This window comes from Ctenopharyngodon idella, chromosome 10 (genome assembly GCF_019924925.1).
Source record: "Ctenopharyngodon idella isolate HZGC_01 chromosome 10, HZGC01, whole genome shotgun sequence".
NCBI classification, from domain to species: domain Eukaryota; kingdom Metazoa; phylum Chordata; class Actinopteri; order Cypriniformes; family Xenocyprididae; genus Ctenopharyngodon; species Ctenopharyngodon idella.
This window is the reverse complement of record NC_067229.1, coordinates 16,130,174-16,274,352: the sequence shown is the minus strand read 5'-3', so window position 1 is coordinate 16,274,352 and position 144,179 is coordinate 16,130,174. Positions and strand designations below refer to the sequence as shown.

The 144,179-nt window shown below is 38.9% G+C and overlaps 5 long non-coding RNA genes across 23 annotated transcripts; 2 read left to right on the top strand and 3 right to left on the bottom strand.

The window, feature by feature from the left end:
- Positions 1-24,952: 24,952 nt before the first annotated feature.
- On the bottom strand, positions 24,953-131,755 carry LOC127520064 (uncharacterized). Of its 17 annotated transcripts, none has more exons than XR_007932016.1 (6): positions 71,679-71,826; positions 71,357-71,563; positions 69,939-69,979; positions 69,536-69,862; positions 67,121-69,330; positions 24,953-24,967 (listed from the first exon to the last, which is right to left on the bottom strand). It is a non-coding gene; the product is annotated as an uncharacterized LOC127520064 (long non-coding RNA). The 17 variants fall into 17 exon arrangements; XR_007932025.1 differs by lacking the exons at positions 24,953-24,967; positions 71,357-71,563; positions 71,679-71,826 and adding exons at positions 114,366-114,569; positions 114,685-114,951; positions 122,504-122,678 and having other exon boundaries at positions 67,782-69,330; positions 69,536-69,877; XR_007932015.1 differs by lacking the exons at positions 24,953-24,967; positions 71,357-71,563; positions 71,679-71,826 and adding exons at positions 114,366-114,569; positions 114,685-114,951; positions 122,504-122,674 and having other exon boundaries at positions 67,782-69,330.
- LOC127520068 (uncharacterized) lies at positions 27,026-30,342 on the bottom strand. 2 transcript variants are annotated; one of them, XR_007932035.1, is made up of 5 exons: positions 29,985-30,342; positions 29,599-29,699; positions 29,074-29,286; positions 27,431-27,470; positions 27,026-27,348 (listed from the first exon to the last, which is right to left on the bottom strand). It is a non-coding gene; the product is annotated as an uncharacterized LOC127520068 (long non-coding RNA). The 2 variants fall into 2 exon arrangements; XR_007932034.1 differs by lacking the exons at positions 29,074-29,286; positions 29,599-29,699; positions 29,985-30,342 and adding an exon at positions 28,044-28,115.
- On the top strand, positions 38,042-40,674 carry LOC127520072 (uncharacterized). Its single transcript, XR_007932040.1, has 4 exons — positions 38,042-38,345; positions 38,582-38,719; positions 38,867-38,976; positions 39,105-40,674. It is a non-coding gene; the product is annotated as an uncharacterized LOC127520072 (long non-coding RNA).
- On the bottom strand, positions 56,711-65,708 carry LOC127520073 (uncharacterized). The gene is made up of 2 exons (XR_007932041.1): positions 64,932-65,708; positions 56,711-57,949 (listed from the first exon to the last, which is right to left on the bottom strand). It is a non-coding gene; the product is annotated as an uncharacterized LOC127520073 (long non-coding RNA).
- LOC127520070 (uncharacterized) lies at positions 77,454-86,929 on the top strand. 2 transcript variants are annotated; one of them, XR_007932038.1, is made up of 6 exons: positions 77,454-77,849; positions 83,669-83,771; positions 83,912-84,232; positions 84,476-84,613; positions 84,727-84,836; positions 84,965-86,929. It is a non-coding gene; the product is annotated as an uncharacterized LOC127520070 (long non-coding RNA). The 2 variants fall into 2 exon arrangements; XR_007932037.1 differs by lacking the exon at positions 77,454-77,849 and having other exon boundaries at positions 81,979-83,771.
- Positions 131,756-144,179: the final 12,424 nt, after the last annotated feature.

The following is a 144,179-nucleotide window of genomic DNA, read 5'->3' as shown; positions in this document are numbered from 1 at the left end:
TATGGGATTGAGAACGTTACTTTTGAATGTTCTCTGAACATTCGGAAACGAGTAAGAAAAAAGGTTAGATGAACATCCAACTTAAATGTTTCAACAACAACAAAAAAATGCTCTATGAAGAATGTATAAATGATGTTGTGCTAACATTTTGAGAACATTATTAAAGTTAAAGTTACTTTAACTACAAATCTTTTATTAATGTTACTGGAAGAACATTTGTTCATAACTTTGAGAGAACCTTGCCAGAATGTTAGCCAAAGTTCTGAGAATGTTAGCTGGGTTGTTGCTTGTTCCCTCTTTCTTTCTCACAGCTAATTTAATGTGTCCAGTGTGTGTGACAAATTGTTTGTTGTGTTTTGACCTGCTTTAGCTCAGAAACCCTCTGTCATTTTCTGTCGGAGTTTCATTCGCCTGTGAATCTGTGTTTATCTAAACCAACACAACATAATCCTGCTCGTGTGTCAGTATACAAAAAAGAAAACATGAAAGTCACATGAGCAGAGAGGCACGTCTTCCCTCACACTGTCTGCTTAACTGTCTGTCTCTCTGTGATTGCTGTATCTGAACATCTCTTAACTTTCTGTTTAGGTTGTTTTTCAAGGTTTATGAGACTAAACAAACCCACTGTCTTGTTGCTGTCTGACTTAATACAAGCAAAACAAACAAGAAAACATGCACACACACACACACACACACACACACACACACACACACACACACGCTGCTAGTATATTCATAGATTCTCATCCAGTGCCACATTACTTCATTTTCACTGTACAGCTAAATAAAAAAAAATAAAAAAACTTTTTTTATTCAGAATATCAGTCAATTTGAATCAATCTGACATACTTTCTGTGTTGATTTACACTTATTTTATTGCTTTTTATTAACAGAAATAATGTTGCCCTTTGTATAATAAATATTATGTGAACACTGATCTGACAGAAGCTAAAAATGAAGAAACATGAAGAAACACTGCTGTTGTGTCTGGATGTTTTTATGATTAACATCTCCCTGTTCATGCCATTTTCAGCCTCAGAATGAGATCAGATTGAGATGAGGGTCATTTCAGGGCTGAAAAATGTCTTTGTTTTGCAACAGTGCATGTGTTTCTGAAACCGTCAGGACTCACATTTATTGTGACATCATATATAGGAATGCATACTATCCTAACTAACAAAAATATGCTCTAAGAACATTTTGCAGTTCCCATTAAGTTATGAAAGCATTGCATATACCTCTGTTAATTCACAACTTTTGTAGACATGAGAGAAATAAAGTCAAACTGGTTATTAATAAGTGAAGCTGTTATATTGTTTTTGGAGTTGTTTAATCATTCTCTGCTAAGATTTTAAGAGATTTAATGTGTTCTTTGATTTGCAGCTCATTTCATCTAAGGCTGTGGCTGAAAGTCAGATGTAGTTTTTGTGTTTTTTCTCATCTCGTTTATCTGTTCTTGTTTTTCCAAGCCTTCGGTGATTCTGCTTGTCAACAGGCTTGTTAAGGCTGAGATTACTATCTATATATATAGATTTTGTGGCCCAGATAAGGTACAGTTGTGGTTTATTTGCTTTGCGCTTGGCTGACATGGCATTCCAATGGCCTGAGATCTGGCAAGCGGGAGTGGAGCCCCAAGTGCCATCATTCCATGCAATATGTGTGCTAGATCTGGGTCGATACAATGTAGCTATCTGGGATGATATCTATTTTTTGTGATAACAAAGCAACACGTGACAACAAAGAACGTGACGAGCTGGTGATCACAACTTAAGAAGTGGGAAGTAGGAAATTTCTGATAGCATGTCAAGGCAGCATTAAACACTGTGTATGTGTATGTACCACAAGTACAAGACAATGTTCTCCCTGTGGACAGTAAAGTGTATTTCATTCATTCACCTGATGCAAACATGAGTTTCAAATGTCACTGGCTCATGTAACAGTAATACAGATCTCAGTAGGATTTTAAGTGTAGATCAGCTTTCTCTGGCTCTCTGCAACAGCGTCAGGCATAACCAGAATTTCTATACACACACTCGCTAGACCGGAAATCCAACATGGCCACCATATGCAACTAGCCCATTAGAAATGTGTCTGACATGAATAAATAAATAAATGACTAAAAAAGGACCTATCTATTATAGCACCGTTCTTGCAGCACTAAAAAATGCTGTACATTACTGTACTGTACTGTACTGGTCTCGTTAATACGTATGTATTAATACGTAACATTTACAGGTACAAAACATATTTTTTGTACGTTTGGATAGATGCTGGGCATAGGCCACGGAGGCCACACCGCCATGGCACCTTGAACTACCTGCACCGCCATGGCGCCCTGAATGGCCAGCTCCGCCCTGATCACCTCAATGGCCAGCTCCACCCTGGTCACCTGAACGGCCGGCTCTGCCCTGGTTACCTGCACGGCCCATGGCCCACGACCTCCCCAACCCTAAACATAACCATTTTATAGAAAATATAAAAAGTATATATACAACCTAATGGACAGAAATTCGTAGGAAAATTACAATTTACAATTTATGTTGCGTTTATATATATATATATATATATATATATATATATATATATATATATATATATATATATATATATATATATGTATTTTACGGTTCTATTGTCAGTCACTCACAGCATAAGACTATACTGAGAAAACGCCTTTTGTGTCCCACGGCAAAAAAAAAAAAAAAAAAAAAATATTACATGATAAATAATGGTTAAACGATTACAGGAATATTATTCATCTTAAGTTTTTAAAGTGGAGTAGTCTTGTTTAACATTAGGCTGTGTAATCGTTTCAAGTAAATGAGTAAATTTGCTGTGTTTCAGTTGATTCCACATCTACACTATTACGTTATGTGTGATTTCAGACGTATGTGACGTGGACAGAAATCACATGAATTGATCAGAAATGCACACCAGATATTCGTTAATCTTTCTCACATTTACATCAGTGTATTCAAGACTCCTGATGTTCTACTAAATTCACGTCTGGACTTTAATTCATCAATTAAAGACATGACAAAAGCTCGGTTTTATTTCTTGTCTTCATTGGTTATATTACAAAATATTGAGCTACATTCACTGAAAAATAATCAAGTTATAGATATAAAAATAAGCTGGGCTGGGTTTCCCGAAAACCTTCTTAATGCTACAATGTTTTTAAGTTATACCGTAAGCTGTACCTTAACGTTAATACATGCTTCCCAAAACGTTCTTAGTTAAGTATACCTTCTGTAAGTCATATGTTCATAAGGTTGGACAGGACCACTCTTATACCTTTTCACTGTTGACAGTTCACTCCGTTAGTGGCCACCATTGTGCAAAAAGATTCTTTACATCTCAGTCTATCTATACGAATATAATTCTGAAGTGGGTGTATTGTGTAATACACCCAGTGTTCAATTAGTCCAAATGATGTGTTTTCATGCAAAGAATAAAATTGTCATTACACTGATGGTTAGCTTTTTAATTATATTATCCAAAGGTACATCAGCTGGCAAACCATTAGGCAGTAAAGGCTTAGGAGTCTATTTAAAGCGAATGGTTGTTGTAGGGAGTATGGTCAAATTATGGCAGCGATACAGCGAATAGTTTTGCTAAATCAAACCATTTAGTTTATGTGCACTATTTCATCCATGAAAACTTTAGTCCCCTGGCTACTATGTCAGAAGCAGCAAGTTCAGCAGCTTTTAGATCTTGTTGATCCAAATTTGTCAAGACAAACTCAACGGAGCTGCCCCCTCAGCCCTGAAATTCAGCTGCTGGGGGCTTTCCTTTTTCTGTCTTTTATCTCCGCCATAGAGCTGTTGATTATATGTTTTGCGTGTTGGGGTTTTATTGAGTGGTTCATCCAATAACAGAAATTAGTGATTTACACCAATAATGTGATGTGGCTGCTGGGTAATCAACCCTGGCTGTGGAGTAAATGAAGACACTATGGCAAATATATTATAATAATATTAATGACCATTTCAAAGGCCAGTGAAGGCATACTGCCAGTTATTGTAGCAGGTTGAGGTATGATACGTTTGGGCATGAGGTTGCAGGTTGGCACACTCATTTCGAAATTATATAAAATATCCAGGGTTGCAATTTGGATTATTTTTATAAGATCCCATGAGTCCTGATTAATGCAATTTCAACTATTCCTGAAGTGCTTGTTTTATAAAGAACACAGCTTTCTCACAGTGAAGCAGCCCCTGCAAAAAGTGAATTATCGATTCTCGAGCCATCGATATTAACCAATTCAGCACCACCGCCATGGACAGCACGTGGTAACGTTGCATGTAAGAAGGTATACCTTAAGCAACCTCCTAAGGTATAGTTCGGGGAACACTAGAAAAGGTATACTTATACCCCCAGTTTCACAGACAAGGCTTAAGCTAGTCCTAGACTAAAATGCATGTTTAAGCTTTTTTAACTGACATATCTTAAAATATGTCAGTGCCATTGTTTTGTCTCAAGATGCACACCAGTAATGTTTTTTTTTTTTTTTTAAGGTATGTTTTATAAAAGCTACTTAAACACTCTAATTGAATAAGGCCTAATCCTGGCTTCGGCTAAGCCCTGTCTGTGAAACCAGACCTTAGAGTCTTCGTAGCATGCAAAGAGACAACATTATTAGGAAACAGCCTTTTCAGTAGGTAGCTATAGTCATCCTTATGTCTGATGTGACGTTTGATCCAATAAGTGAAAAGAACAGCAGTAAATTACTCAGAGTAAATGTACTCAGACTTACATAAGGATGAGATTGAAGCTTCTTTTCGTAATCTCCTCTGGGAAAACACTGTATGCTGGATCCTGATCCTCAAGTGAAACATTTTTGTGAATAATGTCTCACATTCCTGCTGCCATTGAGTCTTTAAAATGCTGTCATGTCGTTTTCAGCAACATCCTCATTCTGACCTACAGTGATGAATGAAAGAGAGAGAACTGAAAACAACAGAAAAATACAGTATGGCTTTTTCATAAATTTAGCTTTCAAATGGATTTCAAAAATAATTAAACAGATTACATTTTTCTACAAGAAGAAATTACCTTTTTTTTCATATCTGGGCTCAGCCCAGAAGGATCTTCCTCACAGCTGTTTTCATCCTTACAGACTGCACAAGTGCTGAGAGACTCACGCATTTGCGCATATGTCAGCACTCTGACCACTAGGCTATCGGTGCTGACAGTACATTATGTTTTGTGATGTTGTTTATACATCCTCATTCTGACCTACAGAGAAACTGAAAGAGAAATCAAAAGTCCCAAACTCATAACCTTGTCATGTTTTTGCTTGCTTATAGGCATACAGTATCATCATGCAGGTCTGGTTGTGTGTGTTGCTTGTTTTTATTTAATTGAAAAGGTAAAAAGGTAAAAAGTTTTATAATGCCAAAGCTTTGGTAACATTAAAATACAGACATACACAATTACACGCAATTACAAAAAAAAAAAAAAAAAAAAAGTTTGGTAAAATAAAAACAATTAAATGTAATTGTTTCATTTAAATGTTATTCATTGATGTTATTGTCCTGTTGCAATGGTTACTCTTTTGTCATGGCAGGACCTCACAAACCTGCAGACAGTTTTGCATTTATCTTCTTTTTTGACATTCTTTTGTATTGTATTTTTGCAGTTTATGGACAAAATTCTTTTGATTCACATTGTTATCATACTGTTTCTGAAAAACACAAGCATTCAGTTTGACTTTTCAGAGGTGTGACCTGTTGCCATTGTCTGATACATTTCTTTTACTAGTAAGGAGTGCTTGGTTGGAGTCACGGTTTAAGGAGTCCAAAGACGAAGATGACTCAAAAGTTCCAATCCAGTGCTGTTTAATAAAAGAATAAACTCAGATAATCCATATCGAGCGGTTCAGTCCAAATTTTCTGAAGAGATCGCTTGTTATAATGAACAGATTTAATTTAGGCTTTTACTCACATATAAACCTTGATCAGTGAACATAAGCAGAAGCTCAACCTAACTTGAATAACACACAAGAGCAAACCTCTTCCAGAAGCTCAAACGTGCTGCGTAACCAATGAGGTTCATTCTTATGTGTTACGCAGCACGTTTGAGCTTCCGGAAGAGGTTTGCTCCTGTGCGTCATGCAGTTTAGGTTAATTGAGCTTCTATGTGAGTAAAAGCCTAAATTAAATCTGTTCATCATACAAAAGCGATCAAGTATCTTCTGAAAATTTGAACTAAACTGCTCGATTCATATGGATTAATTTTCCGATCTCTTTATAAACTTTTTGAAGCGTCAAAGTTTCAGTTGTGAAGGCAGTCTGTGGAAGGAAATCTGACAGCAAAGTGAAAAGGTGCAGCAACTTCGTTTACTGCTAGGTTTCTTTTTTTCCTCTTTTCTGGTGGATGGTCCAGGCACTTCAGTGATTTTCAGGTCTACAGGAGGATTTTTATTACTGTTCAAACTATTTCAGCATACTATGCCAAGATCCATGCAAAGTGCAAAATTTACTGTTAGTAATGTTATTAAAGTGATTTTTGTGAAATTAAAATATTTCCTCAGCCTTGTGACATTCCAAACCTGTTTGACTTTCTGTCTGTGAAACCCAAAAGCAAACTTCAGGTATAATGCAGTCACTGTTCAATTTCATTGCATGAAACACAAGCAGACAAAAACTGTAAATCATTCATGAATCCATTCTTATGTACACGCACAAAAAAAGGCATCTAGCATCAATGACGCCAAACCTTTCATATTATTGTGTTTATCTGAGTAACGTGAATGAGATTTGAGAGTATGAGGGAAGATTTTCAGAGAATAATGGATTAAATTTTAACATTAACAAGACACTGACCACTTCAAATGTCTCAGTGAGCATTTAAGATATCGTTAAATATGTTATTAACAATTTTTTTTTATTTTTTTTTTTTATTTTTCCATTTTGGTTTCGGACTGCCTAATTTTGATGAACGGGCCAAGTTCATCTCTGTGGCCCAGGAAAGCCACGCTTTTTTTTCTTTTGTTGTGAACTTTTGTTTTTTGGCCAGCCACAGCGTGCTGGAGGATGAAGCCCTCAACACCCTGTTCTGGATCGGGACCAACTTCCATAACACCATCCACCTTCCAGACACCACCGGACTTAACTGGAGGGAAGCCGTCCTAAGGTGTCTGGAGAGCATGCGGTCCCGATCCAGAACCCGGCCAGACCCAGAGCCCAGCTCGTCACCACCGCGATTGACGACGCCTGAGCCCCCCGCAGACTGGAAGCTTCCGCTGCCGCGACGTTGAGGGGATGGATGCGAGCGCAGCCCACCCCTCCGCCACTGAGAGCGAGCACCAGATGGACTTGACAGTTTCAGTGAGTGTGGTGAGATAAATCCCTGGAATTTTTCTGAATCTGAATCTTCTTCATCAGTCCTGTTATCCCCACCCAGCCTCCCTCTCCCACCACCTCTACTAACTGCCATTAAGGACACTTTATTTTTTTGGGGTTTCTGTGCCACTTTTCACTTCCAGACCTCCGCCAAGCCTGTCACCCAGTCATCATCGTCTCCCATCAGTCCCGTCGAGTCACCACATCCTCCTCTCAGTGGCAAGGTTACATCGTGGTCCTTATGAGCCCTTGGCTCCGCCTCCAGCCTCGTCGAGCTCTCTCCCGCCTCGACTCATCGACCTGGCTCCTGTGCCTACACTCCTCCTCCCCTCGACTCTGGCATCGACCATTGAGCATTCGGACTCGCCGGGCTCCCTTGGACCGTCGGCTCCCCCAGGGTCGGACTTCGCCAAGCCTCCGCTGCGGACTTGCGGGCCATCCGCTGCTCTCCGGCCCTCCACCCCTTCGGCTTCGGCAAGCTCCGCCCTCCCTCAGGCACCACCTCCGCCCTCGTTCGCACCAGCTCATCCTCTGCTCTCCGGATCTCCACCTTCGCCTCGGAGAGACTTTACTATAGCTCCGTTGCGGCTGCCCAGGTCATCGGCGTTCCTTCGCCACCTCGGACTTCCATCTGCGTAGTGGGCTCCACCTCCCAAGGCTCTCTCGCTGTCGGTCATCCCCCCGAGTCCATCACCATCATGGCTCCTACCACCGTCGACTCCGCCTTGGACTTTTGGCATGGCTGAGCTCTAGGTCGCATCCATCTGGCCACCATCCAACTCGTCTCCTCCATGGATGCTACCTCCTTCGGTCCCGCCCATGGTCGTCGTCCTCCGTCTGTCTGCCTGCCACTGGTACCTGCCTCTTGCCACGTCCTCGTCCTCCTCCCAAGCCACCACCATCTTTCCTCCACAGCGTGAGGTCACGCCTTCTCAGGGGGGGTGTAATGTCAGTCTGTTAGATTCAGTTTTCAAGGACTTTCAGTTTGTTTTCTATTGTCACGTGTTCCTGTCTGTTTCCCGCTCTTCATCATTAGTTCATTTGTATCACCTGTGTCCCATTAATTACACTCGTTATGTTTGCTACTTAAGTTCCTCCAGTTCACTCAGTCTTTGTCCGATCACTGTCCGTATATGTTGTGTTGCACCTGACTGCCTGCCTTCCTGTTGGGTTGTTTATTAAACCAGTATTTTGGATTTATTCTCTTTGTCTGTGTCTGCCTTCCTGCAACCCAGCGTGACAGTTGTATTTTGCTAGTTTCAGTCCGACGCAGTTGTCATTTTCACATCCTGCACCACGTTGATTAAATAGCAAACGCATTTGCGCCCATCTGCTCGCCCATGGGCATGCTGGTCTGAAAACGAGGCGTGTTCAGGCACATCGTTGGCATGTTAATATTTTGAGGCAACTGAAATAGACTGCGCCATTGACCAACTGAAACCTGGTCTAAAGTCAATGGCGCAATACATATATATTTTTTGTTATTTAAAGAGCACGTTAGTAATATGCGCCTATATGCGGGTGCACGACGCGTGTACACTCTGCTTATTACACGCACAGGAGCACGCAACAGCACACAAACATGCCAAATATTACAAATAAAATCCTGCCATGTAAATAATCCGCCGTGGCGCGAGCGCAACTGGCTTTTAAAGAGAATGGAAGATGAGACTCTGATTGGTTTATTGCACGTTACGCCCAAAACACACCCATTACTCATTAAGAGAATAGGGACAACCCTTTTAGACCATGCGCCGGCCATTTTCCACGTCGTTAAACTAGCAAAAGTGGATTCGGACATTCCCTAAGTGCACCTGCACTGTACGCTTTAGACCATACCCTTAGATATAGGGAAGAGTTCAGGACAAATGCATACAAGAGCACATTTGTGAATTTACATGCTTGGCATTAGAGTTGTTCAGTTTGTTTTCATAAAACCTGGAAGAGCCGGTTCCATCGATCACAGAAAACATGTAAATGAACAAATTAAGTTGTGCAGATGATGCAAATAAAGATAAAGACATCCAGGCCTACTCATTTTGTGCAGTGTGTTTAGTGGTAAATCAGCTGAACTCACACAGCACTTTGATTTATTCATTCAGAAGTTTCCTCTCAGATTTTTACCAGGGAAATTTTCAGTTCTGTTCTCATAGTCTGCTGGGAATTATATCACACACAATTCCACTGTCATTGTGTCTCCAAAATGTCATAGTTTAAAAATCATGTTTAGTAGAAGAATACGCCAAAAAAACAGAACCGCCAATGACAGTCTCTACTGTAACCTGCAGAGACACTGAAATGACAGAAATGAGAGTTAAGTCTAAACACACATTTTTAACATTAACAAGGCATTGTTAATTAACAAGACATTGAACATTTCAAATGTCCCGTGAACATTTAAGATTGTTAAATATTTTATTAACAGTTTGTTTCATTATGTGTTCTTTCATACTCAGTTCATGTAAATATATAGTACTGTGCAAAGGTTTTAGGCATGTTAGTACCAAATAGTTTTAAGACAGTTTATATATATTTTGCTTCACTGCTGGTAGGGAATGTCAGTTTACATTTCCAAACATTCATGTTGTCATTAATTGTAATAATCCAGTAATATTTTTGTACAAGGAGTCTAACAACATTTGTTTTTTTGTCCAAGAAAACCTTGCGTGTGTGGCGGGGCAGTGCAATTTTGAGACACAAGCTCAAGTTTTGGTTCACTAGTAATAAAGTCCGACTATGCCACCCTAAGGATTAACCCCAGGGAAAATACTCAAACCACTCAAAAATTGAGTAATAAAGCACACAGGTTCGGTTCCCTCATAAAATTAGGCAAGAGACGTGAGTATAAAAAAAATACAAATGTTTATTAATACAAGAATAGTTTAAAATACTGGACACTGAAAAATCACAAAAAAAAAAAAACACTTGAAACCCCACTTCAAACAAAAGAAAACAAATTACAAAAAATAAAAGAAAAAGATATAAAACAAACCAACTTGAGGTAGTAATTATGTATGTCTATGTAAAACAAAAACTGAATAATACCAGCAGGGCTGAGGCTCCCAACGGCAGGAATGAATGTAGAGTTTGGTTTCACAAGAGCACACTTCCACGCGCACACACACCCGTACACTCTAATCACACTATCAAACACTCAAAGTGTACACCGCACATGATGAACGCGAACCACCACCACAAGGAGGGAGATCAATCCACCCGTGGGACCCCAGCTCCTGCAATGAATCAAAAAGAAATTAAATAACTATAAAAATGAACTTGGCAGAAATGGCAGTATGAACATCACGAATGAAGCAACTCCTCACGTAAATGGGTATCAAGGACAGACAGAAGTAATGAGAAGCAACAATGTAACCTTAAAAGAATCAAATAGTTGGTCACCTGAAATTGTTACAAAAACAACTTCAACTCAGTAGATGATCACACAAGTTGAGTTGTATTAATAGATTGATCACATGCAACAAATACAACCACAGAACTTAATTGGTTTTACAAAAAGAAAATCAAATCAGTTCAACCAAACCAAACAGACTACTTCCACAAAATTAACAATCAAAGAAAAACAAAAAGGTTAAATGATTTAACTCAGAAAAAAAGAAAAGAAAAGGAGACAGAGGCCAGTTGAATCTTTTCTACAAATGAAAGAGCTGATCAGGCCTCCCCAGCAAACCAAAAGATGTGAAGCAGGGCACTAGAACGGCACGTAAAAATCAGACAAGCAGTCCCCTTAAATGAATGGCGATGATTTCGTCTTTTAACAACACGAAGACAGCAGCAAACAATCACAGTGTAGAACGAGAGGGAGAATCCTACAGCGAACACAAAAGGAGATGTTAATAATCATGATATTATGCTCACCCAGTTATAATTGCATTTAAAACACTTACCATCAGGATATCACACCAAATAGAATGCTTTATAAGCACGGGTTTGTCGCAGTCATGCTCACTGATAGCATAATGGGATACAGGAAATCATGCCTATTTTAGTATGCGGGAAACAAATGTTAAGCCCACACAACCATACTAACTATGCAACGAGCTCTTAACATTACATACCTGAGAGGCGAACAGTCATCAAATCCACTAAGCAGCACAAAAAGGGCAGCAGCACCAGAACATAAAACTGGACTCTAATTAAATTAAACGATTTCAAGTTATGCACACCAACAATTTCTAAATCACCGTATTAAAACACAGCACACTTACCCACAGCCACCATCAACACAGGCAAGCAAAGGGGGAAAACGGATGTGACGCATCCCAGGTAAGCCTGAGTTATAAACATGGTCACAAGTAAGTAGAGTTCTGGTGCTGAGATCTACTGGAACCCCCAGGAGTCATTGGGCCCTCAAAGAGTCCTCAAATGCAACAGATCCATCAATAATTTTTGTGCAGCAGCATTTAGACTGGAACATCACTAGTGAACTTCAGCCATCAGATCAATTACTTATTGATTCAGATTTCATAAAACTCTGCACAAATTACTGTTTAACAGAATGGTGATTTATAATTTATAATTTACTAGTTTAGCTTGTTTGCATTGAGCCAGATATATTAAGCTTGTAGGACCTTATAAATAATGGTGCTTTATACATTTATTATCATTTTTTACTGTTTTGTTTATTTGCAGCCACACACACACACACACTCATGTGTATAATGTAAACCCACTATCTCTATCAATATAAGTTGAGATGCAACTACCATGTCCAAATCTACACCTGTACTGAGCATGTGTAACATCACTGCAGTCTAAAGTACGCTATGTGCAGATAGGAGTTTATGTTGTTTTGGAAATTGATATTGATATTGCTATTTACCTGTTTCAATGTTGTTATTTGCTTGCTTTAAAGTTAAGGCCATATATGCTTGAATGATTATAAAATTAAGTAACTGCAATACTTCCTTTGTTTGTTATAGATAAGATGATAAAGCAACAGTTGTGAGAAAGTTGTGAAAGTTAGAGTTTTTGAGTTTGATGTTTGTAACAACCACAAAGGTTAACAATAAGGATAAAGAGAGCATGTTGCAACGTCAAGCGGAGGTGAGCCAGACGAAGACTTCGGTGAAGAAGAGGAAGAGTGCTAGAAAAAGACAACAGTGTAAGTGAAGAGGAAGGACATCCGGCTTAGTAAGCAGGAGATACAGAGACTGATATGCCTACAACAGGAAGATTGGATCATACAAGGCATTGACCAATTGATGAGTAATATGAAGTTGGAATTTCCCAAAAAGTAGTATAAAAGTCTGAGGAGTAAGAGGCCTACTCAGATGCTGCCTGCATTAAGCGTAGAAGGATACCTGATACCCTAATGAGGGGCACTTAACAGCATCTCCAATATTGCTCGGTAAAGCTAGGTTATTGAGCTTTTTAGCTTAAGCTGATTTAAGTTTTATTTTGTTTTATTTTGCATTAACTGCTTTGTATTGTAACCAATACAAGAGGTATTTTATTGTTACCATTGCCTTCCGTGAGACTTATAACTACAAACTGGGCCTCAATAAAGAACAACCACATGGTAGTCGTCTACGTCATCCCTGAAGGACTTCAACCTGCGGGCGGGTGAGTACTTTATGGTTTAGGCTAGATTTGACAAACCTTACCCTACCTGAATAATCCTAGGGTTAAAAGGTGTACTATAAAAGGTCACACCAACTAACAATGTTCTGGTGCTAAGGTACGCCTGGGACCCTTAGAGGCCATTAAAACCCTCACTGGGCCCTAAAAGAGCCACTGCCTCAAAACACACATACAGGTTTGGCTTTAATGTCTTTAGTCTCAAATTTAAAATTCTTGCAGTTTGATGTTTTGATCACTGAAACTTTATTTACCATATATAATTAAAAAATATTCCAAAAGAAAGGTTGAGGTCGATGTCTACATGGCCAAACCAAAGCAAAACATCATTCTGTAGAGAATATACTGCAGTTCACTCTGATTAGGCTGAAAATGATAGTTCACCATCTAAACCAGGTGAACACCTCAGATACTGTTCAAAATAAACCTTAATATAAACTGTATACTGAGACATGAAGATTGAGGATCCAAACAGTATTTAATAAGAGGTAATCTACAAATGTAGTCAAAAAACAGGCAAATGGTCAAAAGCACAAAGTAGGCAGTCCAAATAATGATATTCAGAGTACAGGCAAAAAAGAGAATTCAAAACCAAGAGACAGGCTGTTACATCTCCATTAGATGAACGTGTACTGCATTAAACGACGACACTGACACAAGCCTTGTACAATGCAACTTTTACTATCTGTGCACTGGTATACAGATGAAGTTCAGTGCATACTAAGCATGTGTCATAAAACAAGAGCATCAGTACGGGGTGTCGTAAGGACAAAATGTACCATGCTTGAAATACAATACACAACATACTCCTCCCCTACTTTCAACATCAACCTCAACAACTAAACACTTTTGACATCATACATGTCATCTCTTTTTTTTTTTTTTTTACTTTAGAACATTAACGATATAAACACATTTAAATATATATATATATGCACATAACTTCTAATTCTAGGGAAAGAGGGTAGAGTAGACTGCCTCGTTTCCCTGGCTGAACCCTGGAGATTATTCTGCCCCAATGACGTGGGTTAACCACTAACTAGAGATCCAGTCTTTGTGGTGGTTTCCGCACTCTAGTCGGATAACAATGAAGAGGAGGCACAGGTGGTGTTTTTACTAGAGTGTCTGTAACAGTCACTGGTGTAGCTGGTATAGGAGATGTATTCTCAGAAGGAACGCTTGCCCGAGGTTTACTAGAAGAAGGTGTGGGCAAGATTTCTGGTACCACATCCTGACCACTGTTGATGTGAGATGCAAGTTGTTGTTGGGCTTCCAAATCACAGGGGTCATCACTGGAGAAGACAATAACTGGTCAACATATCTCCTCCATGTCTGATTGTCTTTAGTTTCAACAACGTACGAAACAGGGCCAGTTTGGTTGCGAGTACCCATTTTGCTCCCTTTCCATAATTATGAGCAAGTCGCGGTCACCTCTGTTGAAACTTCTAAACTTCGCCTTACATCGCCTCTCCACCTGCATTCGCTGTTGTGACAAGACAATCTGCTTGGTTCCTGTTGGTCTCAGCAGGTCCAGTCTGCTGCGTAGTTGTCGTTTCAGCAGTGCTGTAGCTGGAGAGACTTTAGTGACTGCATGTGGCGTGTTTCTATAAGACAACAGAAAAGTGTTCAATCACTGATTTAGGGAACCCTTACCCTGTGATGTCTTTAGAGCCTTCTTCAGTCTGGACGAATCGTTCAGCCAGGCCAGTTGGGGGCCATTATCGCTTACAAGCTGCTGTGGTATCCCAAAATGACTGAACACAGATCTAAGCTCTTCGATAGTTTTCTCAGAAGATGTGCTGTTCATAACTGCTACCTCCGGCCATTTGCTGTGAGCATCGACAATCACCAGAAACATGTGACTCTCCATTGGTCCTGCGAAGTCGATATGTATTCTTTGCCATGGCTTCTCTGGGAAGTCCCATGGGTGCAAGGGGGCTATCTGTGGCATGTTTCTTACATTCTGGCAATTTGGACAACCGCTTGCTTCCTCTTCGATCTCTGCATCTATGCCAGGCCACCAGAAGTTGCTGCGGGCCATCTCTTTCATCCTCATTACTCCTACGTGGCCTGCATGAAGTTCTTTCAGCAGAAGGTTCCTCAGGGGCGAGGGTATAATGACACGATAACCCCATAGTAGGCAGCCTGATTGTACTGTGAGCTCATTTTGTCAAACCAGATACGGTCTGAAGTTGTCTGCTATCTCTCCTCTTTTGCCATGAGAGATCCAGGCCAAAACTTCTGACAAAACTGGGTCAGTTCTTGTGAATCGTTTCACTTGAGCTGCAGTGACAGGCGCACTCTGCACTTCCTTAAAGTAAAAGATATCAGCTTGACTGCTTTCTGGTGGTGTGTCCGGCAGAGGCAACCTGGACAGTCCATCTGTGTTACAGTGCTGCTCGGATCTCCTGTACTTGATGTCATACTGATGTGCTGACAACAACAGAGCCCAGCGCTGCATGAAATTTGCCGCCAATGAGGGAATGCCGGTTTGGGGACCAAAGACAGAGGTAAGTGGTCTGTGGTCCGTAAGTAGAGTAAATCTGCGCCCAAACAAGTATTGGTGAAATTTCTTGACACCAAACATGATTGCTAAGGCTTCTCGTTTAATTTGAGCATAATTGCTCTCTGCTGAGTTCAGGGTCCTTGACGCAAAGGCGATTGGCCTTTCTTCACCGGATGGCATAACGTGTGAAAGTACTGCGCCGACACCATACGGTGAAGCATCACATGCCAGCTGTATCAGTAGTGAAGGGCTGTAATGAGTGAGGACCTTGGATTGTGTTAATACACATTTCACATCCTTGAATGCCTTCTCACATCTGTCGGACCATTTCCATTGTTTGGACTTGTTCAGCAGTTCATGTAGGGGACAAAGCCTGCTGGCCAGGTTTGGAATGAACTTTGCATAGAATGTTAGCAGCCCTAAGAATGATCTCAGCTGGCTTACGTTCTTAGGAGATGGTGCATCCACAATAGCTTTTACCTTTGATGATGCTGTGTGGAGACCAGCGCTGTCAATTACATGCCCAAGATATTCACTGGTGGATTGGAAGAATTCACATTTGTCTTTTTTTACCCGGAGATCATACTCCTTTAGCTGCTGTAGTGTTGTATTCAAGCTCCTGAGATGATCCTTATCATCTTTTCCTGTGATTAACAGGTCATCGAGATAACATTGTACTCCATTCAAGCCACTCAGGATCTGGTCCATGGCACGCTGGAACAATGCTGGAGACGAAGTTATCCCAAAAGGTAGTCGCTGATATCTATATAGGCCCTTGTGTGTCACGATGGTCAAGAGCTCTTGGGAAACAGGATCTACCTGCATTTGAAGGTAAGCATGACTTAAGTCTATTTTACTGAATTTCTGGCCGCCTGATAATCCAGCAAAAAGATCTTCGATTAACGGCAAGGGGTACTGTTCCACGGTTAAAACGGGGTTGACAGTAACCTTGAAATCACCACAAATTCGGACTGTTCCATCTTTTTTTAAAACAGGAACAATAAGCATGGCCCAGTCACTAACACTTACTTTCTTAAGTACTCCAGTTTTCTCCAGGCAGTCTAGTTCTGTTTCCACCTTCGGCTTTATCGCATAAGGAACAGGGCGCACTTTTAGGCACTTAGGTTTACTGTCAGGTTTAATAACCAGCTTTACCGTAATATCCTTCATGTTCCCCAGTTCGTCTCTGAACACCTCTGCATGCTTCCTCAGGATGTTTTGCAAACTGGTGAACTCTACTAAGTGGTGAAGTGGTGAACTCACTACTAAGTGCACTTCCTGCCAGTTTAACTTTATTTTCTCTAGCCATGCTCGGCCCATTAGAGCTGTGTGACTTCTGCCTTTCACAAAATACAGTGGTAATTTTACCTTCTCTTTGTTCAGCTTGACAGTCACATCCACAACCCCTGAAAGAGGTACAAGCTCTCCTGTGTATGATTTCAGGGTCAGGTTCCCTTCCCTGGGACAGAGGTGTGGCCACTTCTCTAGATCAGTTGCCTCTGCCACGAGCGATACAGCTGTGCCTGTGTCCACTTGCATTGGGACGGCCTCCACATCCAGCAGTGGCGTCACCCAGCAGCCATCAAAATTTGAAGATACAGACATAACATGTGAGAACATCAGATTCATCAGATTCATCCTCTTGTTTCCCTGTATATTCCACTTGATTTACATGTTTCTTTTTAGTTTTCCTGACATAACCTTTCCTTGGTTCCACATGTTTAGTTGGATTTACTTTCTCACTTATGGTCAGCTTTTTGTTTTGACATGCACATTCAATGTGCCCTTTTCTTCCGCAGTTTCTGCAGTCTTTGTCTTTGTACCAGCATTCCTGTGCCGGATGACCACTCTTTAGCGGTAACATGCTTTCTTGCCATCCTGTTTTATTTTCTCACTGTATACTTTGTGAACTTGACTGGATACGCTTAACTCTTGCGCCTCTTTCGCAGCCATTTCCATGGATACACTGATTTGCTCGCTCTAATGTAAGATTACTTTCGCATAGGAGCCGTTTTTGAATTGTCTCACTACGCAGTCCACAGACGAATCTGTCTCTGATTGTGTCGTTCAGTGCGGTGCCAAATTCGCAGTATTCCGACAATCGCTTCAATAGACCTTATGTAGCCCCGCCCCTTTTCAGCGCTGCGCTCGTTGTCTTTTGACTTCCGGCTTGTATTTCCACAGCGATCTTATGTATTTATGAAAGAACTGCTCATTTTAAAATCTTCCCGGTCTACTGACATTTGTTAAGACATCTGCTTTAAGCATAACAATGCTCATGATAACTTTCATTAACTCTACAACAGGTAAATCCACTTCACCAGCTAATTATTCTTCAACAGCGATGCCACAGAAATATACAGAGCTACTGCAAAAACGGAAGTTCAAAGACAATATTCTAAAGATGGCGGCACGCTTGTTTCTCTGGTAAATAAGGTCTATACGGCAACAAATTGTGCAATCGATTCTCCCTTTACCTGGTTACGTTTATGAAAGCGAAATCTTTCAGCAATGATGAGGGGTTTTGGTGCATAATGTTCTTGGAGCAATGCTACAATGTCCTTAAATTAGCAATCACCAGGCTTATTGGGCTGGACCAGGCTGCGCAGTAGATTATACGTCTTGCTGCCCATTACACTGAGGAACTTTGGTACTAAAACCTCATCTTTTATTCGTTAGCTTTGAAATAATCAAACCGCTCACGCTCAGTATAAGAGTTCCACTGCTCGACAGTTTCATCATATGGTCCGATTTGCCCCACTAGACCCGCCATTTTGGTCCGTTTGTCAGTGTATTTTTCCCACTCACTCTTTTGTAGCCGACTCTTTCCTCCCGCGCCGGATTGTGTCGTCTCTTTTCTCTATTTGCGCTATATTCTCCCAGCGCGATTGGCTTCACATGCGTTTTGCCTGTTAGCTTCCGATGAACTCGTGCAATCGCGTGCAGCCGTGGTCAGCTGAATAACACTACATCTAGGAGTGTCGCGGAAGATAAAAGCGCATTTATCCTTGTCGCCAGTTTTGTTACATCTCCATGTCATGAACATGCACTGCATTAAACAACGACACTGACACAAACCTTGTACAATGCAACTTTTACTATCTGTGCACTGGTATACAGATGACGTTCAGTGCATACATGTGTCATAAAACAAGAGAATCAGTACAGGGTGTCATACAATGCTTGAAATGCAATGCACAACAGGAAACAAAAGCTTAGAAAAGCAGTGCTAACACGAGCAAGACTGAGCAATGAAGGAACGAGAAGCCAGGCTTTAAATAGGGTGAGACTGATGAGGTAACACAGCTGTAGACAATCAGTAATAAGTCAGGAAATGGATTATGGGGAATGTAGTTTGTGAGAGAGTGACAATAGTCTGGGGTGGAGTGCCCCCTGATGGCTCAAGAGCACTCCAGCTGATGATCCTGATACAGAGGCCCCGTCCACATGAAGCCAGATCTTTCCCTATCCGATCTTTTTTTTTTCCTCGTCTCAAGAAATATCTGCGTACACACGAAACTGTTGAAACCGGCTCAAAACGATGTAGTATATATGCCAGACCAGTATGTGGCGCTGTAATTCTGCCACAGAGATACACTTAAAACAGAGAATAAGACTTGGAGCATGTGCATAAACCTTGCGTGCTGTATATGTAACGGAGGCCAGCTAGTAGTCGCTGTGCGAGTAAACCTCACTCTTCTGATCTCAAGAGATGTTCTTGCGACTGACGCTAGAGGTTGCAGCCTTTAGCCTCCTTGTTAGAGCGTCCAACTCCCACGCCGGAGACCCAGGTTCGAGGCCCGTGCAGAGCGGGACGAGTAGGACCTGGGTAGAGGGGTTACATATACAAACTTTAGTAAAGCTTAGAAATAATGCTTTATTTTGGCTCAGTAGCTCCTGCAGCATGAACACAAGCATCTGCTATTGTTGTTGCTGTTTTGTGGTGTTAGCGGTGTCTGACTAGGGTCGACACGTAGGGGTGATGACATCATCGTTTCACAAAATATACGGATTGGCTGTACACACGAAAACGCAAGGGTGTCATTTTCAGATTAATCTACTCTGGGACCCGGTTTCAAAAAATATCGGATTTACCTTCTGAAAACTCCGTATTCGTCTGGACGAAATGACTATCCGATACAAATTTTTTGCGCATACACCTATACACGTCTCAGTGTGGACGGGGCCAGAGAATCCTTGTGATGTTTTTTTTTTAACTTGGCAAAAAGAACAATGCACACAGCCATTCATGTTGTGTTTTCCCGGCCATCACAGAGAATGCTTTAAAGCAGACATAAGGCCGTGATATAAACTGCCCTACGAAAGCCACATTTCAGCAAATAGATCGTTATTAAGTCATACACATCCATACTCTCATTTTCTTTATAATTTTGAGCAAATAGATCTTTAATAATTCATGCGCATCCATACTATTTTCTTTATAATTTTGAGCAAATAGATCTTTATTAGTTCATGTGCATGCATACTCTTGCTTTCTTCATAGGCAGTGACAAATGAAATAGGTTTTAGTATACACAAACCGGAAATTGTAACGCGTGCACGCCATAAGTTTCTCGTGCGCACGCAAAAGTTTTACATGCGCACGCGATAGGCTACTTTCTCGTGCGCACGCAAAACTCTGTATATTTATTTTTGCAAAGGTCCCTTTAGGGGCTCCGTACAAGAAAACATTTAGCTTTAGTAAAATATATAACATCCAATAAATATCCAAAAAAAACTTCAACAGATGAAAAAGAGATTGTCCACATACAATAAAACACAAGGCTCCTTGCCTCCTTTGAATACTGAAGTAGGCTAGATTTAACGATAATATGTATGTCTGTTTGAATTAAAAACTTAATACACTAATTACCCAATTTCACACACTGCTGATGATCAGCTGTATTTCTTCTGAAGTTTGTGATGTAGCAGATTTATTTTCCTTCATCAGAGTATTGGTGAGTTTGAGAGAGAAGTTTCCTATAATTAATAAAATAAAGCCTGGTTATAAAAGCCTTTTAAACCCACAAATGTAATAATAAAACATGCTTATAAATGGATTACAGTGAACAAACGACAGGCTAGAGATATAAGCAATAAAAACACTTTATCCAAACATTGAACACTTCAAATATCCCACATTTAAGATATTATTAAAAATGATATTAGCAACTTAATCAATCTGGGCATCTTATATACTCAGTTCATGTAAACATACAGTACTGTGCATAAGTTTAATGCATGTTATTACCAAATAAAATAGTTTTAAGACAGTTGTTTATATCTTTTGCATCAGTCCACTAGTATCAGTTTACATTTACAAACATTCATTTTGCCATTAATTGTAATAATCCAGCAACATTTTTGTAGTAACGTTTGTCTTCAGTTTTACATATTTTTTGTCTAAGAAAACTTTGCGTGCAAAAGCAGAGCATTTATTACAGCATTGTTGTATTGTATTTTTATATTATGTAGAAACAATGCTATTGAAGCCAGTTCTCATAGTGCTCAGTCTGGTTCCTAAATACATATGTGTCTCATTTAGTTTGCAAAGGCATATCACCTTGTGCCATTGTTTGATGTTTTAAACCAGAATAGTGTTGCTGTGGCATCAGGATACTGCTGTATTTGCTGTATTGACACTGCCACAAGTAAGAAGAGCTCAGTCCCATTTCTCCACAGATTTATGGTGCTGAGATACAGCCAGGGCCTTCAAGAGCCATCAAGAGTCTTACTATTTGTTTAAGCTCTGTTCACTCTGTTCCTCTCTTCTGATTAAGCAGTTCTCATTGTGCGTGACATGTTATGTGCCAAAATTCTGCAATATTCAGCACACAAGGAAGAAGTAGCATGGTATGAGTGATGTGAGATATGAAAAAAGTCATAATGGGAGTTGGAACAAAAAAAAAATAATAATTTGATGTGCAATCCAGAATTAATGCATCAATTTTTTTCTAAACAATGTGCAGTTTGAATCTTAAGAAATATAAAATTATAAATATAAAATGCTTTTCCAGCATTAGTGTTCAGAGCTTTGTAGCAGATCTGAACACTGACCACAATGTTTTAAGCACATTTTTGTCTTTTGCACACTGTGCATACAGATATTGTGGTAACACTCTACAATAAGGTTCATTAGTTAAACATTAGTTAATGTACTAACATGAACTAACCATGAGCAATACATCTGTTACTGTATTTACGTTAGTTAATGAAAATACAGTTGTTCATTTTTTGTTCATGTTAGTACACAGTGCATTAACTAATGTTAACAAGATTTTAATAATGTATTAGTAAATGTTGAAATTAACATTATCAAAGATTAATAAATGCTGAACAAGTGCAGGTCTTTATTAGTTCATGTTAACTAATGTAGTTAACTAACTAATAAACCTTATTGTAAAGTGTTACCAACATTGTTTTACTTGTATTATCAGGAATTAACTAATCACATTTGGTAAATGATGTGCAGTACATGAAAATCCATTTAATTTTGGCAAACACAACATGAGAAAGAACACTTGTGGTAAAGACAGCAACATATTGACAAAGTAATTTCCTTTAGATACAGCAAAAACATGTTCCTTATTCAGTGTTTCAAGATCTTATTGAGTTACACAATAAAAACGATGCAGTGCACTTGGCAAGACTATAACAGCACAAGTACAGTGTCTTTTGCACCAGCGAGAAGCAATGAAAGATGTAACAATTAAGATAAAAGTAAAAATAATAATAATAATAATAATAATCAGAAAAAAAAACAGTAAAAAAAGTGACCTGTTTGTCACTTATGGCACTGTTGTTTGTTCTTCATTTGAGACAGAACAGAAATTAAAGTAATCATATATTAATGAGCCAGTTTTACACACTATTGATGATCAGCAGTAGTCTTCTGAATAAGATGGGGTTGTGATGTAGCAGATATATTTTCCTGCATCAGTGTGATCAAGATTGTTGAGTTTGAGGGAAAATATTTTTTTCCTCTCAGATACTCATCAGGGAAAGTTTCAGCTCTGTTCTTGTACTTTGGGCTCTGTTCTGCTACAGAATCTTTACCCTCAATTATACTATACACAATTTTGTCATTATTGTCTCTCCAATGCACATCAATGTCTCGAGGTTTAAAGGGTTAGTTCACCCAAAAATGAAAATTCTGTCATTAATTACTCACCCTTGTGCTGTTTTACACCCGTAAAACCTTCGTTGATCTTCAGAACACAAATTAAGATATTTTTGTTTAAATCCGATGGCTCCGTGAGGCCTACATAGGAAGCAATGACATTTCCTCTCTCAAGATCCATAAAGGTACTAAAAACATATTTAAATCAGTTCATGTGAGTACAGTGGTTCAATATTAATATTATAAAGCGACGAGAATATTTTTGGTGCGCCAAAAAAAAAAAAAAAAAAACCGACTTATTTAGTGATGGCCGATTTCAAAACACTGCTTCAGGAAGATTCGGAGCATAATGAATCAGCGTGTCGAATCATGATTCGGATCGCGTGTCAAACCGCCAAACTGCTGAAATCACGTGACTTTGGCGCTCCGAACTGCGGATTCGACACGCTGATTCATTATGCTCCGAAGCTTCCTGAAGCAGTGTTTTGAAATCGGCCATCACTAAATAATTCGTTATTTTGTTGTTGTTTTTTTTGCCGCACCAAAAATATTCTCGTCACTTTATAATATTAATATTAAACCACTGTACTCACATGAACTGATTTAAATATGTTTTTAGTACCTTTATGGATCTTGAGAGAGGAAATGTCATTGCTCCCTATGTAGGCCTCATGGAGCCATCGGATTTAAACAAAAATATCTTAATTTGTGTTCTGAAGATCAACGAAGGTCTTACAGGTCTGGAACGGCATGAGCGTGAGTAATAAATGACAGAATTTTCATTTTTGGGTGAACTAACCCTTTAAGATCATGTTAAGTGGAAGAACATAGCAGGACAACTGAACCACCAATAACAGCCTCTACTGTGACCTGCAGAGACACTGAAACTGTAAGTCCAAACAAGCAGTCTGGCATTTATTCGTGTGGCATGATTTTAACTTTTAAATGTGTTGTTCAGATGCTCACCTTTGTTTATCAGCACTTTAAACACACAAATGAAACAGCATCTGCAAAAACATAAAAAAAAGAAACTGCAACTCAAGCAGAAGATCATGACACTAATAATAACGGCAAAGTTAAAGTCTGATTTCCACATAAATGGGATAAGATGTTCTTGTTGTTAAATGATCTCATGTTTGGTCAGTGGATAATAGTGATCTGACGGTTTATTTTATGTTGGAAATTAAGAGTTTTTATGTTTATTTGTTAATGGATGATAAAACCAGGGGCATAGCATCCATTCTAACACACACACACACACACGTTTGTTTAAAGTGAGGCAATCTCTTAGACTTCTATTGTTTTTATATTAGTTTAATGATATTTTTTATTACCTAACCCAATCCCTATATCCTTACAGGTGTTCAGTCCTGCTCCTGGAGGTCACTTCCCTGCAGAGTTTAGCTCAACTCACCTGGGTGGAAGTTTCTAGTGATCCTGAAGTCCTTGATAAGCTGGACACACCTGCCTGAATAAAACCCTCATAGAAACCTGTGCAAAACACTAGATTTATAGAAACATAATCTCGCATATTTATAATCCTTTTTTTAACTAGTGAGATCCAGCTAACTATATTATTGAGGATATTTTGGACATCTTATAGCAGACTTTGCTTTACCGTTTACACTTAAAACATTTCTCTGAATAATGTCTTATATATTCCCGCTGTGTTACAATTGGTGTAGCTGCAGCAGGGATGAAGCAGAATCGGACTTCTATGAAGCAGGATATTTATTTAACCAAGGATCAGGACAGCAACACACATTACAAAGGATGGACAAGGAGTGCAGGGAGTGAGTCCAATATAAAGGGAGTGCTAACGATGACGAACAGGTGCAGGGAATCCGGGGAGAGCAGGAGAGATGATGCATTCAGGTGCGGAACAGGGAGGATCATGGAAAAAGGAGTCCGGGACAGGCGTGACTGTAACACGCTGTCACTGTGCATTTAATACAATGTTATGTCTTGACTCGTTTATCATCACTGTAAGAGCAGAACAAGATTGCAGAGCTTTCAATGACATCTTGATGTAACCTAGACAAAAATGAAAGAGAGAGAACTGAAAACAACAAGGAAATACAGCCTGGACTTTTCATGAATTTGCCTTTCAAATGGGCTCAAAATCTTCCTCATTCCTCTCTCTTGTTTTCATCCTGACAGACAAGAGCAGTAAGAGACTGTATTGTTATATCCTCATTCTGACCTACAGAGAAACTGAAAGAGACATATTTACACATTTTTTTTTTTTTTTTTTTTTTTTTAAATTATAAAATATAACAATGAGATGGAAAAGGCAAAAAAGTACACAATGATTTGTTTTGTCATTTAATTGTATTCAGGATTGATGTTATTGTCCTGTTGCACTTCATACTCTTATCATGACAGGACCTCACAAACCTGACAGTCAGATTTGCATTTCTCTTCTTTTTGACATATTCTTCTGTATTGTATGTATTACAGCATTTTGAATTTTGTTTTTGTAGTACATAGATAAAATGCTTTTGATGCCTATTGTCATCATACTGTTTCTGAAATACACAGAGGCGTTCAGTTTGATTTTTCTTGAATAGTTTGTTTTGTGACCTGATGCCATTATCTGATGCGTTTCATTTACTAGTAAGGAGTGGTGCTTGCTGTGGAAACTCTGAGAACCAGGATGTTTGTCATACAAACATGAAAAAGCCCAATCCCATGTGTTTATTGTGATATTCTGGTGCTGAGATACGGCTGGGGCCCTTAGAGGCCATTAAAACCCTCACTGGTCCCTCAAAGAGCCCCAGTGCACTGCCTCAAAACACACCAATCATGGGGAGGAAGGGGAAGGGGTTGGATATGATGATGAGGAGACAGTGGCATTCAGAGTTTTATCCAAATGTGAACACCAATTAAATCTCATATTACCACAGATGTGCTATTTGTTTGTTTGTTTTTAAACTAAAAGCCACATTTGCTTTCACACTTTGGATAAAAGCATCAGCCAAATGAAATGTAAAACATTTGGTTTTAGTAAAAAGTATAAGATTAGTAATATGTTTGTAATATACAACGTTGACAGATGCATTATTTTATAGTACAATTTATTGGGTCTTGAACATAATGAGACCATGCAAATACAAAGAAACAATGTGCCTTGTTTCCTGTTCCTACAGATAAAACATTATTTTCAATATGAATGTTTACTAGTACAGAATTTTTAAGGCAGCAACATATTGTCTTAACTTTAGCCTGTTTCAAGATCTCATTATGTTATACAATAAGAATACAGTGAATAAGGCAAGAATATAACAGTACAAAACAGTGTATTTTGCATCAAAAACTATAAAAACTAAATGTAACTTTTAAACTTACAAAGTGAAAAGACAAGGGAAGGTTATTTACAGCACAACTGGTGCAAACTGGCGGTGTCGGATGGACCGAAACATAATGTCCCAGAGGTGTTCTATTGGATTTAGGTCAGGCGAGTGTGGGGGCCATCCAATGGTATCAATTCCTTCATCCTCCAAGAACTGTCTGCATACTCTCACCACATGAGGCCGGGCATTGTCGTGCACCATGATGTTACAGGCAGCATAACGTTCTCCACGGCTTCTTCAGACTGTTTCACATCTGTCACGTGCTCAGGGTGAACCTGCTCTCATCTGTGAAAAGCACAGGGCACCAGTGGCAGACCTGCCAATTCTGGTGTTCAATGGCAAATGCCAATCGAGCTCCACGGTGCTGGGCAGTGAGCACAGGGCCTACTAGAGGACGTCAGCCCCTCAGGCCACCCTCATGAAATCTGTTTTTGATTGTTTGGTCAGAGACATTCACACCAGTGGCCTGCTGGAGGTCATTTTGTATGGCTCTGGCAGTGCTCATCCTGTTCCTCCTTGCACAAAGGAGCAGATACCGGTCCTGCTGATGGGTTAAGGACCTTCTACAGCCCTGTCTAGCTCTCCTAGAGTAACTGCCTGTCTCCTGGAATCTCCTCCATGCTCTTGAGACTGTGCTGGATGGCACGTATTGATGTGTCATCCTGGAGGAGTTGGACTGCCTGCATGTGCAACCTCTGTAGGGTCCAGGTATTGCCTCATGCTACCAGTAGTGACACTGACCCTAGCCAAATGCAAAACTAGTGAAAAACTGTCAGAAAAGATGAGGAGTAGGGAAAAAAATGTCAGTGGCCTCCACCTGTAAAACCATTCCTGTTTTGGGGGTCGTCTCATTGTTGCCCATCTAGTGCACTTGTTGTTAATTTCATTAACACCAAAGCAGCTGAAACTGATTAACAACCCCCTCTGCTACTTAACTGACTAGATCAATATCCCAGGAGTTTAACTGACTTGATGCTATTCTCTGATTAAAAAGTGTTCCTTCAATTTTTTTGAGCAGTGTATTTCTTGCAGCATTTAGATTTTAAAGCAAACAACTGTGTTTAAATTAAAAACTTCATGCACTAATCTACTACTTTCACTTAATGATCAGCTGTACAGCAGGATGTTCAGATGAGTGTGAGATGAGGCAGCTGTATTCTCCTGTATCAGCATAAATGAGATTTTGGAGTTTGATGGAGAAGTTTCCTCTTTCATACTCCTCTGGAAATGATTCAGTTCTGTTTTTATACTCTGAATCCTGTTTCCCTTGTGAATGACTGCTGGGAATTATATCACACACAATCTTGCTGCCATTGTGTCTCCAAAACACATGAATATCTTGAAGGTTATGATAATGTTCAGTGGAAGAACATGGCAGGACAACAGAACCGCCAATAACAGCCTCTACTGTGTCCTGCAGAGACACTGAAACAAGAGAAACTTTAACTGTAACTTTAACAGTCAGGCATTAATTTCTCTTTCAAATGTAGTTTGTTCAGGTGCTCACCTTTATTTACTGCACTGCAAACACACAGATGAAGCCACAACTGCAGAGACAGAGAAAACAAGTTAATTTAACTTTGTTTGGTTCAACTTTAATAGCACGGTACAAACAACACTAAAGTCATGAGTTTGATTCCCACATAACACACATAATACAGGTAAGAGGGTAAGATAGGACAGGGTGTCCTCCCATACTTGGTTTTCTTACTGATCACAGATGTCACTAAATTCATCTCTAAATATGTTACAAACTGGCAGTAAATGTTCTTAAGGTAGCATCTTTACCCATCTTACCCTTTTGGTAAAACCTTGAATTCACTACAAATCAAACTACTACTTACCAGGACAAAATGGTGCTAATGCTAACCACTTAATCAAAATAATTACAGTTACAGCAGATAAACCATGCACATAAACTTTATAATCATTAATTAACCAATTCATGTTTAATGTTTTAACAACACTTGAAAGACTTTCCTTTTAATTCTAGTTTAAATAAAGCATTTGACAACCAAAACACAGCAGGCTAACCACAAACATCAAACTACATCAGGCCTTCTTTGCTGAGGTGTACAACATGTTTGTCCAAATAGCGTTTCATTCTGCATTCAACAAACCTGATTATCATGGCGGCCAAATATAATCAACATATATTTTATTTGACTATATTGCATAAAATGTTTTTTTAAATTAGGATGAAATAATACTTTTTCAACAGAACGTATGACTCTTCCGTTTCTGTGTGCCATGCGTTCTACGGGATGACATCAGACGTAAGTGACGTCGACAGTAATCACGTGAACTGATCACACATGCGCAGATATTCGTTAATCTTTCTCAAATTTACTTCAGCATATTTAAAACTCCTGATCTCTTGCTGAATTTTCACAATTATTACTATAAAACATATTTCTGATCTACAATCATCTGTCTATCATGTCTGCACTTTAATTAATCAATAAATTACATGACTAAAGCTTATTTGACGCCAACCTGATATTTCATTAAGTGATGTAATGTTAATATACATAGGCTACTTTAACTTTCAAAATTTGCCTTTACCTTAAAATGTACCAATAACCACCATAATAATACAGGTGGCACAAGAGAAGTGGCCTTTTCATAAAACATGGTTCATAGCATATGGTGCAGGGTCAAACACAAAGACAAAACACCAGGGTAACACACAAGACTCGATAATGCAATAAACATTAACTAAATTACATAAAATGTCACACAAAACACCTTATTGTAGCTACATTACATAACAAAAATAAGAATTATTTATAAAAAATGTAATCATGTGATCTGATGTGTAATGATTTCTGGAATGTCCTTTTACTGTTTTGCCTAAATTATCAGATAGCCTAATTCATATTTTTTATTTGTCCAAACCATACATTTTTACAGTATTTTACAGTAAAATTACATGTAATATGATGTTGAAAAAACATTTGCAGTTTTTCACCATATACAGTAAAGTAACTTACAGTACCTTTAACCAATTGACATGTTTTAACTGTTTTGACATATTCAGTGTACAAAATATTGTGCTAGTTTCACTGAAAAATAATTACGTTTGATATATAATAATAATAATAATAATAATAATAATAATAGATGATCTTTTCATGTGTACTCAGACACATGAATATGAGATTGAAGTTTCCTTCTTAAACTCCTCTGGGAAAACATTGTGTTCTGGATCCTGATCCTCAAGTGAATCATTTCTCTGAATGACGTCTGATATATTCCTGCTGTCATTGAGTCTTAATACTCCGTCACGTCTTGATTTTAGTTTATTGTCGCTGCAAGAGCAGGACGAGAACACAGAATTTCAAATAACACCCTCATTCTGACCTAAAGAGAAAAAAGAAAGAATTACAAACAACAGGAAAATACAGTCTGGCTTTTAAAAATGTTTTTTTTTTCATATCTGGGCTCAATCCAGAAACGTCTGCCTCATTGTTGCTCTCTCTTGTTTTCATCCTGACAGAACGTACTGTGCTGTGAAGAGACTATGTGATATTCCCCGAAGAATTACAAACAATTTGTATGAATGAAACTACGGGTGGTGAGTCAGTATTAGATCTAACCCTAGTGTCTAACTCCTTAGCTGGTATATTTAGCTGGGAAGTATGGATTAAAGATACAGTAGGCAGTGATCATTACCCAGTTTCTTGTTCAATTGGAGAAAGGGAAGAGGTGAGACCAGGGGGTAGAATATCAAAATGAATTTTGGAAAGCAGATTGGGAAAAATTCCGGGAACTGTCTGAGGAAGCAATGGAAAAAAAAAAAAAGATTTATCTAGAGAGGTAGACGAAATTAATGAACAGATTATATCAACAGTTATAATGGTGGCACAAAGCTCTATACCTAAAATTAGAAATAGAATGGAAAGGAGACTGGTACCATGGTGGACAGAGCAGTGTCACCAGGCAGTTGTCACAGATCAGCCAGGCTCTCACACCAACCAATCCCAGCGCACTCCCTCACCAGAGTACTAATCACCTTATCTGCACGCTCATCACACCGGCTTTATAAGCACACATCTCACCTCACTTCAGTGTCCGGTCTCGTTAACACGAGGTGGACTCACTCCTTGTTCGTTCCACGATTCTCCAAGCAATATTCTCCAGCGTCTTCCCTCTACTTACCTTATGTGTACCTCCAGCATGTTCTCCTCTCCATCGTCTCCCATCGTCCAACAGGGCACAGTAATAAAGGCAGGCAGCAGGGAATCATAACAAGGCAAACAGTCCAGGGTCATACACAGAAATACCATAAACAGGGATAAACACTTAGAGTTGTTAGCCACAGCAAAACAAAATTTCGCAAAGGCTAAATAGAACATGAGATTGGATTCAGGTGTGAGTGTAATCAGTGGCAGGTACAGGATGATGGGAAATGAAATCCGTGAGAGGAATCAGTACTCGGGTGATGGCACCCTCTGGTGGCTTGATTTGTGACAGAGTCCCCACCCTGACGCGAGGAGGCAATCGACGCCAGGGTCTTCCACGAGGGCGAGGGGCCGGTTTGTTCGGATGGGTCGATTAAAGTCAGCAGTAAGTGAAGCGTCCAGAATATCGTCTGAGTTGACTCATGACCAAACCCCTCCCAGTCCACAAGGTACTGCAAAGCTAAAATGCCCTTTTTTCTTTTTTTCATGCTTTTTGTTGGTGACATGGAGTGAACTGTGGTACTAATAGAGTCACATGAATGTGCTTGTCGCATAGCCATGCACTGAAGGCCAATGGCCAAGGTCAGGATTTTCATTAAATAATACATTAAATTTCATATTGTACACCCCCAGAACACTTGGAATATACAACACGTGTCTTCATGGGACCATTCAATACTTCTGTGTCTTTTTAAAAAAAGCTTGATTCTGGTCAGTATTCACTGCCATTATATGGATGAGAGCAAGGGGGGCATTTTTAAAAAATTCTCCTTTTGTGGTCCATAAAAGAAAGAAGAGCATACAGCATTAGAAAAACACCATGGTAAGTAATTTACAGAGTCAGGAGGGTTACTTTAAAAATCTATTCCATTACAGTTACAAATTACTTCATAAAAAAGTATTCAGTAAAGTAATCCAAGCACCACAATATGAAAGTAATGTAATCTGATTACTTTTGGATTCCTTCAAGGTCACATATGTAAATAAAATCAAGTAACTGGCATCAGAACCAGCTGTAAATTAGAGATACGCAAATCAGTTCTAATGTCAACTGAACTCACTGTTAATATAAATCATCCATTGTTTCCTTCACTGCAACTTCCTGAACTCACACACAAGAAATTAAATATGTTCAGTCCAAGCACAGGCTGGATATAAGCTTTATGAGTTTATTGTCATACATACAGCACTTCACAGCTGTTACATATCACATACCCAGCACTTGAAAAGTAAAATGCTTCTACAAGGTACCTTCCTTTTTTGTTTTTAATTCTCCTTTTCGAATTTTTTCTTGGATCTGTTTTGCCTCCATTGCTGCTTAAACAATGGACCATGCAACTGCGTAGCTTAATGAGAGTCTGTAAATTAGTGCCTGATGAAAAATTAAGCTTTAATCATCATTTCAGAAAACATTCTTATCAGGATAATTTATGTTAAGCTTGTGTATATTTTTTCAAAACTATTAAGTTTTTAAGCAATAATGTAGATCTTTTCCTTTGTGTTTTATATAATGACCACTAGGAGCTGCTCTAGGCATATGTTTTCATTGGTTGTTTTTCCCTGAAGAGATATACATTGTTGTTGAAAACAAGGTAAAAGAATAATGCACGTCGTTGTGTTCTACCGTGAAATGAGAGTTCCGTGTCTTTATTAAAATCAACACATTAATAATATATCTCTCATCGACCTGTGACCCACCCGCAATTAATTGGAGTGTTATTTTTGTATTACTTGGCCCCCCAACACGTGGAATATCTGCAGTCTCCACAGATATAACCATGATCCGCGCACCACTACTGTCAATATAGCGTTATTATGCCAAAATTATTTAGTTTTAAGTGAAACCATTGTAATCCTGATAGTATTGCCATTTTTTTTTTACAAAATGTAACTATAATCTGATCACCTTGTTTTTGACGTAACTGTAACAAATTACAGTTACCAGATTTTAGTATCCTGATTACATAAAGCTGTTACATGTATTCCGTTACTTCCCAACCTTGGTAATTTATGACTTAATTTTAGGTTGAACTATGCCTTTAAGACCAAACTGCAACCTCTGCCAGCTGGTTGCTTGAGCAAACAGGGAGAAGCCAGGCCTAATTGTAGCGTGTAGCCTGATCTGTTTCTGTTTGCTTTACCAAGGACTTTTAGTTTGTTAGTTCTGTTTCCATGTATTTTAGTTCCTGTTTCCTGAGTTTTCATTTCTAGGGTACCTTTACACGACAACTATGAGCTAAAAATGGAAAAGTCTGTGCTTTGCGGTCTCCGCGTACAGATGACAATGTTATCAAAATGATCTCCATTCATACGGACCTGTGGAAATTTCTAAAAATGCTGTATTACGCATGTCAGGCCAGTAGTTGGTGATATCACTTTGTAAAGAAACACTACACTCCTGTAGTCTGAATGCTTAATACGCATGCACAGAACGTCACAGTTTTCACAAATTTGTGTCTTCGTAATTTACACAGAGACAATAACTGTATAGTTTTCAAAAACTTGCACTATGAAACACATTTTGCATTTTCAGGCCCCGAAAACACTGTTGTGTAAATGAATGGCCAAAACGCAAAAAACGTTTTCAGTTTTTAGTTGAAAACGGTGTCTTGTAAACAGCCCCCCTAGTTTTTTATTTTTTTTATTTATTTACTCATTGATCCTGTTCATCTGTGTCTTGTTTAATCCCTCGCTTTCTTGTATATTAAGCCCTCTGTTGGATTTTGTTCTTTGTCCCGTATTTTGAGTACTTACCAAAGCTGTTGCATTTTTTTGTTCTGTGTTAGTTTGCTTTCTTTGTTTTAGTTTTGATTGTTTAATAAACTATGTTTGGCTGCTTCAAGATCCACCGAAAAAGCCGACTGTGTTGTCACCTCGCGTCGGGCAAAAAAACTGCACGTGAACACACCGAGAGAACTACAGCCAGCATGTGCGTTCTGCATCTGCGTGTAAGGAAACCGCTGTCTATTGTTTCATATATACTCGTCTATATTCGTAATTCAGAAAGGGAGACCTGCACTGCAGGCTGCAGATACACAAACCGTAAACAAAGCAGTGCGTGCTTACCGTTTTGAATATCATTCATGCTGATCACTTTCTATATTCCACTCTGCTCACGTTAATATTAAACATTCACCCAGGAACACTCAGGTACATGACCTAAAATTAGAACAGCCTTCTGTCTGTACCGCCTTGACTTGTTTGCTCACTGTTTTTCTATTATTCTCGTGCGTCGACTCATTCACTAAACTGAACAGCCAATCAGAGTTCTCTCTTTTGCCCGACGGCCCGATGACGATTCTACTTGCTGAATAGGCCCAAAACAAACCGACGGCGTCCGAAAACTTAAAGCCCGGGATACACTGCATGATTTTAGCAATCCTATAAGATCATTACAAATCACACTGTGCGACATGGATCTATTAAACTTGGGTAATACATGCATGTAGACAGTACGATGATGACACCTATTGACTCGTAGCTACGATGCAAGTTTCTATAGAAGAATAAAACGTCATCAGCATGTGTTAGCGTTAAACAAAAAAGACCATTATCGTAGGCTATCTTTGATTGCAAGACCAGGAAAACAGCTGTCTTTGAACCTCTCTCACTGTACAACATAGGACCACCGATTAACAGCCACACTCACAGAAATCACCACGATTTGGTGTGTCCCAGGCTTAAGTTGATTTACTGGATAGGTGTAAATTGGGATCGTTTTGTGGAGTTACCAGCAATGGGGAAGCTTAATGAAAAGAGTATATCCTTTTCTGTTTATAGAGTGTTTGCCCAGCAGTGGCGATCTTTGAGCAGCCCCCTAAATCTGCTCCAGTCGCAGAACTAGTCTGTTCCACCACGAACCTAGTACTGACCACAGTTAATATTTTGGACTTGATCCTCCCCTCCAGTTCCCAAGCCTTTCCTCCTCCATTGGTTCTGTCCAATCTCCTGGCTCCTTCATCTCCGCTGGTCCCGCCAAGGTCCTTGGCTCTTTTGTCTCTTGCTGGCTCGACCCCCTCCTCTGGCTCCACCTGGCTTGTTTTCCCCGCCCCCACCACTTACTCAATCTGGTTCTCTGGTTCACCCCCTCTGCTGGCTTCATCCGGTTCTCTGGCTCTGCCTCCTCCAATTGGTCCACCCAATTTCCCAGCTCCCCAGGTGGAAAAAAGTACTCTTCTATAATGTAATTAAGGTGCTCTATTTTCGACCAATTTTGTACTTAATATACTAAAAATTCTTCTTTAGTACTTAAGATAATCTTAAGAACATCTAAGTGTTCTCAACTGTGCTATTTTGAGACACCATGAAATATGAAATATAATACTACAAGTGGTAACTAAATACATTTTTTAATACAGATAGTATGTTAAAAGCACATTTTAGTTCATATTTCATGGTATCTCAAAATAGCACAGTTGAGTACACTTAGATGTTCTTAAGATTGTCTTAAGAAGTACTAAAGAAGAATTTTTAGTATATTAAGTACAAAATTAGTGCACAAAAATAGAGCACTTTAAGTACATTATAGAAATGTACTTTTTTTTACCTTGGTCTGCCTCATCCTACTGAGCCTCTGGCTCTCCTCGGCTCTCAGGCTCCACTGGCGCAACTACGGTTGTTGGGACAGCGCATCCAACCGCAGTGGAGGGACTTAGGGCCTCGTGACCATCTGATTCCGTTGCGGTCTTCAACGTTCATTGGGCCACCTCGGCTTGTTGAATTGTTGGCTCCACCATGACTTGTAGCTTCACCTTGGTCAGGAGCAGTGTTGGGTAAGTTACTTCAAAAAAGTAATTAATTACTAATTACTAATTACATCATCAATGTTGTATTTAAAATACTTTTCTAATTACTCTGTCTGAAAAGTAATTTAATTACTCAATAAGTAATTACACTAATTACTTCTTAAAATCCCTATAAACCTTGACCGTATAGACAATAGAAAGGAAACTCTTTTAATAATTTAAATATGAGTCAAACATGGAATAGTTTAGCCTTTTATAGCTTTTTAAATCATTTTAACTTTATTAAAACATACTATAATACTTAACATTTTTTAGTAACAAATAGGGATGTCACAATACCAAAAATCTAGTATCCGGTACCGGTAGCCTATACCACCAAAAGTGCACAATACCAAGGTAAAAATATTTAAAGATACAAATAAAACAATGCTATATATTTTTTCAGGTAGGTCTAACAGTAGTAAGTAAAAAATACCACAGAAATTGAATAATCAAGTATGAAATAACTCTGCATAGTCATAACTGTATAAATTAAACATAGATTAATCCTTATAAAACCGTTTCTTTTGTTGTTTGATATATAGCCTAATACAGACCAATAGTAGACCGTGGGATGTTTCAAAGGCTGCTGTCACTGGACCTGATGGACGGAGTCAATATGCTGTTTCACATTCACATAACCAACGCGAATATACACCAAAACGGGCATTTTGACATAACTGTGTGTGTATTTGAACTTGTATGTGTAATAAACCGTGAAAATCTGACACTCGCGTGAGGCCGCTATGTGTGTGCGCTTTGGTCGAGAGCGCACTGACTGAAAACCGTCTCTCAGAGCGCGTGAAGTTTTTTCTCCCTAGGACATAGCTTACATATTACCGTAATGGTCTTGCCTACCTGTGTCAAAAAAGTGAAGTAATTGGAATATTTCCATTCTGCAAAACATCCACCCGCTTCTGCCGACATCTTCAGACAGCGACTACACAGCCAACTGGTGCGAAGTTGTGAACTCACGCGCAACTGCACTACAACGATTTTAAAGAGGCAGCGTTCACTTTTACCTTTAGACGACAACTTTAGATTTTAAATTCAATATTGATTTATACAGAACTGTAAGTAACTGTAATTAAATTACCTAAAAATGAACAGTAATCCCTTACTTTACTTTTTCAGTGGATAAGTAATTTAATTACAGTAACAAATTAAGGTGGTCCAACACTGGTCAGGAGTCACCCTGTTGTTGCCACCATCTTTCAGGCTAAGGCTACACCTCAGCCCTCTACCCCTTTGTCTCCATCAAGCTCCTCATTCCCTCCTTTGTCCTCTATCCCACTGTCTCAGTCTTCCGAGCCCCCAGCTCCACCTCGGTCCCCCGACCCTAAGGTCCTGCCTTGGTTCTCCAAGCCTGCAATGTCGCCCTGGTCCTTCATTCACCCTGGTCTACAATATACCTGACTCCTCCTTAGTCTGCAGTTTCCCTGGCTCCACCATGGTCAACAACTAAGGGCTCTGCAGTGGATCTTTAAGCCTCCAGCATTGTCAGGGGAGGTGGCATTTAGCCAGTTCTGCAGTTCTGCCATTGCCTCCTTCACCAGGCCCTGAGTGTTTCCTTCCCCCACAGGCTCCTCCTTGGTTTCTTCTTTCACCAGTTCCTCCCTTGATTCTTTTTCTGATAGGAGTCCTGATCCTCTGCCCCCTTATGAATAATAGTACCTCCTCCTGCCACTTCAGTGTTAATTTATTTATTTATTTTTTATAGCACCAGGAGGTGCTTGCCAGGAGGGGGGAGGGATGTAATGCAACTCTTAGCCTGATCTGTTTCTGTTTGCGTTGCAAAGGACTTTTAGTTTGTGTTAAAAGTTTGTGTTTTGTGTTTAGTTTTAGTTAGTTCTGTTTCCCTGTATCTTCGCTCCTTTTTCCGGAGTTCTCATTTCTAATTTATTTGTATGTCATGGCTGCGTCATGATCCACCGCTCCTCTCCTTGCCTCCTTTGCCGGACCTGACTTGACGCTAATCTTTGACTGTTGACTGAATTTTTTTTTTTTCAGATGAAAAATTTGACATTTTGAAAATATTTAGTGAGCTTTTAATCTCTGACCTCTTTTTCACAAAACACTGAATGACCTGAATGATGAACCAATGATTTAATGATTTAATGATCAACCATTAAATTATACCCTTTAAGTCCTCAGATTATTATGAAGACTTCATTCATCCGTTGCAATGTTTTAGTTCCAATTTCTAATGTACTATTGTAAAAAAAAAAAAAAAAAAGCTTCAGTGGTGTTTCTTAAATATTCAGCTGTAATTCTTTCAAATAATGATAATCACATATTATTAAAACTCATCTCATTCTTCATTTAAATAACTGATGTATTGTGCTTGTTTATATTTATTTCCTTGTTCATTACGTTACGTTTGCGAATTTCACTTCACCTCTTGCAGTTGCAAAATGGTGGCTCTACTGTGTGACAGAGTGAACCATGCTTACCCAACCAACCTTTGTCACTTGGCAGAAACTATTAACTCTTTTCTTGTTTCACAGTGTGTCTAGACACAGGAACCCAGTCTCATGAGAATTCATAATAATTTGTACGAGATCATACAAATTCAAAATTAAACCTGACCATGGTTGTAATACTGAAAAACTATAGAACTATAGAATATTTAGTAAAATCTTAGTCATACTTTATAATATCACACAGTTTTAGCATCTTGTACAAATTATTAGTCGTGAAAGTTGTCATGAGTGTGTGTTGGATATATGTGACAAATAGGTTTGCTGATGTTACTGCAATTATCTGGAAATTTACTGTCATGTTTAACTTGGTTAATAAAGTAATGGTGGTGGTGGGGCGATAAGTGTTGAAAAAAAGTGTACAATGTGGTCAGAGCAAACTTGACTTCCTCTGCTGTCTGGATCAGAGCTGCAGTAGACTTCATCATAAATGTGTGGAGGGAACCAGGTGTCATTAGATTCAATGGTTTTATTCATCCAAGAACATGAAGATCATTCAGCTTCAGCTCTGTGAGTTTATAACATATGAATATATTTTCATGTGCTTAACCAGAAATTGTTTCATGTTAAAGGTTCACAATGGTTTTAAGCAGCTAATTAAAACATTTTAAATTAATTGTGATGCATGTTTATTTATTTTTATCTTATAGATGTATTAATCTGTTGTCGAGCTGCAGCAGCAAATCAATTAACTGATTTGGGATCAAATGTGACCATAAACTGTGATCTTGATGATAATGAGGTTTATTGGATTTTACTGAAAACACCAGATCCTCCAACAGTGATTCTACGATCAACCTCAATTCCAAAAGCACCTTTTTACTTCAGTGAAACATTCAGAAACAAATATTCACTGCAATTTAAACATCATCTGGTTATAAATAATGTCACTGCTGATGAATTAGGAGTTTATTACTGTATGAACACACGCACACCTCCAAAACTCAGCAACAGCACCAGACTGTACATCGCCGGTGAGTTCATTTGCTAATCCATATTGATAATAAATATTTTCTCTTATTTATTTATACATTTGTAATTCACTACCTTAGTTTTGGAGCACCTATAAGAACATTACTACAGCACTCAATGGTAGCTCCACAAAAAGCTGAATATGTTATATTTACCTCAGTTCTACAAAATTGCAGTCATTGTGCTCCAGATTATCAGCAGTTGTTACTGTAAAAGATTATGAACACTTTCTTTTCAGAACCAGTTCAACTAACTGAGTCAACAAAGTGTCACAATCATACAGCGGTGGAGTGTATTGATCAGAATCAGACACAATGGCAGATTATCATCATAATATCTGGTCTGATGAACGGGCTTCTGGTCATCATGCTGATTGGTGAGTTATCAATATGCTGTTTCCATAGGCAGCTGAAGTTAAATAGTAAAATAGTGCAAGTTCTTTATTTAGGCTTTTAACTTATTTTTGGCATTTATATATATATATATATATATATAGAATCTGAATTCTCTGTTCCATTTTTAGGACTAGTAAAGGATTTTGTTGGAAACAGAAGGTCCACAGAACACTCACAACATCTCAACACTGATCTACAGCAGTCACAAGTTATAGAAGAGTATCAGGACCAGTTACAGGTAAGAATTTATTAATGAAGCTCTTGATAATAATGTTAGATTCTTGCTTATCTTTCATTTGTTTGATAAAACAATAACTTTGATCCATGTTGATACAGTTTATATTGTTTTCTTCACTGTTCTTTCAGTATGCTGGGGTGGATTTTTCCAAGCTACATAGAAACTTTCTGTTCAGCCAAGTCACCTATGCTGCACTAAAGCCAGTAAAAACATGAACGTATGCATATGATGGACTACTTTTGTTCACTGTTTCTTGAATTTCTAACCACAAACTGTCAGCTCTCAGCAAAGCGTGCTGGGGATCCGCTGGAAAGTTTAGAGAAAAAACTAATACAATAAGTTAAAATAGACTTAATGTGCTTTGATTTATCACTGCATCAGTTATTTTGTATAAAAAAAGCAAACAGCATCAGTTAACTGACCAAAGGTTTAACTGCTAGGGGGTTTAAACAGCTGGTGGGTTTATTGAAAAAAAAAAATGTGCTGACAAATGAAGAGCATAAATATTTTCTGTATAGAAAAACATTGTCCTTGTATTTTCAACATACTCTATTATTTTAAACTGATACAAAAAAAAACAAAAAAACAATATGAATAACGTGTTTTCACACTTGGTCCTTTTCAGGGGTCTGAGCATGGTTCATGTGATTTTTGGCCCATATGTGAACACTCCAAACGATCTTAGACCTTTTAAAAATGAACCGAACCTAGACCATCTCGGGAGGTGGTCTGGGTACGGTTCGCTAAAAAATGTCCATTGTGAACACAAATCAGTCCGGGCTCACTTAAATATTACATTCACAATTTCCATGTTGTTTGGCCATCAGATGCCTCCATACAAATCGACTGTTCATCATGGCTGTTTCTTTTCTCAGATCTCTACAATTTGTTCACAATATAGGCTACACTCGTTTACTGTAATTTCAACCGCTTCCAAACTGTGTAGGAGAGACGCGGATGCAGGCCTTGCCAGTTTTAACATTTTTTGATATACGGTTTCACGAGCGCACACACCTAAAGTGCATGCGCAAAAAAACAGCTGTCACAGCACGTGTACTAAACCAAAACTTATATTGACTAAACTGAATTATTTGTAGCGTCTTATTGTGTTTAAAGTGCCAAAAACACACAAGTTCAGATAAACAGTTGGTTTGGTCTTAAGTGAATGTAATCATCTGGAAGAAATCGTGTATGTTCAGTATATTCATTACTGGATCCATGCATTACTGTAGTTCTTAAAGTGACAGCAGCTTAAAATAAGAATCAGTAGAGTCAGTATACATTTTATTTATACAATGAAGAATATGCTTTTTTTCATTTGATTATTCCATTCCATTCCATTTCTTTTTTTTTTTTTTTTTTTTGAACAACAGTTTTATTTATCAAAAATTATCACACGTTTAAACAACATTTACATTTTTCCATTATTTCCATTTCTTACTTGAATGCTGTTTTTAGATATACCTACTGTACCTGGAAAATTTAAAGCAATTTCATTTGCATCTTTCTTTTATTATATTTGTCCTATTGTTTTTTTTTGTTTTTTTTTCTATGCTGATGTTAGCATTGTCTTCTGTAATAAAACATTATTCAAGGAAAACAATTCAAAATAAATGTTATTTACAAAGGTATGTGTGATATAGTGCAAGAATATGGATGTACTGTAGTATTGAATTTTTTAAAATATATTTTTGTGCAAAAAATAAACAACCTAGAGTTAAGCTCATTCAACAGCATTTGTAGCAATGCCATTTAAAATAATAATAATAATAATAATAATATTTAATAATAATAATTCTTTAAAAACAAATATCTTGGTTAGTGAGGCACATACAATGTAAGTGAATGCCATTAAATTTTGAAGGCCATAGGGTCAGCCATCAAACACTGAACTGGACTAGATCCAAAAAGCAACAGTATGAACACAAACAGGTCTGAGACCACATTCCTACTTAAGTGGACCAAAAAAGGATCCGAGTCCTCTTTCAGGGACAGGGACAGTGTGAACGTAAAGAGGAACTGGGTCCTTTTTCACTTGGTTCACCTTCTGGTCCACTTAAAGGACTCTGAGTTTGGTTCTTTTAAAGAGGACTCAAGTGGTGAAATGTATTTAAGACTGTATTTAAAACATTCCATTTTTAGATATAATTAAATTCTTAGTTGTGTACCACACCCTCTGCACCAGACCTCTACACTCTACCCACTCGTTCCCAATCACCAGAGACACTTACCTTTGCAGAATAATAAATAAACTAAAAACAAAGAAAATAAAAGAGCAAAGTCTAAAGTTATTCAGAAATGGCTTGGCATGAGTCACACCTCAAATTTGTATCACTTATATTTATTGATGTCATATTTATATATATATAGTATATGTATATACGCACAGACAATGCAATTTGTCAATTTGTTTTCATCTGAATTCAACTGAAGTGCTATACCAAAACCAAAAATATGTTCCATTGGTATGATCACTTGACAACCAACGTGGACAGGGTCTCTCACCTTTGTCTAGAGTTGAGGTTTAACCTTGAACCGAGTGCAGTGTTTTTCCAATACCATTATACATTAATGTATCTCTGTTCTCACAGTTGTCTAAACCTCAAATGGAAACATCACCATTATAGTATGAATGACTTGTTTACTAGATCTACACAGTGAACATTTAGTACATTTAGTTAAAGTATGTTAATGCATGTAAAAGCACCTTCACACTTGATACTGACATTTATATTGCTATGAACATCCAACAGTTAATAGACTGCATCTGTGAAAGCAGCTTCACATTAATCTAGGGTCATTCTCAGAAGCTTTAACCAATGAAAAAAAAAATAACCAAGTTGTACTAGGAGTGCTGAAACTAGCCCAAATGGGAAACGGCAAAGTAAACATATAAGAATAATGCTGTTGGAGTAATGCTGCCTTCACGTGCTATCGGAATTGTTGTAAATATGAGTTTCCTAAAAATTGGACATGAATGCCCTCTCAAGTTGTATTTACCACTTGGAAGCTCGGGGATAATTATGATACCCAAGTTTCCAAGTTGGGTGTGCCATACACATTGCAGAGGGGAGAACGATTGCTGCTGTGACTGCTATTCTTTATTAGTTTTTTCCATAACAGCTACATCACCTTATCATTAAAGCAGTGCATATTTACATATATGAATAATCATTGGAAGCATACTGTATGTTTTATACACAGCGAAAATAGTATTTGACCGAAATCCCAGAATTGCCAGCAAGCTATCTAGATAGCACGATAATGTTTATGATTGTCAATGAATGGGACGTTAATATCATTTTGGCTTTAATAAGATTTTTCCAATAAATAGGCAAGGATAAACCCTGGTGTCCTTCATAATTCCTGTTCTTTCCTCTTCTACTATTCTCATTTGTAAGTCGCTTTGAACAAAAGTGTCTGCTAAATGACTAAATGTAAAGCACTTGAACGTGACAATCACGACTCATAATCATGACTTCAGAAGGGGGAAATTTCCAATTGCGTGTGAAGGCAGCATAAATGGAACGCAGCTGGAATCTGATCTGAGAATCTGAATAGGCCTATTTTTTAAGTACTAACATTTTCTTTAATTTAGCACATTTCAATTTCTAGTAACCTACATTTTAAAGTTTCTAACTAGAAAAATTTCTAGTCCAAAGTTGGATGGTCAATTCAAAACAATTCAGCCACAGATTAATTCTTTTAGCTGTTTTCTGTTCCTGTTGTTAAAAACCTACACCTGATTTTTATTTATTGTAGTGTTTGTATTAGCAGTGTTGCGATATACCGGTATAAATTAATATTTAAAATGAATAGTATACAAATGATAATATGATGCATAAATAATCCAGCGCCAATATCTGGTTTACATCCCAATGTACAGTAGGTGTAAGTATTGCACCTTAACGCTGATTGCCACCCGTTATAAAACACAAGACAGCGCAGCTGCTACTGCCGCGTAAAAGTATGTCGTCGGATATGACAAGACACTCTACCTCCACTCCAAGAATTAGCTCACCAGTGTGGAAGTTTTCTGGATTCCCAGTTTGCAGGACTTGCCGATCAACATTGAGTGCAAATGGAAGCAAAACCACCGACCTCTAGTCTCTTCTACCTCCAGCTCCGTTATCTTGCAGATTTGCCCACTATACAGAGAGTAAGCTGCCATTATTTTGCTAGTCCTGAAACGGTAAATGTTACATTAACTTGTTACCTGCTGATGTCAAAAAGTGTGCTGTGCTCATTTAGATAAAAACTTATGAATTATTGTATGTTTACTTAAAATACAGCTCTCTAAAGGTATTTTTTTTCTATTTTTACCCAAAATAGGATGATGTGAGCATTATGGAATGCTAAACTCTCTCACGTAATTTATGTTTAATTCATACTCAACGCTGGAGGGCACCCTTGTGCAGAAAATCCACAAGTGAGACATAAAGTAAGAAAGTAATAAATGAGTAATAGAACTTATGACGTTCCATGAAATCCCTAATATGGGCAAAGACATCCAACTATCGCTGTAGCTAAATAAAATGCAGATAGAGACATTTTGACCGATTAAACATGAAGAGAATTCACACCATTGCGGCAATATATGGTTTATCTGTGTTCTTCATGCCATCTTGAGTATTTTCATAAGGATAACATATATTTTAGGGCTGGGTATTGACACAATTTTCACAATCCGATTTTTATTCACATGCTTGTGATTCGAATCGATTCGATATTGATTATTTTGGATGTAGTATATCAGATACAGTACATTTTTCTAGAGGAAATTTTCAAGAGGAAAAAAATCTCACAACTAATGCTGTAAACTACACATGGGAGTCAGTTGGTAAATTACTATAATATTGAAGGTTAAAATGAACTTATTTATATACAAACACTTAAATTACACTCAGTGATGTTTTTTTTATAATAAATAAAGTTTAGAATTACATAATCATATTTCTACTCCAATTAGTTTTTTTTTTTTTTTTTTAAATATAAACATTTAAATCATGGCTGTCATAACTGATTTATTCAAACATGCATTAAATATTGAAGATCATTAAAAATTATAATGAATATGTAACGGTGCATATATTTATCAGAATGCTGCTCTCTAGAGTTCATTTTTCTAGCTGACTAACGAGTTTATGGTCACTGAATATAGTTTTTTTGAGGTAAATGTGACGTTATGTGACATTGTTTACAAGCTGTTTTATTGACGTCTTTCCGAGGTTGAAACATTCATTGAGCTATTACATGAGACATGATATGAATTTCGGTAAGTTGTACTGTATCTTTTAACATACCTTCAGATGTTTAGTCATGTTTATTTCACGCTGTATTTGGTATTAAAGCGGAGGAGAGGATGTTCACATGCGCTTCGTGCTGCCACTTCTCTACAGTGATCTGTCGCGCCACATTAAAGAGCGCCAAAACGGTATTTATTTTTTGAATATCATAATAAGATGGACGTCATTTGAAATCTAAGACTTTGCTTCATATCAAAAGTAACAAAGCACAAAGATTATTGCGATTTATTGGTAAGAGGTGCGCTACATGTTCTTTTCATTGAACCATCGATATCGGTTCGTAAAAATGAGAATTTATATTTTTTACCCAGCCCTAGTATATTTATAATGCAATTATAAAATAATATAATTTTTGCATCATTCTTTAATAAGAAGTCACATCAGTTCACAGAAGGAAGTTATTTCAAACTGGTTGCCATTAAAGGGTTCACCCCAAAATGAAAATTCTGTCATTAATTACTCACCTTCATGTCGTTCCACACCAGTAAGACTTTCGTTCATCTTCGGAATACAAATGAATATCTTTTTGATGACAGAATGCTGTCAGATTTTCTTCCATAGACTGTGTCATAAAAGTCATAAAAGTTCATAAAGAGATCGGAAAACTAATCCATATGAATCAAGCAGTTTAGTCCAAATTTTCTGAAGAGATTCGATCACTTTTTATGATAAACAGATTTAATTTTGGCTTTTATTTGCATATAAACATTGATTAGCAAACATAAGCAGAAGCTCAACATAATTTGAATGACGCAAAAAAACAAACCTCTTCCGGAAGCTCAAACATGCACGTAGACAACACAGCAAGTGAAAGACGGCAAGTCACAAACAACAGCACCATCTTGAAATGAAATAAGGGTAAGGGTGGGATCTAATGCTTTCAAAGCTAGCTTGCTATGGCTAGCAGCTTTGAAATTGCCTACCCTACCTTTTACATTTCATAGTGAAAAAAAAAAACATCCGACTCCAAGTCTGCCATCAGAAGTCCTGGTTCACTTTACAATGTCAGTTTATTAACTGTATCAGTATCAAGTACAAATAAAATGACATATAATCTGAAGTGTTTCTCTGAAGATTCTCTTACTGGTCTCTGACCTCCTTCTCATTATGCTATTGGCTGTAGAAGAGAGAAGCTGCACAGTCTGATGAGACCTGCTTCCATTAAGGTGATGAACAAAATGAAAGAACAATGATGGGACAGACATTAGACTATTATATAATGAAATTATATATGACTCCCATTTCAGTGATTATTGTTTGAAGTTGCTGTTTTCATATTGAGCTCCTTTGTATGCTGCTATAAGAGCGTAGCTTCAACAGGGTCTGTGATTTTAGTTTGTATAGGCCTACCAGTAAATCTTCTTCTTCTTCTAGCTCTGAAAGATAAGAGTATGTTTGTTAGACTCTCAGTGGCTTGATATCACTTGAAAGTTTACACTAAGTGTAAATAGCAATTAGATGCTATTTACACTAATTGAAAATAGCATATTTTCTTAGTGTAACTGGTACTTATGCCCATCTGATAGGGGTTGTATATCCTGTGGCTCTGAATGAATGGTGACAAAGGATCTTTGTCCATGCCTCCAATTTCAGTATGCTCTGTACTATTCTGTTTAATTTATTTGGTCTAAACTGAGGAGTGCTCCAGGCTTTACGTTCTGTCACGGGCCCAACCTGGAGTTTACAGCACATGTGAGAAAGCCCTAAACCACCTAATACAATGTCCTGCTGCATAGAAGCACAGCATCTGTTTTTTCCATCATAATTTGGCTAGCGTTACATTACATGATCACGCTCTTATTCACGCAAATGCTTTTAAACAATGCAAGCGCCACAAGACAAACGAGAGCACGCTGTCTGTGAATGTCGTGTCTGTTACACACACACGACTCGTGTGCACAGAAAAATGCATGCCAGTATCAAGTTCTTTTTCATGCTTGCACAAACAATACCACAGAATTATGCCAAAATGCCAGTTTTGTTGATTATCCTCATTAGTTAAATGAACTTAAAGAGTTGTGAGAAAATAAGATGCGTGTCAGATCACTGTCATAATCGGCAGCAGCAGGTCTTAAAGCTACAGCAGCCTAATAAACCAGTTGCTGTAATGTCTGTCATTAATGTTAAATTAAAGAACAAAGGTAACAGAGAAAATAAGGATTAATCTATATTTAATTTATAATTTATGCAGTAAAGACTGTAAAGTGTTTGATAACTTTATTCAATTTCTGTATATTTCCTAACTGTTGGACACAGGTAAATTTGACATTTATTATAATGGCCTGGTTTCAGAGACAGAGCTTAGCCTAAACCAGGATTAGGCCTTAGTTCAATTAGGATATTTAAGTAGATTTTATAAACATACACTAGAAAATAACATCACTGGTGTTCATCTTGAGACAAAACAATGGCACTGACATATTTTAAGATATGCCAGTACAAGTTGTTTTCCGTTATACATTTTTTTTTTTTTTTTTTTAAATATTCTGTAAGTTGTTTCTACATTAATATGGAGAATAACTGTGAAATTATTACAATATAAAAATAGTAAAAACTCCAATGTTTTTATTCTCGATTAATTACAGAAAAAATGGGCGATTAATTTTAATCAGTTGACAGCACTAATAAAAACACATTTATTAAGATATATAATCAAAAGAAAACCCAACTGATGACTGAACCAATCAAATCTTTTCAAATATGCTGTGAGAAACTCACAGATCTGAAGCTGTACAATCATTCTTTAACCAAGACTTATTTCCTCTATGCAGTTACCCAGCAAACATCTCTTTCTGACTGGAAACACCACAGAGCTGTAAATGACAAAATGACACCTTAACCACATAGAGAACGAGCTGAACTCACACTCGCAGCATTTTGATTTATTTGTTGATTTTTTTTTTTTTTTTTTTGTATTATATGAACATTGTAGATGTTTATATAAACGTAGGAGAACCACTTCTAGAAGTAAAAGAACAACTAAGCTGCTCCTTTTCAATACACAGATTGCATGGCTTCTGTTAAGACAGTTCAAAGGGTTAGTTCACCCAAAAATGAAAATTCTCTCATTAATTACTCACCCTCATGTCGTTCCACACCCATAAGACCTTCATTCATCTTCGGAGCACAAATTAAGATATTTTTGATAAAATCCGATGGCTCAGTGAGGCCTCCATTGCCAGCAAGATAATTAACACTTTCTGATGCCCAGAAAGCTACTAAAGACATATTTAAAACAGTTCATGTGAAGAATACATTGTGTGCGCCAAAAAAAACAAAATAACGACTTTATTCAACAATATATAGTGATGGGCGATTTAAATCATGAAGCTTTGAAGCTTTACGAATCTTTTGTTTTGAGTCAGTGGTTTGGAGCGTGTATCAAACTGCCAAAGTGATAGTCCAGAGTGAGGTTTGAGGTGAAGTTCTCCAAATAGGTATAGCTGCAGACCGGAGATCTCCAAAATAGGGCGTAAACTCCAAAAGTGGGCAGAACCTCCAAGTGCAAAGATATACCTGTATGTCCTCGCTCATGACTCCTTAGGTATGGCGGGCTGGAAGGTCCAAAAATAGGACTAATGACTTGTCACGGTAAGTCACTATACTATCAGAATTAGAATCAGAATCAGAATGAGCTTTATTGCCAGGTATGTTTACACATACTAGGAATTTGTTGTAGTGACAGAAGCTCCACAGTGCAACAGAGTGACAGTGACATGATGACAAGACACAGATAATAAAAAGAACAATATACAAATATACAGACAATGTGCAAAATAGCAAAGACACAATATACAAATTAAAATAAACAAATTAAAATAAGCAATTTACTATGTACAGATATGTTAGGTGTAAATTAGAAATGTAAATAAGTATGTGTGTTAAATAAATAAATGAATAAATGAATGTATAATTGTGTGTGTGTGTGTGTGTGTGTGTGTGTGTGTGTGTGTGTGTGCGCGTGTGTATGTTGCGGTTGTGTGTTGTTTAAGGACCATGGTATCCCTGTTCTTAATTGGCCATCAAACTCGCCTGACCTTAACCCCATAGAAAATCTATGGGGTATTGTGAAGAGGAAGATGCGATATGCCAGACCCAACAATGCAGAAGAGCTGAAGGCCACTATCAGAGCAACCTGGGCTCTTATAACACCTGAGCAGTGCCACAGACTGATCGAGTCCATGCCACGCCGCATTGCTGCAGTAACTCAGGCAAAAGGAGCCCCAACTAAGTATTGAGTGCTGTACATGCTCATACTTTTCATGTTCATACTTTTTAGTTGGTCAAGATTTCTAAAAATCTTTTCTTTGTATTGGTCTTAAGTAATATTCTAATTTTCTGAGATACTGAATTTGGGATTTTCCTTAGTTGTCAGTTATAATCATCAAAATGAAAAGAAATAAACATTTGAAATATATGTCTGTGTGTAATGAATGAATATAATATACAAGTTTCATATTTTGAATGGAATTAGTGTAATAAATCAACTTTTGATGATATTCTAATTATATGACCAGCACCTGTATATGGACTAACCCCGTAAGGGCGTACTGCATATGGAGTCTCTGAGGTGGCTCTCACCCAGATTGGGAGGAGGCTACATGTGGCAGAGACAGCAGAGTGGACTCTGCCAAAGGGAAAGACACGGGCTTCCGATTAGGAGCTATACCGTGCACAAATACACATATGGGATCCCCTCAGGGTCACTACATATGGGCAACATATGGCCTAACACTGGCTTTTGAGAATACATCAAGTGAAGACCTGCTGTTGGACTCTCTGCCACATCTGGCTGCTGAGGGTGATGGAGGAACTCACAGGGTTTGCCCTCTGAAGCAAAATAAGCACGCATTAAGGCGCAGCAAGTCGTCACTAGGCCAGGGCCTCTCAGTGCCTCTCAGTGCCTCTACCTGTTGAGAATCTAGCAAACATGTTAGTGGTCGCCCAGCCTGCAGCTCTACAGATATCTGTCAGCGAGTCACCACATGCCATTCTGACGACATTCTGAAGCGCTCTAAGCACCAGAGTGAGGTCCCAGGAGGGTATGAAGGAGGCTGAAGAGGATTTAGCCTTCTGGACCCCTAAGGAACCTGATGACCAGGTCATGCTTCCCTACCGACTTCCCTCCTATGGGGTCGTGATACGTAGAGATAGCAGCAGCATATACTTTGAGGGTGGAGGGAGACAACTTTTGCTCCAACCCTTGCTGCAGTAAGGAAAGGACAGCTCTGATTGAACACTTTCTGGGGTCATCTTTGTGAAAAGAACCACACTCGATGAAGGTTCCACTTCAAGGCGTGTCTCGTAGATGGTGCTTGTATTATGCAGACTGAGTGGTGTCACTGCGGCTGCCATATGCCCCAGGAGCCTCTGAAAAAATTTCTGTGGACCATTGTGCTGTCTTTGAACATTTGCTCTCTTTTATTCAAGCAGCTCAACACTGACTAAGCGCGCTCTTCTGTGAGGTGTGCTGTGTTCGACCGAATCCAGTTCCATCCCAAGAAAAGAGATCCTCTGCACAGACAAGAGTTTGCTCTTCTCCCAGTTGACCCGAAGACCCAACTGGCTGAGGTGATGGAGTCCTTGTGTTCGCACAACTGGTCTCGAGACTGTGCCAGTATGAGCCAGACATCGAGGTAGTTGAGAATGCGAACGCCGTGTTCTCTCATGGGAACAAGGGCTGCCTCCACAACTTTAGTGAAGAAGCGGGGCAACAGGGCCAGCCCTAAGGGCAGGACTTTGTACTGATATGTTCGACCCTCAAACTCAAAGCGCAGGAACGCCTGTGTCGAGGGAGAATTGAGACATTAAAGTATGCGTCCTTCAAATCGACCGCTGAAACCCAATCTTGGGTACGGATGCATTTGAAAATGTGCTTCTGCATCAGCATTTTGAACAGTAGCTTGTGTAAGCCTCGGTTCAAATCTCACAGGTCCAAGATCGGCAGTAATCCACCGCCTTTCTTGGGTACAATGAAGTTTGGACTGTAAAACCTTGTTTTCATATCGACTGGAGGGACCGGCTCTATCATGTCCTTCACCGGTAAGGACTGCTATTTCCACGCGCAAGACATGAGCATCACCAACCTCCGCCGAAGTAAAGTGAACACCCCTGAACTTGAGGGGACACTGGGCGAACTGAATCACATAGCCGAGTCTGATGGTCCAAAGGAGCTAGCAAGACGGGCTGGGGAGCACTAGCCAGGCTCTCAGAGACTGTCCAAGCGGGACCAAGGGAACCACAGACGAAGCCACAGTGGGGCAGCAAGGTGGAACATAGTGACCCAGCTCGGGGGGCTCTTTTTTCTTGAGTGTGCAGCGCAACACTTACCTGGTTCCACGCTGCGTGGCAGCGGGGGCAGACGCAGGCAGGTGCCTTCGGCAACGAGCAGGCTGAGGTGCTGTGGCCGGCAGTCGGGTGGGCGCAGCAGCTGTCCGCCAGGGCAGGATATGTTTGATGGCCTCAGTCTGCTTCTGTGCAGCCGAGAACTGCTGGGCAAAGCTCTCAACCACATCGCGAAGAGGCCGGTCTGGGACACAGGGGAATTTAGAAACCGAGTTTTATCGGCATCTCTTATGTTGGCCAGACACAGCCAGAATTGGCGGTCCTGGACCACCAAAGTAGACATTGCACCTCCCAGAGGCCACGCCGTGACCTTCGTCACTCGTAGTATGAGGTCCGTTGTGGTACAAAGCTCTTGCAGAGCTTCTGGGTCGTGACCACCCTCGTGCAGGTCTTTCAGTGCCTTAGCCTGATGACCCTGCAGTAACACCATAGCATGTAGGGCATAGGCAGTCAACCCACAGGCTCCGTAGGTATTGCCAGTTAGACTGGAAGAATACCTACAGGCCCGTGAGGGGAGACACGGTTCACCACGCCAGGTGGAAGCGGTACTTGGACACAATTGCATTGCAACCGACCACTCCACTGGGGGGATCCCATCGAGGGTGGTGAGAGGCGAGGAGAAACCAGGTCTGTTTCTGGCAGTGAAAGTTGCCAGAACCTGGTCCACGACCTGGTAATATGCTATAAGTTGAAGCCGTTCTTCGTTTAATCCCCTTCCCATACTAATTATGTACACTTTTGGTACCAATATGTAGGCCTACCTTTGAGGTACTAATATGCACTTGTTAGATACAAAGGTGTACTTTTTGAAATTGTACCACCCCAGTGACGGCTTTTTTACCTTTTTTTTTTGGGAAGTGAGTTGTCTTTTATTAATGTTGTATTATTTTTACCATGCATTTTATGTATAATAATTTTATCTTTTATTATCATAAAGTGGGATTCATTTTAATCTTATATTAATTATGGTATTTTCATTTTTTGAATTACTTGGTGCCTATTGTAGGCCCTAATGCTTTTTACTGAAAAGCACTTTGAGCTGCATTTCTTTTATGAAATGTGCTGTAAATAAAGTTTATTATTATTATTATGACAACAAGTGATGATATAGTTAAGCAACATATGATGCAGTTAAGCATCATCACATACATACAGTGTGCTTGTGCTATTTATTTCTTTAAAATAAATGTCATTTGGTTTAATATTTTGTTATATAATGAAATTTTAAAGTGTGGCTTAGGTGTCCAAATACAGTGGCAAGAAAAAGTATGTGAACCACTTGCAGAATCTGTGAAAATGTTAATAATTTTAACAAAATAAGGGAGATAATACAAAATGCATGTTATTTTTTATTTAGTACTGTCCTGAGTAAGATATTTTACATAAAAGATGTTTACATATAATCCACAAGACAAAAAAAAAAAAAAAATAGCTGAATTTATTAAAATAACCCCATTCATAAGTATGTGAACCATTGATTCTTAATACTGTGTGTGGTTACCTGGATGATCTATGACTGTTTTTTTGTTGTTGTTGTTTTGTTTTGTGATAGTTGTTCATGAGTCCCTTGTTTGTCCTGAGCAGTTAAACTGAGCTCTGTTCTTCAGAAAACATCTTCAGGTCCTGCAGATTCTTCAGTTTTCCAGCATTTTTGCATATTTGAACCCTTTACAGCAGTGACTGAATGATTTTGAGATCCATCTTTTCACACTGAGGACAACTGAGGGACTCAAACACAACTTTTAAAAAAGTTTTAAACATTCACTGATGCTCCAGAAAAAAAACATGATGCATTAATAGACGGGGGGTGAAAACATTTGGAATTTGAAGATCAAGGTAAATTGTATTTAATTTTTCTTCCGGGAAACATGCAAGTATCTTCTGTTGCTTCCGAAGGGCACTACTAAATGAAAAAAAAATGATATTCAAGTGAAAAAAGAAAAATTTGGACCTCTTCATCCTGTTCAAAAGTTTTCACCCCCGACTCTTAATGAATCGTGTTTCCTTCTGAAGCATCAGTGAATGTTTGAACCTTTTTTAATAGTTGTGTTTGAGTCCCTCAGTTGTCCTCCATGTAAAAAGATGGATCTCAAAATCATTCAGTCACTGTTGTAAAGGGTTCAAATATGCAAAAGATGGTGGAAAACTGAAGAATTTTTGGGACCTGGAGATTTTTTCTGAAGAACAGAGCTCAGTTTAACTGCTCAGAATAAACAAGAGACTCATGAACAACCATCACAAAAAAAAAAAAAACAAACAGTCGTAGATCATCCAGGTAACCACACACAGTATTAAGAATCAATGGTTCACACACTTTTGAATGGGGTCATTTTAATAAATTCAGCTATTTTTTTGTCTTATGGATTATATGTAAACATATTTTATGTAAAATATCTTACTCAGGACAGTACTAAATAAAAAATAACATTTTCACAGATTCTGCAAGTGGTTCACATACTTTTTCTTGCCACTGTACTTTTAGAGTCACTGTATACAGTATTTCAAAGATAAGGTTCAGGGTTTTATCCAGTAGAGGGCGCCACACAACAGTGAGACAAAGGCCTACAAACAACTCAGAAAGAGGCTCCTTCCTTTAGAAGAACAGTAGAAAGGTTTGTAATTTGAATGACAGTAAATGACAAAATTCATTGTATTTCTATTTCTATCTTTTTTTGTTTGTTTTGAGCATACCCTGCACTGTATTTGTTATATGCTTTAAACAAGAATGACTGAATTGAAGAAGTAGTATATTCTCAGAAAACAAGTCATAATATTTTAATCAGTTTGAATTCTCAGTTGAATTTGTCTTGAATTTATCTTATTTTTCTTGAAAACATGGCAAAAATACTATGTTTGATAGGTGGCAAAAAAGCACATTCGCAACTTTCCCTCAAGGATATGTACATAGAGGTTAATGTGATTTCGCCAAGGGGGACAGGTTTCCTTGATCAACATAATTGTTGGTCCTGGAAGAACATTCCTATCAACCAGTCAGATTTTAGGGTTAGGTTTAGGCTGATGTTAAGTGTAGGCTTGGGTTAACGTTAAGGGCTTGTACACCATTTTAAGTAACCAATAATTGTCCACAGATTTTAGGGGTTTGGTTTGTGTTAGGTGTACAGTAAGACTGTTTATTTAACTTAAATGTTGTTCCAAGACCAACAAAGATGTTGATCCTGGAACACTGCTCAGTTTGTTTTGACTGATGTGTAATGAGTCAGATTTGGTAAATGATATGCAGTTTTAATTAACAATCATGAAATAACGCACAGAAAACAAAATAGATTTAATAGCAAACACAACATGAAGAAAGATGGTACAGAATTGGTAAGGCAGCACCATACTGACTGACTCTTTTGTCCTTTAGCAAAAGTTTGTTCCCGTTTCAGTGTTTTAAAATCTCCTTCTGTTATATAGTACAATGCAGTGCAAACAGCAACAATACAACAGTACTAAACCAGTTCGATGTGTCAATGAGTTTCTGCATACTTGCGGTATGGTTGATGCATGGAAATTTAAAAACCCAACATCGAGGCACTTTTCTGCAGCTCATTAGATCCATTTCAAGGATTGATTTCATCGTTACAGACAAGACAATGTTACCATTGTGAATACACAGGTACAGTCATTTCTGACCATAGTCCTGTAGTAATCACTCTCTGCTTTCAAAACAACATACCATCTCAGTGTATGTGGAGACTCAACTCTGGCAGAGGAGAAGTCCATTGATTTCGTATCTAATCAGATTACTTACTTGAAACAAACTGCACGTCGCCGGGTATGACTCAATGTAACTTCTGGGAGACAACAAAGACAAATCATTTACTATAGTGCATGCATGATGGAAAAAGAATGTAGTGGGTCAATCAGATTATCTCAAGGATAAATGATGTAGATCAAGAACATTCTAGATCCCCCACCGTCAGAACTAGATACTCTAACCATGGAGGCAGAGGAGAGGTTATATCTGAGATCTAAACAGCAAGAATTCAAGTATGGTGAGGCTAGCAAGTTGTTTTCACACCAACTGAGACAGACAAGTTAAGCTAGTTATAGCAGAAAATCAGACGTTACATGGAATAACCACAGATCAGTTGAGCATTAACAAGGAACTTAAAAAAAAAAAAAAAATTATTATGAGACGCTATACACATCAGAGCCACGTGACAGTGTGAACAGCATGCTTTTTTTTTTTTTTTTTTTTACCAAATTAGAAATACCTACTATCAGTGAACAGGATAAAGTCTTGAACAATCCAAATCAACAGTGGAGATCGAACAAGCTGTTACACAAATGAAAAGTGGAAAAGCACCTGGCCCCAGTGGATTTATAATTTAATTTTACAGAACGTTTTTATACAAACTATCCCCAATTTTGAAATTTGAAGTTTTCACTGAAATAATTTAGCAAAAATGCACCAACTATGTTGCAGGCTATTGTCACAGTTAAAATGTTAAAATGCACCCAAGATGCGACTCATACCACCCTATATGTTTTCTCTCAATTGATTATGTGACAACGGAGGGGGCAACACAGGCAAGTAGCGAATCACTGGTATTTTATTTGCAGGTAAAAGCTTGCAGGTGCAGGTGATTGAGGAGTGTGAGCAGGTGTGAGCCAGAGAGGATGATGGGAAGTGTAGTGCTGAGGAGACAGGCATGGTCAATGGAGCTGGTGAGAGTACTCTCCCCTCCAGGAAGGTGTGACGTCATGCAAAAAATAGATTTCAGCCAGGGTGTGCGTCCTGGAGCAGTGTCAGGTGACAGGCAGGTGATTTGGCACAACTCCAGGATGGGTCCTGGGGTCCTGGAGCTCCAGGGAGTCACCGGCAGCTCAGGAAGCCATGGCGGTACAGGTAGCTCAGTGGCCCATGGCGTTGCAGGTAGCTCAGAAAGCCACGGCAGTGCAGGTAGCTCAGGGGCCCATAAGTCCGTAACACAGGAGATAGTAGTACAGGAGATTCCCTCAGCAGCAGTGAAGGAGCAAGGAGAACAGAAGGTCAGATCATTTGTTTCAGAGGGACAGCAGTGCAGTGCTCTCCAGCTGAGTTCTGGCACGTGATCGAAACCTGGCAGTGTTCTGGGACAAGTGCGGGCTCAGGGTTGAGCTCTTGGACTGGCACGAGCATTGGGTTGAACTCTGGGAAAAATATTACCAAACTCTTCAGAATTATTTATTACTTATTAGAAAATTATATATTGTATATATTGCGTTAAGATTTTTTCAGATGTGTTTGATCAGGGTTGGAGCTAAACTCTGCAGGACAGTAGCCCTCCAGGCACAGGGTTGGACACCTCTGTTCTACCATAAAATGAGCTTTGTAAAACTCTGCAAGAAAATATCTAGTTAAAAATGCAAAGATGTAGTCAACTAAACATAATAATATCAGTTTTATGAGTAAATATTAACATTTGCACTTTTTTTAACTCAAAATGCATAGATTGAGAAAGGGGACTGTGTACAGTGGGCCCAGTGTTTCCAGTTAGGTTTAAGTTTCCAGTGTTGTTCGCGGTGAAAAGTGACGGAACACCTGAAATGTAACTTTTTTTATTTTCAGTAAAACCAATGTAATATAGTTTTGTTTTTTTTTGTTTTTTTTTTGTTTTTTTGTTTTTTTGCATTTTGAGAGAATTTTATGTTACTAATTAATATTTATGCAATAATTATAATCAATTTTCCTCATAAAATAATGCAAAAAAAACTTTCTTCTTCTTTTTTTTTTCAATTGAGGCTGTATTTCATGTTAAAATAGTGACAAGGCTTTTAAAATCCAATCTTACTTTTATTAGGTTGTGGATTTGGATATATATTTCATATTTCATATATACATTCTCAAAGAGTACTTTTTGTCAAGGTTTAGATATTATTTTCTGCTGGCTAATTTGTAGATTGTTCCCCCTAACAATTGCTCTTTTTTTATATTTCCCATTCATTTGTCATTTCTGACCATGAACAAAAGTGTGACTATTTTTTTACAATATTTAGCTATTTTAAATCAAGTCCACTTTCTTCATTTTAGATTTTAAAGAGTTAGTTAGGCAAACATATATCTTCGTTCATATGGAATAAAAGCATTGCAAAAATAAAGAAAAGCATTTTTATAAATGTGGAAAGATACAGGGTTACTGGCATTGCCCAACTTTATGTATTATTGGTCTTGTAATACTGTTAAATTTATTCACTGGGCAGAGCAATTAAATCAGGAGAATGAACCTGTTTGGGTAGAGATGGAATAGGCATCTTTCAGGCCAGTCTCTCTGTTTTCAATGCTCTGTCCCCCGCAGACACTTAACAGTAAGAATCTGACAAGTAATCCATTGGTGACCAGATGATTAAAAATATGGGCTCAGTTTAGGTCACATTTTAAGAAAAAACAAGCACTTTCCTTGCTACCTATTACGTCCAATGCACTGTTCCCACCATCCTTAATTGACCATGCTTCTCAGACATGGTTTAGAAAGGAAGTCAGATGTGTAAGAAATATTTTTCAGGGCTATAGTTTTATTTCCTTTGAATGTATGATATCAGATTTTGATATTCCTAAATCTAATTTTCCCAGATATCAGCAGGTACGAAGCCTCAAAAAATATTTCAGTACCTTTTTGACTCCTCCATCTCATAGTTGGATCGAGGAGTTTTTGAACTGGGGTGCATCTGAGTGAGGTCTGATATCTAAAGTGTACAGTCTGATTCAAAGAGCAGCCTATCGCCTCTTTAAGGGAACAGTGAGAAGAGGATTTGGAAGTGTAGTCTCAGAGGCAGTCTAGCAGTCAGCAATTAGGCAAATTCATTCAACATCTATTTGTGTCAGGCATGGATTACTGTAGTTTAAGATAATTCATAGGCTACATTGAGTAAACTGGCAAGAATATTTCCAGAAATAGACCCGACATGTTCTAGATGTCACTTTGGGTCATATTTTCTGGACATGTCCAGCTCAAGAACCACCAGGTCGCATTGGCTTTTTCTTCTTCTTGGCCCGACAGCTGGCCGAAGTCTGGAGGTCATTCTTTTTGTATTTTGAGGAGAGATTTATTCTAAACACTAATTGTAGGCTTCCCCTTACACCACGCAAAACTTTCAGACCTTTAATTTCTGTCACTGTTCTTTCTCCTTCAGTTATGACAGAAGAGAATGAGGCAGCTTGAATTCCTTTTTTTACAGTAAATAATGAAGAAACACATTGTAAGCACTATAAACAATAATACAGCTGATACAATGTGATACAATCCCATGCCATGATGTCTCCACACTGTTTCCTCCTTTATCTTTTCCGTGGTTTTCATGTTCAGTGGATTTGTTTACTTTTTCTGCTGTTGAATCTACAACAAAAACGCAAAGAAAAAAATTACTGCACTGCGACAAAAGCAACAGATCCATCTATAACTTGAACATCACTACTTGACTGGAACAACACGCTGATTCATTACGCTCTGAATCTTCCTGAAGCAGTGTTTTGAAATCAGCCATCACTAAATAAGTCGTTTTTTTTGTTTGTTTTTTTTTGCCGCACCAAAAATATTCTCGTCGCTTTATAATATTAATATTTATCATATTAATATTTATAATATTATAATAATAATATAATATTAATATTAATATTAAAAATCTTCCTCATAGTTCATCAGTCTTGTTTTCATCGTGACAGTCTGTACAAGTGAAGTAAGAGACTTGTTGTCGGATTAGATGTGCAGTCGAGTGGGCAGGTACAGTAGGTCCCACATACATCATATGTCATATCTTGTTTCTTATCACCAGTTTCATCCTCATTCTGATCTACATGCTTGTTTATAGTCATATAATTTAGGTTTGGTTGTGTGTGTTGCTTGTTTTATTCAGTTGAACTTTTTTTAATTTATTGGCATTTGTTTTGCTGTCTACATCTATATATTTTTGCATTTTTATAGTGTTAATATTTCTCTTGATTTTGACAAATATTCTTTTGTATTGTGTAATTGAATCTTGTATTGTGTTTTTGTTCCTATTGCCATCATACGGTTTCTGGTTTGACCTGATGCACTTCATTTACTAGTAAGGAGTGGTGCTTGATGTGGAAACTCTGAGCACCAGGATGTTTGTCATACACACACGTAAGAAAAAACAGATCAACCTCAGATACTGTTCAAAATAAACCTCTAAATAGACTGTATATTCAATGTCTACAAAGTGTAGGTTGGTTTTGATAAGGGGACATTTATTTTGAGTTCAAACATTCTTTTAGAGTGTTATGCACTGCATGGAGACAGCAAGATTGGGGATCCAAACGCAGTATTTAATGAGGTAGTCCACAAACATAGTCAAAAAACAGGCAAATGGTCAAAAGCACAAAGTAGGCAGTGCAAACAATGATATCCAGAGCACAGGCAAAAAAGAGGAAACAAGGGAAACATAAAGAATCCAAAAACCAAGATACAGAAGCACACATAACACAAGCAAGACTGAACCATGAATGAGTGTGAAACCAGGCTTTAAATAGGGTGAGACTGATGAGGTAACACAGCTGTCAATAATCAGTGATAATTCCAGGCAATGGATTATGGGGAATAGTTTGTGAGAGAGTGAGGATAGTCTGGGGTGGAGAGGCTGGCTGGGAGACGTACGTCAGTAGTGACCGACAAATTGGGATATCGCTAGAGAGCCCTATCAGCTTCGAGTGAAACTAAACAAGCCAATGGAATTGGCGTGCGATATTTGCATAATGCGCACCGCCCCGCGAGGTGGGTATAAATACGGAAGCGGATGCAGTCGCACTCTGTTTTTCGCTGAGGAGACAGCCTTGAGTCTGCACTACAGCGAAGGCACAGGAACTGTGGCGACAGGACGTACGTCTCCGTTCCCTCCTTCAGGGAACGAGGGTTACATACGTAACCGAGACGTTCCCTTTCAGTCGATCACGTTCGACGTACGTCAATAGTGACCGACAAATTGGGATCCCAAATAAAGTGCCAGAGTTACTGACCCCTTCCAGCGCCCATCGTAAGCTCCAGCCACCCGGTGCACCTAGGGGGCGGAGAAGGGGGCGAGCTTACACTGAGAGAGTCTACTGCTGTTCCGCAAGACCCACTACAGTAAGACTTAGACAACACTGGGGAAGCGAACCCGTAGGGGACGCTGCGGAGACCACAACCTACCCTGCAGGGGACGAATTACGTGGGAATACACATATGGACTGGCCGTGGGCAGTACGCATATGGAGTCCCTGGGATGGCTCCAGCCTAGAGATAGGGGGAGACTCATCTGACAGGTGACAGCAGAGCTGGCTCTGCTAAGGGAAAGACACAGGCTCACCATGGGGAGTTGACCATGGAAAATACACACATGGGACCACTCACGTGGAGGGGTCACAACAAATGGCACCCAGCCAAACATCAACGTCGGAAATGGACATTTGGCCTGGCATCAGACAAGCCAATGGAATTGGCGTGCGATATTTGCATAATGCGCACCGCCCCCGCGAGGTGGGTATAAATACGGAAGCGGATGCAGTCGCACTCTGTTTTTCGCTGAGGAGACAGCCTTGAGTCTACACTACAGCGAAGGCACAGGAACTGTGGCGACAGGACGTACGTCTCCATTCCCTCCTTCAGGGAACGAGGGTTACATACGTAACCGAGACGTTCCCTTTCAGTCGATCACGTTCGACGTACGTCAATAGTGACCGACAAATTGGGATCCCAAATAAAGTGCCAGAGTTACTGACCCCTTCCAGCACCCATCATAAGCTCCAGCCACCCGGTGCACCTAGGGGGCGGAGAAGGGGGCGAGCTTACACTGAGAGAGTCTACTGCTGTTCCGCAAGACCCACTACAGTAAGACTTAGACAACACTGGGGAAGCGAACCCGTAGGGGAAGCTGCGGAGACCACAACCTACCCTGCAGGGGACGAATTACGTGGGAATACACATATGGACTGGCAGTGGGCAGTACGCATATGGAGTCCCTGGGATGGCTCCAGCCTAGAGATAGGGGGAGACTCATCTGACAGGTGACAGCAGAGCTGGCTCTGCTAAGGGAAAGACACGGGCTCACCATGGGGAGTTGACCATGGAAAATACACATATGGGACCACTCACGTGGAGGGGTCACAACAAATGGCACCCAGCCAAACATCAACGTCGGAAACGGACGTTTGGCCTGGCATCAGACACTCCGCAATGTCCGAGCCGCAAGGGGAGGCGGAGGAACTCGACAGGGTTCGCCATGCGGGGAACTCACTGGAGCAATGGATGCACTTATCCGGCCCATGGGGCGGGAGTGGCATAGCAAGCCAACACTAGAACAGGTTCTTCGTGTTACTGGCTACAGGAAGCAGGTACACAGGAAGATACTGGTTCCACACGAAGGCTAGAATCTAGCAAACGTGTTGGGTGTCGCCCAGCCCGCAGCTCTACAGATATCTGTCAGCAAGGTGCCGTGCGCCAACGCCCAGGTAGAGGCAACTCCTCTAGTGGAGTGAGCTCTTAACCCGAGCGGGCAAGGCACGCCTTGGGACTGATAAACCAAGGCGATGGCGTCCACTATCCAGTGGGCCATCCTCTGCTTGTTGACAGCCTTTCCCTTCTGCTGGCCTCCGTAACAGACAAAGAGCTGATCTGAGGTCCTAAAGCTTCGCGTTCTATCCACGTACAGGCGCAGAGCGCGGACGGGACAGAGCCAAGCCAGGGCTGGGTCTGCCTCCTCCAAAAGCAGCGCTTGCAGGTTCACTACCTGATCTCTGAAGGGAGTGGTAGGAACCTTGGGCACATATCCAGGCCGGGGTCTCAGGATAACGTGAGAGTCACCGGGCCCGAATTCCAGGCACGATTCGTCGACCGAAAATGCGTGCAGGTCCCCTACCCTCTTCACCGAGGCCAATGCAACCAGGAGGACGGTCTTAAGGGACAGTACTTTTAACTCTACTGACTGCAAAGGCTCGAAGGGATGACCCCGGAGAGATGTAAGTACCAGGGAGAGATCCCAAGAGAGTATAGAGGAAGGGCGAAGCGGATTCAGTGTCCTCGCCCCCCTCAGCAACCTGCATGATCAGGTCGTGAAGCCAGTGCTGAAAAGGCCTCATATGAAGCAATCCGAGCGGCGTGACTGCGGCTACGGATGCCATATGCCCCAGGAGCCGCTGAAAAAGTTTCAGTGGGCCCGCTGTCCTGCGCTTGAGCAAACTCAGGCAGTTCAACACCTCTGTGAGGCGCGCTGTCCGGGCAACCGAGTCCAGTTCCATACCGAGATAAGAGATCCTCTGCATGGCGGCGAGTTTGCTCTTGTCCCAATTGACCCGAAGACCCAACTGGCTGAGGTGAGCTAACACCATGTCCCTGTGTTCGCACAACTGCTCTCGCGAGATGGCCAGAATGAGCAAGTCGTTGAGGTAGTTGAGAATGCGAACGCCCTGTTCCTTGAGCAGAACAATGGTAGCCTCCGCAACCTGTCACCCCGCGTAAAGACGCGGGGTGACAGGGCCAGCCCGAAGGGTAGGACTTTGTACTGATATGCCCGACCCTCGAACACAAACCGCAGGAAGGGTCTGTGTCGAGGCAGAATCAAGACATGAAAGTATGCGTCCTTCAGGTCGATCGCTGCGAACCAATCCTGGGGACGGATTCATTTGAAAATGCGTTTCTGCGTAAGCATCTTGAACGGCAGCCTGTGAAGGGACCGATTCAGGACACGCAGATCCAGGATTGGCCGTAACCCACCGCCTTTCTTGGGTACAATGAAGTAGGGGCTGTAAAACCCTGACTTCATATCGACTGGAGGGACCGGCTCGATTGCATCCTTTACCAGGAGGACAGCAATCTCCACGCGGAAAACAGGTGCATTGTCCAGGGACACGCGAGTGTAGTAGACACCCCTGAACACCGGGGGACGCCGGGCAAACTGAATTTCATAGCCGAGTCTGATGGTATGAATGAGCCAGCGGGACAGGCTGGGAAGCACTAACCACGCTCCCAGACTCCGAGCCAGCTGGACCAAAGGCACCACAGACGTACCCGACGTGGGGCAGCGAGGCAGAGTACTGGGACCCGACTTGGATGGCATAGCGGCCCAAAGTGGGGTCGGACTCTGCGAGGTGGCAGTGTGTATGGGAGATGGCGCAAGAAAGGCGGCCTCGACATACACACTGGGACCACAGGACACACAAATTCCCCCCGGCCCTCCACCGGGGGAGAGAGAGATGCGGGCATCATCTCCCGTAGAGCTGACATTCTCTCCTCCAGGTCGCCCGTCTCAGGACCGCTTCCTTGTTCTCTTGCCACCTGGCTTGGCTGGGGTCTGAGCGGGCTGGGCACCGCGTCTGCGACTGGGGGAATTCCAGCGCACCCCTTAGCCTCCCCGCCATCCAGAGTGGTGAAGGCAGAAGAGGGACCAGGCCTGGGCCGAACACTATAGGGCGTTCTCCACGACTTGGTCACCTCCTCATGCACTTACGGAAAGAAAGGCGCCGGGGCGGGACGCTGAGGACCAGTGCAGCCCGCCCGAGAAACCAATCGTCCAGCCGAGAAGGTTCGGGACGCACTGTTCATCCGCAGGTGCACCGAAGGAAACGGATGGTCTCTCCGTAGAGGGACCAGCACGCTCCTCCGGCAACACCACAGGCTGCAGTGTTGTTGAGGGGAAAGGGGCCTGCGGAGCGGAGCTCAGCGGGGAAGCCCTAACCGTGATCCTCAAGTCACCCTTCTTGCACAACGACGCGCCGCTCCCCTGACCGGAGCCAGAGAAAACGGCCGAACGGGGCATAGGGGAGGGGACCCCCGCTCCCTGAGAACCAAGGAATGAGAGTCTAGACCTCAACACTGAGATAGTCATGTTCCAGCATGTGACACAGCGATTGTGACCATCAGCAGGGACCAGGGAACGACCGCATCCAGTTACGCACAGACGAAATTACATCTTGAAAAAGACGCAGGGTTCGTCTGTGAAGCTCTTTTAGCAGGGGGAAATTCAGCTCTTGTTCTTTTGTGCTGAAGCACACAGCCGCAATGTGACTGCAGGTACACCACTCCCTGAGTCACACGCATTGAGGAACCGGCCCAAATCGCAAATCAAACGGGGCAAAACAATGCTGTGAAAACAGCAGTTGAGAGCTGTGTAAATAGCTAGAGAGGCTCACTCTGGAAAGCTCAGGGCTTCGCTGTAGGGTGCCTTAACACCAGCACTGCAAACAACGGCAATTCAAAGGCTTGAGAAGTCACTCTCAGTCTAATAGCAGGAACACACAGGTTGGCTCCGAAGCGAAAGACGGAGTGCGATTGCATCTGCTTCCGTATTTATACCCACCTCGCGGGGGCGGTGCGCATTATGCAAATATTGCACGCCAATTCCATTGGCTTGTTTAGTTTCACTCGAAGCTGATAGGGCTCTCTGGTGATATCCCAATTTGTCGGTCACTACTGACGTACGTCGAAAGTGACCGACTGAAAGGGAATACAAGGCTCCTTGCCTCCTCTGAATATACCTGAGAATACTGAAGAAGATTTAAAGATAATATGTATGTCTGTAATTTCACAGCATACAACTGTGTTTGAATTAAAAACTTAATACACTAATTACCCAATTTCATACACTGCTGATGATCAGCTGTAGTTCTGCTGAAGTTCAGATGAGTTTGTGATGTAGCAGATTTATTTTCCTTCAGCAGAGTATTGGTGAGTTTGAGAGAGAAGTTTCCTCTCAGATAATCACCAGGGAAAGTTTCAGTTCTGTTCTCATAGTCTGAATCCTGTTTCTCTGACTGCTGGGAATTATATCACACACAATCTTGCTGACACCATGTCTCCAGTTCAGAACAATGTCTAGTTAAAATCCTTTCATTCCTTTTCATTAAAATCCTTACAAATCATTTGTATTTGTCCATTTATTTTATTATTATTATTATTATTATTATTTGTAATTAATAAAATAAAGCCTGGTTATAAAAGCTTTTTATTAAATAGTAAACACACAAATGTAATAATAAAACATGCTCATAAATGGATACAGTGAGCAAACGACAGGCTAGAAAATTTTTTTAAGATAGACTTACAGCACTAAACGCTTTATCAAACACTTCAAATGTCCCACATTTAAAATATTATTAAAAATGTTATTAGCAATCAATCTTGGCATCTGATATACTCAGTTCATGTAAACATACAGTACTGTGCATAAGTTTAATGCATGTTAGTACTAGATAAAATAGTTTTAAGACAGTTGACATAGACAATCTGGAAAAGAATCATCAGTTTCCTCAGTAATAAAACACCTTTGGTGACAAAGGTAAGTTTTACAAATCAATACTAAATCGCTGTTTAGTGTTCAAATGTACGATACTTGCAAGATGCCTTTAGGCTGAGGAGCATCGGATCTGCCGGCTGGGTTGTAATCTTGATGGTTCGGTCCGAAGTTGTTGCCAGTATCTTCTGCGTTAGATGAAGTACTATGAAAACTTATAGATGAGCACATGGCTGGGTTGTAGGCCGAGGTCTGCAGGCCTAGGCCTACAGGCCTGCAGCAAGAAGGGGGTCTCTTCAGTCGTCCAAGAAGCAAGGAAAGAGAGGGAGTGGCATTGTTCACTGGCTTTTAACCTCTGGTCAAAGTCACACCTCTTAGTTGTTGACCGGACCAATGAAGATGTTGTATTTCCGGGCGATAACACGCCTCCTGTCAGGGCTTTTATGATCGAGCAAGATTTACTGGCTGAGTTTTGAAGAAGAACTATTAAAGATTCTTGTAATACTGATGTGTTGCACAGGTATGGACATACCGCATACACAAGCATTTAAATCTTCTCGATACGAACCCGTAGACACTAAACATGGCATAATTGAAGTTACCTTAAATGTATCATAAAACATGCGAATACAATGAGTGCAATACAACAACAGCAATAATGGATACCATTTGCTAGGGATGTGCATGTTCATTTATAGAACGGTCTGTCTATAAATTAATGCAGGAAAGTCTGTGTTCTGTGGGGAAAATGCAGGAAAGATGCATGTTTCTGTGTCTCTTCTCTGCTCTTCCATGTGGCAAACACATTCTTTAGCGCAATAAAACTTGTAACTGAGAACTTCTCGGGGGATGGGGGACAGGCCCCAGAGTGCTTTAAACAATTATTGGTTACCTATAACAAATAATTGTGTCTGATTTGTCTCAGTCGTTACAATGCATTACAGCATTGTATTGTATTTTTATGGAAACAATGCTAATAAAGCCAGTTCTCATAGTGCTCAGTCTGGTTCCTAAATAAACGTGTCTCATTTAGTTTGCAAAGGCATATCACCTGATGCCATTGTTTGATGTTTTAAACCAGAATAGTGTTGCTGTGGCATCAGGATACTGGTGTTATAAACACTGCCACAAGTAAGAAGAGTTCAGTCCCATTTCTCCACAGATTTATGGTGCTGTTATTCTTGTTGTTAAATGATCTCATGTTTTGTCAGTGGATAATAGTGATCTGTCAGTTTATTTTATGTTGGAAATTAAGAGTTTTTATGTTTATTTATTAATGGAGGATAAAACCAGGGGTGCAGCAACCATTCTAACACATTCTTAGTTTAATATTTTCTATTACCTAACCCAATCCCTATATCCTTACAGGTGTTCAGTCCTGCTCCTGGAGGTCACTTCCCTGCAGAGTTTAGCTCAACTCACCTGGGTGGAAGTTTCTAGTGATCCTGAAGTCCTTGATAAGCTGGACACACCTGCCTGAATAAAACCCTCATAGAAACCTGTGCAAAACACTAGATTTATAGAAACATACTCTCGCATATTTATAATCCTTTTTTAACTAGTGAGATCCAGCTCACTAGTTGGTGTTTAACAAGTTTAACTATATTATTGAGGATGATTTGGACATCTTATAGCAGCCTTTGCTTTACCGTTTACACTTAAAACATTTCTCTGAATAATGTCTTATATATTCCCGCTGTCACTGTGCATTTAATACAATGTTATGTTTTGACTTGTGTTTATCATCAGTGTAAGAACAGAACAAGAATGCAGAGCTTTCAGTGACATCCTCATTGTAACCTACAGAAAAAAATGAAAGAGAGAGAACTGAAAACAACAGGGAAATACAGCCTGGACTTTTCATGAATTTGCCTTTCAAATGGGCTCAAAATCTTCCTCATTCCTCTCTCTTGTTTTCATCCTGACAGACTGTACAAGTGCAGTAAGAGACTGTATTCTACGATTGGAGGACAGATTCAGAGAGACTGAGATAGAATTGTTGTCAGATTAGATGTGCAGGCGTGTGGGCGGGTACAGTATATGCATGGTCACATTTTGGTTTTGTTTATTATCTTGTTATATCCTCATTCTGACCTACAGAGAAACTGAAAGAGACATATTTACACTTTTTTTTTTTTTTTTTTTTTTTTTTAAATGATTAAATATAACAATGAGATGGAAAAGGCAAAAAAGTACACAATGATTGGTTTTGTTATTTAATTGTATTCAGGGTTGATGTTACTGTCCTGTTGTACTTCTTACTGTTATCATTACAGGACCTCACAAACCTGACAGTCAGATTTGCATTTCTCTTCTTTCTGACATATTCTTCTGTATTGTATTTATTACAGCATTTTGTACTGTGTTTTTGTAGTACATAGATAAAATGCTTTTGATGCCTATTGTCATGTTTCGGAAATACACAGAGGCGTTCAGTTTGATTTTTCTTGAATAGTTTGTTTTGTGACCTGATGCCATTATTTGATGCATTTCATTTACTAGTAAGGAGTGGTGCTTGCTGTGGAAATTCTGAGCACCAGGATGCTTGTCATACAAACATGAAAAAGCCCAATCCCATGTGTTTACTGTAATATTCTGGTGCTGAGATACGGCTGGGGCCCTTAGAGGCCATTAAAACCCTCACTGGTCCCTCAAAGAGCCCCAGTGCACTGCCTCAAAACACACAATCATGGGGAGGAAGGGGAAGGGGTTGGATATGATGATGAGGAGACAGTGGCATTCAGAAATTGAGTTTTATCCAAATGTGCACACAAATTAAAACTCATATTACCACAAATGTGCTATTTGTTTGTTTGTTTTTAAACCAAAAGCCACACTTGCTTTCACATAAAAGCATCAGCCAAATGAAATGTAAAACATTTGGTTTTAGTAAAAAGTATAAGATATAAGATAGTAATATGTTTGTAATATACAACGCTGACACATGCATTATTTCATAATACAATTTATTGGGTCTTGAACATAATGAGATCATGCAAATACAATGAAACTATGTTCCTTGTTTCCTGTTTATACCTGAGAATTCTGAAGTACACTTTAAATATAATTAACAGTTCCTACAAATAAAACAATATTTTCAATATGAATGTTTTCTAGTACAGAATTTTTAAGGCAGCAACATATTGACTCATTTGTCTTAACTTTAGCCTGTTTCAAGATCTCATTATGTGTTGTATGAATGCAGTGAATAAGGCAAGAATATAACAGTACAAAACAGTGTGTTTTGCATCAGAAAACTGTAAAAACTAAATGTAACTTTTAAACTTACAAAGTGGAAAGACAAGGATATTTACAGCACATTTTATACACACTAATAATTAAAAGCACTTGACTTAAAAGTGATAATCATAAAGGGTACAAAATATAAAAATAGCTATTAAAGCTAGAATATGTAACTTGGCCCTTTAGCAGTTGCAGCATAAAAATACTGTTGGAGGAACATTAAGTTTTGGTAATTACATGAGCTGTGAGTCGCTCTGCTATGATCTTCTTATGTGCAAGAAATGGGCCTACATACTGAGCCCATGGTTACATGTGAGCATCTTATCAGTGCAAATGTCACTAACAACATTAAACCCTCTCAACCCTATAGATAAATAAATAACAAAAAACAGATATTCAAGAAAATGACTCGTGAGCAGATAACTTATGTTCTGCTGTTGTTTTGACTTGGCAATGTTACAACATAAAAATTGTTTTGAGAACCTTGTCGATAAACTTGGCTCACGATGCTTTTGAGAATGTAGCCCTTTTCAATGCACAGCAAATATGATGCTATTTGCAAACAAAGCATTTCTGAAAAAACAAACCAATGTTAATTTGCGTTTTATTATGGATAATGTTGCTTTCCGTTTTTATAGCTTTAAAAACTTCCACTCTATGTAGACGTAGTGGGAGCCTGACCTTCTTTCCTATATTTACAGATATGACGCGCAGACTAACGATTTTCCATGAAATCCATCCCAACAGCTGTAAATATAATTGTTATAGGCTTAATGTGATCAGCAGGAAATACAGTAACACACTTTCATTCTCATTCCATTCTGTTCTCTGTTCTTCAACCAAATCATTTGCATCTCATTATTTCTTACTTTTTCCACGCAAAGTTGTGGCAGCAAAACTGAAGCACTGACCTCCTCCTCTGACTCAGTGTTTAGCGCAAAATCTCATGCAATTGCTGCCGGTACACCAAGCTATACAGTTGTGTCATGTACCAACTTTATCTTTATTACTATCAGCTATTACTGATTCACAATGTGTTCAACCTCATGAGCGTCTGAACTCATGCTGTGTCCGCCTGCACTAAGATTGCTTGAGGACTTTTTTCTAAAGTAAACTACAATGAAGCCTATAACTATAACTATAACTAATGCAATGCCACTCCAGAGCCAAGGCGATGATATCCACACACTGCTTGGTTTTGTTGTTCCTTGGTTTTCTTGTTCAGTGGATTTGGTTCCTTTTTCTGCTGTTGATTCTGCAACAAAAAAGTATAACAGGTAACTTTATCTCATTGTGATAAACAACAGACTCACCTATACTTAATAAACAGCAGCATTCAGACTGAAACATCACTAGTGAACTTCAAATATGGGATCAGTTTCTTGCAGCATTTAGATTTTAAAGCAAATAACTATGTTTAAATTAAAAACTTCATGCACTGATCTACTACTTTCACACACCCTTAATGATCAGCTGTACAGTCTTCTGTTCAGATGAGTGTGAGATGAGGCAGCTGTATTTTCCTGTATCAGCATAAATGAGATTGTGGAGTTTGATGGAGAAGTTTCCTCTCTCATACTCCTCTGGAAATGATTCAGTTCTGTTTTTATACTCTGAATCCTGTTTCTCTTGTGAATGACTGCTGGGACTTATATCACGCACAATCTTGCTGCCATTGTGTCTCCAAAACACATGAATATCTTGAAGTTTATTATAATGTTCAGTGGAAGAACATGGAAGGACAACAGAACCACCAATAACAGCCTCTACTGGGACCTGCAGAGACACTGAAACAAGAGAAACTGTAACTTTAACAGTCAGGCATTAATTTCTCTTTCAAATGTAGTTTGTTCAGGTGCTCACCTTTATTTATTAGCACTGCAAACACACAGATGAAGCCACAACTGCAGAAACAGAGAAAACAAGTTTATTTAACTTCCTTTGGTTCAACTTGAATAGTCATGAGTTTGATTCCCACATAACACACATAAGAGGGTAAGATAGGACAGGGTGTCCCTCCCATACTTAGTTTTCTTACTGATGTCACAGATGTTATTAAATTAATCTCTAAATATGTTACAAACTGGCAGTAAATGTTCTTAAGGTAGCATCTTTACCCATCTTACCCTATTGGTAAAACCTTGAATTCACTACAAATCAAACTACTATAAACTAAAACTAACTTACCAGGACAAAATGGTGCTAATGCTAACCACTTAATCAAAATAATTACAATTACAGCAGATAAACCATGCATATAAACTTTATAATCATTAATTAACCAATTCGTATTTAATGTTTTAACAACACTTGAAAGACTTTCCTTTTAATTCTAGTTTAAATAAAGCATTTGACAACCAAAACACAGCAGGCTAACCACAAACATCAAACTACATCAGGCCTTCTTTGCTGAGGTGTACGACATGTTTGTCCAAATAGGGTTTCATTCTGCTTTTAACAAACATACCTGATTATCATGGCGGCCAAATATTTCTAATATATATTTTATTTGACTATATTGCATAAAATGTTTTTTAAATTAGGATGAAATAAAACTTCCTGAACTCTTCCGTTTCTGTGTGCCATGCGTTCTACGGGATGACATCAGACGTAAGTGACGTCGACAGTAATCACGTGAACTGATCAGACATGCGCAGATATTCGTTAATCTTTCTCAAATTTACTTCAGCATATTTAAGACTCCTGATCTTTTGCTGAATTTTTCACAATTATTAATATAAAACATGTTTCTGATCTACAATCATCTGTCTGTCATGTCTGCACTTTAATTAATAAATAAATGACATGACAAAAGCTTATTTGACCCGACCTTATACTTTATTAAGTGATGAAATGTTAATACCTAGGCTACTTTAAATTTCAAAATTTGCTTTTACCTTAAAATGTACCAATAACCACCATAATAATAGCCAACAGCTGGCACAATAGAAGTGGCCTTTTTAATAGTAGGCTAGCATACGGTGCACGGGGTCAAACACAAAGACAAAAAATATGTGATCTGATGTGTAATGATTTCTGGGAATGTCCTTTTACTGTTTTGCCTAAACAGCCTAAATTATCTGATAGCCTAATTCATTTGCAGTTTTTCACCATAAGGTAAGGTAACTTACCGTTAACAAATTAACACATTTTGACTGTTTTGACATATTCAGTGTACAAAATATTGTGCTAGTTTCACTGAAAAATAGTTACGTTTGATATATAATAATAATAATAATAATAGATGATCTTTTAAAATTAGTAAATGTGCTCAGACTTACATGAATATGAGATTGAAGCTTCTTTCTTAAACTTCTCTGGGTAAACGTCTGGATCCTGATCCTCAAGTGAATCATTTCTCTGAATGACGTCTGATATATTCCTGCTGTCATTGAGTCTTAATACTCCGTCACGTCTTGACTTTAGTTTATTGTCGCTGAAAGAGCAGGACAAGAGCACAGAATTTCAAATAACACCCTCATTCTGACCTAAAGAGAAAAAAGAAAGAGAAAGAATTACAAACAACAGGAAAATACAGTCTGGCTTTTAAAAATGGTTTTCAAAAATGAATTAACAAATGAATCTTCTACAAAAGGAAATTACCATTTTTTTTTTTTCTTCTTTTTTTTTCATATCTGGGCTCAATCCAGAAAGGTCTGCCTCATAGTTCCTCTCTCTTGTTTTCATCCTGACAGAATGTACTGTGCTGTGAAGAGACTCGAGTGTGATATTTCCCGACGGTCTGATGGGAGGAGAAACTTCTAGTTGTCAGACTAGATGAGCAGGTGCGTGGGCAAGTACAGAGTGTTTTGTGGTTTTGTTTATTCTGCATCCTCATTCTGACAGAGAAACTAAAAGAGAGAAAGAAAGCGAAAGCTCACAGCCTTGTAATGAATTTGCCTTTAAACTTTGTTTATAAACATACAGTACCAGAATGTAGGTTTGGTGGCATGTTGCTTGTTTTAATTCAGTTGAACTTTTTGAATTCATTGGAACACGTGCATTTGTTTTGCTTTAAACATCTATTCTTTTGCATTATTTTAATGTTAATAGATTCAAGATTCAAGTGGCTTTATTGGCATGATAAAAAAGCTTTACAGATAAAATAATAACAATGAGACAGAAAAGGCAAAAACATGCACAGTGATTTGTTTTGTTATTTAAATATTATTCATTGTTGATGTTATTGTCCTCTTGTCATGGCCACCAGGTTTGCATTTCTCTTCTTTTTGACATATTTTCTGTATTGTATGTATTAGCATTTTGTATTGTTTGTCTTATAGAATATTGTTTTGTATGTTTTTTTTGTTTTTTTTTATGGACAAAATGATTTCAATGTCTGTTGTCAGTGTACTGTTTCTGAAATACATCAGTTTGATTCCTTTAGTTTGATTTTTCATCAGTATTTGCACAGGTTTGACCAGATGTCATTCACTAGTAAGGAGTGGTGCTTGATGTGGAAACTCAAACTAACACAACACTTCACATGGGCAGATGCGACACAAGTCTACGTAATTTGTTTCCTCTGCTGCCCTCAAAAGGCTGTAATTGTTATTTTTTCCAAACCCAATGGATACCTCAGATACTATTCAAAAAACATTTTTTAACTATAGGCCTATCTACAAGGAACAGGGTTGTATATGACGATGAGGAGACAGTGGCGTTCAGACACAGATTTTTATCCAAATGCACACCAATTAAATCTCATATTACCACAGATGAGCTGGTTGTTTGTTTATTTAAGAACATTATAAATAAGAAGGATTTGTTTGGGTCGAGATATTTCTGAGAAAAGTTGCTTGGATAAAAGAAATGTAAAACATTTGGTTTTAGTAAAAAGTATAAGATTAGAAGTGTCCAAACAACTACCATTTATTAGGTCTTGAACATAATGAGATACAAATACAATGAAACAATTTACCTTGTTTCGTCTGTTTATCCTTGAGAATATACATTATAAACACTTAACAGTTCCTGCAAATAAAACATTATTTTTAATATTAATATATTTACTAGTACAGACTTTTTAAGGCAGCAACATAACATTGACAGATTTACTTGTCTTTTAACTTTAGTCAAAAATCTGTTTCAGAGTTTCAAGATCTCATTCTGTGTTATACAATGAGAAATCAGTGAATAAGACAAGAATATAACAGTACAAAACAGTGTATTTTACACCAAACAAATGTAATAACTAAATGCTACTTTTTATCTTACAAAGTGGAAAGACAAAGCAATTTCTCTTTCCACTCTATTTCTCACTTACAATACATTCAAAATTCTGCTGCAAGAATATTAACCCACACTAAACGATCTGCTCATATCACCCCATCTTATTTAATCTCCACTGGCTACCTGTCATCTCACATTATTTACAAAATTCTACCTTTAAATCACTCAATGGCCTTGCTCCTTGCTATCTCTCTGATTTACTTTCTCCTTACATTCCGTCTCGATCACTTCAATCTTCAGGGTGTTGCCTTTTTTACTGTACCTAGATTTCGTCTATCTTCAATGGGCAGCAGGTCATTTTCTGTCATGGCTCCTAAGCTATGGAACACTCTACCATTGGCACTAAGAAAAATAACCACACTCTCTGAATTCAAATCACAACTTAAAGGGGTCATGTAATGCCACTTTTACAAGATGCAAAATAAGTCTCTGATGTCTCCAGAGTGTGTACGTGAACTTTTAGCTTAAAATACCTCATAGATCATTTTTTATAGCATGTTAAATTTGTCACTTTTTGAGGGTGAGCAAAAACGCTCAGTTTTTGTGTGTCCATTTAAATGCAAATGAGCTGCTGCTCCTACGAAGAGTCAGACAATGATGGAGAGACTCAAGAAGAAGTGACATGTAGAATGCAACAGGACGCTTCTGAATGGTTAGTTGATGAATTTATGTAGCTGATGTGGGTTAATTATCTTAAAGTTATTGATTGCATATTCTGTCATGATAATCTATAAATCACTCGTGTGTGAACTGTTGTAAGATGCCTACAGAGCCAAGAGAATATATGCTGAATGAAGATAGAACAGGTATAGTTTAGTTTAATTACGGTTATAATTTGTCATGTTGTCATCTTGCTTTTATGACATGCTGTTGCATTTGTGTTACGTACTGTATTGCAATAACATGGCCTCAACCCTTTGTTGCTTGTTCTCGGGAGCAGGGTTTATGTCAATTTTAGGGTTAGTGATGTCACCAACCTGGGAAGAAGCGTTGTAGTCCCTACCAGCTGTTTGTTGTAGTCCTTAAACAGAGAATTCTTTAAAAGAAAATATCACTCACATATTTAAATGGAAGGGTAATTGAAGATCTGATAGAGGAAAGAGATTTAGTTTGTATGAATGACGGAAGAAGCACAAGATTTAACTTAACTACGGGTGGTGAGTCAGTATTAGATCTAACCCTAGTGTCTAGCTCCTTAGCTGGTATATTTAGCTGGGAATACAGTAGGCAGTGATCATTACCCAGTTTCTTGTTCAACTGGAGAAAGGGAAGAGGTGAGACCAGGGGGTAGAATATAAAAATGGATTTTGGAAAGCAGATTGGGAAAAATTCCGGGGACTGTCTGAGGAAGCAATGGGAAAAAAAATGATTTATCTAGAGAGGTAGACGAAATTAATGAACAGATTATATCAACAGTTATAATGGTGGCACAAAGCTCTATACCTAAAAGTAGAAATAGAATGGAAAGGAGACTGGTACCATGGTGGACAGAGGAGTGTCACCAGGCAGTTGTCACAATTGGCAGGCTCTCACAACCAATCCCAGCGCACTCTCTCACCAGAGTACTAATCACCTTATCTGCACGCTCATCACACCGGCTTTATAAGCACACATCTCACCTCACTCCAGTGTCCAGTCTTGTTAACACGAGGTGGACTCACTGCTTGTTCCTTCCACGATTCTCCAAGCAAGATTCTCCAGCGTCTTCCCTCTACTTACCTCCTGTGTACCTCCAGAGTACTCTCCATCATCTCCCATCGTCCAACAGGGCACAGTAATAAAGGCAGGCAGCAGAGAATCGTAACAAGGCAAACAGTCCAGGGTCAAACACAGAAATACCATAAACAGGGTTAAACGCTTAGAGTTGTTAGCCACAGCAAAACAAAACTTCGCAAAGGCTAAATAGAACATGAGATTGGATTCAGGTGTGAGTGTAATCAGCGGCAGGTACGGGATGATGGGAAATGAAATCCGTGAGAGGAATCAGTACTCGGGTGATGGCACCCTCTGATGGCTTGATTTGTGACAGAGCCCCCACCCTGCGAGCGGCTCCTGATGCGAGGAGGCAATCGACGCTGGGGTCTTCCACGAGGGCGAGGGGCCGGTTTGTCCAGATGGGTCGATGAAAGTCAGCAGTAAGTGAAGGGTCCAGAATATCGTCTGAGTTGACTCGTGACCGAACCCCTCCCAGTCCACAAGGTATTGCAAAGTTCTCCCCCGGCGTCTGGAATCTAGCAGTTCATGCAGTTGGTAAGCCTCCTCGCCTTCCACAATGATGGGTGGAGGTCTCTGGTTGCTAGCCCCCTCTAGGTTCTCCTCTCCTCTCGGACAACCAGCGGGCTCGAGCAGGGAGACATGAAACGTGGGTGAGATACGGTAATTGGGTGGAAGAGATAAACGATAAGAAACAGGAGTTATTTGTCTTATTATTTTGAAAGGAATCACGTACATGGGGCTGAGTTTCCTGCATGGTAACCAGAGACGAAGATCCCAAGTGGACAGCCAGACCCATTGTCCAGGGCGGTAGTTCAGGTGAGGATGGCACCTGAGTGTTTTTTTTTCGTTGTGTGAAATCACGTTAATTGTCGCTGCTCATATTGTCACAGTTTGCACCCTGAGTAGGGTACAATGGGGCTAAAGGCACATCTTAAGAAATATTAGATTTTTCTGGTTAGTTCTTTGCAGCACAGCAAAACCCCCCCAAAAATCAATACCTACCATCCCTCTAAATATCGCCCTTTGTTAGTTGTGGTTATTCATAGTATTCATATATTCGGAGTGAAAATGTAGAAAAATTAACATAACACCAAGTCTTTAAAGGGTTAGTTCACCCTAAAATTAAACTTAAATAATAAATTACTCAAAATGAGTATCCCCTTTTTTCTTTTTCTTCCTTCTTTATGTGGGTGACATGGAGTGAACTGTGGTACTAATATTGTCACAGGAATGTGCTCATTGCATAGCCATGCACTGAAGGCCAATGGCCAAGGTCAGGATTTTCGTTAAATAATACATTAAATTTCATATTGTACACCCCCAGAACACTTGGAATATACAACACATGTCTCATGGGACCATTCAATACTTCTGTGTCTTTTTAAAAAAGCTTGATTCTGGTCAGTATTCACTGCCATTATATGGATGAGAGCAAGGGGGACATTTTTAAAAAATTCTCCTTTTGTGGTCCATAAAAGAAAGAAGAGCATACAGTATTCAGTATACAGTATTAGAAAAACACCATGGTAAGTAATTTACAGAGTCAGGAGGTTTACTTTAAAAATCTATTCCATTACAGTTACAAATTACTTCATAAAAAAGTATTCAGTAAAGTAATCCACGCACCACAATATGAAAGTAATGTAATCTGATTACTTTTGGATTCCTTCGAGGTCACATATGTTTATAAAATCAAGTAACTGGCATCAGAACCAGCTGTCAATTAGAAACCCGGATTCTAATGTCAACCGAATTCACTGTTAATATAAATCATCCATTGTTTCCGGCACTGCAACTTCCCGAACTCACACACAAGAAATTAAATATGTTCAGTCCAAGCACAGGCTGGATATAAGCTTTATGAGTTTATTGTCTTACATACAGCGCTTCACAGCTGTTACATATCACATACCCAGCACTTGAAAAGTAAAATGCTCCTACAAGGTACTTTTCTTTTCTTTTTTGTTTTTAATTCTCCTTTTTGAATTTCTCTTGGATCTGTTTTGCCTCCATTGCTGCTTAAACAATAGACCATGCAACTGCATAGCTTAATGAGAGTCTGCAAACTAGTGCCTGATGAAAAATTAAGCTTTAAACATGTTAATATTACCATCATCATTTTGGAAAACATTCTTATCAGAATAATTTATGTTAAGCTTGTGTATATTTTTAGAAAGCTATTAAGTTTTTAAGCAATAATGTAGATTTTTTCCTTTGTGTTTTATATAATGACCACTAGGAGCTGCTCTAGGCATATGTTTTCATTGGTTGTTTTTCCCTGAAGAGATATACATTGTTGTTGAAAACAAGGTAAAAGAGTAATGCACGTCGTCATGTTTTACCGTGAAATGAGAGTTCTGTTTCTTTATTAAAGGTCACATATTATGCCCATTTTACAAGATTTAATTTAAATCTCAGGTGTCCCCAGAATGTGTCTGTGAAGTTTCAGCTTAAAATACCTCACAGATTATTTATAAATCCATGTTGTAAATACCCATTTCTGACTACAGTCAAGAACATGCTGTTTTTCGCGCATGTGCCTTTAAATGCAAATGAGCTGTTGTGCCCCGCCCCCTCTCTATGATCACAGTTCCTGCCTCAATCCGATTCTCTGTGAACTATCAACAAGACATCTGCTTTGTTTTGATTATTATCTATATCGCGAACACTCTCGGATAGCATAGTTTCTTTCATCATTAAAGTTTATTATTTCCACGCGTTTTAAAGTTATATCAGTTTAAACTTATAATGGATCGTTTTCTGAGCGCACTTATCTGAAGCGCGCGCACACACACACAGACAGCTGGCTGTCAGACGTCAAGTCTCGTGAGTAACTTCTCTTTCACATTTTTTGTTTTTGTTTAAACTGTCAAATACACACAAGGTTCTGTCAAAAACACACACAGTTCACATAAACACAGTCAGTTATGTCTGTGAACGTAAATAGCAGGCAACGTTACAGAAATCGTATGTATATATTAGATCTGTGGCACATTCCCTTCAAAAATAAAACTAGTCCACTGCATTCATTGGCTCAGATGTCAGTAAATGAAGACTGTTATGTTCACTCTTACATCCAACAACAAAACATCTCAATTACTTACCAGACATTGCTGTCACTACAGCTGCTCGAGCACGGAGAAAATGGCGGACAGCATACAGCCAGGGGTGCAACTGCACATTTGCTGAGGGGTATGCAAGATCATGGTTGGCGCCCCCCCAGCCTACATTGTGTTTTGTCTACTTGTGACTTTAATGAATATGACATTGAGCAATTTATATGATCAATTAATCCAGAAAATCCAAAGGATTCACATTTTCTCACGTTTTTCAATTTTCTTGCCACTCTATATCCCCTAACCCTCACACACAGAAAACTTCCTGCATTTTACTGTCGATTTAACACGTTAATTAGATTCATTAATTACGATTAAAAAAAAAAAACTTTAAATTTTTTAATGCACTTGCCCCGCCCCAAACCCTATGTAGGTCATCTGATGAGGAATATAATGCAGGGCAACAGCTCACTATGCGATGGATAGAGGTTACAGAATGCAGTTAGAATGGCCATAAAACTCAAGATACTGGAGCAAAAATGCCCCTTATTGAGTTTTTGTCTCATATTTATCATATGAGTTAAGCAGTATCACAAAAGTAACGGATTTCAATATTACACGAATGCTGTTTTTGTCCCAAATAAAATGAGTGCAACATGCAATACTTATTTTATACGTAAGTTCAAAATAAGTTTATATTGTGTTATTTTAGACAAAATATTGTCTGGTTTGTTCAATTTTGCCAATGAAACTATAAAGACAAAGCAGAACTGTTCGTCTCCACGCAACACACAGCATTGTTTCATTTCTGAATCTGCGTTTTGAATGTAACAAAAGTGATTCAGCGGACCATTCATAAAAGACTTGAAGCGGCACTACACAGACCGACCGGTGTATGACATCAAACTTACAGTGATATAGGTTACGCTTACCAATTTCTTGTTATCCACATGGACATCGATGTCCTCATTTTAAGACACTGTTTTTCATTTTCATTTTCTTTTTTGCGTTTTCTGTTCTGCGCCCCAGAAACGCTTCCCTCCTCTGTCCATTTTGGACATGTGACTGTCCATAACAGAGCAACGGCTCTTGTCGAAATGGTGAGCAGTTGATATCACTTGAATTTAAAATCTAAACAAACATTGTTTTTCAACAAACATCATTTTAAAATTTATTTTAAACGTTTTATTCAAAAAGATTTTCAAAGACGTTTTGGCACAATGGCCCCCCTCCGTGCGGCGCCCCTATACTTACTTTTTAATTAGTCTTCCCATTAACACCATCACTGTCTTCATTCAGGCCGATTCGACGAGAACAAATTTTGTAACATTTGCGTTGTTTTATTTTTGTAATATCGATTATTTTCTCATCCAGTTTTTTTGAGGAGGCACTGCTTCCTTTGCCTCCTCGGAGGAAACGCCCCTGATTTACTCATTGATCATGTTCATCTGTGTGTTTAGTCCCTCGCTTTCTTGTATATTTAAGCCCTCCCTTGGATTTTGTTCTTTGTCCCGTATTGTTTTTGAATACTTACCAAAGCTGTTGCATTTTGTTCTGTGTTAGTTTGCCTTCTTTGTTTTAGTTTTGATTGTTTAATAAACTATGTTTGGCATCTTCAAAATCCACCTCTCCTCTCCTTGCCTCCTTTGCTGGACCTGATGTGACAAAATACAGGGCCTAGAAAAGATTATGGATCTAGTGGCATTTATCAAGTTTTGCCAAGAAAATCATTCCTTATGGGATTATACTGTTACACTTAATGCCAGTCTTGTGGGCAGGGACACACCAAACCAATGCCGAAGAACTAGCACTGATAAAAGTCGACTGTTGTCACCTCGCGTCGCCTGCGTCGGGCAAAAAAACTGCACGTGAACACACCGAGAGAACTACAGCCAGCATGTGCGTTCTGCATCTGCGTGTAAGGAGACCGCTGTCTGTTTTTTTCATATATACTCGTCTATATTCGTAATTCAGAAAGGGAGACCTGCACTGCAGGCTGCAGATACACAAACCGTAAACAAAGCAGTGCGTGCTTACCGTTTTGAATATCATTCATGCTGATCACTTTCTATATTCCACTCTGCTCACGTTAATATTAAACATTCACCCAGGAACACTCAGGTACATGACGTAAAATTAGAACAGCCTTCTGTCTGTACCGCCTTGACTTGTTTGCTCACTGTTTTTCTATTATTCTCGTGCGTCGACTCGTTCACTAAACTGAACAGCCAATCAGAGTTCTCTCTCTTGCTCGACGGCCCAATGACGATTCAACTTGCTGAATAGGCACAAAACAAACCGACGGCGTCCGACTGGAGCCAACAGTGCAGAACACACTGGGAAAACTTAAGCCCGGGATACACTGCACGATTTTAGCAATCCTATAAGATCATTACAAATCACACTGTGTGACATGGATCTATTAAACTTGGGTAATACATGCATGTAGACAGTACGATGATGACACCTATGACTCGTAGCTACGATGCAAGTTTCTATAGAAGAATAAAACATCATCAACATGCGTTAGCGCTAAACAAAAAGACCATGTTGAAACACACTTTGGCAGTTGTAGTTTTTATGTGTGCTGAAAAAAGGAAGCAGTGAAACAAGAAGGGAAAAGAGCTTAAGGTAAGCAGTTTTAAGTTTTAGCGCCATGCCGCGTTGATTTCTTGTCGCATTTTTATTGGCTGTTCAGTAGACGTAGGTCGTAGCAGCAAACACTGTGCGTTGATCATGTTGAATTTCTGACACTGTCAGAAAATTATCGTAGGCTGTCTTTGATTGCAAGACCAGGAAAACAGCCGTCTTTAAACCTCTCTCACTATATGACATAGGACCACCAATTAAGAGCCACGATCACAGAAATCACCCCGATTGTTTCACGATGGCAGTCTTTCATCTGGGACAGCCAAAAATCATGCAGTGTATCCCGGGCTTTGCCCGACGGCCGATTGCCGGCTTGGTGTGTCCCGGGCTTATGTTGATTTACTGGATAGGTGTAAATTGTGATCGTTTTGTGGAGTTACCAGCAATGGGGAAGCTAAATGAAAAGAGTATATCCTTTTCTGTTTATAGAGTGTTTGCCCAGCAGTGGCGATCTTCGAGCAGCCCCCTAAATCTGCTCCAGTTGCAGAACTAGTCTATTCCACCACAAGCCTAGTACTAACCACAGTTAATATTTTGGACTTGCTGCTCCCCTCCAGTTCCCAAGCCCTTCCTCCTCCATTGGTTCCGTCCAATCTCCTGGCTCCTTCATCTCCACTGGTCCCGCCAAGTTCCTTGACTCTTTTGTCTCTGCTGGCTCGAACCCCTCCTCTGGCTCCACCTGGCTTGTCTTCCCCGCCCCCACCACTTACTCAATCTGGTTCTCTGGTTCACCCCCTCTGCTGGCTTCATCCGGTTCTCTGCCTCCTCCAATTGGTCTACCCATTTGCCCATTTGCCCAGCTCCCCAGGTGGAAAAAAAGTACTCTTCTATAATGTACTTAAAGTGCTCTATTTTCGCGCACTAATTTTGTACTTAATATACTAAAAATTCTTCTTTAGTACTTCTTAAGATAATCTTAAGAACATCTAAGTGTACTGAACTGTGCTATTTTGACACACTATGAAATATGAAATATAGTACTACAAGTGGTAACTAAATACTTTTTTTAATACAGATAGTATGTTAAAAGCACATTTTAGTTCATATTTCATGGTGTCTCAAAATAGCACAGTTGAGTACACTTAGATGTTCTTAAGATTATCTTAAGAAGTACTAAAGAAGAATTTTTAGCATATTAAGTACAAAATTGGTCGAAAATAGAGCACTTTAAGTACATTATAGAAATGTTACCTTGTTTTACCTTGGTCTGCCTCATCTACTGAGCCTCTGGCTCTCCTCGGCTCGCAGGCTCCACTGGCGCAACTACGGTGGTTGGGACAGCGCATCCAACCGTAGTGGAGGGACTTAGGGCTTCGTGACCATCTAATTCCGTTGCGGTCTTCAAAGTTCATTGAGCCACCTCGGCTTTTTGAATTGTTGGCTCCACCATGACTTGTAGCTCCCTCGACTCCTCTGTGGTTCTTCAGCCCTCTGACTCTGCCTGGGTCCCTTGTCCCTCCAGCTTCACCTTGGTCAGGAGTCACCCTGGTGATGCCACCATCTTTCAGGCTACGGCTACACCTCAGCCCTCTACCCCTTTGTCTCCATCAAGCTCCTCATTCCCTCCTTTGTCCTCTATCCCACTGTCTCAGTCTTCCAAACCCCCAGCTCCACCTCGGTCCCCCGACCCTAAGGTTCTGCCTTGGTTCTCCAAGCCTGCGATGTCGCCCTGGTCCTTCATTCACCCTGGTCTACAATATACCTGACTCCTCCTTGGTCTGCAGTTTCCCTGGCTCCACCATGGTCAACAATACTGAGGGCTCCGCAGTGGATCTTTAAACCTCCAGCATTGTCAGGGGAGGTGGACTTATCAAGTACAGCAGTTCTGCCATTGCCTCCTTCGCCAGTCCCCCAGTTTTTCCTTCCTCCACAGGCTCCTCCTTGGTTTCTTCCTTCACCAGTTCCTCCCTTGATTCTTTTCTGATAGGAGTCCTGATCCTCCACCCCCTTATGAATAATAGTACCTCCTCCTGCCACTTCAGTGTTCATTTTTTTATTTTATTTTATTTTTTTATTTTTTTACAGCACCGGGAGGAGGGGAGGGATGTAATGTAACTCTTAGCCTGATCTGTTTCTGTTTGCGTTGCAAAGGACTTTTAGTTTGTGTTGTATGTCATGGCTGCATCATGATCCACCGCTCCTTTTCAGGACCTGACATTGACTGTTGTAAGAATTTTGTTAAACAGATGAAAAATTTGACATTTTTAAATTATACCCTTTAAGTTCTCAGATTATTATGAAGACTTCATTCATCCATTGCAATGTTTGTTCCAGTTTCTAATGTACTATTGTAAAAAAAAAAATCAGAAATATTCAGCTGTAATTCTTTCAAATAATGATAATCAGATATTATTAGAACTCATCTCATTCTTCATTTAAATAACTGATGTATTGTGCTTGTTTATATTTATTTCCTTGTTTATTAGGTTACGTTTGTGAGTTTCACCTCACCTCTTGCAGTTGCAAAATGGTGGCTCTACTGTGTGACAGAGTGAACCATGCTTACCCACCCAACCTTCGTCACTTCGCAGAAACTATTAACTCTTTTCTTGTTTCACAGTGTGTCTAGACACAGCAACCCAGTCTCATGAGAATTCGTAATAATTTGTACGAGATCATACAAATTCAAAACTAAACCTGACCATGGTTGTAATACGGAAAAACTATAGAACTATCGAAAATTTAGTAAAATCTTAGTAATACTTTATAATATCACACAGTTTTAGCATCTTGTACAAACTATTAGTCATGAGAGTTGTCATGAGAGTGTGTTGGATACATGTGACAAATAGGTTTGCTGATGTTACTGCAATTATCTGGAAATTTACTGTCATGTTTAACTTGGTTAATAAAGTAATGGTGGTGGTGGGGCGATAAGTGTTGAAAAAAAGTGTACAATGTGGTCAGAGCAAACTTGACTTCCTCTGCTGTCTGGTTCAGAGCTGCAGTAGACTTCATCATAAATGTGTGGAGGGAACCAGGTGTCATTAGATTCAATGGTTTTATTCATCCAGGAACATGAAGATCATTCAGCTTCAGCTCTGTGAGTTTATAACATATGAATATATTTTCATGTGCTTAACCAGAAATTGTTTCATGTTAAAGGTTCACAGTGGTTTTAAGCAGCTAATTAAAACATTTTGAATCAATTGTGATGCATGTTTATTTATTTTTATCTTATAGATGTATTAATCTGTTGTCAAGCTGCAGCAGCAGATCAACTAACTGATTTGGGATCAAATGTGACCATAAACTGTGATCTTGATGATAATGAGGTTTATTGGATTTTACTGAAAACACCAGATCCTCCAACAGTGATTCTACGATCAACCTCAATTCCAAAAGCACCTTTTTACTCAAATAAAAAATTCAGAAACAAATATTCACTGCAATTTAAACATCTGGTTATAAATAATGTCACTGCTGAGGAATTAGGAGTTTATTACTGTATGAACACAGACGCACCTCCAAAACTCAGCAACAGCACCAGACTGCACATCACCGGTGAGTTTATTTGCCAATCCATATTGATAATAAATATTTTCTCTTATTTATTTATACATTTGTAAATCACTACTTCAGTTTTTGGAGCACCTATAAGAACATTTAATGGTAGAGCACTTAATGGTAGCTCCACAAAAAGCTGAATATGTTAGGTATTTACCTCAGTTCTACAAAATTGCAGTCATTGTGCTCCAGACTATCAGCAGTTGTTACTGTAACAGATTATGAACACTTTCTTTTCAGAACCAGTTCAACTAACTGAGTCAACTAAGTGTCACAATCATACAGCGGTGGAGTGTATTGATCAGAATCAGACACAGTGGCAGATTATTATCATCATATCTGGTCTGATGAATGGGCTTCTGGTCATCGTGCTGATTGGTGAGTTATCAATATGCTGTTCTCCATAGGCAAAATAGTTGAAGTTAAATAGTGCAAGTTCTTTATTTTGGCATTTATATACATTGAATCTGAATTCACGGTTCCATTTTTAGGACTAGTAAAGGATTTTGTTGGAAACAGAAGGTCCACAGAACACTCACAACATCTCAACACTGATCTACAGCAGTCACAAGTTATAGAAGAGTATCAGGACCAGTTACAGGTAAGAATTTATTAATGAAGCTCTTGATAATAATGTTAGATTCTTGCTTATCTTTCATTTGTTTGATAAAACAATAACTTTGATCCATGTTGATACAGTTTATATTGTTTTCTTCACTGTTCTTTCAGTATGCTGGGGTGGATTTTTCCAAGCTACATAGAAATTTTCTGTTCAGCCAAGTCACCTATGCTGCACTAAAGCTGGTAAAATCATGAACGTATGCATATGATGGACTACTTTTGTTCACTGTTTCTTGAATTTTTAACCACAAACTGTTTGCCAGCTCTCAGCAAAGTGTGCCGGGGATCCGCTGGAATGTTTAGAGAAACAACTAAAACAATAAGTTAAAATGGACTAAACTTAATGTGCTTTGATTTATCACTGCATCAGTTATTTTGTATAAAAAAGTAAACAGCATCAGTTAACTGACCAAAGGTCTAGGGGGTTTAAACAGCTGGTGGGTTTATTGAAAAAAAAAGTATAAATATTTTCTATATAGAAAAACATTGTTCTTGTATTTTAAACATACTCCATTATTTTAAACTGATACTGAAAAACAAACAAACAAACAAAAAAACAATATGAATAACATGTTTTCACGCTTCGTCCTTTTCAGGGGTCTGAGCATGGTTCATGTGATTTTTGGCCCATATGTGAACACTCCAAACGATCTTAGAACCTTTATAAATGAACCAAACCAAGACCATCTCGGGAGGTGATCTGGGTACGGTTCGCTAAAAAAATCCATTGTGTCCATTGAGAACACAAATCAGTCCGGGCTCACTTGATTATTCCATTCAAAAATTCCAATGTTGTTTGGCCATCAGATGCCTCCATACAAATCGGCTGTTCATCATGGCTGTTTCTTTTCTCAGATCTCTACAATTTGTTCACAATATAGGCTACACTCGTTTACTGTAATTTCAACCGCTTCCAAACTGTGTAGGAGGGACGCGGCTGCATGCCTTGCCAGTTTTAACATTTTTTGATATACGGTTTCACGAGCGCACACACCTAAAGTGCATGCGCAAAAAAACAGCTGTCACAGCACGTGTACTAAACCAAAGAACTTATATTGACTAAACTGAATTATTTGTAGCGTCTTATTGTGTTTAAAGTGCCAAAAACACACAAGTTCAGATAAACAGTTGGTTTGGTCTTAAGTGAATGTAATCATCTGGAAGAAATCGTGTATGTTCAGTATATTCATTACTGGATCCATGCATTACTGTAGTTCTTAAAGTGACAGCAGCTTAAAATAAGAATCGGTAGAATCCGCATACATTTTATTTATACAGTGAAGAATATGCTTTTTTTCATTTGATTATTCCATTCCATTCCATTTTTTCCATTAACAGTTTTATTTATCAAAAATTATCACACGTTTAAACAACATTTACATTTTTCCATTATTTCCATTTCTTACTTGAATGCTGTTTTTAGATATACCTACTGTACCTGGAAAATTTAAAGCAATTTCATTTGCATCTTTCTTTTATTATATTTGTCCTATTGTTTTTTGTTTTTTTTTCTATGCTGATGTTAGCATTGTCTTCTGTAATAAAACATTATTCAAGGAAAACAATTCAAAATAAATGTTATTTACAAAGGTATGTGTGATATAGTGCAAGAATATGGATGTACTGTTGTATTGATTTTTTTTTTTATATTTTTGTGCAAAAAATAAACAACCTAGAGTTAAGCTCATTCAACAGCATTTGTAGCAATGCCATTTAAAATAATAATAATAATAATATTTAATAATAATAATTCTTTAAAAACAAATATCTTGGTTAGTGAGGCACATACAATGTAAGTGAATGGCATTAAATTTTGAAGGTCATAGGGTCAGCCATCAAACACTGAACTGGACTAGATCCAAAAAGCAACAGTATGAACACAAACAGGTCTGAGACCACATTCCTACTTAAGTGGACCAAAAAAGGATCCGAGTCCTCTTTCAGGGACAAGGACAGTGTGAACGTAAAGAGAACTGGGTCCTTTTTCACTTGGTTCACCTCCTGTTCCACTTAAAGGAGTCTGAGTTTGGTTCTTTTAAAGAGGACTCAAGTGTGAAATGTATTTAAGACTGTATTTAAAACATTCCATTTTTAGATATAATTAAATTCTCAGTTGTGTCAGAGGCAACCACACCCTCTGCACCAGACCTCTACACTCTACCCACTCATTCCCAATCACCAGAGACACTTACCTTTGCAGAATAATAAATAAACTAAAAACAAAGAAAAGAAAAGAGCAAAGTCTAAAGTTATTCAGAAATGGCTTGGCATGAGTCACACCTCAAATTTGTATCATTTATATTTATTGATGTCATATTTATATATATATATGGTATATGTATATACGCACAGACAATGCAATTTGTCAACTGAAGTGCTAAACCAAAACCAAAAATATGTTCCACTGGTATGATCACTTGACAACCAACGTGGACAGGGTCTCTCACCTTTGTCTAGAGTTGAGGTTTAACCTTGAACCGAGTGCAGTGTTTTTCCAATACCATTATACATTAATGTATCTCTGTTCTCACAGTTGTCTAAACCTCAAATGGAAACATCACCATTATAGTATGAATAACTTATTTGTTTACTAGATCTACACAGTGAACATTTAGTACTTGCCAAGTGTGTTAATGCATGTAAAAGCACCTTCACACTTGATACTGACATTTATATTGCTATGAACATCCAACAGTTAATAGACTGCATCTGTGAAAGCAGCTTCACATTAATCTAGGGTCATTCTCAGAAGCTTTAACCAATGAAAAAAAAAAAAAAAAAAAAAAGTTGTACTAGGAGTGCTGAAACTAGCCCAAATGGGAAACAGCAAAGTAAACATATAAGAATAATGCTGTTGGAGTAATGCTGCCTTCACATGCTATCGGAATTGTTGTCACGACTCATAATCATGACTTCAGAAGGGGGAAATTTCCAATTGCATGTGAAGGCAGCATAAATGGAACGCAGCTGGAATCTGATCTGAGAATCTGAATAGGCCTATTTTTTAAGTACTAACATTTTCTTTAATTTAGCACATTTAAATTTCTGGTAGCCTACATTTTAAAGTTTCTAACTAGAAAAATGTCTAGTCCAAAGTTGGATGGTCAATTCAAAACAATTCAGCCACAGAATAATCCTTTTAGTTGTTTTCTGTTCCTGTTGTTAAAAACCTACACCTGATTTTTATTTATTGTAGTGTTTGTATCAGCAGTGTTGCGATATACCGGTATAAATTAATATTTAAAATGAATAGTATACATATGATAATATGATGCATAAATAATCCAGCGCCAATATCTGGTTTACATCCCAATGTACAGTAGGTGTAAGTATTGCACCTTAACGCTGATTGCCACCTGTTATAAAACACAAGACAGCGCAGCTGCTACTGCCGCGTAAAAGTATGTCGTCGGATATGACAAGACACTCTACCCCCACTCCAAGAATTAGCTCGCCAGTGTGGAAGTTTTCTGGATTCCCAGTTTGCAGGACTTGCCGATCAACATTGAGTGCAAATGGGAGCAAAACCACCGACCTCTAGTCTCTTCTACCTTCAGCTCCGTTATCTTGCAGATTTGCCCACTATACAGAGAGTAAGCTGCTATTATTTTGCTAATCCTGAAACGGTAAATGTTACATTAACCTGTTACCTGCTGATGTCAAAAAGTGTGCTGTGCTCATTTAGATAAAAACTTATGAATTATTGTATGTTTACTTAAAATACAGCTCTCTAAAGGTTTTTTTTTTTTTTTTTTTTTTTTTTACCCAAAATAGGGTGATGTGAGCATTATGGAATGCTAAACTCTCTCACGTAATTTATGTTTAATTCATACTCAACGCTGGAGGGCACCCTTGTGCAGAAAATCCACAAGTGAGACATAAAGTAAGAAAGTAATAAATGAGTAATAAAACTTATGACGTTCCATGAAATCCCTAATATGGGCAAAGACATCCAACTATCGCTGTAGCTAAATAAAATGCAGATAGAGACATTTTGACCGATTAAACATGAAGAGAATTCACACCATTGCGACAGTATATGGTTTATCTGTGTTCTTCATGCCATCTTGAGAATTTTCATAAGGATAACGTATATTTTAGGGCTGGGTATTGACACAATTTTCACAATCCGATTTTTATTTACATGCTTGTGATTCGAATCGATTCGATATTGATTATTTTGGATGTAGTATATCAGATACAGTACATTTTTCTAGAGGAAATTTTCAAGAGAAAAAAAATCTCTCAACTAATGTTGTAAACTACACATGGGAGTCCGTTGGTAAATTACTATAATATTGAAGGTTAAAATGAACTTATTTATATGCAAACACTTAAATTACACTCAGTGATGTTTTTTTTTATAATAAATAAAGTTTAGAATTACATAATCATATTTCTACTCCAATTATTTATTTATTTTTAAATATAAACATTTAAATCGTGGCTGTCATAACTGATTTATTCAAACATGCATTAAATATTGAAGATCATTAAAAATTATAATGAATATGTAATGGTGCATATATTTATCAGAATGCTGCTCTCTAGAGTTCATTTTTCTAGCTGACTAACGAGTTTATGGTCACTAAATGTAGTTTTTCTGAGGTAAATGTGACGTTATGTGACATTGTTTACAAGCTGTTTTATTGACGTCTTTCCGAGGTTGAAACACTCATTGAGCTATTACATGAAACATGATACGGGCTTCGGTAAGTTGTACTGTATCTTTAGTCATGTTTATTTCGCGCTGTATTTGGTATTAAAGCGGAGGAGAGGATGTTCATAATTTGGTTAGCGTTACATTACATGATCACGCTCTTATTCACGCAAATGCTTTTAAACAATGCAAGCGCCACAAGACAAACGAGAGCACGCTGTCTGTGAATGTCGTGTCTGTTACACACACACGACTCGTGTGCACAGAAAAATGCATGCCAGTATCAAGTTCTTTTTCACGCTTGCACAAACAATACCACAGAATTATGCCAAAATGCCAGTTTTGTTGATTATCCTCATTAGTTAAATGAACTTAAAGAGTTGTGAGAAAATAAGATGTGTGTCAGATCCCTGTCATAATCGGCAGCAGCAGGTCTTAAAGTCACAGCAGCCTAATAAACCAGTTGCTGTAATGTCTGTCATTAATGTTAAATTAAAGAACAAAGGTAACAGAGAAAATAAGGATTAATCTATATTTAATTTATAATTTATGCAGTAAAGACTGTAAAGTGTTTGATAACTTTATTCAATTTCTGTATATTTCCTAACTGTTGGACACAGGTAAATTTGACATTTATTATAATGGCCTGGTTTCAGAGACAGAGCTTAGCCTAAACCAGGATTAGGCCTTAGTTCAATTAGGATATTTAAGTAGATTTTATAAACATACACTAGAAAATAACATCACTGGTGTTCATCTTGAGACAAAACAATGGCACTGACATATTTTAAGATATGCCAGTACAAGTTGTTTTCCGTTACACAATTTATTTATTTTTTTTAAATATTCTGTAAGTTGTTTCTACATTAATATGGAGAATAACTGTGAAATTATTACAATATAAAAATAGTAAAAACTCCAATGTTTTTATTCTCGATTAATTACAGAAAAAATGGGCGATTAATTTTAATCAGTTGACAGCACTAATAAAAACACATTTATTAAGATATATAATCAAAAGAAAACCCAACTGATGACTGAACCAATCAAATCTTTTCAAATATGCTGTGAGAAACTCATAGATCTAAAGCTGTACAATCATTCTTTAACCAAGACTTATTTCCTCTATGCAGTTACCCAGCAAACATCTCTTTCTGACTGGAAACACCACAGAGCTGTAAATGACACCTTAACCACATAGAGAACGAGCTGAACTCACACAGCATTTTGATTTATTTGTTGATGTTTTTTTTTTTGTTTTTTTGTTTTTTGTATTATATGAACATTGTAGATGTTAATATAAATGTAGGAGAACCACTTCTAGAAGTAAAAGAACAACTAAGCTGCTCCTTTTCAATACACAGATTGCATGGCTTCTGTTAAGACAGTTCAAAGGGTTAGTTCACCCAAAAATGAAAATTCTCTCAATTAATTACTCACCCTCATGTCGTTCCACACCCATAAGACCTTCATTCATCTTCGGAGCACAAATTAAGATATTTTTTATAAAATCCGATGGCTCAGTGAGGCCTCCATTGCCAGCAAGATAATTAACACTTTCTGATGCCCAGAAAGCTACTAAAGACATATTTAAAACAGTTCATGTGAAGAATACATTTTGTGCACCAAAAAACAAAATAACGACTTTATTCAACAATATATAGTGATGGGCGATTTAAATCATGAAGCTTTGAAGCTTTACGAATCTTTTGTTTTGAGTCAGTGGTTCGGAGCGTGTATCAAACTGCCAAAGTCACGCCCCCCAGTGGTGAACCACTGAAATTTCGAAACACTTATGACGTAACAAAGCCTCGTTTACTGAAATCACGTGACTTTCACACTCCAAACCACTGATGTGGAACGACATGAGGGTGAGTAATTAATGAGAGAATTTTTGGGTGAACTAACCCTTTATATTATATTTTGGACATTGGATGGTAGTCTGTTCTATGTGTATCAGAGCTTCTCTGCCACCCTCTGCAGGTCATTCATGATAGTCCAGAGTGAGGTTTGAGGTGAAGTTCTCCAAGTAGGTATAGCTGCAGACCGGAGATCTCCAAAATAGGGCGTAAACTCCAAAAGTGGGCAGAACCTCCAAGTGCAAAAATACACCTGTATGTCCTCGCTCATGACTCCTTAGGTATGGCAGGCCGGAAGGTCCAAAAATAGCACTAATGACTTGTCACGGTAAGTCACTATACTATCAGAATTAGAATCAGAATCAGAATGAGCTTTATTGCCAGGTATGTTTACACATACTAGGAATTTGTTGTAGTGACAGAAGCTCCACAGTGCAACAGAGTGACAGTGACATGATGACAAGACACAGATAATAAAAAGAACAATATACAAATATACAGACAATGTGCAAAATAACAAAGACACAATATACAAATTAAAATAAACAAATTAAAATAAGCAATTTACTATGTACAAATATGTTAGGTGTAAATTAGAAATGTAAATAAGTATGTGTGTTAAATAAATAAATGAATAAATGAATGTATAATTGTGTGTGTGTGTGTGTGTGTGTGTGTGTGTGCGTGTGTGTATGTTGCGGTTGTGTGTTGTTTAAGGACCATGGTATTCCTGTTCTTAATTGGCCATCAAACTCGCCTGACCTTAACCCCATAGAAAATCTATGGGGTATTGTGAAGAGGAAGATGTGATATGCCAGACCCAACAATGCAGAAGAGCTGAAGGCCACTATCAGAGCAACCTGGGCTCTTATAACACCTGAGCAGTGCCACAGACTGATCGACTCCATGCCACGCCGCATTGCTGCAGTAATTCAGGCAAAAGGAGGCCCAACTAAGTATTGAGTGCTGTACATGCTCATACTTTTCATGTTCATACTTTTTAGTTGGCCAAGATTTCTAAAAATCCTTTCTTTGTATTGGTCTTAAGTAATATTCTAATTTTCTGAGATACTGAATTTGGGATTTTCCTTAGTTGTCAGTTATAATCATCAAAATTAAAAGAAATAAACATTTGAAATATATCAGTCTGTGTGTAATGAATGAATATAATATACAAGTTTCACATTTTGAATGGAATTAGTGAAATAAATCAACTTTTTGATGATATTCTAATTATATGACCAGCACCTGTATATGGACTAACCACCTAAGGGCGTACTGCATATGGAGTCTCTGAGGTGGCTCTCACCCAGATTGGGAGGAGGCTACATGTGGCAGAGACAGCAGAGCGGACTCTGCCAAAGGAAAGACACAGGCTTCCGATTAGGAGCTATACCGTGCACAAATACACATAGGGGATCCCCTCAGGGTCACTACATATGGGCACCCAGCCTAACACCGGCTTTTGAGAATACATCAAGTGAAGACCTGCCGTTGGACGCTCCGCCACATCTGGCTGCTGAGGGTGATGGAGGAACTCACAGGGTTTGCCCTCTGAAGCAAAATAAGCACGCATTAAGGCGCAGCAAGTCGTCACTAGGCCAGGGCCTCTCAGTGCCTCTCAGTGCCTCTACCTGTTGAGAATCTAGCAAACGTGTTAGTGGTCGCCCAGCCTGCAGCTCTACAGATATCTGTCAGCAAGTCACCACATGCCATTCTGACGACATTCTGGCGCGTTCTTAGCACCAGAGTGAGGTCCCAGGAGGGTATGAAGGAGGCTGAGGAGGATTTAGCCTTCTGGACCCCTAAGGAACCTGATGACCAGGTCATGCTTCCCTACCGACTTCCCTCCTATGGGGTCGTGACACGTAGAGATAGCACCAGCATATACTTTGAGGGTGGAGGGAGACAACTTTTGCTCCAACCCTTGCTGCAGGAAGGAAAGAACAGCTCTGATCGAACACTTTCTGGGGTCATCTTTGTGAAAAGAACCACACTCGATGAAGGTTCCACTTCAAGGCGTGTCTCGTAGATGGTGCTTGTATTAAGCAGACTGAGCGGTGTCACTGCGGCTGCCATATGCCCCAGGAGCCTCTGAAAAAATTTCCGTGGACCATTGTGCTGTCTTTGAACATTTGCTCTCTTTTATTCAAGCAGTTCAACACTGACTAAGCGCACTCTTCTGTGAGGTGTGCTGTGTTCGACCGAATCCAGTTCCATCCAGAGAAAAGAGATCCTCCGCACAGGCAAGAGTTTGCTCTTCTCCCAGTTGACCCGAAGACCCAACTGGCTGAGGTGATGGAGTCCTTGTGTTCGCACAACTGGTCTCGAGACTGTGCCAGTATAAGCCAGACATCGAGGTAGTTGAGAATACGAACGCCGTGTTCTCTCATGGGAACAAGGGCTGCCTCCACAACTTTAGTGAAGAAGCGGGGCAACAGGGCCAGCCCTAAGGGCAGGACTTTGTACTGATATGTTCGACCCTCGAACTCAAAGCGCAGGAACGCCTGTGTCGAGGGAGAATCGAGACATTACAGTATGCGTCCTTCAAATCGACCGCTGCAACCCAATCTTGGGTACGGATGCATTTGAAAATGTGCTTCTGCATCAGCATTTTGAACAGTAGCTTGTGTAAGCCTCGGTTCAAATCTCACAGGTCCAAGATCGGCAGTAATCCACCGCCTTTCTTGGGTACAATAAAGTTTGGACTGTAAAACCTTGTTTTCATATCGACTGGAGGGACCGGCTCTATCATGTCCTTCACTGGTAAGGACTGCTATTTCCACGCGCAAGACATGAGCATCACCAGCCTTCGCCGAAGTAAAGTGAACACCCCTGAACTTGAGGGGACACTGGGCGAACTGAATCACATAGTCGAGTCTGATGGTCCAAAGGAGCTAGCAAGACAGGCTGGGGAGCACTAGCCAGGCTCTCAGAGACTGTCCAAGCGGGACCAAGGGAACCACAGACGAAGCCACAGTGGGGCAGCAAGGTGGAACACAGGGACCCAGCTCGGGGGGCTCTTTTTTCTTGAGTGTGCAGCGCAACACTTACCTGGTTCCATGCTGCGTGGCAGCGGGGGCAGACGCAGGCAGGTGCCCTCGGCAACAAGCGGGCTGAGGTGCTGTGGCCGGCAGTCGGGTGGGCGCAGCAGCTGTCCGCCAGGGCAGGATATGTTTGATGGCCTCAGTCTGCTTCTGTGCAGCCGAGAACTGCTGGGCAAAGCGCTCAACCACATCGCCAAAGAGGCCGGTCTGGGACACGGGGGAATTTAGAAACCGAGTTTTATCGGCATCTCTTATGTTGGCCAGACACAGCCAGAATTGGCGGTCCTAAAACCAAAGTAGACATTGCACCTCCCAGAGGCCGCGCCATGACCTTCGTCACTCATAGTATGAGGTCCGTTGTGGTACAAAGCTCTTGCAGAGCTTCTGGGTCGTGACCACCCTCGTGCAGGTCTTTCAGTGCCTTAGCCTGATGAACCTGCAGTAACACCATAGCATGTAGGGCATAGGCAGTCACCCCACAGGCTCCGTAGGTATTGCCAGTTAGACTGGACGAATACCTACAGGCCCGTGAGGGGAGACACGGTTCACCACGCCAGGTGGAAGCGGTACTTGGACACAATTGCATTGCAACCGACCACTCCACTGGGGGGATCCCATCGACGGTGGTGAGAGGCGAGGAGAAACCAGGTCTGTTTCTGGCAGTGAAAGTTGCCAGAACCTGGTCCACGACCTGGTAATAGGCTGTAAGGTGAAGCCGTTTTTCGTTTAATCCCCTTCCCATACTAATATGTACACTTTTGGTACCAATATGTAGGCCTACCTTTGAGGTACTAATATGCACTTGTTAGATACAAAGGTGTACTTTTTGAAATTGTACCGCCCCAGTGACGGCTTTTGTACCTTTTTTTTTTTTGGGAAGTGAGTTGTCTTTTATTAATGTTGTATTATTTTTACCATGCATTTTATGTATAATAATTTTATCTTTTATTATCATAAAGTGGGATTCATTTTAATCTTATATTAATTATGGTATTTTCATTTTTTGAATTACTTGGTGCCTATTGTAGGCCCTAATGCTTTTTACTGAAAAGCACTTTGAGCTGCATTTCTTTTATGAAATGTGCTGTAAATAAAGTTTATTATTATTATGACAACAAGTGATGATATAGTTAAGCAACATATGATGCAGTTAAGCATCATCACATACATACAGTGTGCTTGTGCTATTTATTTCTTTAAAATAAATGTAATTTGGTTTAATATTTTGTTATATAATGAAATTTTAAAGTGTGGCTTAGGTGTCCAAATACAGTGGCAAGAAAAAGTATGTGAACCACTTGCAGAATCTGTGAAAATGTTAATAATTTGAACAAAATAAGGGAGATAATACAAAATGCATGTTATTTTTTATTTAGTACTGTCCTGAGTAAGATTTTACATAAAAGATGTTTACATATAATCCACAAGACAAAAAAAAAATAGCTGAATTTATTAAAATAACCCCATTCATAAGTATGTGAACCATTGATTCTTAATACTGTGTGTGGTTACCTGGATGATCTACGACTGTTTTTTTTTTTTTGTTGTTTGTTTTGTGATGGTTGTTCATGAGGTCTCTTGTTTGTCCTGAGCAGTTAAACTGAGCTCTGTTCTTCAGAAAACATCTTCAGGTCCTGCAGATTCTTCAGTTTTCCAGCATTTTTGCATATTTGAACCCTTTACAGCAGTGACTGAATGATTTTGAGATCCATCTTTTCACACTGAGGACAACTGAGGGACTCAAACATTCACTGATGCTCCAGAAAAAAACATGATGCATTAATAGATGGGGGGTGAAAACATTTGGAATTTGAAGATCAAGGTAAATTGTATTTAATTTTTCTTCCGGGAAACATGCAAGTATCTTCTGTTGCTTCCGAAGGGCACTACTAAATGAAAAAAAAAATGATATTCAAGTGAAAAAAGAAAAATTTGGACCTCTTCATCCTGTTCAAAAGTTTTCACCCCCTGACTCTTAATGAATCGTGTTTCCTTCTGAAGCATCAGTGAATGTTTGAACCTTTTTTAATAGTTGTGTTTGAGTCCCTCAGTTGTCCTCCATGTAAAAAGATGGATCTCAAAATCATTCAGTCACTGTTGTAAAGGGTTCAAATATGCAAAAGATGGTGGAAAACTGAAGAATTTTTGGGACCTGGAGATTTTTTCTGAAGAACAGAGCTCAGTTTAACTGCTCAGAATAAACAAGAGACTCATGAACAACCATCACAGAAAAAAAAAAAAAAACAGTCGTAGATCATCCAGGTAACCACACACAGTATTAAGAATCAATGGTTCACAAACTTTTGAATGGGGTCATTTTAATAAATTCAGCTATTTTTTTGTCTTATGGATTATATGTAAACATATTTTATGTAAAATATCTTACTCAGGACAGTACTAAATAAAAAATAAAATTTTCACAGATTCTGCAAGTGGTTCACATACTTTTTCTTGCCACTGTACTTTTAGAGTCACTGTATACAGTATTTCAAAGATAAGGTTCAGGGTTTTATCCAGTAGAGGGCGCCACACAACAGTGAGACAAAGGCCTACAAACAACTCAGAAAGAGGCTCCTTCCTTTAGAAGAACAGTAGAAAGGTTTGTAATTTGAATGACAGTAAATGACAAAATTCATTGTATTTCTATTTCTATCTTTTTTTGTTTGTTTGTTTTGAGCATACCCTGCACTGTATTTGTTATATGCTTTAAACAAGAATGACTGAATTGAAGTAGTATATTCTCAGAAAACAAGTCATAATATTTTAATCAGTTTGAATTCTCAGTTGAATTTGTCTTGAATTTATCTTATTTTTCTTGAAAACATGGCAAAAATACTATGTTTGATAGGTGGCAAAAAAGCACATTCGCAACTTTCCCTCAAGGATATGTACATAGAGGTTAATGTGATTTCGCCAAGGGGGACAGGTTTCCTTGATCAACATAATTGTTGGTCCTGGAAGAACATTCCCATCAACCAGTCAGATTTTAGGGTTAGGTTTAGGCTGATGTTACGTGTAGGCTTGGGTTAACGTTAAGGGCTTGTACACCATTTTTAATTAACCAATAATTGTCCACAGATTTTAGGGGTTTGGTTTGTGTTAGATGTACAGTAAGACTGTAAGTTATTTAACTTAAATGTTGTTCCAAGACCAACAAAGATGTTGATCCTGGAACACTGCTCAGTTTGTTTTGACTGATGTGTAATGAGTCAGATTTGGTAAATGATATGCAGTTTTAATTAACAATCATGAAATAACGCACAGAAAACAAAATAGATTTAATAGCAAACACAACATGAAGAAAGATGGTACAGAATTGGTAAGGCAGCACCATACTGACTGACTCTTTTGTCCTTTAGCAAAAGTTTGTTCCTGTTTCAGTGTTTTAAAATCTCCTTCTGTTATATAGTACAATGCAGTGCAAACAGCAACAATACAACAGCACTAAACCAGTTCGATGTGTCAATGAGTTTCTGCATACTTGTGGTATGGTTGATGCATGGAAATTTAAAAACCCAACATCGAGGCACTTTTCTGCAGCTCATTAGATCCATTTCAAGGATTGATTTCATCGTTACAGACAAGACAATGTTACCTTTGTGAATACACAGGTATAGTCATTTCTGACCATAGTCCTGTAGTAATCACTCTCTGCTTTCAAAACAACACACCATCTCAGTGTATGTGGAGACTCAACTCTGGTAGAGGAGAAGTCTGTTGATTTCGTATCTAATCAGATTACTTACTTGAAACAAACCGTGCGTCGCCGGGTATGATTCAATGTAACTTCTGGAAGACAACAAAGACAAATCATTTACTATAGTGCATGCATGATGGAAAAAGAATGTAGTGGGTCAATCAGATTATCTCAAGGATAAATGATGTAGATCAAGAACATTCTAGATCCCCCACCGTCAGAACTAGATACTCTAACCATGGAGGCAGAGGAGAGGTTATATCTGAGATCTAAACAGCAAGAATTCAAGTATGGTGAGGCTAGCAAGTTGTTTTCACACCAACTGAGACAGACAAGTTAAGCTTGTTATAGCAGAAAATCAGACGTCACATGGAATAACCACAGATCAGTTGAGCATTAACAAGGAACTTAAAAAAAAAAAAAAAAAAATTATTATGAGACGCTATACACATCAGAGCCACGTGACAGTGTGAACAGCATGCTTTTTTTTTTTTTTTTTTTTTACCAAATTAGAAATACCTACTATCAGTGAACAGGATAAAGTCTTGAACAATCCAAATCAACAGTGGAGATCGAACAAGCTGTTACACAAATGAAAAGTGGAAAAGCACCTGGCCCCAGTGGATTTATAATTTAATTTTACAGAACGTTTTTGCACCAACTATGTTGCAGGCTATTATCACAGTTAAAATGTTAAAATGCATCCAAGATGCGACTCATAACACCCTATATGTTTTCTCTCAAATGATTATGTTACAACGGAGGGGGCAACACAGGCAAGTAGCGAATCACTGGTATTTCATTTGCAGGTAAAAGCTTGCAGGTGCAGGTGATTGAGGAGTGTGAGCAGGTGTGAGCCAGAGAGGATGATGGGAATTGTAGTGCTGAGGAGACAGGCATGGTCAATGGAGCTGGTGAGCGTACTCTCCCCTCCAGGAAGGTGTGACCTCATGCAAAAAATAGATTGCAGCCAGGGTGAGCATCCTGGAGCAGTGTCAGGTGACAGGCAGGTGATTTGGCACAACTCCAGGATGGGTCCTGGGGTCCTGGAGCTCCAGGGAGTCACCGGCAGCTCAGGAAGCCATGGCGGTACAGGTAGCTCAGGGGCCCATGGCGTTGCAGGTAGCTCAGAAAGCCACGGCAGTGCAGGTAGCTCAGGGGCCCATGAGTCCATAACACAGGAGATAGTAGGACAGGAGATTCCCTCAGCAGCAGTGAAGGAGCAGGGAGAACAGAAGGTCAGATCATTTGTTTCAGATGGACAGCAGTGCAGTGCTCTCCGGCTGAGTTCTGGCACGTGATCGAAACCTGGCAGTGCTCTGGGACAAGTGCGGGCTCAGGGTTGAGCTCTTGGACTGGCACGAGCATTGGGTTGAGCTCTGGGAAAAATATTACCAAAGTCTTCAGAATTACTTATTACTTATTAGAAAATTATATATTGTATATATTGCGTTAAGATTTTTTCAGATGTGTTTGATCAGGGTTGGAGCTAAACTCTGCAGGACAGTAGCCCTCCAGGCACAGGGTTGGACACCCCTGTTCTACCATAAAATAAACTGTGTGAAACTCTGCAAGAAAATATCAAGTTAAAAATGCAAAGATGTAGTCAACTAAACATAATAATATCAGTTTTACGAGTAAATATTAACATTTGCACATTTTTTTTAACTCAAAATACATAGATTGAGAAGGGGGACTGTGTACAGTGGGCCCAGTGTTTCCAGTTAGGTTTAAGTTTCCAGTGTTGTTCGTGGTGAAAAGTGACGGAACACCTGAAATGTAACTTTTTTTATTTTCAGTAAAACCAATGTAATATAGTTTTGTTTTTTGTTTTGTTTTTTTTGCATTTTGAGAGAATTTTATGTTACTAATTAATATTTATGCAATAATTATAATCAATTTTCCTCATTGAAAATAATACAAAAAACTTTATTCTTCTTTTTTTTTCAATTGAGGCTGTATTTCATGTTAAAATAGAGACAAGGCTTTTAAAATCCAATCTTTTATTAGGTTGTGGATTTGGATATATATTTAGACATTCTCAAAGACTACTTTTTGTCAAGGTTTAGATATTTTTTTCTGCTGGCTAATTTGTAGATTGTTCCCCCTAACAATTGCTCTTTTTTCATATTTCCCATTCATTTGTCATTTCTGACCATGAGCAACACAAGTATGACTATTTTTTTTACAATATTTAGCTATTTTAAATCAAGTCCACTTTCTTTGTTTTAGATTTTAAAGAGTTAGTTAGGCAAACATATATCTTTGTTCATATGGAATAAAAGCATTGCAAAGATAAAGATAAGCATTTTTATAAATGTGGAAAGATACAGGGTTACTGGCATTGCCCAACTTTATGTATTATTGGTCTTGTAATACTGTTAAATTTATTCACTGGGCAGAGCAATTAAATCAGGAGAATGAACCAGTTTGGGTAGAGATGGAATAGGCATCAGTCTCTCTGTTTTCAATGCTCTGTCCCCCGCAGACACTTAACAGGAAGAATCTGACAAGTAATTCATTGGTGACCAGTTGATTAAAAATATGGGCTCAGTTTAGGTCACATTTTAAGAAAAAACAAGCACTTTCCTTGCTACCCATTACGTCCAATGCACTGTTCCCACCATCCTTAATTGACCATGCTTCTCAGGCATGGTTTAGAAAGGAAGTCAGATGTGTAAGAAATATTTTTCAGAGCTGTAGTTTTATTTCCTTTGAATGTATGATATCAGATTTTGATATTCCTAAATCTAATTTTCCCAGATATCAGCAGGTACGAAGCCTCAAAAAATATTTCAGTACCTTTTTGACTCCTCCATTTCATAGTTGGATCGAGGAGTTTTTGAACTGGGGTGCATCTGAGTGAGGTCTGATATCTAAAGTGTACAGTCTGATTCAAAGAGCAGCCTATCGCCTCTTTAAGGGAACAGTGAGAAGAGGATTTGGAAGTGTAGTCTCAGAGGCAGTCTGGTAGTCAGCAATTATGCAAATTCATTCAACATCTATTTGTGTCAGGCATGGATTACTGCAGTTTAAGATAATTCATAGGCTACATTGAGTGAACTGGCAAGAATATTTCCAGAAATATACCCGACATGTTCTAGATGTCACTTTGGGTCATATTTTCTGGACATGTCCAGCTCAAGAACCACCAGGTCGCATTGGCTTTTTCTTCTTTGTTGGCCCGACAGCTTATACTCTTACAGTGGAAGTCAAACAAACCACCAACACATAACAAAGTGAGTAAAGAGACTCATGGCATATTTAAAATTAGAGACTCAAGTATATCACCCAAGGCTCTGTAAAGAGATTTGTGTTTTTTTTTGTTTTGTTTTGTTTTGTTTTGTTTTTTTGTTTTAAGTCTGGAGGTCATTCTTTTTGTATTTTGAGGAGAGATTTATTCTAAACACTAATTGTAGGCTTCCCCTTACACCACACAAAACTTTCAGACCTTTAATTTCTGTCACTGTTCTTTCTCCTTCAGTCATGACAGAAGAGAATGAGGCAGCTTGAATTCCTTTTTTTTTACAGTAAATAATGAAGAGAAACATTATAAGCACTATAAACCATAATACAGCTAATACAATGTGATACAACCCCATGCCATGATGTCTCCACACTGTTTCCTCCTTTATCTTTTCCGTGGTTTTCATGTTCAGTGGATTTGTTTACTTTTTCTGCTGTTGAATCTACAACAAAAACGCAAAGAAAAAAATTACTGCACTGCGATAAAAGCAACAGATCCATCTATAACTTGAACATCAGTACTTGACTGGAATGCACTTGTATTCAGATTGTGTAAAAACGTTTTGTGTAAAAATTAAAATCTCATACATTCAACCAATTTTACATACTGTTAATGAGCAGCTGTGCAGTCTTCTGTTCAGATGAGTGTGTGATGTAGCAGATGTATTTTCTTGCATCAGTGTAAGTGAGATTATTGAGTTTGATGGAGAAGTTTCCTCTCAGATACTCATCAGGGAAAGTTTCAGCTCTGTTCTTGTACTTTGGGTTCTGTTCTGCTAGAGAATCTTTACCCTCAATTATACTATACACAATTTTGTCATTATTGTCTCTCCAATGCACATAAATGTTTTGAAGTTTAAGATCATGTTCAGTGGAAGAACACGGCAGGACAACTGAGCCACCAATAACAGCCTCTACTGTGACCTGCAGAGACACTGAAATGACAGAAAAAGTAATTGTAAAGACACAATCTGACATTTATACATGTGGCATGATTTTAACTTTTAAATATGTTGTTCAGATGCTCACCTTTGTTCATCAGCGCTGCAAATACACACATGAAACAGCAACTGCAAAAACAGAACAAAATCCTGTAACTCAAGCAAAAAATCATGACACTAGTAATAGTGGCAAAGTCAAAGTTTGATTCCCACACAGATGGGATAAGATGTCCTTGTTGTTAAATGATCTCAGCTGTCACAGGTAACCATCAAAGCCCCACACATAAAAAAAAAAAAAAAAAATGTGTGCAGAATAGATTGAGGATCTGCTGATATTACGTGGGAAACAAAACTTTCAGGGAATTATGTATGCATCGCTTGTCTTAATGGAGAAAAAAAGTGCTTATCACCCTTCCCCAGGACTTTGATTGACAGGCGATCTGACCAACCATAATGCTGAATCCCCATTTTGTCCAACAAACAAACCAGACAGGAGAGTTAAAAAAATTAACATCGGTGGACTTGAACTTGACTTGGTGTGTAGTAATGTCTTTCTGCGGTTGAAACAACATACCTTCTAATATTAATTCATGTTTATTATTAGTAGGAAGATATGATCGGTTCATGTGAATGAGACTGAACTGATCTGTCAGGACATGTTAAAGAGCTACAAAAACTGTATTTATTGTTTGAATTTCTTTTTTAAAAAAATTACACAATTTGAAAGCTGAGACTTTGTTTCATACCAAAAGTAACCTGTCTTTGTCAGTGTCCTCTTTACTCTTTATTTGCTTCACTATGTATGTGTCCTTTTTGCTCCACTATGTATTTTTCACTCTGTGAGACCATGGTGTGAGAGCACCATGGACAAAGTTGGAAAAAGCAACAATAACTAAGGGGGTTGGGTATTTGCAAAGGATCAAATTGTGTAGAGTGTATAAAATTCAGTCTGAACTCATAGTCTATTTGACAGTCCTTTCAATAAAAAAAAAATAAAAATAAATGCAAAAATAAAGATATATATGGTGCAATTCATATATCACTTGATCCTTAACTAAATTGTCAAAATTCATCAGCTGAGTAAATTAATACATTCAAACCTTAAATTCACTGTAATCAAAACAAACTACTATCAACTAAAACCAGCTGCACATACCAAGACACAAAAGATGGAAATACAGCATGCTAATGCTAACTGATAACCACTAAATCAAAATAATAAAAAGAGCAGATAAAACAGATAAACCTGATAATCAGGTTTATAATGATTCATGTTTAATATATTAATGATGCTTAAAGTTTTCCATTTTTGATTCTAGTTTTGACAACCAAAACATAGCCGGTTGTCAATATATTTCTATATATTTCTATATATTTAAACATATATTGCACATAAATATGTTGAAATAATTCTTTCAAACAACAGAATCTATTGTAACTCTTTCATTTCCCTATGCCATGCATTCTACGGAAGACATCAGACATGAGTGACGTGGACAGTAATTATGAACTGATCAGACATGTGCAGATATTTGTAAATCTTTTTTAAATATACTTCAGTATATTCAAGACTCTTGATCTTTTACTGAATGTTCACCATTATTAATATCAAAAATGTTTCTGATCTTAGTCATTGTACCTCCAGTCACCTGTATGTCTGGACTTTAATTAATCTAAAGACATGACAAAAGACAAACAAATATTAGACAAAATATTGTGCTAATTTCACTGAAAAAAATAATCAGGTTTGATATATAACAATAAAAATACGTTGGTCTTTTCAGCAGTTAGTTATATTCATCCTTCCGTTTGATGTGACGTATAATCCTTTAAGTGAAATGAACAGCAGTAATTGAAATGAGTAAATGTACTCAGACTTGAATTCAATCTCATGAATATGAGATTCAAGCTTCTTTCTTAAAGGGTTAGTTCACCCAAAAATGAAAATTCTGTCATTTATTACTCACGCTCATGCCGTTCCAGACCCGTAAGATCTTCGTTAATCTTCGGAATGCAAATTGAGATATTTTTGTTTAAATCCAATGGCTCCGTGAGGCCTACATAGCCAGCAATGACATTTCCTCTCTCAAGATCCATAAAGGTACTAAAAACATATTTAAATCAGTTCATGTGAGTACAGTGGTTCAATATTAATATTATAAAGTGACAAGAATATTTTTGGTGTGCCAAAAAAAATAAAAAATAAATAACGAATTATTTAGTGATGGACGATTTCAAAACACTGCTTCAGGAAGCTTCAGAGCATAATGAATCAGCGTGGTTTCTGGTTTGACCTGATGCACTTCATTTACTAGTAAGGAGTGGTGCTTGATGTGGAAACTCTGAGCACCAGAATGTTTGTCATACACACACGTAAGAAAAAACAGATCAACCTCAGATACTGTTCAAAATAAACCTTTAAATAGACTGTATATTCAATGTCTACAAAGTGTAGGTTGGTTTTGATAAGGGGACATTTATTTTGAGTTCAAACATTCTTTTAGAGTGTTATGCACTGCATGGAGACAGCAAGATTGGGGATCCAAACGCAGTATTTAATGAGGTAGTCCACAAACGTAGTTAAAAAACAGGCAAATGGTCAAAAGCACAAAGTAGGCAGTCCAAACAATGATATCCAGAGCACAGGCAAAAAAGAGGAAACAAGGGAAACACAAAGAATCCAAAAACCAAGATACAGAAGCACAAGAAACAAAGGCTTAGAAAAGCAGTGCTAACACAAGCAAGACTGAACAATGAATGAGTGGTGAGACTGATGAGGTAACACAGCTGTCAATAATCAGTGATAATTCCAGGCAATGGATTATGGGGAATAGTTTGTGAGAGAGTGAGGATAGTCTGGGGTGGAGTGCCCCCTGATGGCTGGGAGACGTACGTCAGTAGTGACCGACAAATTGGGATATCACCAGAGAGCCCTATCAGCTTCGAGTGAAACTAAACAAGCCAATGGAATTGGCGTGCGATATTTGCATAATACGCACCGCCGCCGCGAGGTGGGTATAAATATGGAAGCGGATGCAGTCGCACTCTGTTTTTCGCTGAGGAGACAGCCTTGAGTCTGCACTACAGCGAAGGCACAGGAACTGTGGCAACAGGACGTACGTCTCCGTTCCCTCCTTCAGGGAACGAGGGTTACATACGTAACCGAGACGATCCCTTTCAGTCGGTCACGTTCGACGTACGTCAGTAGTGACCGACAAATTGGGATCCCAAATAAAGTGCCAGAGTTACTGACCCCTTCCAGCGCCCATCGTAAGCTCCAGCCACCCGGTGCACCTACGGGGCGGAGAAGGGGGCGAGCTTACACTGAGAGAGTCTACTGCTGTTCCGCAAGACCCACTACAGTAAGACTTAGACAACACTGGGGAAGCGAACCCGTAGGGGACGCTGCGGAGACCACAACCTACCCTGCAGGGGAGGAATTACGCGAGAATACACATATGGACTGGCCGTGGGCAGTACGCATATGGAGTCCCTGGGATGGCTCCAGCCTAGAGATAGGGGGAGACTCATCTGACAGGTGACAGCAGAGCTGGCTCTGCTAAGGGAAAGACACGGGCTCACCATGGAGAGTTGACCGTGGAAAATACATATATGGGACCACTCACGTGGAGGGGTCACAACATATGGCACCCAGCCAAACATCAACGTCGAAAACGGACGTTTGGCCTGGCATCAGACACTCCGCAATGTCCGAGCTGCAAGGGGAGGTGGAGGAACTCGACAGGGTTCCCCATGCGGGGAACTCACTGGAGCAATGGATGCACTTATCCGGCCCAGGGGGCGGGAGTGGCATAGCAAGCCAACACTAGAACAGGTTCTTCGTGTTACCGGCTACAAGAAGCAGGTACACAGGAAGATCCCGGTTCCACACGAAGGCTAGAATCTAGCGAACGTGTTGGGTGTCGCCCAGCCCGCAGCTCTACAGATATCTGTCAGCAAGGTGCCGTGCGCCAACGCCCAGGTAGAGGCAACTCCTCTAATGGAGTGAGCTCTTAACCCGAGCGGGCAAGGCACACCTTGGGACTGATAAGCCAAGGCGATGGCGTCCACTATCCAGTGGGCCATCCTCTGCTTGGAGACAGCCTTTCCCTTCTGCTGGCCTCTGTAACAGACAAAGAGCTGATCTGAGGTCCTAAAGCTTCGCGTTCTATCCACGTACAGGCGCAGAGCGCGGACGGGACAGAGCAAAGCCAGGGCTGGGTCTGCCTCCTCTAAAAGCAGCACTTGCAGGGTCACTACCTGATCTCTGAAGGGAGTGTTAGGAACCTTGGGCACATATCCAGGCCGGGGTCTCAGGATAACGTGAGAGTCACCGGGCCCGAATTCCAGGCACGATTCGTCGACCGAAAATGCGTGCAGGTCCCCTACCCTCTTCACCGAGGCCAATGCAACCAGGAGGACGGTCTTAAGGGACAGTACTTTTAACTCTACTGACTGCAAAGGCTCGAAGGGATGACCCTGGAGAGATGTAAGTACCAGGGAGAGATCCCAAGAGGGTATAGAGGAAGGGCGAAGCGGATTCAGTCTCCTCGCCCCCCTCAGCAACCTGACGATCAGGTCGTGAAGCCAGTGCTGAAAAGGCCTCATATGAAGCAATCCGAGCGGCGTGACTACGGCTGCGGATGCCATATGCCCCAGGAGCCTCTGAAAAAGTTTCAGTGGGCCCGCTGTCCTGCGCTTGAGCAAACTCAGGCAGTTCAACACTGACTGGATGCGCTCCTCTGTGAGGCGCGCTGTCCGGGCAACCGAGTTCAGTTCCATACCAAGTTAAGAGATCCTCTGCATGGCGGCGAGTTTGCTCTTGTCCCAACTGACCCGAAGACCCAACTGGCTGAGGTGAGCTAACACCATGTCCCTGTGTTCGCACAACTGCTCTCGCGAGATGGCCAGAATGAGCAAGTCGTTGCGGTAGTTGAGAATGCGAACGCCCTGTTCCTTGAGCAGAACAATGGTCGCCTCCGCAACCTTGGTAAAGACGCGGGGTGACAGGGCCAGCCCGAAGGGTAGGACTTTGTACTGATATGCCCGACCCTCGAACACAAACCGTAGGAAGGGTCTGTGTCAAGGCAGAATCGAGACATGAAAGTATGCATCCTTCAGGTCGATCGCTGCGAACCAATCCTGGGGACGGATGCATTTTTTTCAAAAATGCATTTCTGCGTAAGCATCTTGAAAGGCAGCCTGTGAAGGGACCGATTCAGGACACACAGATCCAGGATTGGCCGTAACCCACCGCCTTTCTTGGGTACAATGAAGTAGGGGCTGTAAAACCCTGACTTCATATCGACTGGAGGGTCCGGCTCGATTGGATCCTTCACCAGGAGGACAGCAATCTCCGCACGGAAAACAGGTGCATTGTCCAGGGACACGCGAGTGTAGTAGACACCCCTGAACACCGGGGGACGCCAGGCGAACTGAATTGCATAGCCGAGTCTGATGGTATGAATGAGCCAGCGGGACAGGCTGGGAAGCACTAACCATGCTCCCAGACTCCGAGCCAGCTGGACCAAAGGCACCACAGACGTACCCGACGTGGGGCAGCGAGGCAGAGTACTGGGACCCAACTCGGATGGCATAGCGGCCCGAAGTGGGGCCGGACTCTGCAAGGTGGCAGTGTGTATGGGAGATGGCGCAAGAAAGGCGGCCTCGACATACACACTGGGACCACAGGACACACAAATCCCCCCCGGCCCTCCACCGGGGGAGGGAGAGATGCAGAAAGAAAGGCACCGGGGCGGGACGCTGAGGACCAGTGCAGCCCGCCCCGAGAAACCAATCGTCCAGCCGAGAAGGTTCAGGATGCACTGTTCGTCCGCAGGTGCACCGAAGGAAACGGATGGTCGCTCCGTAAAGGAACCAGCACGCTCCTCCGGCAACACCACAGGCTGCAGTGTTGTTGAGGGGAAAGGGGCCTGCAGAGCGGAGCTCAGCGGGGAAGCCCTAACCGTGATCCTCAAGTCACCCTTCCTGCACGCCGACACGCCGCTCCCCTGACCGGAGCCAGAGAAAACGGCCGAACGGGGCATAGGGGAGGGGACCCCCGCTCCCTGATAACCAAGGAACGAGAGTCTAGACCTCAACACTGAGATAGTCATGTTCCCGCATGTGACACAGCGATTGTGACCATCAGCAGGGACCAGGGAACGACCGCATCCAGTTACGCACAGACGAAATGACATCTTGAAAAAGACGCAGGGTTCGTCTGTGAAGCTCTTTTAGAAGGGGGAAATTCAGCTCTTGTTCTTTTGTGCTGAAGCACACAGCCGCGATGTGACTGCAGGTACACCACTCCCTGAGTCACACGCACAGAGGAACTGGCCCAAATCGCAAACCAAACGGGGCAAAACAATGCTGTGAAAACAGCAGTTGAGAGCTGTGTAAATAGCTTGAGAGGCTCACTCTGGAAAGCTCACGGCTGTAGGGTGTAGGGTGCCTTAACACCAGCACTGCAAACAACGGCAATTCAAAGGCTTGAGAAGTCACTCTCAGTCTAATAGCAGGAACACACAGGTTGGCTCCGAAGCGAAAGACAGAGTGCGATTGTATCTGCTTCCGTATTTATACCCACCTCGCGGGGGCGGTGCGCATTATGCAAATATCGCACGCCAATTCCATTGGCTTGTTTAGTTTCACTCGAAGCTGATAGGGCTCTCTGGTGATATCCCAATTTGTCGGTCACTACTGACGTACTTCGAAAGTGACCGACTGAAAGGGAACACAAGGCTCCTTGCCTCCTCTGAATATACCTGAGAATACTGAAGAAGATTTAAAGATAATATGTATGTCTGTAATTTCACAGCATACAACTGTGTTTGAATTAAAAACTAAATACACTAATTACCCAATTTCATACACTGCTGATGATCAGCTGTAGTTCTGCTGAAGTTCAGATGAGTTTGTGATGTAGCAGATTTATTTTCCTTCAGCAGAGTATTGGTGAGTTTGAGAGAGAAGTTTCCTCTCAGGTAATCACCAGGGAAAGTTTCAGTTCTGTTCTCATAGTTTGCATCCTGTTTCTCTGACTGCTGGGAATTATATCACACACAATCTTGCTGACACCATGTCTCCAGTTCAGAACAATGTCTAGTTAAAATCCTTTCATTCCTTTTCATTAAAATCCTTACAAATTATTTGTATTTGTCCATGTATTTTTTTTATTTTTATTTTATTATTATTATTATTATTATTATTATTTGTAATTAATAAAATAAAGCCTGGTTATAAAAGCTTTTTATTAAATAGTAAACACACAAATGTAATAATAAAACATGCTCATAAATGGATTACAGTGAGCAAACGACAGGCTAGAAAAAAATTTCAAGATAGACTTACAGCACTAAACACTTTATCAAACACTTCAAATGTCCCACATTTAAAATATTATTAAAAATGTTATTAGCAATCAATCTTGGCATCTGATATACTCAGTTCATGTAAACATACAGTACTGTGCATAAGTTTAATGCATGTTAGTACCAGATAAAATAGTTTTAAGACATGCGGGCATGTGGGCGGATACAGTATATGCATGGTCACATTTTGGTTTTGTTTATTATCTTGTTATATCCTCATTCTGACCTACAGAGAAACTGAAAGAGACATATTTACACTTTTTTTTTTTAAATGATTAAATATAACAATGAGATGGAAAAGGCAAAAAAGTACACAATGATTGGTTTTGTTATTTAATTGTATTCAGGGTTGATGTTACTGTCCTGTTGTACTTCTTACTGTTATCATGACAGGACCTCACAAACCTGACAGTCAGATTTGCATTTCTCTTCTTTCTGACATATTCTTCTGTATTGTATTTATTACAGCATTTTGTATTGTGTTTTTGTAGTACATAGATAAAATGCTTTTGATGCCTATTGTCATGTTTCGGAAATACACAGAGGCGTTCAGTTTGATTTTTCTTGAATAGTTTGTTTTGTGACCTGATGCCATTATCTGATGCGTTTCATTTACTAGTAAGGAGTGGTGCTTGCTGTGGAAATTCTGAGCACCAGGATGCTTGTCATACAAACATGAAAAAGCCCAATCCCATGTGTTTATTGTAATATTCTGGTGCTGAGATACGGCTGGGGCCCTTAGAGGCCATTTAAACCCTCACTGGTCCCTCAAAGAGCCCCAGTGCACTGCCTCAAAACACACAATCATGGGGAGGAAGGGGAAGGGGTTGGATATGATGATGAGGAGACAGTGGCATTCAGACACTGAGTTTTATCCAAATGTGCACACAAATTAAAACTCATATTACCACAAATGTGCTGTTTGTTTGTTTGTTTTTAAACCAAAAGCCACACTTGCTTTCACACTTTGGATAAAAGCATCAGCCAAATGAAATGTAAAACATTTGGTTTTAGTAAAAAGTATAAGATATAAGATAGTAATATGTTTGTAATATACAACGCTGACACGTGCATTATTTCATAATACAATTTATTGGGTCTTGAACATAATGAGATCATGCAAATACAATGAAACAATGTGCCTTGTTTCCTGTTTATACCTGAGAATTCTGAAGTACACGTTAAATATAATTAACAGTTCCTACAAATAAAACAATATTTTCAATATGAATGTTTTCTAGTACAGAATTTTTAAGGCAGCAACATATTGACTCATTTGTCTTAACTTTAGCCTGTTTCAAGATCTCATTATGTGTTGTATGAATGCAGTGAATAAGGCAAGAATATAACAGTACGAAACAGTGTATTTTGCATCAGAAAACTGTAAAAACTAAATGTAACTTTTAAACTTACAAAGTGGAAAGACAAGGATATTTACAGCACATTTTATACACACTAATAATTAAAAGCACTTGACTTAAAAGTGATAATCATAAAGGGTACAAAATATAAAAATAGCTATTAAAGCCAGAATATGTAACTTGGCCCTTTAGCAGTTGCAGCATAAAAATACTGTTGGAGGAACATTAAGTTTTGGTAATTACATGAGCTGTGAGTCGCTCCGCTATGATCTTCTTATGTGAAAGAAATGGGCCTACATACTGAGCCCATGGTTACATGTGAGCATCTTATCAGTGCAAATGTCACTAACAACATTAAACCCTCTCAACCCTATAGATAAATAAATAACAAAAAACAGATATTTAAGAAAATGACTCGTGAGCAGATAACTTATGTTCTGCTGTTGTTTTGACTTGGCAATGTTACAACATAAAAATTGTTTTGAGAACCTTGTCGATAAACTTGGCTCACGATGCTTTTGAGAATGTAGCCCTTTTCAATGCACAGCAAATATGATGCTATTTGCAAACAAAGCATTTCTGAAAAAACAAACCAATGTTAATTTGCGTTTTATTATGGATAATGTTGCTTTCCGTTTTTATAGCTTTAAAAAACTTCCAATCTATGTAGACATAGCCTGACCTTCTTTCCTATATTTACAGATATGACACGCAGACTAATGATTTTCCATGAAATCCAACCCAACAGCTGTAAATATAATTGTTATAGGCTTAATGTGATCAGCAGGAAATACAGTAACACACTCTCATTCTCATTCCATTCTGTTCTCTGTTCTTCAACCAAATCATTTGCATCTCATTATTTCTTACTTTTTCCACGCAAAGTTGTCGCAGCAAAACTGAAGCACTGACCTCCTCCTCTGACTCAGTGTTTAGCGCAAAATCTCATGCAATTGCTGCCGGTACACCAAGCTATACAGTTGTGTCATGTACCAACTTTATCTTTATTACTATCAGCTATTACTGATTCACAATGTGTTCAACCTCATGAGCGTCTGAACTCATGCTGTGTCCGCCTGCACTAAGATTGCTTGAGGACTTTTTTCTAAAGTAAACTAAAATGAAGCCTATAACTATAACTATAACTATAACGAATGCAATACCACTCCAGAGCCAAGGCGATGATATCCACACACTGCTTGGTTTTGTTATTCCTTGGTTTTCTTGTTCAGTGGATATGGTTCCTTTTTCTGCTGTTGATTCTGCAACAAAAAAGTATAACAGGTAACTTTATCTCATTGTGATAAACAACAGACTCACCTATACTTAATAAACAGCAGCATTCAGACTGAAACATCACTAGTGAACTTCAAATATGGGATCAGTTTCTTGCAGCATTTAGATTTTAAAGCAAATAACTATGTTTAAATTAAAAACTTCATGCACTGATCTACTACTTTTACACACCCTTAATGATCAGCTGTACAGTCTTCTGTTCAGATGAGTGTGAGATGAGGCAGCTGTATTTTCCTGTATCAGCATAAATGAGATTGTGGAGTTTGATGGAGAAGTTTCCTCTCTCATACTCCTCTGGAAATGATTCAATTCTGTTTTTATACTCTGAATCCTGTTTCTCTTGTGAATGACTGCTGGGAATTATATCACGCACAATCTTGCTGCCATTGTGTCTCCAAAACACATGAATATCTTGAAGTTTATTATAATGTTCAGTGGAAGAACATGGCAGGACAACAGAACCACCAATAACAGCCTCTACTGGGACTTGCAGAGACACTGAAACAAGAGAAATTTTAACTGTAACTTTAACAGTCAGTGGAATTGATTTATCTTTCAGATGTAGTTTGTTCAGGTGCTCACCATTATTTATCAGCACTGCAAACACACAGATAAAGCCACAACTGCAGAAACAGAGAAAACAAGTTTATTTAACTTCCTCTGGTTCAACTTGAATAGCACGGTACAAACAACACTAAAGTCATGAGTTTGATTCCCACATAACACACATAATACAGGTAAGAGGGTAAGATAGGACAGGGTGTCCTCCCATACTTAGTTTTCTTACTGATCACAGATGTCACTAAATTAATCTCTAAATATGTTACAAACTGGCAGTAAATGTTCTTAAGGTAGCATCTTTATCCATCTTACCCTATTGGTAAAACCTTGAATCAAACTACTATAAACTAAAACTAACTTACCAGAACAACAACAACAAAAAAGCTGCTAACGCTAACCACTTAATCAAATAACAGTTACAGCAGATAAACCATAAATACAAATTTTATAAACATTAACTAACCAATTTGTGTTTAATGTTTTAATAACACTTAAAATATTTTCCTTTCGATTCTAGTTTAAATAAAGCATTTGACAACCAAACACAGCAGGCTAACCACAAACATCAAACTACATCAGGCCTTCTTTGCTGAGGTGTACGACATGTTTGTCCAAATAGTGTTTCATTCTGCATTCAACAAACATACCTGATTACCATGGTGGCCAAATATAATCAACATATATTTTATTTGACTATATTGCATAAAATGTTTTTTTAAATTAGGATGAAATAAAACTTCCTGAACTCTTCCGTTTCTGTGTGCCATGCGTTCTACGGGATGACATCAGACGTAAGTGACGTCGACAGTAATCACGTGAACTGATCAGACATGCGCAGATATTCGTTAATCTTTCTCAAATTTACTTCAGCATATTTAAGACTCCTGATCTTTTGCTGAATTTTTCACAATTATTAATATAAAACATGTTTCTGATCTACAATCATCTGTCTGTGATGTCTGCACTTTAATTAATAAATAAATGACATGACAAAAGCTTATTTGACCCGACCTTATACTTTATTAAGTGATGAAATGTTAATACCTAGGCTACTTTAACTTTCAAAATTTGCTTTTACCTTAAAATGTACCAATAACCACCATAATAATAGCCTACAGCTGGCACAATAGAAGTGGCCTTTTTAATAGTAGGCTAGCATACGGTGCACGGGGTCAAACACAAAGACAAAAAATATGTGATCTGATGTATAATGATTTCTGGGAATGTCCTTTCACTGTTTTGCCTAAACAGCCTAAATTATCTGGTAGCCTAATTCATTTGCAGTTTTTCACCATAAGGTAAGGTAACTTACCGTTAACAAATTAACACATTTTGACTGTTTTGACATATTCAGTGTACAAAATATTGTGCTAGTTTCACTGAAAAATAGTTAAGTTTGATATATAATAATAATAATAATAATAATAATAGATGATCTTTTAAAATTAGTAAATGTGCTCAGACTTACATGAATATGAGACTGAAGCTTCTTTCTTAAACTTCTCTGGGAAAACGTCTGGATCCTGATCCTCAAGTGAATCAATTTCTCTGAATGATGTCTTATTCCTGCTGTCATTGAGTCTTAATACTCCGTCACGTCTTGACTTTAGTTTATTGTCGCTGAAAGAGCAGGACAAGAATACAGAATTTCAAATAACACCCTCATTCTGACCTAAAGAGAAAAAAGAAAGAGAATGAATTACAAACAACAGGAAAATACAGTCTGGCTTTTAAAAATGTTTTTCAAAAATGAATTAACAAATGAATCTTCTACAACAGGAAATTACAATTTTTTTGTTTGTTTGTTTGTTTGTTTTTTTCTTCTTTTTTTTTCATATCTGGGCTCAATCCAGAAAGGTCTGCCTCATAGTTCCTCTCTCTTGTTTTCATCCTGACAGAATGTACTGTGCTGTGAAGAGACTCGAGTGTGATATTCCCTGACGGTCTGATGGGAGGAGAAACTTCTAGTTGTCAGACTAGATGAGCAGGTGAGTGGGCAAGTACAGAGTGTTTTGTGGTTTTGTTTATTCTGCATCCTCATTCTGACAGAGAAACTAAAAGAGAGAAAGAAAGCGAAAGTTCACAGCCTTGTCATGAATTTGCCTTTAAACTTTGTTTATAAACATACAGTACCAAAATGTAGGTTTGGTGGCATGTTGCTTGTTTTAATTCAGTTGAACTTTCTGAATTCATTGGAACACGTGCATTTGTTTTGCTTTAAACTTCTATCCTTTTGCATTATTTTAATGTTAATAGATTCAAGTGGCTTTATTGGCATGATAAAAAAAGCTTTACAGATAAAATAATAACAATGAGACAGAAAAGGCAAAAACGTGCACAGTGATTTTGTGGCGAGGGGGCCGTGGCTCAGCGAGGTCTGCAGCGGGAGAGAGAGTCGGGAGACGCACGGTGAGTGAGTGGGTTAAACGCAAATAACGAACACCTGTCTCTTGTTTCAGTAATTGCCGTGGAGAGAGTATAAAACGCCAGGAGAAACAGGAGTGTGAGAGAGAGAGAAGGACTGCTGACGGGTGGACCTCGACGTGCCAAGGAAGTTGCTACTGAAGTGAAAGTTACTTTGTGACTGTGTTGTTACTGTTGTGCTGTTTGCACAGCCTTTTGTTTTGAGAGTGAATTTTACAATAAAACCACCGTCAGCAGTCAAGCCGACCCTGTCCTCTTCCTTCCCTAAACAAGAACCTCATTACACTGGTGCCGAAACCCGGGAAGGAAGAAGGGAACCGCCGCCATGCAAGCCTCGTCCCTCGCGGTCTTGCATCTCAGGCCCTGCTGGACTTAAGAACCGATCAGGAGCGGCGATTCCAGGCCATCCTTCAAGCCCAGCAGCAGGACTGCAAGAGGTTCCAGAGCTGGATTGACCGGGAGGTTCGTACGGAAGCCACCGATCAGCATGCTGTGCCCACCCACCTGCCCTTAAACAAGATGGGACCGCAGGATGATCCTGAAGTGTTCCTCGATCTGTTCGAGAAGTCCGCGGAAGTGTGCAGATGGCCCAGGGACCAATGGCCGATGCGCCTGATCCCATTACTCTCTGGTGAATCTCAGGTGGCAGCCCAGCAGCTTCCCGTACAGAACCTCCTGGTCTTTGACGACCTCAAGAGGGCCATCATCCAGCGGGTCGGCCGGAGCCCAGAGCAGCACCGTCAGCGCTTCCACTCCCTAGAGTTGGGTGAGTCCGGTCGGTCCTTCGTGATGGCCCAACAGCTCCGGGACTCCTGCCACAAATGGCTACTGGCTGAGGGAAGCGACGTGGACCAGATCATCAATCGTGTGGTGCTGGAGCAGTTCATCACTCGGCTCCCGAAGAGAACGGCCGAGTGGGTCCAGTGCCACCGTCCCACGTCGCTGGACTCCACATGGAGTGAACCGTCGGTGGACCACATGGTGGCGTGCCCAGGGGTCGGCGAACCCCTGCCATCTGTCTCTCTCTCCCCCTCTCTCCCCCCTCCTTCTCTCTTTTGACCTATCCCTCTACCTAGGTCCCATCCGCCCGGACTTCCTCGAGTCCCGCCCCGGGGGGCGGGGCTGACTGCGGCCGGGCCGGACCCCGCTCCTGTTTCTTCGCTCTCTCCACGCCAATCGTTTACCCCACTCTCTGCCACTGGAGCGGCAGGGAGGTCTGGGCCGGCCTGTTGGCGTTGCGGGGACCCGGAGCATTTTGTGGATAGGTGTCCTGTAATGGAGGTGGGGACAATGGTCCGGGTCCCGGATGTCCCGCAGGCTGCCCCCGGTCAAGCTGGCTGGTACCAAATACCTGTGAGTATCAAGGGGGGTACCTACCAGGCCTTGGTGGATTCAGGATGTAACCAAACCTCGATCCATCAAAGCCTGATTCAATCTGGGGCATTGGATACAAGCCGCATGGTTAAGGTGCGGTGTGTGCATGGGGATGTGGTGGAATATCCTGTAGTGCCTGTCATTATCCAATTTCGGGGTCAAAAACATAGTGTTGAAGTGGCAGTTAATCCGCACCTCCGGCATCTGTTAATTTTGATAACGAATTGGCCAGTGTTTACTGAATTATTGGGTTGTTTATGCTCGGATGCCTCTTGGGGAAAAAATGCACCGGAAGGGGACGCACGAGTGCAGGCGGGAGAGACTGATCGGGGACCACTGAGTACTGCTTCAGGGGAACAGAGTGAAATCGAGAGATTTATTCTCTCGGAGCGCGATGACTTTCCCCTGGAGCAGTCTCAGGATGAGACGCTGAAACATTCATTTGAACAGGTCCGTACCATCGACGGTCAGCCTCTCCAACCTGGACGTCCGCTTACCTATCCGTATTTTGCAATCATAAAAAATCGGTTGTATCGAGTGACCCAAAACACTCAGACAAAAGAAGATAAAACCCAGTTCTTAGTTCCAAGGAGCCGCAGGGAAATGCTTTTCCAAGCGGCTCATTCTAATCCAATGGCTGGACACTTAGGTCAAGCGACAACACTAAATCGCCTCATGACCAGATTTTTTTGGCCGGGCATTCACGAGAATGTGCGCAGGTGGTGCGCGTCTTGTCGTGAATGTCAGTTGGTAAACCCACCGGCCGCTCCAAAAGCGCCTTTGCGCCCTCTCCCATTAATGCAGGTCCCCTTCGAGAGAATTGCTATGGACCTCATCGGGCCATTAGAGCGATCAGCAAGAGGACATCGTTTTGCATTAGTCATTGTGGATTATGCAACGCGATATCCTGAGGCAGTGGCTCTCCGCAACATTTCCGCTAAAAGTGTTGCTGACGCACTGTTTAGTCTAATCTCCCGAGTGGGGATTCCGAAAGAAATCCTCACTGATCAAGGCACGGCGTTTATGTCACGGACATTATGCGAACTTTACGAATTATTGGGCGTTAAATCGATTCGTACCAGCGTCTTTCACCCACAAACTGACGGGCTGGTCGCACGTTTTAATCGCACGCTTAAAACCATGATTCGTAAATTCGTTCAGGAGGACGCCAAAAATTGGGATAAGTGGTTAGAACCCCTGTTGTTCGCTGTGCGAGAGGTCCCGCAAGCCTCCACGGGGTTTTCCCCCTTCGAGTTGCTCTATGGACATCAGCCCCGTGGGGTCTTGGAAACTTGGGAGGACGGACCATCTCAATCTAAAAACAAAATTCAGTATGTGCTGGACTTGAGAACAAAACTCCACACTTTGGGGTGGCTATCCATGGAGAATTTGTTACAAGCCCAGGACAGACAGAGCCGGCTGTATAACAGGGGGACTAATTTGCGCAAATTTTCACCGGGAGATAAAGTGCTTGTATTACTCCCAACGTCAAGTTTAAAATTACTCGCAAAGTGGCAAGGACCGTTTGAGGTCACACGGCAAGTTGGAGAGCTCGATTATGAGGTAGTACAGTCTGATAGGAGAGGAGCACATCAAATTTACCACCTCAATCTCCTTAAAAAATGGAATGAGGCAGAATCAGTGATGCTGGCAACGGTGATTAGTGGAGAGGATGATCTCAGGCCGGAGGCAAATATAAAAAAACAATCTCTCGCTCTGGCCCCAGGGGGAGATCACCTCTCGCCCTCCCAGCTCACTGAATTAACTAAGTTACGAGCAGAGTTTGCTGACGTGTTTTCTCCCCTACCTGGCCGTACAAACCTCATTCAGCACCATATCGAGACAGAGCCGGGCGTGGTGATTCGCAGCCGGCCGTATCGCTTGCCTGAACACAAGAAAAAGGTAGTTCAGGCAGAATTAGGAGCGATGCTTGAAATGGGGATAATAGAAGAATCCAGCAGTAACTGGGCGAGCCCGATAGTTTTGGTTCCTAAAACGGACGGCTCAGTGCAGTTCTGTGTGGATTACCGCAAGGTGAATGCTGTGTCGAAGTTCGACGCGTATCCAATGCCACGGGTTGACGAACTGCTTGATCGGCTCGGTACGGCTCGTTTTTACTCGACATTGGACTTAATGAAGGATTATTGGCAGATCCCCTTGTCTCCATTATCCAAAGAAAAGACAGTTTTCACAACGCCGTTCGGATTACACCAGTTTGTTACACTTCCGTTCGGGCTGTTCGGGGCACCGGCCACCTTTCAGCGCCTCATGGACAAGATTTTACGGCCCCATGCTGCATATGCTGCTGCCTACTTGGATGATATTATCATATTTAGTAATGACTGGCAGCGGCATATGCAGCATTTGAGGGCTGTCTTGAGGTTGCTGAGGGGGGCCGGACTCAAATTGATAAGACGGCAGCAGTTGCGCCCCAAGACCAAAAAGGAGGTAAGACAGTTCCTGGGGCTGGCGGGATATTACAGAAGGTTTGTGCCTAACTATTCGGACCTCACCAGCCCCTTGACTGATCTTACTAAAAAGGAGGCACCAGAGACGGTCCAGTGGACGGAGCCGTGCCAGCAGGCGTTTAAAAGAATGCCTTGCCATCAGGTGGGCCGTCCTCACCCTCCACTATTATCTCCTGTCTTGTTGACGAAGGCTATTTACACTATCTCTGCCCACCACTGTCTGGTCGGATTCTATCCACCAGACTACATCACTATCTATGTGTGTTAATGAGTTATAGGACTGGCTAAATTCCAATTTTTACACGCCTCGACTACTGTAATGCTCTTTTTGCTGAATTACAGCACACTCTATTTCTCACTTACAATACATTCAGAATTCTGCTGCAAGAATATTAACCCACACTAAACGATCTGCTCATATCACCCCATCTTATTTAATATTCACTGGCTACCTGTGTCATCTCACATTATTTACAAAATTCTACCTTTAAATCACTCAATGGCCTTGCTCCTTGCTATCTCTCTGATTTACTTTCTCCTTACATCCCGTCTCGATCACTTCAATCTTCAGGGTGTTGCCTTTTTTACTGTACCTAGATTCCGTCTATCTTCAATGGGCAGCAGGTCATTTTCTGTCATGGTTTCTAAGCTATGGAACACTCTACCATTGGCACTAAGAAAAATAACCACACTCTCTGAATTCAAATCACAACTTAAAGGGGTCATGTAATGCCACTTTTACAAGATGTAAAATAAGTTTCTGATGTCCCCAGAGTGTGTACGTGAACTTTTAGCTTAAAATACCTCATAGATAATTTTTTATAGCATGTTAAATTTGTCACTTTTTTGAGGGTGAGCAAAAATGCTCCGTTTTTGTGTGTCCGTTTAAATGCATCACACCGGCTTTATAAGCACACATCTCACCTCACTCCAGTGTCCGGTCTCGTTAACACGAGGTAGACTCACTCCTTGTTCGTTCTACGATTCTCCAAGCAAGATTCTCCAGTGTCTTCCCTCTACTTACCTCCTGTGTACCTCCAGCATGTTCTCCTCTCCATCGTCTCCCATCGTCCAACAGGGCACAGTAATAAAGGCAGGCAGCAGAGAATCGTAACAAGGCAAACAGTCCAGGGTCATACACAGAAATACCATAAACAGGGATAAACGCTTAGAGTTGTTAGCCACAGCAAAACAAAACTTCGCAAAGGCTAAATAGAACATGAGATTGGATTCAGGTGTGAGTGTAATCAGCGGCAGGTACGGGATGATGGGAAATGAAATCCGTGAGAGGAATCCATACTCGGGTGATGGCACCCTCTGATGGCTTGATTTGTGACAGAGCCCCCACTCTGCGAGCGGTTCCTGATGCGAGGAGGCAATCAACGCTGGGGTCTTTCACGAGGGCGAGGGGCCGGTTTGTCCGGATGGGTCGATGAAAGTCAGCAGTAAGCGAAGGGTCCAGAATATCGTCTGAGTTGACTCGTGACCGAACCCCTCCCAGTCCACAAGGTATTGCAAAGTTCTCCCCCGGCGTCTGGAATCTAGCAGTTCGTGCAGCCTCCTCGCCTTCCACGATGATGGGTGGAGGTCCCTGGTTGCCAGAACCCCCCCAAAAAATCAATACCTACCATCCCTCTAAATATCGCCCTTTGTTAGTTGTGGTTATTCATAGTATTCATATATTCGGAGTGAAAATGTAGAAAAATGAACATAACACCAAGTCTTTAAAGGGTTAGTTCACCCTAAAATTAAACTTAAATAATAAATTACTCAAAATGACCAATTTCCGTATCCCCTTTTTTCTTTTTCTTCCTTCTTTATGTGGGTGACATGGAGTGAACTGTGGTACTAATATTGTCACATGAATGTGCTCGTTGCATAGCCATGCACTGAAGGCCAATGGCCAAGGTCAGGATTTTCGTTAAATAATACATTAAATTTCATATTGTACACCCCCAGAACACTTGGAATATACAACACATGTCTCATGGGACCATTCAATACTTCTGTGTCTTTTTAAAAAAAAGCTTGATTCTGGTCAGTATTCACTGCCATTATATGGATGAGAGCAAGGGGGACATTTTTAAAAAATTCTCCTTTTGTGGTCCATAAAAGAAAGAAGAGCATACAGCATTAGAAAAACACCATGGTAAGTAATTTACAGAGTCAGGAGGGTTACTTTAAAAATCTATTCCATTACAGTTACAAATTACTTCATAAAAAAGTATTCAGTAAAGTAATCCACGCACCACAATATGAAAGTAATGTAATCTGATTACTTTTGGATTCCTTCGAGGTCACATATGTAAATAAAATCAAGTAACTTGCATCAGAACCAGCTGTCAATTAGAGAAGCGGATTATAATGTCAACCAAATTCACTGTTAAAATAAATCATCCATTGTTTCCAGCACTGCAACTTCCCGAACTCACACACAAGAAATTAAATATGTTCAGTCCAAGCAAAGGCTGGATATACTGTAAGCTTTATGAGTTTATTGTCATACATACAGCACTTCACAGCTGTTACATATCACATACCCAGCACTTGAAAAGTAAAATGCTCCTACAAGGTACTTTTCTTTTCTTTTTTGTTTTTAACTCTCCTTTTTGAATTTCTCTTGGATCTGTTTTGCCTCCATTGCTGCTTAAACAATAGACCATGCAACTGCCGGCCAAATGCAAACACGAGTAACAAGCTACATCAGATCTTCATTGCTGAGAAGTAAATGCATTTGTCCATTTGACATTTCATTCAGAATTCTTCAAACATACCTGATCATCATGGTGGCACTATATATGTATTATTTAAACATATATTGCACATAAATATGTTGAAATAATACTTTCAAACAACAGAATCTATTGTAACTCTTTCATTTCCCTATGCCATATGCGTTCTACGGAAGACATCAGACGTAAGTCACGTGGACAGTAATCATGAACTGATCAGACTAGTGCAGATATTTGTAAATCTTTCTTAAATTTACTTCAGTATATTCAAGACTCTTGATCTTTTACTGAATGTTCACCATTATTAATATCAAAAATGTTTCTGATCTTAGTCATTGTACCTCCAGTCACCTGTATGTCTGGACTTTAATTCATCTAAAGACATGACAAAAGACAAACAAATATTAGACAAAATATTGTGCTAATTTCACTGAAAAAATAATCAGGTTTGATATATAACAATAAAAATAAGTTGGTCTTTTCAGCAGTTAGTTATATTCGTCCTTCCGTTTGATATGATGTATGATCCTATAAGTGAAATGAACAGCAGTAATTGAAATGAGTAAATGTACTCAGATTTACATGAATATGAGATTAAAGCTTCTTACTTAAACTCCTCTGGGAAAACGTATTTTGGATCATGATCCTCGAGTAAATCATTTATCTGAATGACGTCTGATATATTCCTGCCGTCAATGTCTTAATACATTGTCATGTCTTGATTTTAGCTTATTGTGGCTGAAAGAGAAGAACAGGAAGTTCCAGCAACATCCTCATTCATGACCTATAGGGAGAAAGGGAAAGAGAACTGAAAAATACAGGGATTTTTTTCAAAAATGGATAAACAAACAGATTACCTGTTTGTTTGTTTTTTTTTGTTTGTTTTTTTTCCTTTTCATATTTGGGCTCAATCCAGAAAAATCTTCCTCATAGTTCATCAGTCTTGTTTTCATCCTGACAGTCTGTACAAGTGAAGTAAGAGACTTGTTGTCGGATTAGATGTGCAGTCGAGTGGGCAGGTACAGTAGGTCCCACATACATCATATGTATTATCTTGTTCCTTATCACCAGTTTCATCCTCATTCTGATCTACATGCTTGTTTATAGTCATATAATTTAGGTTTGGTTGTGTGTGTTGCTTGTTTTACTTCAGTTGAATTTTTTTAATTTATTGACATTTGTTTTGCTGTATACATCTATATATTTTTGCATTTTTATAGTGTTAATATTTCTCTTGATTTTGACAAATATTCTTTTGTATTCTATAATTGAATCTTGTATTGTGTTTTTGTTCTATATGGACAAAATGCTTTTGATTCCTATTGCCATCATACGGTTTCTGGTTTGACCTGATGCACTTCATTTACTAGTAAAGAATGGTGCTTGATGTGGAAACTCTGAGCACCAGAATGTTTGTCATACACACACATAAGAAAAACCAGATAAACCTCAGATACTGTTCAAAATAAACCTTTAAATATACTGTATATTCAATGTCTACAAAGTGTAGGTTGGTTTTGATAAGGGGACATTTATTTTGAGTTCAAACATTCTTTTAGAGTGTTATGCACTGCATGGAGACAGCAAGATTGAGGATCCAAACGCAGTATTTAATGAGGTAGTCCACAAACATAGTCAAAAAACAGGAAAATGGTCAAAAGCACAAAGTAGGCAGTCCAAACAATGATATCCAGAGCACAGGCAAAAAAGAGGAAACAAGGGAAACACAAAGAATCCAAAAACGAAGATACAGAAGCACATATCTTTTGCATCAGTCCACTAGTAGGAATATCAGTTTACATTTACAAACATTCATTTTGCCATTAATTGTAATAATCCAGCAACATTTTTGTAGTAACGTTTGTCTTCAGTTTTACACATTTTTTGTCTAAGAAAACTTTGCGTGCAAAAGCAGAGCATTTGTATTGTATGCATTACAGCATTGTATTGTATTTTTATGGAAACAATGCTAATGAAGCCAGTTCTCATAGTGCTCAGTCTGGTTCCTAAATACATATGTGTCTCATTTAGTTTGCAAAGGTATATCACCTGATGCCATTGTTTGATGTTTTAAACAAAAATAGTGTTGCTGTGGCATCAGGATACTGGTGTTATAAACACTGCCACAAGTAAGAAGAGCTCAGTCCCATTTCTCCACAGATTTATGGTGTTGAGATATAGCCGGGGCCTCCAAGAGCCATCAAGAGTCTCACCTCTAAGAGCCCCAGTGCATGTAAAGAGCCCAACACCATGTCTCTAGGACATTCTGATAATTTATTTTAGCTCTGTTCACTCTGTTCCTCTTCTGATTAAGCAGTTATCCTTGTGCGTGACAAGATATGTGCCAAAATTCTGCAATATTCAGCACATAAGGAAAAAATAGCCTGGTATGAGTGGTGTGAGATATGAAAAAAGTCATAATGGGAGTTGGAAAGAAAAAATAATAATAATAATTTGATATGCAATCCAGAATTAATGCATCAATTTTTTTCTAAACAATGTGAAGTTTTAATCTTAAGAAATACAAAATTATAAATATAAAATGCTTTTCCAGCATTAGTGTTCAGAGCTTTGTAGCAGATCTGAACACTGACCACAATTATTTAGGCACATTTTTATCTTTTTTTTTATCTTTTGCACACTGTGCATACAGACATTGTGGTAACACTCTACAATAAGGTTCATTAGTTAAACATTAGTTAATGTACTAACATGAACTAACCATGAGCAATACATCTGTTACTGTATTTACTAATCTTTGTTAATTTTAATTAATGAAAATACAGTTGTTCATTGTTTGTTTATGTTAGTTCACAGTGCATTAACTAATGTTAACAAGATTTTAATAATGTACTAGTAAATGTTGAAATTAACATTAACAAAGATTAATAAATGCTGAACAAGTGCAGGTCTTTATTAGTTCATGTTAACTAATGTAGTTAACTAACTAATGAACCTTATTGTAAAGTGTTACCGACATTGTTTTACTTGATGTATTATCAGGAATTAACTAATCACATTTGGTAAATGATGTGCAGTACATGAAAATCCATTTAATTTTGGCAAACACAACATGAGAAAGAACACTTGTGGTAAAGACAGCAACATATTGACAAAGTAATTTCCTTTAGATACAGCAAAAACATGTTCCTTATTCAGTGTTTCAAGATCTTACTGTGTTACAAAATAAAAACAATGCAGTGCATTTGGCAAGACTATAACAGCACAAGTACAGTGTCTTTTGCACCAGCAAGAAGCAATGAAAGATCTAACAATTAAGATAAAAGTAAAAATAATACTAATAATAATCAGAAAAACTTAAAGTAAAAAAGTGACCTGTTTGTCATTTATGGCACTGTTGTTTGTTCTTCAGTTGAGACAAAGAAATTAAAGTAATCATATATTAATGAGCCAGTTTTACACACTATTGATGATCAGCAGTAGTCTTCTGAATAAGATGGGGTTGTGATGTAGCAGATATATTTTCCTGCATCAGTGTGATCAAGATTGTTGAGTTTGAGGGAAAATATTTTTTTCCTCTCAGATACTCATCAGGGAAAGTTTCAGCTGTTCTTGTACTTTGGGTTCTGTTCTGCTACAGAATCTTTACCCTCAATTATACTATACACAATTTTGTCATTATTGTCTCTTCAGTGAACATCAATGTCTTGGAGTTTATGATCATGTTCAGTGGAAAAACACAGCAGGACAACTGAACCACCAATAACAGCCTCTACTGTGACCTGCAGAGACACTGAAACTGTAAGTCCAAACACGCAGTCTGGCATTTATTCATGTAGCACGATTTTAACTTTTAAATGTGTTGTTCAGATGCTCACCTTTGTTTATCAGCACTTTAAACACACAAATGAAGCAGCATCTGAACTCACCTGGGTGGAAGTTTCTAGTGCTCCTGAAGTCCTTGATAAGCTGGACACACCTGCCTGAAAAAACCCTCATAGAAACCTGTGCAAAACACTAGATTTATAGAAACGTACTCTCGCATATTTATAATCCTTTTTTAACTAGTGAGATCCAGCTCACTAGTTGGTGTTTAACAAGTTTAACTATATTATCGAGGATATTTTGGACATCTTATAGCAGCCTTTGCTTTACCGTTTACACTTAAAACATTTCTCTGAATAATGTCTTATATATTCCCGCTGTCACTGTGCATTTAATACAATGTTATGTCTTGACTTGTGTTTATCATCACTGTAAGAGCAGAACAAGATTGCAGAGCTTTCAATGACATATTGTTGTAACCTACAGAGAAAAATGAAAGAGAGAGAACTGAAAACAACAAGGAAATACAGCCTGGACTTTTAATGAATTTGCCTTTCAAATGGGCTCAAAATCTTCCTCATTCCTCTCTCTTGTTTTCATCCTGGCAGACTGTACAAGTGCAGTAAGAGACTGTATTCTATGATTGGAGGACAGATTCAGAGAGACTGAGATAGGATTGTTGTCAGAGTAGATGTGCGGGCGTGTGGGCAGGAACAGTATGTACCATATGCATGGTCACATTTTGGTTTTGTTCTTGTTATTTCCTCATTCTGACCTACAGAGAAACTGAAAGACATATTTATTTATTTATTTTTTTAAATTATAAAATATAACAATGAGATGGAAAGGCAAAAAAGTACACAATGATTGGTTTTGTTATTTAATTGTATTCAGGGTTGATGTTATTGTCCTGTTGTACTTCTTACTGTTATCATGACAGGACCTCACAAACCTGACAGTCAGATTTGCATTTCTCTTCTTTTTGACATATTCTTCTGTATTGTATGTATTACAGCATTTTGTATTGTGTTTTTGTAGTACATAGATAAAATGCTTTTGATGCCTATTGTCATCATACTGTTTCTGAAATACACAGAGGCGTTCAGTTTGATTTTTCTTGAATAGTTTGTTTTGTGACCTGATGCCATTATCTGATGCGTTTCATTTACTAGTAAGGAGTGGTGCTTGCTGTGGAAACTCTGAGCACCAGGATGCTTGTCATACAAACATGAAAAAGCCCAATCCCATGTGTTTATTGCGATATTCTGGTGCTGAGATACGGCTGGGGCCCTTAGAGGCCATTAAAACCCTCACTGGTCCCTCAAAGAGCCCCAGTGCACTGCCTCAAAACACACAATCATGGGGAGGAAGGGGAAGGGGTTGGATATGATGATGAGGAGACAGTGGCATTCAGAGTTTTATCCAAATGTGCACACAAATTAAAACTCATATTACCACAGATGTGCTATTTGTTTGTTTGTTTTTAAACCAAAAGCCACACTTGCTTTCACACTTTGGATAAAAGCATCAGCCAAATGAAATGTAAAACATTTGGTTTTAGTAAAAAGTTTAAGATTAGTAATATGTTTGTAATATACAACGCTGACACGTGCATTATTTCATAGTACAGTTTATTGGGTCTTGAACATCATGAGATCATGCAAATACAATGAAACAATGTGCCTTGTTTCCTGTTTATACCTGAGAATTCTGAAGTACACTTTAAATATAATTAACAGTTCCTACAAATAAAACATTATTTTCAATATGAATGTTTACTAGTACAGAATTTTTAAGGCAGCAACATTTGTCTTAACTTCAGCCTGATTCAAGATCTCATTATGTTATACAATAAGAATGCAGTGAATAAGGCAAGAATATAACAGTACAAAACAGTGTATTTTGCATCAGAAAACTGTAAAAACTAAATGTAACTTTTAAACTTAAAAAAGACAAGACAAGGCAAGGTTATTTACAGCACATTTTATACACACTAACAATTAAAAGCACTTGACTTAAAAGTGATAATCATAAAGGGTACAAAATATAAAAATAGCTATTAAAGCCAGAATATGTAACTTGGCCCTTTAGCAGTTGCAGCATAAAAATACTTGTGGAGGAACATTAAGTTTTGGTAATTACATGAGCTGTGAGTCGCTCCGCTATGATCTTCTTATGTGAAAGAAATGGGCCTACATACGGAGCCCATGGTTACATGTGAGCATCTTATCAGTGCAAATGTCACTAACAATATTAAACCCTCTCAACCCTATAAATAAATAAATAAATAACAAAAAAACAGATATTTAAGAAAATGACTCATGAGCAGATAACTTATAGTCTGCTGTTATTTTGACTTCGCAATGTTACAACATAAACATTGTTTTGAGAACCTTGTCTCGACGATAAACTTAGCTCACGATGCTTTTGAGAAATGTAGTCCTTTTCATTGCACAGCAAATATATGCTATTTGCAAACAAAGCATTTCTGAAAAAACAAACCAATGTTAATTTGCGTTTTATTATGGATAATGTTGCTTTCTATTTTTGTAGCTTTAAAAAAAACTTCCATTGTATGTAGACGTAATGGGAGCCTGACCTTCTTTCCTATATTTACAGATATGACACGTGCAGACTAATGATTTCCCATGAAATCCATCCCAACAGCTGTAAATATAACTGTTATAGGCTTAATGTGATCAGCAGGAAATACAGTAACACACTCACACAGTTTCCATGCCATTTTCTGTTCTTCAACCAAATCATTTGCACACTCATCTCATTATTTCGTACTTTTTCCATCCGAAGTTGTGACAGCAAAAATGAAGCACTGACCTCCTCCTCTGACTCTGACAAAATCTAATGCAATTGCTGCCGGTACACCAAGCTATACAGTTGTGCCATGTACCAACTTTATCTTTATTATTATCAGCTCTTACTGATTCACAGTGTGTTCAACCTCATGAGCATCTGAACTCATGCTGTGTCCGCCTGCACTAAGATTGCTTGAGGACTTTTTTCTAAAGTAAACTACAATGAAACCTATAACTATAACTATAACTATAACTAATGCAATGCCACTCCAGAGCCAAGGCGATGATATCCACATACTGCTTGGTTTTGTTATTCCTTGGTTTTCTTGTTCAGTGGATATGGTTCCTTTTTCTGCTGTTGATTCTGCAACAAAAAAGTATAACAGGTAACTTTATCTCATTGTGATAAACAACAGACTCACCTATACTTAATAAACAGCAGCATTCAGACTGAAACATCACTAGTGAACTTCAAATATGGGATCAGTTTCTTGCAGCATTTAGATTTTAAAGCAAACAACTGTGTAAATTAAAAACTTCATGCACTGATCCACTAGTTTCACACACCCTTAATGATCAGCTGTACAGTAGGATATTCAGATGAGTGTGAGATGAGGCAGCTGTATTCTCCTGCATCAGCATAAATGAGATTGTGGAGTTTGATGGAGAAGTTTCCTCTCTCATACTCCTCTGGAAATGATTCAGTTCGGTTTTTATACTCTGAATCCTGTTTCTCTTGTGAATGACTGCTGGGAATTATATCACACACAATATTGCTGCCATTGTGTCTCCAAAACACATGAATATCTTGAAGTTTATGATAATGTTTAGTGGAAGAACATGGCAGGACAACAGAACCGCCAATAACAGCCTCTACTGGGACCTGCAGAGACACTGAAACAAGAGAAACTTTAACTGTAACAGTCAGTGGCATTAATTTATCTTTCAAATGTAGTTTGTTCAGGTGCTCACCTTTATTTATCAGCACTGCAAACACACAGATGAAGCCACAACTGCAGAAACAGAGAAAACAAGTTCATTTAACTTCCTTTGGTTCAACTTGAATAGTCATGAGTTTGATTTCCACATAACATACATAAGAGAGTAAGATAGGACAGGGTGTCCTCCCATACTTAGTTTTCTTACTGATCACAGATGTCAGTAAATTCATCTCTAAATATGTTACAAACTGGCAGTAAATGTTCTTTACCCATCTTTATCCATCTTACCCTATTGGTAAAACCTTGAATTCACTACAAATCAAACTACTATAAACTAAAATACTATACTATAATACTAACTTACCAGGACAAAATGGTGCTAATGCTAACCACTTAATCAAAATAATTAGTTACAGCAGATAAACCATGCATATAAACTTTATAATCATTAACTAACCAATTTGTGTTTAATGTTTTAATAACACTTAAAATATTTTCCTTTCGATTCTAGTTTAAATAAAGCATTTGACAACCAAACACAGCAGGCTAACCACAAACATCAAACTACATCAGGCCTTCTTTGCTGAGGTGTACGACATGTTTGTCCAAATAGGGTTTCATTCTGCTTTTAACAAACATACCTGATTATCATGGCGGCCAAATATTTCTAATATATATTTTATTTGACTATATTGCATAAAATGTTTTTTAAATTAGGATGAAATAAAACTTCCTGAACTCTTCCGTTTCTGTGTGCCATGCGTTCTACGGGATGACATCAGACGTAAGTGACGTCGACAGTAATCACGTGAACTGATCAGACATGCGCAGATATTCGTTAATCTTTCTCAAATTTACTTCAGCATATTTAAGACTCCTTTTATAACACCGATCTCAGAATATATTTTGAAACACTTTCAAACATGAGATCACAAAACAAAAAGCTTATAAAAACAATACAAATTTTAAAGCTTTTCAAATTCATGTTCAATTTCAAATTCATTCAAATTCACTGCCCTAATAATATGTACTTTTTATCCTATTATTTTTCTTTTTTTTTTGTATACATGTTCATTTTGTATTTTAGTTATTGTTGTTAATCTTTGTTTTATATGTTCTGATATGTATTACAATGTCTTATATTTGTCTTGTAAAAAAATAAATAAATAAAAATATTTAAGACTCCTGATCTTTTGCTGAATTTTCACAATTATTAACATAAAACATATTTCTGTTCATCTCTCTGTCATGTCTGCACACTTTAATTAATTAAAAAATGACATGACAAAAGCTTATTTGACGCCAACCTTATATTTTATTAAGTAATGTAATGTTAATATACATAGGCTACTTTAACTTTCAAAATTTGCTTTTACCTTAAAATGTACCAATAACCACCATAATAATACAGGTGGCACAAGAGAAGTGGCCTTTTCATAGTAGCATACGGTGCACGGGGTCAAACACAAAGACAAAAAATATGTGATCTGATGTGTAATGATTTCTGGGAATGTCCTTTTACTGTTTTGCCTAAACAGCATAAATTATCAGATTACCTAATTCCTAAATTACCTAATTCATAGTTTTTATTTTTTCCAAACCATACATTTTTACAGTATTTTACAGTAAAATTACATATGATATGATGTTGAAAAAACATTTGCAGTTTTTAACCATATACAGTAAGGTAACTTACAGTACCTTTAACTAATTGACATGTTTTAACTGTTTTGAAATATTCAGTGTACAAAATATTGTGTTAGTTTCACTGAAAAATAATTACATAAAAATAATTATATAATAATAATAGATGATCTTTTCAAATGAGTAAATATGTTCAGACTTACATGAATATGAGATTGAAGCTTCTTTCTTAAACCCCTCTTAGAAAACGTTGTGTTCTGGATCCTGATCCTCAAGTGAATCATTTCTCTGAATGACGTCTGATATATTCCTGCTGTCATTGAGTCTTAATACTCCGTCACGTCTTGACTTTAGTTTATTGTTGCTGAAAGAGCAGGACAAGAACACAGAATTTCAAATAACACCCTCGTTCTGACCTAAAGAGAAAAAAGAAAGAGAGAGAATTACAAACAACAGGAAAATACATAAATATAAATAGTCTGGCTTTTAAAAAACAAGAAATTACCTGTTTTTTGTTGTTGTTGTTTATTTGTTTGTTTTTTTGTTTCGTTTTTATCTGGGCTCAATCCAGAAAGGTCTGCCTCATAGTTCCTCTCTCTTGTTTTCATCCTGACAGAATGTACTGTGCTGTGAAGAGACTCGAGTGTGATATTCCCCGACGGTCTGATGGGAGGAGTACCTTCTAGTTGTCAGACTAGATGAGCAGGTGAGTGGGCAAGTACAGAGTGTTTTGTGGTTTTGTTTATTCTGCATCCTCATTCTGACAGAGAAACTAAAAGAGAGAAAGAAAGCGAAAGCTCACAGCCTTGTCATGAATTTGCCTTTAAACTTTGTTTATAAACATACAATATCAGCATGTAGGTTTGGTTGATTGTTGCTTGTTTTAATTCAGTTGAACTTTTTGAATTCATTGGAACACATGCATTTGTTTTGCTTTAAACATCTATTCTTTTGCATTATTTTAATATTAATAGATTCAAGATTCAAGTGGCTTTATTGGCATGATAAAAAAGCTTTACAGATAAAATAACAATGAGACAGAAAAGGCAAAAACATGCACAGTGATTTGTTTTGTTATTTAAATATTATTCATTGTTGATGTTATTTTCCTCTTGTCATGGCCACCAGGTTTGCATTTCTCTTCTTTTTGACATATTTTCTGTATTGTATGTATTAGCATTTTGTATTGCTTGTATTATAGAATATCGTTTTGTATGTTTTTTTTGTTTGTTTGTTTTTATAGGGACAAAATGATTTCGATGTCTGTTGTCATTGTAGCTGTTTCTGAAATACATCAGTTTGATTCCTTTAGTTTGATTTTTCATCAGTATTTGCACAGATTTGACCTAATGTCATTATCTGATGTTTCATTCACTAGTAAGGAGTGGTGCTTGATGTGGAAACTCAAACTTAATGCAACACTTCACATGGGCAGACACTACACAGGTCTATGTAATATGTTTCCTCTGCTGCCCTCAAGAGGCTGCAATTGTTATTTTTTCCACCATATAAACCCTCAGATACTATTCAGATTTTTTTTTTTTTAAAACTATAGGCCTATCTACAAGAACAGGTTTGGATGTGATGAGGAGACAGTGGCATTCAGACACTTATATTTATCCAAATGCACACCAATTAAGTCTCATATTACCACAGATGTGCTATTTGTTTGTTTGTTTGTTTGTTTATTTATTTATTTTCATTTACCAAAAATGATGTAAGAACCTTATGATTAAGAAGGATTTGTTTGGGTCGAGATATTTCTGATAAAAGTTGCTTGGATAAAAGAAATGTAAAACATTTGGTTTTAGTAAAATGTATAAGATTAGAAATATCCAAACAACTACCATTTATTAGGTCTTGAACATAATGAGATACAAATACAATGAAACAATTTACCTTGTTTCGTCTGTTTATCCTTGAGAATATTGAAGTACATTATAAACACTTAACAGTTCCTGCAAATAAATCATCTTGCACCAGGGGGCATCTTCCCCCATGTTACCCTATCTATCTATCTATCTATCTATCTATCTATCTATCTATCCACACTCACTCACTCACTCACACACACACACACACACACACACTCACTCACTCACACACTCACATACTCACACACGCACTCACTAACACACTCACATACTCACACACTCACTCACTCTTACACACTCACTCAGACTCACATACTCAATCACACACTTACTCACTCACTCACGCTCACACTTACTCTCACACACTCACAATTTTTTTTTTTTTTTTCAAATTCAATTGAGCTTTATTAGCATGACTGTGAATCACAATGTTGCCAAAGCATTAGCATATTATATATAAATAATAAAACAAAGAAACAAACAAAACATATATGTATACATCATGTCATATGTAGCATAGTAAATAAATCCATCTAAGTAAATGAATAAATAAAGCAGGTCTCTCTAGAGAGTTATCCGTCTCTAATGTTGTGAATGGCTAACACATATTTTGCAGCTAGTGTAGCGTTGCTATCATCTTCACCAAGTATGAAGGGCATTTTCTCAATATCACTCAGTTCAATGAATGAAGGAATCAGTGTTTCAAATCTGGGGAGAAATGTTTCTCTTACATTGTGATATTTAGGACAGATGAGTAGAAAGTGTTTCTCATCCTCTATTTGCTGTAGATCACAGTGTCTACAGATCCTCTGCTCTCTCTCTGTCCATGTTTGTCTATGTCTTCCTCTCTCTATTTCTAGATCGTGGTCACTTAATCTGTACTTGGAGAGGATTTGTCTTTCTTTAAATTGTTTCAGTAAGAGATAATTTGCCAATTCAGTGGTTCTATTAAGGGTTGAGTAACATTGGAGTTTATTTTGGAGGTCAAAATGTGCTTTGTGTGTGTTTAGTGATTCATCATAAGTATCTTCTAGATTTTTGTCAATTTCTTTAATAATAGTTTTGGGGTTGTAGCTGTAGTCAATTAGGTATTGAGTTTGATGGACAAGTTGAAGAGCGAGTGTGTTTAGAGGATGGGACTGTGCTGAGGTTTCATTGGCGAGGAGGGCTTTATATTGGGCTGAATCAGGATTAGACTGATGGAGGTGATGCCAGAACTGAACACATCTCTTCTGGACCTCAATGTTCAGCAGGCACAAGCCTAATTCAGCCCTGCAAGCATTGTTGGACGTGTTTCTGTGAACCCCTAAAATGTTTTTGGCAATTTCCAATTGTAGTTTTTCTACTGAAGTTTTATCCCAATTTTTAAAATTTAGTACTGGTCCCCAAATTTCACATCCATATAAAATAATTGATTTTATTATTGAATTATATACTTTTATCCAAGTTTTAATTGGTAATTTTAAGTGACTGCATCTTGACTTTATAGCATAAAACTCCCTCACTCACACTCACACACTCACACTCTTACACACTCACTCACATACACACTCATTCACTCACACTCACATAATCACTCACACACTCACTAACACACACACACACACACACACACACACACACACTCACACACTAACTCACATACTCACACACTCACTAACATACACTCACACTCACATACTCACTCTCAGTCACTCACACACTCACACACACTCACTCACATACACACTCATTCACTCACACTCACATAATCACTCACACACTCACTAACACACACACACACACACACACTCACACACTAACTCACATACTCACACACTCACTAACACACACTCACTCACATACTCTTACACACTCACATTCTCACTCTCAGTCACTCACACACTCACACACACTCACTCACAGACACACTCATTCACTCACACTCACATAATCACTCACACACTCACTAACACACACACACACACACACACACACACTCACACACTAACTCACATACTCACACACTCACTAACATACACTCACACTCACATACTCACTCTCAGTCACTCACACACTCACACACACTCACTCACATACACACTCATTCACTCACACTCACATAATCACTCACACACTCACTAACACACACACACACACACACACACTCACACACTAACTCACATACTCACACACTCACTAACACACACTCACTCACATACTCTTACACACTCACATTCTCACTCTCAGTCACTCACACACTCACACACACTCACTCACAGACACACTCATTCACTCACACTCACATAATCACTCACACACTCACTAACACACACACACACACACTAACTCACACACTCACTCACACTTACACTTACTCTCACACACTCACACACTCACTAACACACACTCACACTCTTACTCACTCACACACACACTCACTAACACACACTCACACTCATACTCTTATACACTCACATTCTCACTCTCAGTCACTCACACACTCACTCACAGACACACTCATTCACTCACACTCACATAATCACTCACATAATCACTCACACACACACACACACACTCACACACACACTCACTAACACACACACACACACACTCTTACACATTCACATTCTCACTTTCAGTCACATACACACACTCACTCACACAGTCACTCTCACACTCACTAACACACTTACACACTCACTCACATACTCTTACACACTCTCACTCTCACAGTCTCTCACACTCACTAACACATACACTTACACACTCACTCATACTCACACTCACATACTCACTAACACTCACTCTCTAACACACACACTCACACACTCACTCACATACTCTTACACACTCACACTCTCTCTCACACAGTCACTCACATACACACTCACTCACATACTCACACACTCACATACTCACACACTCACACACACTCTTACACACTCACACTCTCACACAGTCACTCACATACACACTCACTCACACACACACACACACACACACTCACACTCACACACTCACTCACTCACTCACTAACACACACACTTACACACACACTCACTAACACACACTCACATACTCACTCTTACACATTCACACTCTCACCTTACACAGTCACTCACATACACACTCACACTCACTAACACACACACACACTCACTAACACACACTCACTAACTCACACACTCACATTCTCACTCTCACAGTTACTCATATACACACTCACACTCACACTCACTACAGTTTTTTACAGACGCTAGGACACATTTCTCAATACTTAGGTCACTTTTGCAAAACTCTTCACACAGTGAGCACAACAGAAGTCTATGTGGGCTAAACTGAGGATCAATTATCATTGCATTCAGTGACTACATCTCTCAAATTTCATGAATTCTTTTCTCACTCAGACACAACAACTGCCAAAACTCTTTGTACGTACAGGCCAATTTGCACATGCTTACATACTGTTTTCAAAACTGTTAAACTTAAGTTCAAAACAATAACATAATACAAAACTGAATAAGACATTAATTTGCTACATTTCTACAGTAATATAGTTATGAAATATATTCTGAATCTAAAAAATCAAAATACTATCAAAACAATTAGATGAAACTGAACACCTACACAAGCATTAGTCTTTCAATTTCATTACCATCAATTCAAAAGGGGAAACTTAGGAATAATTTTGTTCTGTAATGTAAACATGGACTATGTAACATAAACTGCAGTGAATTATAAGCAGTAGAGAGTGTCATTCTTGTTTTGTAAAGAAATTTTAAAAAAGAAAACATTGTATAATGCTAACTGATGTTAGTGTTTTTAGGTCGATGTTTTATAAGTGACAAAGTGTGTTTGCTCAGTGAAAACCTTTGCTAGTGTTCTGGAAGAATGAGTTGATTTGAGACATGTATGAAGTGTTTTGGTAGATTTGGTGCATTTTGAATGTTAACCTCTGTGCCAAGATGAAAGTTGGTTAGGAGAACTGTGTGAAGAGTTTTGAAAAAGTGACCTAAGTATTGAGAAATGTGTCCTAGCGATTGTAAAAAAAAACTGTAAGATCAGTTGGATTAAAGGTGCAGTATGTAAGAATTTTGTCCGCTAGAGGCCTATTCAAAACAAAGGCGTAGCTTGATGACGGCAAGTTTGAGCGCGGACTCTTGGACATGTAGTCTTCACCTCAACCAAAGAATATGCACTAACAAGAAGCGACACTCAATATAACGTTCCATTGAAACACCGGCGCCCAGCAGCGGCCCTGCGTTTCACCCGCCATTTTGGGGTGAAAGCGACTTGGCAGTCCACTAGTTTCTATGGCAATATCAGCTGCTTTGTTAAAAAAAAAAAACGTACATTAAAGCTGAAATCCAACCTGAATGATGACAACACAGAATAAAATACTATCACTAGTGATCATCAAATCCTTTTTACAGTTTATTTTACACACTTTGTGTTTAAGTCTTCCACTTTTTTCACAAAACCTTTGCTCTCTAGAAACCCAGTCAGTTTGGGTTAAAATTCTTTAAAAGGCTTATAAACACTGAATTATTACCAACATATGAAATTAAATTAAGGACATGCATCAGAAAAATTGGGAATGTTGGACAATAAATATATGAATATAACAGCTTGATTTTGCAGTTTTGTCTAATGTCTGTTAAAGCAAAAGTGTCCAAAAGTGCGAATTATGCGATAACGGACACAGCAATGCATCATGTATTATAAGATAGTTATGTTTGTAGCGTGATCCATTACGTACAATATAGCCTATTTAAATTCAGACCTAGATATCACTCCACTAGGTCTAAAATATATTGTTCGCTGCAAACATGATGATCTTAAATTTATTTATTATTAATTTACTATTAATAAATGTGTAAAGTTGCATAAAATGGAAATACTCAATAAAGTAGGCTAACTATGTTACCTCAGATGGTTGAATGGTTGGATTCCACAACTGGTAAAATAAAACATATATAAGACAATACAACATTTATTGTAGGAGCCATACAATTTACTGGTGACTTAATTTAAAAAACTGTTCTATTGCGCTTCTGATTTGGCAGTGAAATTCACAGATTTTGGGTGCGTAAGATGCCGGAGCGCCATCTAGTGGCTGTTACCCAAAAAGTATCAAAGTGTCTGTGCGTCCTGGTAGGGGACCAAATGTCCCCACAGGTAAAGTAATACCAGTGTATTTTGACTTTGTGGGGACATTTTTAAAGTCCCCATGAGGAAACAAGCTTATACATAAATCACACAATTATGTTTTCTGAACATCTAAAATAGCAGAATGTTTTCTGTCATGGGTAGGTCTAGTGGTAAGGTTAGTGTAGGGGGATAGAATATACAGTTTATACAGTATAAAAAACATTACGCCTATGGAATGTCCCCATAGAACATGGAAACCCAACATGTGTGTGTTGTGTTTGTGTTTGTTGGTGGACGAGATGGTTGGGTGTATCTAGGCTCCATCTCTCCTCCTGGCTGTTCAGCCACAATACTTCATCCTTGTCACATACTATATTATCTCTTGCGTATCCAACCTTGGATGGAAGCAGCGTCAGTGTCTCCACATGCCTCCTCCATTGCCTGGAGAAGTGTTATGTTGACATAGGGACAACGATCATGCACTTTCCAGCACCATGTGGAGAAAAAATCCTCAATAGGGTTTAGAAATGATGAATATGGAAGCAAGTAGACAAAAGAAAAGTTGTTCAAAAACTATAACTTGACCTTTGGCCTATTTATAGGCCTATTCTAAGGCCATGATTGGTTGGTGTTAAGTAAAGCAATAAGTGTTTGTGCATGTGAGGAGTTAGTGTGAGGCACTGATGAATTAGTGTGGCATTTTGATTGGTTGTGTTTGAAAAAAGGAAATCAAGATACTTCCTGTTAGATTTTTGTGTTACATAGAGAATTGTGTTTTGCAAAAAGTGTTTTATGAAATTGAAAAATGAGTCAAAGGCCGAGAACTGGTGTGTGGTATTGCAGATTTGGTGTGTGGTTCTGCTGTTTGAGTGTCAGGTTTCAGAAATTGTGTGACAAGTAAGGATTTTGTGTGTAAGCATTTAAAAAAAAAATGTAGACTACTAAACTAAAACTATTTCAAACTGAAAAGCTTCAAACTTCATGCTTTTAAAACTACTCCAAACTTTCTGGCTAGGCTTTTTCAAGCCAACTTAAAGTTTGTCTATGAAATTTACTTATCTAGTTTATCATTATCACTGTTATGCTGATGACATTCAGATATATACTGCTTGCACAGGCAATAGTGAGGAGAATATGTCAGGCAAAAAGGGCATGCTGCAAAACCCGATAAGTTGCGGTAACTCAAACAATTTGAGGAAACCGATTTCCGCAAACCATTTAAGTGTTAAAACTAATATGTATAAGTACTCTGAACTCATATACATGGAGTTAAATTGTATAAGTTTGTAAAATTAAAATAATAATATAAAATATCTATGTTATAACACCACCAGAAACAGAGCGGATAATTTTTTTGTATAAAAAGTTAAGATTCAACAGCACTTTCTGTATGAACTAAGTGTACTCCAAAGGCAGTGCACTGACCCAAGATTTGGCAGACATCACCTCATCTTCAAAGACAATCAAAATATCCAGTGGGTTAAAAGGTAAAAAGTTCCCTCTTCCTCCTCAACAGCAATGATGGTGAGTGTTGCCTTCTACACCTGGTCAAGCTCCTTTTTCTAAACGCAATGGGGGAAAAAAAATTGTGTTAGTGTATGTCACCACACATAAAAACAACCCTTGTCAGAGCAGACACCATATTTAAATTTTCATAAATGAAAATAACATTGTTAAGGACTATTGTTTATTCAATAGGGTGTGCTTATTTAAAACCCTGTAGTACTTTAATTTTCAGAACATGTCTTCCAGAGTTGTTTGTCGGAGGGGGAAATCAGCTGCATGTTCTAGACCTTGAATTGAATTTTCATTAATAAAATTTAATTTGGCATCAACCTAAAGTTATTAATTTATTACACTAACTAAAGAGAAGTGGTGCTTAAAGGGTTAGTTCACCCAAAAACGAAAATTCTGTCATTAATTACTCACCCTCATGTCGTTCTACACCCATAAGACCTTCGTTCATCTTCAGAACACAAATTAAGATATTTTTCATATCTCAGTGAGGCCTGCATTGTCAGCAAGATAATTACAGTTTTTTTCAACTGCTTACACACAAAATCTTTACTTGTCACACAATTTCTGAAACCTGACACTCAAACAGCAGAACCACACACCAAATCTGCAAAACCATACACTAATTCTCTGCCTTCAACTCAGTTTTCAATTTCATAAAACACTTTTTGCAAAACACAACACACAATTCTCTATGTAACACACAAAAATCTAACAGGAAGTATCTTGATTTCCTTTTTCAAACACAACCAATCAAAATGCCACACTAATTCATCAGTGCCGCACACTAACTCCTCACATGTGCAAACACTCATTGCTTTACTTAACACCAACCAATCATGGCTTTAGAATAGGCCTATAAATAGACCAAAGGTCAAGTTATAGATTTTGAACAACTTTACTGTTGTTTACTTGCTTCCATATTCATCATTTCTAAACCCTATTGAGGAATTTTTCTCCACATGGTTGCTGGAAAGTGCATGATCATCATCCCTATGTCAACATAACACTTCTCCAGGCAATGGAAGAGGCATGTGGAGACACTGACGCTGCCTCCATCCAAGGTTGGATACGCAAGAGAGAACATAGCATGTGACGTGGATGAAGTATTGTGGCCGGACCAAGCCAGGAGGAGAGGTGAAGCCTAGATACACCCAACCATCTCACCCACCAACAAACACACACACAACACACACATGTTGGGTTTCCATGTTCTATGGGGACACTCCATAGGCGTAATGGTTTTTATACTGTATATAAATGTCCCCACAAAGTCAAAATGCACTGGTATTACTATACTTGTGAGGACATTTGATTCCCTACCAGGACACACATACACACCACTCCTTTGGAATATTCACCTTTTTCAAAAATGATGCTAGTTCTTGTCCAACTACACATGGTTGATGTAGTATACTTTATTCTATACTGTGCAATACTGTTTTCACAGCCACAAATGCTTACAGTAAAAAAAAAAATAAAATAGTTTGGTTTCAATCTTGCTTTCCTGTTTACCATGAATTTTTCAACATCTCTCTGCCAATTACTTTCAATCTTGTACAGAAATGTACATAGCAGCTTATGAAAGAAGAGCTTTAGGTTTTGAATATCTGTGTGTATATGATATATCCAAAAATTCAATATTATGGTAAATGTGTTTGAAAAGTAAGACAAATGTTTGCTTTTGAGATGTGTTTGTGATATTTTGAATGCAGTGCTTCATTTTGCAAGAGATGTGAGGCATTTTGCATTTTGTGTGTGCAATTCTTGGATTTGTGTGTAAAGTTTTGAAAAAAAGAGGCAAAGTTTTGAAAATGTGTGTAAGCAGTTGAAAAAAACTGTAACACTTTCAGATGTCCAAAAAGCTACTAAAAACATATTTAAAACAGTTCATATGACTACAGTGGTTCTACCTTATTATTATTATTATTATTATTATTATTATTATTATAAAGCGACGAGAATACTTTTTGTGCGCCAAAAAGAAAAAAAAAAAAAAAAAGAAAAAAATTAGCAACTTTTCAACAATATCTAGTGATGGCCAATTTCAAAACACTGCTTCAAGAAGCTTTACAAATCTTTTGTTTCGAATCAGTGGTTTGGAGCGGGTATCAAACTCACATGAACCATTGACATTTCAAAACACTTATGACGTAACAAAGCCTCATTTACTAAAATCAGTGACTTTGGCGCTCCGAACCACTGATTCGAAACAAAAGATTCGTAAAACTTTGAAGCTTCATGAAGCAGTGTTTTGAAATCGCCCATCACTAGATATTGTTGAAAAGTCATTATTTTGTGGGGTTTTTTGGTGCACAAAAAGTATTCTCATTGCTTTATAATATTAAGGTTGAACCACTGTAGTCACATGACCTGTTTTAAATATGTTTTAGTAGCTTTCTGGGCATCTGAAAGTGTTCAATATCTTGCTGGTGATGCAGACCTCACTGAGCCATCTGATTTCATCAAAAACATCTTAATTTGTGTTCCGAAGATGAATGAAGGTCTTACGGGTGTGGAACGACATGAGGGTGGGTAATTAATGACAGAAATTTCATTTTTGGGTGAACTAACACTTTAAATGGATAGTTCACCCCAAAATGAAAATTCTGTCATCATTTACTCACTTTTGACATACCAAACAAGACTCTTGTTCAGCTTTGGAACAAAGAAGATATTTTTAATACTCTCTCATCATTTTGCTCAATTATTGAAAGTCTAGGCAATCAAAATTTAGCTTCAAGAGGTACATAAAAACACAATTAATCTATATGAATAAAGCAGTGTAATCCAAGTCTTCTAACAAGACACAGATTTGATTAACAAATATTAAGCTTGAGCAGAGGTTGGTTTATTATGTGTCAAACAAGCTTTGAACCCCCATTTACAATATTTGCTGTGGTTATGTTTATATGTGAATAAAACCATAAATTATAGCACTGTTTGAAGCCTGAAAAGTAAGACTGCCTAGATTTTCAATGGATAGACAAAAATGATGAAAGAATATCAAAATTATGTTAAATAAATAATAAAATTCTGAAGAATAAAATTCTGTGTGTTTGGAACAAGTAAATATAATGTTGTTTTGACATGCGTCCTTCCTTTTGTCTTAAAAACATCGGCAGACTCTTCTTTTCAGACAGTAATAGACCCGCCAGGATCGTAGTTCGAATGACATCAAAGCCAAAAAAATGTGGTCCTTGAAGACAAAACACAAAATTAGGGTAGTTTAACTCACAATTAAGCAACATTTATGGGCAGTTTATTTTTATGATTCATGATAAGACAACTTTCAATCACTGCATCCTAGCATTAGCAATTACTTGACGCATTTATACAAACCCAAGGCAACTTCAGGATAAATGCCAGTGGAAATATAACACGAAAGATAATTTTTCTATACATATTAAGAAAGTCAGCTATAACCAGAACTTTTAAGACTTAACCAGTATTCTTCTGAAGAAATACAACATGACAAGACAGACTGAAATTTAAGTTATTCACTCTGCCAATACAGAAAATGGTGAAAATACATTATCAAATATCATTGGTCCTTGAATGCCATGATGCCATTCATATTGGTTTTTGCATACCACATAGCTTGATGTTAGCTGAGGTTTGTGTTATTTTTCGTGTGGGCTGTGTATGCATTGATCAATATGTTTAGATTTAAATTTCATTCTAATAAATTGCAAAAACAAATCTTGTATTGCTTCAGAATACTTTTACCATTTGTGCTGCAAGAAATTTCTGGTTATCATTACATACATTTGCAAAAATAGCAATTTATTCAAAAATTTAAATTGAAGAACGATGTATTTAAACAACTGTTCATAACGTGACAATTTGCATTTCGTACCATTCTAGAGCCCATAGATTTGTTCAATGTGAATTCTACTTACTCATATTATTGTAGCCATGTTGATATCACACCACCCTTTGCCGTCTTTGCTCTGAAAAGATTCATTTCAAAAGCATGACAACAAATTGTTATTATGAGTTTCAAATTAGAAAACGTGAGGAGCAAATAACAGTCTTAAATGTAAACTAACATTAGCAAAACAGCCATCATGAACGATCCTCAAGCCTTGTTCACCGGGGCTTCGGCTGCTTTAGTAAACAGAATTAGCATTACAAGGATATACTAGATGAAACTTACGAAGCGGGTCATAAATAACTATAACAATAAGTTTAATGGTTGTAATATAGGAAATGGGTGGGTTTGCATTACCTGTTGCTGTAGTTTCTGTGGTGCCGTGCGAGAGAGATGTGGAAGATGGTCTGCCAACCGTCTCAAAACATAAAAGTCGTGTTTATCTGTGTCCGACTGTGAGAAAGCACAAAAAATATTTCTTAATTTACCACAGACAGCCTGGGGGGTAAAAACAGAGGTGGTATATAAATCATAGCCTATATAATCATAACATTATTCTAATTATCATTGTTAGCAATTAGTTAGTGTGCTTATGATGTGCTCCCAATTTGGTTTTCCTTATGTTTCGTGTTCAAAGTTTCCCTACTTTATTCAGTGTCTGTTTTACCTTGTGTGTTAAATGTTTTTTTCTACTTCATTGTGCT